At 41.0% G+C, this 115642-nt stretch overlaps 2 protein-coding genes across 3 annotated transcripts; both read right to left on the minus strand.

Moving 5' to 3' along the window:
* Positions 1 to 4523: 4523 nt before the first annotated feature.
* si:ch211-220i18.4 (SRSF protein kinase 3) lies at positions 4524 to 15165 on the minus strand. Its single transcript, XM_034696227.1, has 12 exons — positions 14854 to 15165; positions 13926 to 14005; positions 11437 to 11545; positions 11126 to 11213; positions 10909 to 10996; positions 10598 to 10704; positions 8969 to 9131; positions 8660 to 8736; positions 8226 to 8333; positions 6167 to 6236; positions 5951 to 6043; positions 4524 to 5724 (listed from the first exon to the last, which is right to left on the minus strand). Exons 1-12 carry the CDS (start codon positions 14901 to 14903, stop codon positions 5540 to 5542), a joined length of 1218 nt encoding a protein of 405 aa, XP_034552118.1. The 5' UTR covers positions 14904 to 15165; the 3' UTR covers positions 4524 to 5539.
* Positions 15166 to 20935: 5770 nt separating this feature from the next.
* plxnb1a (plexin b1a) lies at positions 20936 to 110705 on the minus strand. 2 transcript variants are annotated; one of them, XM_034695963.1, is made up of 39 exons: positions 110395 to 110705; positions 62867 to 62976; positions 60971 to 61844; positions 59671 to 59913; positions 57631 to 57813; positions 54519 to 54647; positions 49773 to 49873; positions 49528 to 49660; positions 49115 to 49271; positions 48911 to 49019; positions 48200 to 48308; positions 46016 to 46807; positions 44466 to 44564; positions 42311 to 42433; positions 41236 to 41329; positions 40945 to 41114; positions 38197 to 38348; positions 38007 to 38112; positions 35719 to 35855; positions 35432 to 35605; positions 34210 to 34444; positions 33838 to 34080; positions 33573 to 33749; positions 32102 to 32250; positions 31892 to 31992; positions 31586 to 31803; positions 31184 to 31362; positions 31038 to 31104; positions 30791 to 30937; positions 30154 to 30328; positions 29736 to 29839; positions 29560 to 29644; positions 28468 to 28640; positions 27862 to 28022; positions 27342 to 27489; positions 27128 to 27192; positions 25376 to 25451; positions 25111 to 25185; positions 20936 to 23096 (listed from the first exon to the last, which is right to left on the minus strand). In XM_034695963.1, exons 3-39 carry the CDS (start codon positions 61832 to 61834, stop codon positions 22992 to 22994), a joined length of 6558 nt encoding a protein of 2185 aa, XP_034551854.1. In that variant the 5' UTR covers positions 61835 to 61844; positions 62867 to 62976; positions 110395 to 110705; the 3' UTR covers positions 20936 to 22991. The 2 variants fall into 2 exon arrangements, with proteins under 2 accessions (XP_034551854.1, XP_034551855.1); XM_034695964.1 differs by lacking the exon at positions 46016 to 46807 and having other exon boundaries at positions 21629 to 23096; positions 110395 to 110685.
* Between the last annotated feature and the right edge of the window lie 4937 nt (positions 110706 to 115642).

The following is a 115642-nucleotide window of genomic DNA, read 5'->3' on the forward strand; positions in this document are numbered from 1 at the left end:
AGGTATTGTTTTAGCACTTACATTAAAATGTAAAGCTATATTTAAAGGACGGAAAGAAAGCAGGTGCCGTGAGATTGTGAAAAGCTTAAAAACATTAAAGTTTGATTAGAATTTCATGAGTAGTTTCACATTTTCAGACTTTCTGCTTGGCATTTAACAAATCACAATAATAGATCAACTAGAACATTTGTCTTCCATACATACTGATGTGAGACTAATAGGAAATCTCCGTGAGGCATCATTTAAGCTGTTAGATAGATACTTACTTTAATAACAATGGCACATTAATGACTGTAGTCGTGCTCTGATTGACGGACCTACATCTTCGTACATCGATGTGATCACTGGTGGTTTGTTCTCTGTGTGGTCCTCCTCTGCTCCCTGAAGCAGTCTTTTTCTACCTACCACACTGCTGAACTGCAGAGTCAGACCTCTCTCACTTGTTTGCTGCCAACCTACCACAGTTAGGACAAACCTGTTCTTGAGACCTACCACACTTTGTGCCGCTCATTCATCAAGATATTTGACATATGATTCCCATTCAAAAACACTGCAACATTTTTGTACAGGATGTGGGTCGCAGAGCCAGTGGGTTTGAGAGCCAGAACCCAAAAAAGAGGACACCTGTGAGGTGAGAAGCTTGTCTATCTGCCAAAACAGGTGGCCAAGTAATTAAAAAAATAACACCCAAATAAGGTTGTCTGTTTTCAGTCATACAGCTGTGATATTAACATAAATATTAACACTAATATGGAGGCGGCTAAATGTATTTAGCAGTAAAATCTATAAAAAACTATCTAAGGGGAAAATGAATTATATCCTATTGTATCGCATCCTATCAAAGTTGTGTCATATCTTATCATGTCGTAATGTGTCTTACCATATCATGTCTTCATATTGTGCCTTATATCATATCATGATGTGTCATATGTTATAGTTTCGTATCATGTCGTATCATATCATGTCATGTCATATGGTATTGTGCTGTGTTGTGTCATATTGTGTCGTATCATGTTGTTTAGTATCGTATCAAGTCTTGTCCTATCGTAGCTTGTCATGGTATCATGTCGGATCGTATCGTTTTGTGTCGTATCGTTTCCTATAATTTCGTGGTGTTTCGTGTCATGTTGTGTTGTGTCATCACATTGTGTCGTATCCCATCATGTCATGTTATGTGGTTTGTATTGTGTTGCGTATTATCATGACGTATCATGTGTATCCTGTTGTGTCATAGCGTATTGTGTCTTTTAATGTTGTTTAGTATTGTATCAAGTCTTGTTCTATTGTATCATATCGTATGGTTTCGCATTTTTTTGTCTTATCATATCATATTGTGTTGTGTCTTTTTGTATCATGTCGTGGCGTGTCATGTTGTATCGCATCCTGTCATATGGTGTCATTTTGGATCGTATCATGCTGTGTCGTATTGTTTCCTATAATTTTGTGTCGTTTCGTGTCATATTGTGTGTTCTTATCTTATCATATTGTGTCTTGTTGCACCGTATCGTGTCATATGGTGTCATGTTGTATCATATTGTGTTGTATCGTGTCGTGTCATGTCGTGTCATGTCTTATAGTTTAATATAGTGTTGCATCTTTAAGTGTCGTGTTGTGTCTTGTGTCACCAACTGCCGATCACTTGAAGCTGCGCACAGGTAAGTTACCTGAAATTAGTAAATGGTGACACGCCTACTTTCTTATCAATATCTGTAACATTTAATTTGAAGGAAGGGAATAGTACCAATGGACAGAAAGAAAAACACACTCATACTGCTTTGGGGAGACGGTCATTAATTAATGAAGTTTATTTCTTTCTGCAACTCAGTTGTTACAGTAACCATGAGAATGATAGTCCCCTGACCCTAACAAATGGATCATTTTAACAGCATTTATTCAAAGCTTCTTACTGTGTGAGCTGTGAAGAGCCTGAGAGTGTTTCTGTGTGACTGAAGTGTTGACATAACGAACGTGTACTTGCCAGAGAACACCACTGCTCCTTCCAGTCCCCTGAACTCCTGTTAGTTTTCTCTTTCGTCAGAGCATGGTGTGTGGACTGGTCTTGCGCCAGAGGCCGGCTGGGAGGAAGGAAGAGACTGACCACGAAATGTCCAGTGGTCAGTCACACTCTCCGCCTGCAGAGATATAACAACCTTCCTCTCTGTCTTTTACATAACATTAGCTCAACATGTATGCTCTCACAACTCACAACTCGCCTCCTGAACTTGGCCTCAGATATCCGAGCCATGTGTCCAGATGTCAGACTACATCTAAGAACTATAGTGCTAAAAATACCTGACATACTTTCGAGGCATAATTGTGGTTTTATGCAATACTTAGTGCAGCATATATAAATAGTTTAAAGCACAAAGTGTCCTTGCCAAACCATCGCTTCCTTACAGATTACAAGATGCAGTAGCTTTCTGATTTTGGACACTTTGTTCCTTTAAAATCATATCACCGAATGCTTAGGTATCCAGAATCCAAGATATCTCAAAGCAGTTCATATTCATTTGGCTTTCACCAGTTTCCATCACACAAAGGACAATGTCAGCACAAAGGATTGTTCTTCTGACAATGTCAGCAGCCATGAATGATGGCTTTATGGCCAGCATATGGGAGGTTGTGTGTGACAGTGATAAAAAGAGGGGGATGGTAAAATGTGGAAGAGAAAGATGAAGTGAGGTTAGACGGAAGACAAAAGACACCTAGCTGTTTAGAGGACACCACAGCTAATTGACCATACTGGCAATCCTTTCGCCCAGCAAGGCCCAAAGGTAATACTTAGGGACGCATGGGCACACAGCTAAACTGTCTCTGAAACAAATGTGGGAACCAGCGAAGAAACCAGGAAACCAAGGTCGATTGTTTATTTTTTGCTCTTGCTTCGCCAAGTAAAGATGGAAGACTATAAATATTAGCATGTGTCTCCTGAGAGCTCACAAGGACACTGCTGGACTTCAGCGGACAGTTGCATAAAATTTGGACGAGTGGCGAGGACACAGTTTTAGTCTTAGAGTTTTAAAGTGATAGGCAAACAGATTGGGAGATAAAAAGATTATCTTTTACAATGATCACTTCAATAAGTAACATTCATGGATGCTCTATCTCGATCATGTTTACTTTCTGCTTGTCCCTCATCCTCCTGCTGACCCATGGATACTCAGAAGCCTCTATGTATCACATAAAAGGTAAGAATTTCTCTTACTTCCCTGATGAATTTAAACTCACCTGTGTCTCTGCTCCTGCTCCGTCCCGGAGCTTGTTACTTCCTGCCCGGGAAGGAATAGATGAACTTGCTTTATGACTTATGGGACCTCTACCCAAGCCCCAACTGGTTGACCATAGACTGTGTCCTCTATGCCCTGACCTTGCAATCAGCCCCACGGGGCTCTTCACTGCAGATCAGAGTGTTCCTATTGATCTCATCCACAAGGTGACTGAAAATCCCCCTGAGACCAGCCTGCAGGAGAGGAAGGATAAATCATTGTGGACGCTAGATTTAGCCTGACCTCTTGCAGCAAGGTTTTATGTCCTGTTCCATAAGGGTATGGGTTTGCAGAAATGTGCAAACTTTTGATGCTGACTGGCGTAAAAGATGAAAATGATCATGTAACAGGTCAATACCCTGAAGTGCAAAGATAAATGAGGCAGAACTATACAAATCTGCCGCATTGATCTGCACCAGTGTGACTGTAGATTTAAACCCCAAAACAAACATTTATAGCATGTAGTTTTTTGCAGCAGAGCATGCTCGGAGTCCACGGTAGACAATACTCTCAGCACCTTTAGCAGCACATGTAGCTGAGCATCTCAATCTGCACTTGAACTCTTAAGTAATGTGTTTAGAAAAGCAAGCTTTGTGCACTTGAGCATTGTTGTACTGTTGAAACGTGTGTAGTCTGCAAACATATGTTTTCATACAACCTCAAAATTACACTATAACTTCTTGTCATCTGTGATCTGCATGTTTCTCTTCTTCACCGGTATGTTTTTAGGTTCAAGAAAGTAACTAATAACTTCTTAAACAAAAGGCATTGAGGGACAAAAGAGAAAGCCATTTGCTGCATACCATCCTCAACTCTCTTCCCAGATTCCTGCTCCATCCACTCTCCTATCTCTCTCAATAAAGGCATACAAGCCTAAGAATAAAACTTAAAAAATGGGAAAGCTCTGACATTTTTGTTCTTTTTTTCCACAGGTATCTGCTCACACAAAGACAAGTACTACAAACCAGGAGAGTCTTTCCGGAGAGGCTGTGACAAGTGTTTCTGTCATGACTTTGGAGCCTACTGCTTCACGTGAGTACAATCCTTACTTCACCTCCTATTACAGATGTCTTTTGCATGTAGCCGTACTAATGGGATTCCTGTCATCACGGCTAGTCCTCAAGTGCTCATGACCCCTCTTCATTTATAATTAACCGCGTCTCTTTGATTCTCTCTCTAGACCGATGAAGCCCACCTCCTGGCCCAGGAAGTGTCGTCGGGTCAGAACAGAGTGTGGGTACACGATCGTTTATAAAGAAGAGCCCCTGAAGCAGTGCCAGGCCTACAGCTGGATAGGATGACACACTTTATTAACATACACAGTTCTGAATTATGTAAATAACATGTGTCCACTTATAACTGTGTTGTATCGATGTCAGACTTTGTTATATGACGGTACAGTCTTGGTAGTTTCACCGTGTGTGTTGTGCTTTGTACGTCCAATCTGCATTCAATGGAACTTACTGGAAATTTGCACTGCAACCTATTTTATTGCATTTTGTAAAGCTGCTCATTCAACTAAATAAAAATAAAGAGAGGGCATTTTTAATTTACCGACAATGTGAATAAGACCTTGACGGCATACATTCATACTATCACTCTGTAATCTAATCCTCAAAGGTGTTGTTTCTAGCTGGTTGCGAACCATATTCAAATCAATGCGTATGCCTCTATATGATCTGCAAAAGAGACCATAAGCATCACTTTCACAGGCAGTGATGTTTGGCTGTTAAGGAAGCATGTACAGGACAATATCAGCAAAGAGATAAAAGGTACTGCTTTGTTCGTAAGGGTCACTAAAATCAAGTCAAGCCTAAGTTCCTTACCTGAGCTTTAACGTGAACTTCACTAAAAAGTAGCTGCACTAAAAGTTTGCATTAAATTGACTTCACACTAGATAACAATGTCAGTGCAGCAAGAAACATTACAGCATCACCAAAATCTTGTAGGACTCAAAAGTGTGGCAAGAAAATTCTCATGAGCTTCACAAGCAGAGATCTATGTTAAAAAAATACCCAAGCAGTGCAAATAAAGGGCAATATGAGGCTCATATGGTGAGGACATCACATCCTCTGTCTGATGTTGACATCATATTCTCCAGGAATTCCCAAATCAAAGTGAGTTAACACAAACAATCTTCCAAACAGCTCTTAGCCAATCAAAGATGAGCATTTGTGACATCTGACTCAATGTGGCCACTGATTCATTAAGAGCATCCGGCTCTGATGACGGGTAAGGGAGGGGTTGAGGCCTGCAAGGCTTTTAGGAGGCTATCATGAGGTCAGCCATGGATGGTGGAGGCACTGTGCGGCGGTCAGCCTCCTTTCAGGATGATAATCCAACATGCGGAGAAGAAAGTCAGAGAACTCAGAGGCCTCCTCCAACAAGAAGTGGTATTTCTCCACCAGGACATCGTAAAGGCTCCAGAGCCTGAGTAGACCGACACGACGCAGGTCACCTGTGGAAAATAAAACATGCGTGATCTCATTCTTTCAACCAATGACAAAGCTGATGACCAAAAATAAGGCTGGGAATGTGGATCAAGAGGTAAATCAAAAGCTTCACCCTCATGCTTCTTCTCTATTTGATTCAATGCTTCCATACGTCAGTTTGAAAGAGGCATACCAGCAAACAAATCCCAGATTCCATCAGACTTCTGAACATAAAGGAAGTCACAGACTTACCTCTGCGGCTGAAGTACTCTGCAGAGTATCTGCCTGATAAGGCCAGAGCTGGTGGGATTTTCCCAAGCAGCTTCATGATCAGGGCGATATGATCTGATGATGATAGATGCACAGATTTACAGTACCCATTAGCATACATCCCCTCAGCCAACACAATGCAGCCACAGTGTAATCTCCTTAATCTTTGCCCGTGTCAGCACTCTGCACTAAACGTACCTTCCTCCAGGGACACAGACTCGCTGGCTTTGGGTTCAAACAGAGAGTCTCCAGTGACCAACTCGAAGGCCTGAGAATATGCAAATAAATAAACAAACATAAATAAATCAAACATGAGATTGATGGTCAAGTGAGCAAGGGTGTGACCAGAGGGGCTACTTGGGGTGGCATGGGCCCTTCTTGAAATCTGAATGGCCACCCCAAAATACCAAACTATGACTGGCTACTCATTTGCCTTGTCAGAGGCAGGATTCAATGTAAAAAAATTAAATTTTTGATAACAATAGCTAGTAGTTTTTCTTTACATTTCAATGAAGCACATTTATTTAAATTGTAGAAAAATAGTTTAAATTGTAAACAAATACACACCTATTTAATTAGAAAGGTGTTTAGGAGAGGAATCAATCCTAATCTTGCAAGCAAACTCCTGTACACTAAAAGTCCAAAATCAATTAATTAACAATGTTGGGGTACTGAAACATGGCCGATAAGTATATTTTCGACTTTAGGAGTTTGCTTGAAATTTTGTAAGTACTTTATATCGTCATTTTGGACAAACATCTACTTTTTTTAATCCTAAAAAATTAAGCTTAGAAGATTTATAAATCTTGAAGTAGGCAAAGAGGCACATTTCATGTCACTCCAGCATGAGTCAGAACCCCAGCACAAGTCTGGCCACGCTTCTGCTAGTGAGCAACTATAGAGCGGACCAATGCCAGCTACACTGAACGATTATAATCTCTGAACACCAGTTATAAAAAAAAACTAACACTCAAATGCAAACTTGATCTAACAGCTGGATATAAGGATAGAGTTCCCCAGAGCTCAAGGTTCGGCCCACTAAAGTTTCTTTATTGTATGTAAGCGAGATTTGACTGGTTATGAAACAGACTGAAATTAACAGTGATGCCTTTTTATGACCTAAAAAAGCAAACCAGACCTTCAACCACAAGACTGATTCTTTATATGCTGTCATTTTTAATGATCATAAACACCGTGAGGGGTTAGGTGTAAGGAGAGATGCTTCTTCAGCACACTGAGGAGACTGCATTGCTGCTTTTTCCACAGTGGGTGATACATTTCACTGTTAAAGACAGCATGATGAGACTTTTTTTCAGACAATGCTACCGTTACATATATAGGACAAAATCAGCAAAGATTAAATGGTACCATGCTGGCCAGAGGGGGCGCCGAAATCAACATGAAGAAGTTACAGACTGGGGCTTTTTTTTACCTTTAAAGTTTAAACCAGCTTTTTTTTTAAACTGAGTAATAATAAGTTAAAGTTAGAAATTTGTATACAAAAACGTCAAACTGAAAAATGGTCTAAAGTTGTATCAGTGGTTGAAATTTGAGAAAGAAAAGCAAACATTTAAAGTAAAAAAACCCGATGTGATGTAATCTTTGGTATCTACAGTACTTCATAAATCAGGTTTTACCACTCTCTTTTTATTTTTAAATAACCTATCACAACCTGTGAAGAAACAAATTTCCCATGTCCATGTTATCAAATTCACTAAAATTCAGTTCTTGGTAGATTTTATAACACAGCATGAATTTTAGTTTCTGTGGCGAGAGGTAACAGATGCATCCAACGCCTCCCTTCCAAGAGTGTGGGAGGTAGGAGAACCTACACTGGCTACAAAACTTGTAAAAACCAACAGTAGAGCCTGTGTGGTGGACTGACTATTTTAGGCTCTTATTGAAACATGATGATGCAACATTTCTGCACACTAAAGAAAAGAAAGTTGTGAAAAAAGGACGTGAATTCTGGCTCAGATATTGTTCACCTCAATCTCACACTTTTATCACTTTTCAGTCCCACTGTGTTAGCAAAGTTTTGCTTCTTCTTTTTTAATCAAGCACAAAAAAGAGCTGCTTCATTTCTGGCTCCAAAAATGATTCTGTTCCACAAAGACACGCTCATGTTTCACTGTGGATTTGATCATTTACAAGATCTTACTGCCGTTTAGTAGAATGATGCAGCCAAAAGCGTGGGCTTTTTGGTCTCAGTACTTCACACAGTAGGGAGATAATTTAGTATATTTTTATCCCTCACCATGCAGGCGACACTCCAGATGTCAGCGGGCGGGCCGTACTCAGATCCCAGTAAAACCTCCAGTGAACGGTACTGACGGGTTTGAATCTCCTCACAGAAGTGTTTGTACTGCTCCAAGAAAAGAGACGAACATAGCAGAAAGGAAGTTATAATATAAAGAGGTTTTTTGTCAGTTAAAGTGATGAGCACTAATCAGGATGAAGAGATTTATTAAAAGGATTTTATACTTTTTAAGAATAAACTTTAGCCCTGACTTTGTGCCTTAAATTAAATCTATTGTGACCTGCTTTGACTCCAAGTATTCAGTAGCTTTAAGACCTATTGGGGGAAAAAAAAACTATGACACAGATTGACCCTGAGTGTAGGTCTACAAATTTAAAACAAATAAAGGTTATTCTCAATTCAAAACTTTAAAGTTTAAAGTAAAAACTGACCACCCAGCAGGAGCTGCCCAGGTCAGCTATCTTCACTGTAATGTCCTTTAAGCTGTACGGGTTCATGCACTCCTTCTCTGAAAGAAACAACATAAAAATCATCAATCAAAACATTTAAATCATCCAGTAAATATTATATATCAGCTGCACTAAAGTCCTGACCCAGAGCATTTATAGTTTTAGCCTGAGATATCTACAGAGCAGAGTTTTAGTACAGTAATATTAACACAAAAGTTGGCTCCTTCTGCGTCTGCTTTATGCACACATATGATGAACTCCAGCTCTCTGTTCATAAAATTTAAACTGTGCCTGTAGAGTTGGCTTCATTCCGAGGGGGCACAGAGGAGGAGGTGCTGCCCCCTGCTGGAGCTCCGTGGGACAGTTCTTCAGAAAACAGCAGGATGTTCTCGGGCTTGATGTCCGTGTGGATGATTTTACACTGAGTGTGGAGGTAGTCCAGGCCCTGCAGAACCTGGAGCAAACACATAGCACAAAACTTTATGTGTCCTTCAATGCATCAAATTTTATCTGACGCATGATAAAGAAAATTTGCAGCTTGTATTTGAAAAAAACAAAGGTTGCATTAAAGGAAAGATTCCACTCTCCGTTATGTATTTTAAATATAAAGCTAGAGCCTTTGAATGATTCACCTGCAAACCTTCAAGCTTTATTACATTATCACAGTGTGTCTCCACTGTTGCTCCATTCACATATTTTTTTATATTGAGAGCATACATGCATTTTTAAATCTGTGTAAATCTGCCTGTATGGGTAAAAGTTGAGTGGATGATTTGTGCAAAAGATGGCAGGTAATTGTTGCACATAGTCTCCCAAATCCCATCAGCTCATGTATTTTTTATAAACAAATCATTTATATTGTTTGAAAGATAAAGAAAAAAAAAAACTCCTCAAAATGTAGCAAGTGACAGTTGCAGCCAAATATTGATGATTTAGGTTCATCAAGTTGCAAATTGACACAAAAACCAGTTGAATTGCATGTGCTATTTAAAGGCCCTGTGAGGAGTTTTGAACTGGCTGAGAAACAGACTGAAAATGATACCGATGCCTCTTTATGACCTTCAATAGCAAACAAGTCCATCAGTAGCAACACAGACACCTTCTCTGTTGTCATTTTTGATACCTGAAACCGCCCTGAGGGGGTAGGTGTCAGACCAGATGATGGACATCTCGCTTCAGAATCATCTTTTCTTTGACTGTTTTCATGGAAAAGAATCACATTGCCTGATAAAGTTGACTGTTAAAAGACAACAGGATGAGGTTTTAGATGAAAACACTACTTTTACATGTATAGGACAAGAGATAAGAGGTATCACTTTGTCCACAAGGGGGCGCCAGAATCGACACAAAACAAAAGTTCCTCACAGCAGCTTTAAGTGCATAGAGTACACAGTGTGCAACGTAGAAGTGGATTGGTCTTCACTTTCCTCAGTGACAGCAAAGCTTGATGTGTTTTCGCTTTTGGAGGAATGGTCATAATATCTGGATTTAATCTGAAACATTTCTTCAGGTGAGACATTTTTTTGCTTATTGGGTGATTCTCTAGAGGCATGTTAACAGTGGTGAACTCGGGGGGGCGAAAGATGACAAATTGCCTTCTCTGATGCCCTTTCAGTGAAAAATGCATGAAAAATTGCCGCCTGGATGAATAATATAAAAATATATCAATAGTTTTTTTTCCTTCTTCGTAATTCAATTTCCGCCACAAAAATGTTCACCACAATGCAGTGAACTAAGTGTTGGATGCTCAAAATGAAAGGATATGCCCTTTTTGTGGTTTTCGTCCCTGCCCCTCGAACAGTCTAAATACGCCACTGCATGTTAGGATATCAGTTTCACTCTACTACAGCTTTCAAAGTGCACCAAGTTGTTCCAGTCATTTCATAAACACATTTGTTTTCTACATTTGCAGAGCTTTACCTGAGTGAGTATTTGTTTGACCAAACGATGCGACAGTCCAGGATTCCCAAAACAAAGCTGCCAGCCTCTCAGGTCCGGTCCTAGCAGCTCCAGGACCAGGCAAATATCTGACCACTAGGTATCAAGGTTTGTATAGGTCTGACTGTATGATGCGACACATTATCAGGGTTTATTGAGATAAATCTGTTATGAGATGTGTGTATTTTTATCTCACACTGTCTTATTAACAGTCTGATTTGATCGGTGCATTTAAGGGGCTCTCAAAAATACACAGACTTCTTCAGCCCTCGGTGTCAGGTTGTAAAGGATACGGATCCCGTTGACCCCGGCCAGCTTGAACTCATCGAGCAGCTGGACAATCCTTTGACTGGAGGGATGACGGCTTGTGGGACCACCGGCCTGATCGAGGAGAGAAGAAGGACAATAATAAAGAACGTGCAATAAAAGAAAGGGAATGTGCATTTTAACATATATGATGCAGACAGGTTGAGAAAGATTAACAGACAGCACAAACAGTGAGTGACTGACACATCGTAGGAGGGCAAGCTCATCCTGTCCTGCCTGGGTGAAGCCAGCTCCGCTCTTCAGCACCTTCACAGCGACACGCCGACCAAGCCTGCAACAATAAAAGACACCAGATCAAATCTGCATACATTCAGGGCCACAAAGTCAACCCTCTGCAAAATTATTTGCACTGTATTAAAGTTTTTTCAGGAGCATTTTAGTTAGCTCAAAAAGTTACTTCGAGAAAGCATTCTGCTTTTTTGGAAAGTGAAACATAAGACTCGACGCCGCCTCCCCATCCTGATCATTTCTGTTTGGTCTCTAATTAAACCTACGTGAGGTCCAGACACAGCCAGACGGTGGAGAAATAGCCCCAGCCCAGCTTAGAAACCACCTGGTATCGTCCGTTCAGGGTGTCACCAATCTGAACCGGGTGGTACCCTCCTGGGGAGATGGATAAAAAAGGAAATAATAAACTAAGTAATGCATTAAACCCTTGTTTTTATGATGCTTTTAACATTGATTTAAGTTGCAAATTGGTTCTCCAGAGTTTAATGCATGTCTGTAGAGCTTGTGACACATTATAAATGTATTCTGCTGTTCTGAGAGCTTCAGAGAGCGAGGACTAAAATGTGGCACTAAAGCTATTTCTGGCATTACAACTTCCTCTAAGCTGTAACATGTCTGTCGTGAGTAATACATTTAAATCTGCCAGCGGGACTCTGAAAAATGATGATGCATAAGCCTGTATCAGCTCTCTTTCAGCCGGCGTGACACACAGTTCTTGGACATTGTCAGAGATCTGGAAATTGAATCTCTTTTTCTATTAAAAGTGAACATGATATAAGCTGGTTTATGATTTATTACTGTGTCAGGTATCTGTGGTATCACATACTCAGCAGCTTATCTGCCCTCCAGAGATACTCACGGAAACCTGCACAGCTGGCAGGGAGGAAAGAAAGAACCAAGGGAGCAAGGTCAGAGTGAGCAAAGAGATACTGCAGGTTAAAGAGATTTATACAAAGAGAGGGATAACGGAGGAGTGAGACAGCTATGGCAGCAATGGGAAGCATTTAAAGATCGTAAAAATTTCATGAAACTGAATGTTTAAAAAACGACTGTTTGAATGCTGCCCAAAAAAGGAAGTGCAAACTTAAGTATGGGACCAAAGAAATTATTTATTCTCTGTAATTTATATAAGTAAGTGATCAAAAACAATGTCAGATGCCAAAAGTGGTATATTATTTTGATTATAAGGGATAATGTGCAGTTAGCAGGTGGTTACTTGTGTCAGAGTCTCGTTTCCCACTGAAGAGATTATAACATAACCACCAGCTAACCAGGCATTCCTTCCTCTTACCTGGCTACGAATTAGAAATATAAACTAGTTGATCTAAAGATAAGTTTATTAATTTAAAAACTGGTAGCGCTACTGATCAGACTACTTATTAACTAACTTAATGTTAGCATAAGCGTTAGCTACGCTACACAGACAACAGCATTAGTTACGTAACCTTTTCATTTTTGAGCTTGGTTAAAAAGTTCTGTCAAGAGGTTTTGCAGATGAGGTTAGTTTTTGTGGTCCAAAAAGGTTTAAAGTTTGTAATAAAGATGAATACTTTTACTGAAATTCTGTCCATAAGGAGAAAGTGTAAACTGAAGCGAGCTGTTTTCACATTAAAGCAGCACAAAAAGACTTTACTGTGCTGTGTGATTGAATCACAGTTTTTCTGTCTGTCATAGATTCATCATTCCATCACTTCATAAAGCTCAAAGCCTGCACTCGAACACTGCAAAAGATGGTGTAACCTGTACCACTGGCCTCAGTGCCCTACATTTAAACCCACAGAGTGCTCGAGACGTGATAGGTCACTCATGATGTTTAAGGCTGGGCAGGGTCATAATAAAGTTCCTCATTATAAACATTTCTATCATTGTTTCCAGTTTGTGTGTTTTTTTGCGCTTTTCTAAAGTGAAACACTTAATAATGCACAAAGTTAAGTTAAAATAATACAAGTTTTGCTTTTTTTAGATTTTGTAGCCAATAGTGCTGTATGGTCCAAGTATAAAGCGACAGTAAGGATAGCAACATACTAGACTACATAAAAGGTCAGCTGAGATCCATCTCAGCTTTGTTTTTCTTCAAATGTATTTCACACTCAGTAGAGTTCATTTTCCTTTCTTACTTTATAAATCAGTTACAAAAACTAAAATGTTAATCCAGATGTGAACATCAGATTTTATTTTCAAATATCTTGCACACTTTTTCAAGGGATTAGAGTAAAAAATTAAAGGAAAACTTGACTGAGATTTTAAACCGGAAGTTCAACACAATTTCATTATGAAACAATTTGCGTGGGTTTCCAGTCTTGGCTGTGAAGGAGCTTCAACGGGGAGGACTGCAGAGGTAGGGGCCTGATTGTGGAGGTCTGCAGCTATAGACTGTCTTGGAGAGGGAGTTTTTCTGTTGACAATTACAGATAAAGAAAATAACAGCAGGTCCTTATTGTTGCGGTTTCTTCTCATTACATCAGTCCTGTAACTCTGCCAAAGAGTAATATTGAAAACATCCTCCATGTTGTCTCTAACTATACTATGATACAGCAAAGTTTTTGTTCGATTGTCAACAGGAAGAGGTGAAATCGTGAACTGTACCCGAGATGTGGCGTTCTTTCCGTGGATCGATGTGATATGTCTGTCGTGTGTGACGAGGTTGTTCAAGAACATCTAAAGTTCATGTGTATTTTTCTGAAGTGTAGTAGTGATCCTTTAGTGTGATGTCATGAATATCTGCAGTTAAAGGAGTGCATTAAGACTGTCATACCATAACAGTACTCCCGGGGGTCCTCAGAGTCCTGGCTGTCCTTCGGATCTAGCTGCTCGTGGCTCTCCAGGGCCTTGAAACTACAGTACATGAAGACCCAAACACACAGAGACATAAAACAGACGTGTCACATGAAAGCCTCTCCTCCACATACATCATCATGTAGGTGTGTGCAGTGTCAACTCTCTGAAGGCACCTGAGATACTGGCTCTACTTTTGGATTTTCCCACAGACTCTTCCTGCCATGGAAACTTGTCCCGCTGCCCGGCTAAGATTGAAGAAGCAGCATCGGAAGTCGCACTATTTCTGACTCAGCTGTAAATCAATTTGCGGTATGTTCACGCAACCCGATAACTCTGCATCTGATCTGCTTTGGACGTGCGGCATGTGTGAGAGTTTCAGTCCCGTCATGTCTGAAAATACTGAGCACAGGTCTTGTTTCTGTGCAGCTGGAATGACTTACAGTAGAGTTTGATGTGGCAGAGTCATATGACACCCTTGTCTATAATATAATTGAGACTTGTGGAGGACATGACTGATGGAAGATTTTCTATTTTTTCTTGCAGAATTTTTGGAATCAGATTTGGATATGCTGAAACTGTAAACTGACGTTTAAGTCACCTCCCAGATGTCTATGATAATCCTGTCACATTTCAATGGGACATTGCTCTGCTAAACTTAACCGCCTCAAACTGCTTTGCTGTGGCTGTGGATAAAAAAGTTTACGAGCCAAGTTTGGTATCAATTAGAGAAAGCAAGGTTGCATCAAAACATAAATTAACATGCATGCAAAAGGATTTGTGATTATCGGAGTTTCTAACAAATGATTAATTTGCTTCAAATGTCTTAAGAAATGAGCTGCAGTGAACCAGCAGTGACATTTTGCAGTTGCTGAGAAAAAGAAGGATAATAGAAGTCCTATACTTACATCTGATCCTGCTGAGTGGCCTTACATGCTGTACAGGGACTCTTCTGCATATTGTGGTTCAGCAGTTGCAGCCTGCAGACGCAGCAGCCAGTGGAGCAATCACAGAGCAGGTGTCTTGAAATAAAAAAGTGGTGGATCCCTCTTCAGCATAAAGTGAAGAAAGACACAGATACAGTGGTGAAACTGCAGCACCTTCAGTGTTGAAACTGTTGAGCAGCTGAGAGAGTGTGTCTGAGGCTCTGGTGGATGTCTCAGGAGACAGGGGAATGCCAGCAGCGGTCAGGGGGGTCCAAACAGGGAAATCCAAGCAGCCTGTCAGGACTTTACCTGCTTCCCTCGGTCACTTACATCCATCACTCTGTCCCAGTCTGAGTAAACCTGAAGCTACATCTCTCTCTCTCTCTCTCTCCTTCTCTTGCTCTATCTGTAACTCTGTCTGCTTCTGTGGGAAAGCCACAACAGAGAGCAGAGTGGAAATAAGATACGAGGAGTGTCGCGTGAGTCCGAGCACGCTGAGGAGGGGGGAGAGTGACAGCTGCTGATGTTTTCCGCTCCTGTCTAGGGGGCTGTTTGACCTTTGGGCTGCAGGGATCACAGAGAGCTAAACCTGGCTTGAGAATGGGATCCTCGTCCTCCAGCACAATATTTAGTATCACAATAAAGTCATAAATGGAGGATTGGCTGAGGAGAGGGTTTGATTTGTTTTAAACTGGGCATCTGTTGACCATGCACACCTGATGACTTTTTCCTTCAACCTACATCTCAGTGTAAGAGGCCTTCATGTTGTATTACTGTTGCATAGATGGTCCACTGTTGCGAGTCCTATAAATGTAGGAAATCTGATTCATCATTGTAGTTTTATTCCTTGTAAAGTGGCCGGTCACAGACAAAACTGGGTGCTGAAAATCAGGAGGGGTATCAGGTCATGTTTTAAAGCTAACAGTGACTTTGACAACTACTTAGCTTCAGTAATGATAACATCTAACCACCACATCTCTTCCAACACGATTGTCTACTGGACTAGACAAGGGTTAAATCCTAGCTAATGGCTCGTAATATTAACGAGGAGAGTAGTAATGTTAGTTAGGAGAGAGATAAGATATAGAGCGTAAAAAACAGATGTCATAAGAAGTGGACTTGACCTCTTTGACCTCTTGGTAAAAGACACAACGCCAAAGCTGAATGCCTCAAACCTGCAGTGTTTCTCGGGGCCAGCAGAGGGCTCCACTGCTCGCAAAAAAAAACCTGATTGTACATAAAGATTGATGAAAAATAACCCCTCTTCTAACTTGTTTTATTTTCTCCTCATCAGACATTTCATTTCATTTCATTTTATTGAAAGGTTGTACTTTGCAAGACAAATTTAGCACCCTCTCAGTAACCATGAATGAAGAATGCACCATGCTAACAAAGCTAGTCCTTTAGTTAGCTTAAAACCCCCTACTGAATCGACACTTGGAAGGAGACAAGCACCAGTAGCAAAACCATTTCAAAACACCCAAAAAATTCCATTTAAAGCAAGAAGACAGATTTTAAAACAAAGACAGAGATTGACCAGTGTTTCGGTTTAAAGAGCAACCCCGTTGACTGGAGACTTTCAGCTGGATGCATCCCTCACAAACGTCTTAAGATGATCATTAAATATCTGATGAGGATATTTTGACTTTTGAATAAAAACAAAACTAGGATGCATTCCTGAGGACTCCTTCTGTGTTTCAAACACTGACACGTTCAGCCGAAGGTCTCCAATTTACAGGGTCACTCTTCAGACTGTAACACCGGGAGCTGACAGAGACACATTCACACTATAAGGCTAAGAGAGGACCAATGTTCTGGAGTTATTAAACCAAGTGAATCACAGGTGCATGTGATGTTATTGTAGGCGGAGGTGAAATAAAAACACTGAGATTAACTACCCCAGAAATAAACTTAGACCCTTGTTCCTGCTGTCAAAACTTGTAGAGTTCCTCAAAAAATCCCTAGTTCCTGGGAGAAGTTCATGCGGTTGAAAGGCACCTTTACATGCACTGCTAATACGATTTCATGGATACCAAAGAGAAAAAGGATACTGGAAAATAAAGCAAGAGAGAGGGAACTGAGGGTATTGGGAGATAAATGAGACGTAGGATAAAATGTGTGTGATGTGTGGGGTGTGATGTGAATTGAATGTCATCACTTTCAGGTACTGATATCCTCGCAACATCACGTGACTGGCTGTTCATCGTCAGTTCACACTTTATCACAGGTCCTTTTCAGGCTTTCTAACTTGTGTTACTGCAACACATGGGCATGTTACTGTATGTGACAGAGAACATTAAGACCCATAAAACCAAGATTATTTCAACAATTATGTAGTATCGAACAACGCTCTCACCTCACACTGATAAATCTGCATCTGATGTCACAGTCAAGATATTTCTTAAGATTTCTTCTTCAGCAGATTGAGCTGGGTTTCTTCACTTTCAGGCTCATAGAAGAAACTGTAAAGGTTTAATTTACAAAAACAAACCCTTGAACTCAATGAGTACTACTTTTATTCCATGCTCCCTGCCTGTGAGGCAAAACTTCTTTCTTTTGGAGCAAATGAGAAGCCAAGATGCAGCAATTTGAACATTTAAAATCTCTCTGAAATATGAATGTGTGCTCTAAGCTTTGAGCACACACTGTTGGGACACAATGACACGGACATCTAAAACAATGCAGCTTTCCAAAGAAGTCGTGAATATTTCATCGTCCAGACTTTGTTTGCTCTGTGTCAGAGGATTTTGAATCCATCTACAGAAAATACTAATTTGAGAGATCACAGGAAGTTGTGATATTTCATTTTTGTTTCTGTGATACAAAACCTCAGAAGAATTAAATGCTTAAGCATTAAACATAGCGGTGTTTGTCTTTGTATCAGCCTGCAGAGCACACAGGTGGTGCCGCCTCCTGTGATCAGCTATCACTGTCTAATGTTGGTCCAGTCTTAAGCTGAAAAGCCTGCGCAGGCTGTGCAGGCTGTTTTCTACTTTCAGAGAGCTGTAATGAGAGCCTTCCCTCAGGAGCAGGAGGCGCACATGTGTGTGAGGAGGCGCGCATGTGTGTGTGTGTGTGTGTGTGTGTGTGTGTGTGTGTGTGTGTGTGTGTGTGTGTGTGTGTGTGTGTGTGTGCGAGTGTGCGTGCGTGCATGCGTGCATGCGTGTGTGTGCACATGCAATGCTGAGAGACATCATAACAGCACCTGCACAGATCTAGATCACTGGGTTAGTAGGGAATAAATATCAGGTGGTGAAAGAGGATTAAATCACCACATGAGTTTTTCTGCTCTAATCTTTAGAAAAATGTTACACAAAATATATTTCTTAAATTATCTGACATTTATACATGAAACATAAAAACACAGCAGATTAATTCATCTCGTTGTCATTGATTCTCTTTGTTAATTCTCCAAACTGAAAATAAAACAACAGCTTAGTGTTAAAAAAAAAAAATAGCACACACATTCACACACATACACACTCTTCATGACCTTCAGTTTGGCTCCACTGACCCCCCTACCCTCTATCATATGAGTGAAACGTGACCTGCATTCATTAGTTATCACGCTGCTAATTTCAGACACACACAGACAAACATATACACACACACACACACAAACTTTCAAGAGCGAGTTTAACACAGATTTGATATTTCATCACCCTCCAAGAGAATAGAAAAATGAAAAACCAATGAATATCTACCTACAGTTAAACACACTGCAGTTTTTGAGCATACGTGCATACACATCTGCAACTATGGAAACATGCAGTGCCTCAGTCCAAAACCATAGACTATATAAATAATGGACGGAAGGCTTTGAGCCTCCTCGCCACAGTGTTCCAGCCTGTCAGTCAAGTCAGTCATGTCCTTAAATGGGCAAAACTTGGAATCTTAATATCTTCTGAACTGTCACGTTATAAAAAAATTCACCGCCCGTACAGAAATTATATCAAGAAATTCATTATTCAGACCAAGACATTTTTTTAACAAAGCTGTAAAAATTGTTATTTCTGCTGCAAAGATCGTCTTTTTTGTATGGAAATGTGGTTTCCGGTGTTTCTGTAGCCAGCCTTAAGCGGACACTCGATGAACTGCAGTTTATAACACTTCCACATTAGATTAATCACAAAAAGTTGCATTTATTCATGTATTGCATGTCAATTATTTCTAATTTTTCCCTTTTAAATGGCCGGCATTAATCCTGAATGTTAAAATGAAACTTCTTTGTGGGTTCCACACTGTTTCCTCATTGAAGCCCCTGGAAACTGGGACCATTTGTTAAAAACTTTAATTAAGGGAGGGGACTCATGGAGGCAAGTTAAACTATTAAATCTATAAATAACATCATGTAAGGACATAGAGGTGGAGATACAGTGCAGACCATAATTGCAGAAAGTTGTTGACACCATCTGGTTATGATTAGCCATTACAAAGAAGAGGTAAAATGGAGCCATTACCATTTTGTGAAAATGTTTGATGGCCTTATTTAGATGAAACATTATCCTGAGTAAATCATATAAATTAACGTTTTTTCTGACTCATGAAGGACCCTTTCTGCTCAGTTTTGGTACTGTTAAATAAAACATGACACTGATGTTTCTCCCCATGTTTGTCTACAGACTAAGCATGACTCGCAGTTTGAAAGTGTTGGGTCCAGCTTGAGGCTCATGCATGTTTGAACATCACCAGCTGTGTGGCAGGTGGTCACACTTTCTCATTCATAGGACACTGCGAGAGGACTTCCAAATATAGCTCCCAGACTGGCTCACTGATGACAGAAAGTTGTTACTGTGCTAGTTGATGCTGTGCCAAGTCCCACCAATCAGTGTCAACAAACAGGGCTGGGCTTGAGTTATGGTACTGACTGATTAAACCAAGGAAAGTTTTGTTCTTAGAGGAATTTTAGGCTTGTCTCTTTTTTAATTGACCCTTTTTAAAGTAAGCATTATGACATCAGAAGATGGAGAGGTGTAACAAATAATAGTGTCTGTATTCACTTAAGCAGCTTGCTGCATCAGCTCAAGCCTGTCCATCTATGAGCTCTCTTACGCTTGGTGCAAGATCCAGTGAAGCCATGTTGTGTACATGCACCACAGAAATGCAAGGATCATCTTAATTACTTTACAAAATCAAAAGAAGATGTCTCACTTCTTCTGGTCGACACTGCTTCAATCAATCAATCAATCTTTATTTGTATACCGCCAGTAGTAGTAGTAGCCCTGCCGCTGGAGTCCAGCACGTCCATATCAGCTGGAGTCTGGCTCGTCCACAGCAGCAGGATGTCTTCAGAAGCAACTAAGAGGAACCTACGAGACAATGGAGCTTAGGGACTCCAGAAAGGTCTAAAGTTAGTAACTTTCAATGGGACAGGGAGAGTTAAAGAAAGCCATGGAGGGGGTAGGGGGGAATGGGGGTGAGATAGGATCCCAGTGTGTGAGTGTGCCAGTTCCTCAGCAGCATAACTGAGAGCTGGTCAAAGCCTGAGCCAGCTCTAACTATAAGCTTTATCAAAAAGGGAAGTTTTAAACCTAATCTTAAAAATAGAGAGGGTGTTTGCCTCCCGGACCCTGACTGGTAGATGATTCCAAAGGAGAGGGGCCTGATAACTGAAGGTTCTACCTGATGAACGCCGTGCAGTTTTGCGCTTTAACAACATGGTTCAATTGTGCCATCAGCTCTGACTCCAGAAACAGAAATGAGGCTTAACATGAGCAGAACCAGCAGCAGCTCTACCCTCCTAACAATCCAGCGCTGGCAGCAGCTTGTGAGATAGCCTACAGCCTGAAAAGCCCATTAAAACAGAGTGAAGAAGGAGCAGACGCACTAGAGACGCTGATATCATTTGAAAATTCAAGAGCAGTGAACTCAGATGCTCTTCTGCTGAAGTTTATTGGTGATAGAAATGACTGATAAAGCTTACCAGCAACTGTTGGTTAAAATACATCACTGCAATCCTTCAGAAGCACAATGTGGATTAAAACAGGAACTGAAAGCACCTTTGGTTTGATCGATTGTGGATCAAGTGTTAGCATCCTGAAGGAGGAGGCATAAATAACAACAATTGGATTGAACACAGGGACCACTTTATTGCATCACATTAAGCTGTTGTTAGGTTTGTCCTATCAGTTAGTCAGAAACACTAAAGTCAGGGTTACTTCAGAGCACTTTGTATGTACAGAATTATTGTCAAACACCACAGTGGAGTTCAACAAACTCAAAGTTATCCACAGGTAACGTGTTTTCTTTTGAGAATAAAAACTTGCAACAGGACAAAAAATATTTCTGCTTCTAAAATAGATGAAAATATAAAAGTAGAGACTGAAGATGTGGCTTAAATTCAACACGGCTGATTGTGAATTTGATTCAAGATGACAAAAGTCCGCTTTACGTCACCAGATGATGAAGATGTGACAGACACGGGGTAAAAAAAGACTATTGTTTTACACATTTCTAAAATAATAAGAAACAAGTATCCAACAGAATAAATAAAAAATAAATTAAATTGGATAAAACTAGTCAAAGATTTCTCCAGCTCTCCTGTTAGCGTGAAATGTTTGACAAACTCTTAACTGGCATCAGTCCTGCTGTAACAATCATTCAAGGGTAATACTGCAATCCAGCCTGGAGATAAACTCAAACAGAGAGGAGATGGAGTTAAAGAAATCCAAAACAAGACACGAGAAGAAAGTGAAAGTATCGCACAGGTATGGAAGAGATCAAACCAGCCTTAAAAACAGAGAACAAGAGAAATCAATCTACATAATGCACATGTGTGCAAAATAAGCATTTAATTTAATTCTACATGACTTATTTTATAAACTGCTCAGGATTTAGAAACTTCATGAGGGCTGTTTGACTCTGCCACATGCATACCAAGGAAAAATACCACTCATTAAAAAAAAACACAAGGTGTAAGGGAAAAGGATGAATTGCAACAAAAGGGATTTAACCCCATAGTTGTATTGCAATGTAAAATAGATAGTGTAGATTCAATTCTTCTTGGTATTTGTGCATTTAAAATCAAAGTTTTCCACTTAATTGTAGCAATTATGGGCTTTTTTCTGCATGTTTCTCATGCATGCGCTCATGTGTTGTGGAAAATTTTACTTTCATGGTTTTCTGCAGGACGGATCAGTTCATTTAAAGAATGATGAGCACTTGTGGATTTTTTCGGGAACTATAGAAACTATACAAAAAGTTTTGACATCTGCAAAACGTCACTGAAGCCAGGAACAGTCATGGCAGCAATCGGAAGTCATGATAAGCAAGCAGGCTGAGAGTATGTGTGTGCTACATCTTCAATCACAGAGCACTTTTGCAAAACAGTCCAAACTACAGAAGGCATAATCTAGAAACGGAGTGAACTGGAGATGCTTAAAAAATGAAAAATAAAGCCTGTTTGTGCTGAACCACAAACCGTCCAATAACAGAGGGTTAAACTTCTCAGAGTAAGACTTGTTAGAGTGATTTCAGGAAGCTAAAAGCAGAATGAAAACGTCTCTCAAACATGATGAGTTGTTGCTCAAAAGCGCCACAGCTTCGTTTATCCGTAATGTAAGACTTTGACAAACTGTTTTGGGAAACTCGACAGCAGTCAGCACTGAAGTCCTCTTTTCCCTTTTCCTCCTCGTTTCCTCTTCCAGCACACTTCCACTGTCTGCTCCTCTGCAGGAGACGTACAGCCTGTTAGTACGGGAAGCTTGCAGGAATGTTCGGTGCAGTTTGAAAAGTCCTTTAAGATTAAAGTAGACTGCTCTTTAGTCTGAATCAATGTTGGAATTCCTAAGGAGAAATGCAAGCTCAGATGAATTTCCTGTAGTTCGTGTGCTTCATTTCAGTATTTTTCTTCTGCTTTGGCCCTCAGAGCATGACTTTTTACTCCCAAACTTCACAGGAGTCTCAGGACAGAGAACAGGACCAGTGAGCCTCTTGGGGTTCGCTTCTCCCGTCATGAGAAGTCAGTCTGCTAAAATGACAGCACAAGCACAGTGTGGACCAAACAGTTCCTTAGTCCTCAGTTTGTCTCAGGGAGAAAAAAAACCTCCTGGAGAAAGTAGTTCGTTCCTGTGAAGTCCTCTGCTTCAAGGTTAAAGGAGAATCTACGGTGCCCTGCGGGGTCATAGGTCTGTGACTTTGTTTTCTACAGCAGCAGCAATCTGTTGAAGCCGATAACCCAGCTGCATCTTCTGCGCTGTGGAGTCCTCTTCCAGCGCTGTGATGATCTGAGGGGGATGAAAATAATTTTAAAACAGAAGCAGCATGAGATTTTTTGTCAACCTCAGCACCCACATCCTGGCTTTTCTTCATTTGCCTCCTGTTGGTTTTAGGATTAATGTTTACGTGGGCTTGTTTAGCTGTGATAGTAGAGCAGGCGCCCCATGTATAGGGACTCCAGTCTTCCTTGCACTAATTTTAGGATTGATATCCAGTCCCTGCATGATTCGATGCATACCCCCCCTCTCTCCACACATTTCCTGTCTCTCTCTCAAACTGCCCTACCAAATAAAGGTACAAAAAAAAAGCCTCTTCTTTGAAACGACCTGCCTCTACTTTGAAACGACCTGCCTTTGAAAATAAAGTGCAACGTAGTGTTATTATTGCTTTTTAACAATCTTTTAACTTTTAATCTTACTTTAACTTGTTCCCTTTTTGTCAATGTTTTATCGTTTGTTCAATTTGATTTATTTGTCTTAAATCTTCTTTTGTTTTTCATTTATGTATCTTTTTTATTCAAGGTCTATATACTCTACTTTTTTTATCTCTTCTAATTACTTCTATGTCTTCTAATTATTTTAACTACTGATTAAGTCTTTTGATTACTTTAATGTCTTATTTATTGTATGGCTTTGATAGATTCTATTTGTTTAACTAACTAAATATTATTATTTGTTTTCATTACTTTTATGTCTTATTTTTCAATTGCTTTAATATCTGATTTATTTTTATGGCTTTGATATATTATATTTATTTAAATGGTTTTCATACATTTTCGTAATTGTTTTTATAATTGTTTGATTGTGTTATTTATTTTTATTGCATTCATGGCTTTTATTTATTTGTATTATTTGTTTGACTCATATCTATTGTTTTTCTTCTATCTGTTTAATATTTTCTGTCTTTGAACATTACTCAGTTTCTCCTCTGCAGCATTTGAGCGATAGACTGTATAAAAATTTGACGTAATATCTGTGACATCACCCATCTGTCCCTGAGCGCTTTTTTTAAAGCCAACCGTCAGCGTTTTCCAAATTGAAAACGCTGAACTCAACCTAACTTAGCCTGAGCTAGTGTGAGGTAAAGAGGCGGGCCTTTAGCCTTTTCACTAACAGCTACAGGGTGCCCACCTGTCAATCAAGGCAGGCATGCCCTTATTTGGGCAAAACTCGTAAGTTTAATATCTTCGACAATACCAAGTTGTAAAGAAAATACCCACGTAAAGTGTGTGACAACTGAGAAATTAGCTACTCAGACCTAAACCGTTTTTTGAACCAGGCTGTAAACATGTTTATTATTGCTGCAAAGATCATCGGGTCATAATAATGAATGGGTGTGTATGTGGTTTCAGGTGTTTCTGCAGCCAGCCTCAAGTGATGGACTGCATTTTATAACACTTCTGCATGGGCGTCATATTTTAAGACCGGAGGTTGCCGCTTGGTTTAAGCTCTTTGTTTTTTCAACATCTTCGTCCCTATGCCTTTATGTCTGGTCGTGTTTTGTGGGTTCTTTTGATGATTCCTGAATCTTGACATGCTTGTTTGAGGATTTACTTTACTCGGTTGTCAAAGCACTTTGTAAACTTTAGTTTTTCAAGGTGTTAATTAAAAAAAACAAACAACAAAAAAGAAAAAAAAAAACAAGTGAATGAGTTTAAATAATAACTAAGCACGCAAAGTTCCTACTGAAACTGCAGTGGCGATATCAAAGCCAACGATCACATCTATAAACAAAGGATGTCCTTATAATGATTGTGGATTAATGTCCAGTACTGACAGAACGGATTTGTAGTTGGTGACATCATCAATCAGCCATATTGCTATTTTGCACAATGTATCTTGAAATCGTGCAAAAAGAGAAAGAAAAGTCATGCTTGGTTTACACTTTCCACATTCATGTTCTCTACTGTCTTAATGTGAGCACTTCAAGAGACACAAAGATGGTAAATGTAGTTGAAATGCATCCTGACCACACACCAACACCCTGTGAAACCCACCCGTCATGTTCTTGGGTTATACTCACTTGATCGTAATATTTGTTGATGTACTTGTACAGCTCGTGTAAAGCCACAAGGCAGTTGACCTCAGCGGTATAATTCTGTTTTAGGAGAGTAAAAATAGAGCGTCAGGGGGCGGAGGGTGTTAAAAACTGCATTGGTTTTCATTCATATTTCATTTCAGACTCCACATGTAGCTTGTTAGGCACGCACCCAGAAGGTCCTGAAATGATTTATGCCTTTAAAAAAAATTTTTTTCGAAAAACTTGGAGACAAGAGAGGGGAACGTACACGAGAGAGTTCTGCTAGAGCGGAGTTCATCTCCTGGTCACTGGCTGAGATGGTCTGACGTATGTCTGCGTAGTACCTGCAGGAGAAGGAGAGACAAACGGAGAGTTATGCAGAGGAAAGACAGAAAGGTGACATGAAACTTAAGTTTGAATACTCTCTTTTCTTTTCTCACTACTTTGTTTATGTACAGTAAATATCCTTCAACTTGAATATGGAGTTCTTTAAAGGACTTTCATGTTGTCTTGCATGGAAAATGACAGCAGTCTGTACTAAAAATTGATGTGAGACTGACAGAGGTTGTGCTCATCAGCAGCCAGGCTCAGGTGTTTGTATGAACACCTAGAGGTGGGTGATAATTTGATACTATAATTATGGTGATATAATTTTTCTCAATACAAATATAACAAATGTTCGATAAAAATGTGATATATATAAACCTGTTATTACACCCCCCTACTACTAGAAAGGGAGGGGGCGCTAATGTGCCTTAAATGCTAGTTGAAGAGAACATTGAACATTGAAGAGAAGAAGACGACACTATTGAACAGCCAATCATGTTGCAGGGTTAGAGGTAGGCGGGGCTTAAAGACTTTTGGCGCGGAATGTAAACACAGCTGAAACAAGCAACAGCGACACTGAAGAAAACTCAAAACCTATCAGCTCAAAACAGAGTCGTTAGTCTGACACTGTGTCGACTCTGTGTTAACTATTAACTTAATACACTTCATTAAATATACTTTCAGGATGTGAGTAAAAGGAAGAGCATGGAGACAACTTCTGCTGTACATTTCAGGCACGTTTAATGTCCACTGAATAACACTGAATAACTGTGATGCTGTCACTGCACTGTGGGAAACAATATAACTCCACCAGTAACCCTTGGAGCGCAAAACTCAAAACAGTACTCTACTAAACTAATACACAGTACACAATTTGAAATATCTTTGTTGTAAATGTAAATCAAATAACCTCAAACTGAGAAAAATAAGAATCTACAAACTAAAACTTCACAAAAATCTCATCTTACATTAAAGACCTGCTTCCTGTTAGTACTGTCAAAAATGAGGGATTCAAGAAGCTTATCAGAGAACTAAATCCAGATACAAGCTAACAAACTGTCTTCAACTTTCATTCAGGGGCAAACATCCGCCTTTAAATTTAAATGAAATAATGATTCAATATTTATCCTGATAATATATCTTTCAATATCGCCCAGCTCTATGAACACCTGAGATCAAAGTTGTTTTTCACAGATCAGGTTTGGATTCACATAAAATGAAAGTATTTTGTTGCTCTCTCTGTTTGTAACAAGGTGTAAATTGACACATCTTTATCTTAAAAGGTGCACACATTGGTCCAAATTAAGTTATTTACATTACATTAGCAGCACTAGATGTTAATTGGACTCTGCTGCCTCATGCTGGTAATAAAAAGCTGATTTAATCTGCAGGAGTCCTCATCTTTAACAGAGGTAAAACTGATAAAGCTTTGAAAACAGGCATGGTGTTGTGTAAAAACCCAGTGAGGGGAAGCTCTAATACATCACAAGTGTAATCTGCAGGGTCCAATGTGCAGCAGACAGTAGTAAGTGTAGCAGTCTGCTCTCCAACCATCCATGCATGGAAGCCTCGCGGGCTCAGTCTACCCTGTCTGGCACTGACAGATTGTCCTCGGCCTCACTCCCTCCCCCTTCCTCCCCTCCCTGTTTTTCATGCCCGAGGTCAGCAGAGCAACTGGCAGCCATATTCTTACCTCTCCACCATCTGTTTGTAGCGTGGGATGTCCCTGGCGTACAGCAACTTGTTGATGGGCGAGTCCTGTGCAAGGAGGACAAATGGAGGAACATGCACTGAATGTAATACGACACAGATGACATATCAAGATATTTTCACAATGCATCAGGTGCAAACACGGCTAAAGGTGAGGAAAAATAAATGAATATATTGTCCGCTAATGCTTAGCTCACCCGTCCCAGTTTGTGGTCAGCGATGGTGCAGGAGTCCATGAAGGTCTGAGCGATGACAGACAGCACAGCATCCACGTGGTCGGAAGTCTGCACATCAAAGATGAACTGCGGGTTCTTCAGGATGTTGATCCAGAATCTCAGTGGCAAACTGTTGAAAGACAAGACAAATGATAAAAACAAGAATCCAAGGATTTCTAGTGCACCGTTCAGTTCAGTACAGTGGTTTGTGCAAAGTCGATACAGTGTCCAAGAGGAATGCAGCACAAACTAATAGACATATTTTATTCTTCCCAAAAGAAGACCACCATAAAGTTAGTCTGCAGCAGCTGCAAAAAGCTGCATGTATAGTTGATGTTTATACTCTGCTGTCACTTGAGCTGCCTAAACCTCTGGATGTTGTTTCTAACCTCCCGTCACATGGCCACCAACCAAAAGCTGTCCTAAGGTTAATTTCTGTCCTTCAGCTTTGTTTCCAAACATCCAGACCTTCCCTGACCTGCTGCAGCTGTGGGTCAGATACCTGTTGGTTTTCCAGATGTGGATGGTCTCCGGGTCTGTGATGTTGTGCTGCTGAGCCTGCTCGTCCAACAAGTCAAAGAAGTATTTGACAGCCAGAGGTACGGGGCGACTGGTGCTGAGGATAGCGGTGAATAAATCATCCACAAACTTCTGCAGTGTGCCCTGAGAGTCAGAATAGAGGGGGTTACACTGATTACTGATCTGATGGGGATCAAATGGTAAAATGCAATTTCACTGACATTCACACACCTACGCCTGCAGAAGTTTGACGTTCAGGCTGTAAACATGTTTATATGTGCTGTAAAGATCGTCTTTTTTAAAATCAGTGTCTAGCACTTCCGCATGGGCTTCATATTTTAAGACTGGAGGTTGCTGCTTGGTTAAAAGTGACAAAATGTTTCTCTAAATGAGTATGACGTCTTATTTCAACAAACTTGCAAAAGTTTTGCTGAAGAGCGAATCAGTCCTTGTTTTTGGTCTGTGCCTGTGTCTGTATTTCTGTACCTGTCAGGTCAACTTGACTTATATAAAGTGTAAAAAGATATTTTGCCTTAAATTTAGATGAATACACTTTCTAAGATTTGTATTCTTGCAGTGTGTGTTTTACCTTCATTGAGAGCAGGCGTGTGAGATAGATCTCAGGGATGGCCTTGGCCCTCTCTCCTCCCCTCTCCCTCACGCTGCCTCTCCTGTGCTTCGGCAGCTCGGACTCCTCGCCAGCTTTGACTAGATGCCAAAGCCTCACTCCACCCTCCTCCCCATCATCCAGCATCGGGGTCTCTGTGGAGCAACGGAGGAGATACGTTCAGTTTAAACAGTGCGGTTAACAGATCGACTACTAAGGCAGACTTAACATCACAAAGTGGTCACAAATGTCTCTACATTTAACACTACTCACTATCTGTCTGTTCTTTATAAATGCCTTTACTGCTGACTCTCAGCTTTCAGTGACATGAGCTCCTGTTTGTTTTAGACACAGCACAGCAGTGACCTCTACTGGTGATTTGATTCAGTGCATCTTTTCTACCGGGCTGACTGCATTACAATCTGAAGCGGTCAGCTTCTGTTCAACAGAAGTTACACGACTGTTTATGCAAATGACAAAGAGTTTTGCATACAGTGTTTTTAAAACAAAAAGATAAAGCTGTTTCATGACCAGGTTTGCGGCAATTTATATTCTGTGTTTTTCTTAGCCCTTTTTTTCCCTTAGTCTTGACAACTGAAATTACAAACTAGGCAACACTTACATATTCCAAAAATCAATCAGATATTTAAACTACATTATATTTCCAAAAATAAGGAAAACAAAACTCTACACTAGGTTGACTTCAGTAAAAATTACAGACCAGGTCTGTATGAAGACAGAAGAAAGAACAATTGTAAAGAACTGATAAGAAAAAAAATGACTCATAAGTTTGTGTTTTTCTCTTTAAAATCTGCTGCTTTTTGCATAAAAGGCTGAGACTTAGATGAACTTCAGCTCTTCATATTCCTGTCTCTTAATAGATGATGCAAATCTACATTAAACTATCAGATCATAATGTAAAAATAATGTCTGTACAACCAATCTGTTGTAGACTGATGAGAAGCTTGCTTCATGTGTTTGCAGCCTTTAGTGTCTTTGTTTGCATTTCAGTATGAGTTCATATCTGTATTTACATCCTCACAATCCACAAAAGAAGACGTGTACAGGACTCACTTTCTCCTGGCATGTAGTCGTGGCTGTCATGCAGCAGATGTTTGGTGTTTCTGGGGACGAGAGCGACCGTGGCTCCATCAGGGACCTGCAGTGCACAGTTTTATCACAACTTCAACTCATTATACTAGCTTCAATCTGTGCATGCATCAGTGTTTGTGTGCAGGACTTTCACAAACCTTGTAGTGTTGCAGAGTGTTCAGGCGTTTCCATGAGCCTTGCACGACTGACGTCAGGTCTTCGTCTGACAAGATCAGGTGACCGGCAACACCTGCACGCCACTCTGCAGGGAAAAAAGGAGTGTGTAACCTCACGCATCAGTGATTTACATTAATGCAAAAACAGCACTATTGTGCTATTTACCCATCTCTCTCCCTATTTGACAAATTTCTCAAATAATGTCATATTATGATCTATTTTTATACGCTACTTCTGCTTTATTATATCTTGAACAGTGGACTGTTTGCAGTTTTAAAGCAGGCATATGCTAAATAAATATACGATGCATGACCTGCATAGTTATATCTTCTATTTTTAAAATGTTGTACAACTTACAACTTTACAAAGTAAATTTGATTAAGGTTTAACTGTACGCACCGAGGTGTAATGAGTCAATGTGTGGCCTCTGGGAAAAAGAGGTTCCCTTCCACGTTTGTTCCAGGAGTTTCTCCTTCACTTGGGTGATGGTGTCACAGTCCAGGACTTTGGCAGGCACCGTCTGGTTTGTGGTGCCTCCAGTGGAAGCTGCAGCGGGCATCACGACATTCAGGGTCTGCACGGATGAGAAGGAGAGATGAGTGTTGATGGTAATGATGCAGAGTTTCATGCAGTGAGCTTTTAGACAATTTGATAAGATAGTTCAGAGGAATAATTCAGGGATATTTAGACATTTTAATTGTGTTTGTCTTTGTTCCTTAGTAAGAGTGAATACCTGCCAAGCACAGGAGGGATGTTGAGTGATGTGAGTGTGCACTGATTGGTGAAATGTACAAGTTAATGGATGTACAAACACAGCCATCTTTAACACTTGTGAATGCAGCATTAAAATAAAGAATGAAATAAATAAATACACAAATAAATAAACACATTTAAAAAAAAAATAATAATAATTAAGACAAACCGATAATTTTTTCAACCCTTCAATAATCATGAAACTCAAAACAACCAAACACAGAGCACATAGACTACAGCTAGGAACATGCTGTACATTGTATTTGTGTGTGTGTTCTTGTACCAGTGTGCGGTACTCCACGTCCTCTCTCAGCAGCCGGTTGTCATTGAGTGTGTACTTTGCTTTCCCGGTCACAGCGTCCACAGGTCCTTTATCCACCTGGTGCTTTATGGCTCTAAACAGCATGTAGAAGGACTCCCCTGCTGATTCCTGGACACGAATATAAAGATGGACCATCAACAACATCCCAATGACATGGTTTAATTGTTATTACTTGTCTCTAGTCAGGTGTAAAATACAGCACACATACTCTCAGGAAGGTAAACAAACAGATGGACATCCAGTTTGTTAGAAGCTTCTCAACCACCGACTCCGTCCTGGAGACAAAACAAAATAAAGATGAAGAACAGTAATGAAGTGCTCAAACTAAACTACACCAACTCTTCCCCCCCTCACCTCCTGAGCATCAGTTTGGGGTTTTTGGCCACGTATTGTTCCACAAGGTCGTTCAGCAGGGTCTTCAGGATGTCTGTGAAGTACTCCAGTTTACCGTGCAGGGCCACGGTCAGCAGAGAGGCCACATAGGCCCGGTCTCTAGGGGAGAACGTCCGCTGGACCTCCAGGGTGTGAATAAACTACAGAAGCAACAGGCATGAGAATTTAAGACAGACATATTAGCTCATCTGTCAAGTCTGAGTAACTGTTTGCATGCAAAAAACTGAAACAAGAAGACTGTTTTGAAGATGTATCCGAATAACATCATGTTTCAGGGTGCAGTGTGTCAGAGAACAGGCTTTCTATGCATCACCAAATAACATGCAGGCATTTCATTCAAAGACTCCCTCCCTGGCGTCTGACCTTTGTGAGGAAGAGTTTACTGTTGAGCAGGTTGGACAGCTGGACCAGGCCTTGCTCCACAGTCTGCCGTCTGCTCTCTGGAACATCCAGATCTCGTCTCAGTGGCGACTCCTGGTGGCCGGGGAAGAAAATGCGCTCTGCATATGCTCTGTAATCCAGGAAGGGGATTCCTGATCCCACCAAGTCACTGGACATGTCCATCATCTCTGTCATCAGATCTGAAGAAGAGGAGCCAGGATGATGGTTTGAGTGTGTGTTTGATATTTTGATGAGCTGATTTCTTTAAAGAATATTTTGGGAATCTACCTGTGAACTCCTTCTTGCATCGATCCCTCACACTTGTCTCAAGGTTCTCCAACTGGATCTGCACCTTCTTATAGTCCCTCATGGCCTGTTTGCTCTTCCTCCTTATGATGCAAGTATCAACATTTAGTTAAAAGAATAACACAGGCTGCAGAATGATAGCAAAGGGAGAATAAGAAGGCATAGTAAGGGTGAATAACAGCAAAATCTTACCTGTAAATGAGCACTATGATGAGCACAATGAGAGCCACTATGGAGGCGCCCACTCCGACCCCCACCTGAGCCTCCAGAGGGAACGTGGACTGGGCCTGAGTGTCATACTGCACGCTACCCAGAGAGAAGTTCAGGTTCCCCATTTTCACCTGGAGAGGAGACATGAAAACATTGTACAACATTTAGGAAATAGAGAACTGTTAAGATCAAGTTCAGGAGTATTTGGGTTTACACCAGACTTTTTAACGCAGGCTGCAGGATGGTCAGAAAAACATACTGAGCTTAACTGAGGAGCAGATCAGCGTCAAGCTTACAAATCATTATATTCCTTGGGAAAAAGTGAATCAATTTGTATGTTTATATATATATATATCTTTTTTTCATATTCCCTAAGTTTTTAATAATTTTGAGATATCATCAGTTATTTGATTGATTAGCTTAGATTATGTGTGTTTATTGCTGCTCTTGTGTGTTTTGATTTTATTTGTGTTCGTTAAGAAAGGTGAGGCCCTTATGTATAAGCCTGGTGGCTTCTTGACCTCTCCTGACTAACCCTTCTTATTTCTTTTAGATATCAGATCTTATGTAATCTTATATGTGTATAAATAAATAAATAAAATAAAATAGAATAAAAATAGAGGAAGACTTTCCTGGCTAAGTTAGCTCCCAGTGTAAACCTGGTCGATGAGAACACTAAGGGTTCTTCTGAGACTTTGTAAAGCTTACAGCCTTTCATGCATTTGCTCCTTCGTTCTGCAGCTTAGAAATCAGATGTGCAGAGATTTAACTTTCCAGTGGACACAGGGGTTTTCTTGGCATTTATCTGCTTCTTTTTATTTTTGCTGCATTTTGTTGTGAAGCACTTTGTAACTTTGTTCAGAAAAGTGCTATATAAATAAAGTTTATCATTATTATAAAATGAGATCAAAGCTGTTGTTGAGAAGAGGTCTTCTGTTTACAGAAGGAAATAAAAAGTTAATTCTTTGCCGATAGGACTCAGGTTTGCATCACAGAGGGTTGTGTCTCACCCAGAGACACCATGAAACATGAACATGTCTATAGGGAGGTTCTCAACTGAACTTTAGATCAACCTAGAAGCAGACAGGTAGACTGAGGACAGCTTTGGGCCTCCTTAAACCTGTCGGTCAACTCAATCTTGCCCCTAAATATGTAAATATATGCTGAACTATTACTCTTAATATCTTTAAACAGATGGTGTTTAATTTTTGCTGTTAAGTTGAACAATCTAACATCTGTCTTCATCAGGATTCCTGAGCTTTTGGAGTCATCTTCAAGCATACACTTGAGGAACTGCAGTTTTTAGCTCTTCTACATTGGCTTCATTATTCAGCACTTGATTGTTCTTCCTCTTTTGATCTCCACATAGACTTATTACAGATGAAAATCAGCTCCAAAATCAAGTCAAAATAAGAGTACACATGCTCTGAATATGAAGTGAAGATGTTCTCACAGTGAACTCAGGCAGACTGTCCACGCCGTCCTGTTTCTTGCCTGCTGTGACAGAGGGCTGCTGAGCTGGAGGTTCACAGTACAGGTGGTTGTGTGTCAGGGTCTTAACTGAACAGACCCCCTCCCCGATCCGAGCCTCCACCTCGTGCTTGGAGATGGCCAGATCTAGGTTCTCTCCCTGCACCACAAAAAAAGAGTACAGTGTGACTTCCCTGCATGGAGAAACTTCAGCGTTTACATGCATGGAGGAAATATTCTGCACGCACCTCCACAGAGATGATGCTGCCGGGTTTGTGGTGGTAAGGCTTGCTGGGGTCGTTCTGGTTCAGGGGGTAGAGCCGGGGGTTGGGTTCATAGCTGAAGGCTTCGTTCCCCACGCTGTTGAAGTCAAAATGAAGGCTGTCCAACAAGAAGTGAACTTTGACCCTGGCCCTCCTCGCCTCTGGACCCACGGCTGGTGTCGGACATGAGATGAGCGAGGAGCTGTTCACTGAGCAGAGAGACTCGTACTGCAGGAATGAAGACATCATCAGACATTCAGATCAACGCTTACATGTGTCATCAGCTTGAAATGCATTTTCAGGCTGCAGTATTTACAGACATCACACAGAGGTTTATCTGTCTGTATGATGGCTTACCTGTTTGACATGGCAGAGCGTTCCCTCAGGGCAGTCAGCCTCCGGGACAATCCTCCTCCATCTCTTCAGGGAACCGAGGAGCCCCTGTTCTCTGTTCAGGCTCCCCGCACTCCTCCTGCCGACGCTCCTCCTCCTCCTGGGAGGGAGAGTATCAGGTGGACTGAGGGTGACTCTCATTTTGGGTTCTTGGACCACATCCAGGTTCTGACCAGAGACTCTGATGATCCGACCTCCACTGAAGAAGAATATAGAGAAAGAGGAGAAAACCAAAGAGCATCAGCGTCCTCCATTCACATTCTCTTTAGACAAACTTCTAATTGTACTCTGGCTACAAAGTTAGGGGTGCTATCTTTTAAACCTGGATCCTTCTACTACATGTTTTGACATCAAAAGGACTGAAGGCACAAAAAAGTTTGAAGTTGTTGTGAATCAGGCTGTAATGGCTGCAACATGATCTCAGTGCCAATCAAATTCCTTTATCTAAAAGTTATTGTTTTTACCTCCAACAGGTTCAGATTGCTATCCTAAGTGTCCTTAGTCAAGTCAAATGTTTTTGTAGAAGACTAAGATGATTTTAAAACCAGAAACAGTAGTAACATCACTCTGAAAACAGAGGTTATACCTTGGTGAAGAGAGAAATGGGGGCCAACTAGCAGCCTGCTAACTGTTTCTGCTCTCCTTTTATGTGTGTTACATAAACATTGTGTTGGATCAACTCACCCAGTTTAAGTTTCAGGTTGTCCATCGTTTACATTATTATAAATCAAGTTTCCACACATTTTATTCCTCTGTCTGCCTATTATGTGATGGATGCAAGATTTCTGGTCCATAAAATACACTTCCAATCGGAACCTGGACTTCAATCTTTTGGCTTTGTGCAGTCCTTATTCCACTAAGGATCTCTCCTCTATCTAGTGATTAGTGGAATATCTAATCTGCCTGCACCTCTGCAATCAGCATCTACATTAACATTATTCAAAAAGCATTTAAAAAGGTCATGAATGTAAATATGCAACTATGAAACTCTTCTTCTTTTTAACTAATCTGTGTTGCTTCGTGTTATAACTCTTGTTATTCCTTGAGGGGAGGCATCCCCATGAGCCTCTTTGGGGCGTCTAAACTCCCCTGCTCAATTTTTAAGAAACCATTACTCTCTTTTTTCTGATGTTCAAATAAACTAAACTAACTGAACCTAAGCAAGCATTATGGACCATGATCTCACCTCAGAAAGCTTCTGGATGGAGTTGCCGTTGTGATGTTGGGGTTGGGGGTATAATGATACACCAACCCCTGTAGATGGCGCTCAGCTCCACCAAACCGCACTGTGATGCTGTGCTCTCCAGTTCTGTTGCTGCCTCTGGTCAGACAGCTGATCTGATTCTCCTGGATGTTCAGCCTGAAAACACATATGCACTCTTAGGATATAAATGTGTCTTCATACGATTACTGAAATCTTTCCTCTGAGTTTAAATTTAACGTCTCCAAAAACAATCAATCAGAGACACTTACACCACACATGGCACTCCTCCAATCAGGATGCTGACTTCACTCGGATGTCCCGTCCTCAGCCTCCGGCCTCTGATGGTAAGAGCAGAGCCCCCCGCCTTGGGCCCTCTCTGGGGGAAGATGCTGCTCAGAACGGGATCCTGATGATGGAGAGATGAGTAGAGGAAAAGTAAAAATGAGATGCATAAGAGAATAATCAATAACCTGATACAGAGGAGGTGATTTATTGGGAAAAAAAAGAGACAGCAGGGCATTCTGGAAAAGACTGGAAGGCTGCCCTGCAGCCAGCCTGTAGTAAAGCTATTAATCTGCTTGTCACTCTGCCTAATTAATTAGGGCTGTTGTCAAACTTACAATCCTTTTACTGCAACGTAAATAAGACAAGATGTTGTTACTTTATTGCATTGCGGTGGTTTGCATAGATTACAAGAAGCACAATTTCAGCTGAGACCTAATTAAAAGAAGCTGCGAGCTGTCTTTCTTCAATTACTCAGAAGTTTGTGGAATAAATGAACACGCACTTTAAACAGCTACAAGATGTTAAAAACAATCCCCCCTCTGTGTTTCCTGAAGTTGCATTCAACGGCTGACAGATCACATTTGAATCACTTTCTCCAAATGAGGCTTCACAGGATTAGTTTAGAATAATCCCAGAGGGACTTCCCCGTCACAGAGGTCTGTGCGTCTGTTTAGGTCCGCACCCAGCAGCGATTTACTGCGCTCTCATGTATACAACTTAACCAAACTCAGAGAGAGGAAACATGCAAGAATTTAGACTAAGTGCTGCTTGTGAGCTGGGTGTGAATATACCCTGGAGATGCCTTTGTTTTCTAAATGCTTGTTTACTCGCTTCAGCATAATCGCTGTCCAAGACTTGCTGAAAGGGTGCAGCAGATGCTCAGTGTGTTTGCATGCACTTAAATAAGCAGGTTACACTCTGCATTATGTTGTAACCTCATTAAAAAGAAAAGGCTCCCCTCATTTTCTCTGATGAACCCTGCGTAAAGCCTCCTGTGGCTCCAGAGAGAGCTGCAAGAAGTCTGACAAATTACATCAAGTTATATTTCTTTACCCAGAGAGGTTTGATTTGGAGAGTTCAGGTTAGAGAATGCAAAAACAATCTCAAGGTGTGCTGTTTAAATTTTAAAGTTGTCATGTAATATTCAGACATGCTGTGTTCTGCAGAGATGCTGCTGAAGTGAAGCTGCAGGGTGAAGGAGAACTCTGAGTGCTGATCTTCAGCAGGTACACCCAAACCAACATGAGCCCTCAGGGCAATGTGAGGAGCTGGTTTGTCAGAGAGAGCTATTTTTGTTTAATGCAATCATCTCTTGGAGTGTTTTCATATCTGCAGAAAGCATCTAACCAAAACAAAAATATTACACAAGCTGAAAAAACATCTTTATTTATAGGGGTACTGAAGATGTGTAGGAGAAGATGACACAAAATTAGACATCTTATTTTAAGTGTTGCAAATTAATCTATAAAAAGCAGATTGATGCAGTAGAATGCATTTAGAGAAATGAACAGTTTATTAAGAAGTTACTAAAACTATTTTTTGGACTTTAAGATGTAACTCTAAAGAAAAGATGAATAAGTCAGCACAAATAAGCCTGGTTCATACTTCTGCATGGAATCGACGGAGTAGCCTAAATATTCCAGCTTTAAATCTGGGCAGAGTACCGTACAGACAAGCAGTGGACACTTTTCAGAACAAAGCCTTCCTCAGCATTGCAGGTTATAAACAGGAAGTTGACATATTTTCACAACAAACCTTACATGTGAAAGATCACTACCACCTTGGCCCGGTTTAAAAGCTGGAAACCTTTTCAATAGCCACTTAGTAGTCGTGCACAGGAAGAAGTTTAAGTTTGAGTAAGTTCTCATGTAATTATGCCCCTAAAATGTGTAAAACCTAGAAGCTTTAGAAGTGACACGCTATTATGTTGCTTTTTCATGTTTCTTTTAGTTTTTTATGTCTTAACTGAGATGATAGGATGGTGGATAGAGTAGGAAACTAAGAGAGAGAGTGGGGACTGACATGCTGCAAAGGGCTGCAGGTTGGTACTGAACCTGGGCATCTTGCTTCCAGGACTATAGCATTTGTTTAGCCTCTGCGACCGAGCACACACTGGAGGTTGTAACAGATAGACTACATCCAACCAAATCTTGTCCATCCTCCATTACACCCACATAAACATCAGAATAAAAATCCAGTTTCATGCATTATAAAAGGTGCTAGTGTAGTCTGTTTTTAAGTGCATGTAAACATACTAACAAACTGCGTTTACCTGGAAGCTGAAGATCTGAGCCGATAGTCCGAGTCCTCCTCCCCTCACTTTGACCGAGGCCTGACCACTCCTCTCTCCTGCACTGCCTGTGGTCTCACACACGATCCTGTCACACAAAGAAAGAAGACGGTCAACATTTTAAAAAGGTCAGTCTGAGAGCAGTGCATGGTTTTCTGTATAAAGGACTTACCTAGACGAGACCTCATATCTGCTGTGGATGACGCTGCAGGGGATCCCGGCGACTGTCACAGAGTTCTGGATGTCTTCAGCTCTCTGGCCGAGGTTAGAACCGGATATTGTCACTACTGTGCCCCCTTCTACGGGACCAGATACCGGGTCCAACTGGAACACAAGAGGGCGAGAAGACAAAATGAAGTAACGTACATTTAACAAGATGTATTCTTGTTTGAAAAGTCAACATTCTGCACCGGAGCTGTTGCAGAAATCACAAAACATAGATGATTTTCATTCTAAAGGTTAAACAGAGTCATGTACATGCCTTTGTTTCCAGCAGGCTAAACTTTGATACGAGTGTCTTTATATGTCTTAAGGAAAAATCAATCAGACAGCTGAAGCTCTTGTTCCCACATTACAGCAGTCTTTAAATCACTGCAGTGGATTCCTGTCTGCTGGACTTATTTTAAATCCTATTACTCATCTATAAAGCTTTAAATGGTCTCAGGTCTATGTCTGATATCTGATTAACTGTTCCACTATGAACCTTCCAGACCCATCAGGTCATCTGAGAGAGGTTTACTCTGTATCAAATCCACGCAAGGGGAGACAGCCTTGGGTTTCTATGCTCCGAGTCCTCACCCTTAGAAAAAAGCTTCCCAAGACTTAAAACATTAGAATAGAATAAGGTAGGGGTGATGTTGATTTCCTTTTTCACAGGTATAACAAAATTGGGGTGTGTTCTTCCAAGAGGCGACTTTTTAAATGATAAAGAATAAAAGATAAACAAGAATAATTTTGTTATTAAGAATGCAGCTGAGACCTAATGCAAAAAGAGAAAAACAGGGGTCAATCAAACAGTGCAATTCAAATTGAATAGCTGGTAAACCCAAATAATCCCAAAGCCAGGTGAGTTTTTTAAAGCTTTTTGAAAATATTGGCTGATTCCGCAGAGCGTATGGATGATGGCAGGTCCTTCCACAGCTTTGGGGATACAGCCTAGAAGGCTCTGCCACCTCAGGTTTTTAGGTGCATGTGTGGGACTGTTGGTAGGTGTAATGATTCAGACCTGAGGGAACAGGTCAGCTGGTGAGGGTGAAGTAGTTCGAATAAGTAATCTTGGGTCTGGCCGTGTAGATATTTGTAGGTGAGCATGAGAATTTTAAACTGGATTCTAAAAGGTAAGAGGGAGTCAGTGGATGGATCGTAATATGGGGGTGATATGTGACCATATTTTTGACCTGGTTGATAATCTAGTGGCAGTGCTCTGAACTGATTGCAGGCAGTTGAGGGCGGACATGCTGAGGGAGGTAAAGAGAGAGTTGCAGATGTCGATACATGAAGAGCATGTACGAGCATTTCCAGTTTAGGGGTTAATATTACAGATCTCTGTTTAGTAATATTTCTTAGGCAATAATAATAATAATAATAATAATAATAATAATAATAATAATAATAATAATAATTTATTTATATAGCACTTTTCAATACAGGTAAAGTGCCCCATAGCGGGCAATAAAAACAGAAAGAAGTGCAAAGTAAAATGAAGCGAAAAAATCAAAAATGAAATTATACTTAAAAACAAACAAACTTTTAAAACAGACCGTTAAAATCTGAGCTAAAATTAATTAAAATCACACAATAAAAGCTTTCATGTAGACATGTGTCCAGGTTTGTAGGGGGATACATGCTCAGAGATACAGTATATACAGGGGTAAGTCCATGTTGTGCTTCAAAAGTCAATAAAATAATCTTAAAATCAAAACACAATTCTGATCAAAAATTACAACAAGGTTTTTAGCTGAGGGCCTAACGTTTTTTTGACAGTTCACCTAAATCCCTTTTTTAGGTGAAAGTTACATCAACCTTTAAGCTTTTTAATGTGGGTGTCGTTTGATGCAGTTTGATTAAATATAACTCCCAGATTACAGAGGCTGGGGCAAACAGCAGGCAGGGACCCAATGCTCTGCAAGATGCTGGGAATAAACTTAACTGGGGAAACAACTAAGACCACTATATACAAATACACAAAAACAATAAGGAAATATATGTAGAAGCAAAAAATGTTTCGTTTTTCTGTCATGCATAAAACATTTGGCACACGTTATTGGACGTCAGGGTTCATTACAACTTTCCTGTAAAATGTTTGATATATTTTAAATCATACATAGAATCATTTATTATTCATATTCTTATCATCAATAATAATGATAATACTAATAATAATAATAATACTAATAATACTACTACTACTACTACTAATAATAATGATAATAATAATAATAATAATAATAATAATAATAATAATAATAATAATAATAATAATAATAATAATAGTAACAATAGTAATAGTATTGTTGTTGTTGTTATTATTATTATTTATTATTATATTAGATTAATTCATATTTTTGGATGTTTAATTTTTATATATTTGAATATATTTTAATCTTTTTATAGCTGATTTTCACAGTATTTGCGTCCTTATTAATTTTTTTTAAATGCCCCTCTCAACCTATTTATATTTCCTTGCATCAGCGCACTGCTCTTTAAATAAACTTGCCCAGTCTTTAACTTCATCCTGCAGTTAAACTGAGACGACTGTTTACATTTTATTTTTGTGTCTGACAGTTATGTATACCAGCACAAAAGGCCAGACACAAAAATAAAAAACAATTACAGGCTTCATTCTTCCTCCCTTTTCTTTTATGTTGCCGGCTTCTTTTTAAGAGCAGAAAGAGTTTGAAAAAGGTCCAAAGATTCTTACAAAGTGGATGACAGGTGCAGGACAGGTGTGCTGAATCTTATCCCTGCAGGAGTCCTGGTAAACACAGTGAGAGCTGGCTATGCCGCCACACCAGACACAGCCGTACTTCGGGTTGGCGGTGCGACAGCGGCTGCAGTCTGAGCGACCAACTGAGCAGTTAAACAGAGTCACTGAAACGATAAGGAGAAGAAGAGACGTCTGTGAGGAAATGCAATGAATCTTATCTCCATCAAATGCACTTTTTGAAGCTGTTTTATCTCTCAGATGAATTCTGAAGATGACAGGTCTTACCATACAGATCCTCGGGGCTATCGATTAGGAAGTAGTTCTTTCTCCTCACGTTGATCATGGCTGGATATTCTTCCATCAAAGTAGAGTATGCATACTGAAACACAATGAGAGCAGATTAACAGCATCAGCATCAGATGTTTATGATGATACGAGTAGATGTTATGCACCCTCATGTCCTGAGCTGATACATATAGATTCAAATGATCTGTTTGTGAAAGCTAATGAAGTATAGAACATCTTAAACACATCAGTGTATCTTGAAGTGGTAGATTATGGATCTTTGTAAATATAGCATGCCTCTGTTTTATTGCTGTTGCTTATGACTTGTCGTTTTATTGATTTTCTTTATCTTACAGTCATTATGACGGATGCCAGATGTGATTTTGAAATGTTTAAAGGATGTTTTAGTTTTATTGTATCGTTTTTATTTACTTAATCTTATCTTTTTATGGTCAGTACTTCCTCCGTGCTTTTTTTGTTCCTAATGAAAATTGCTTCGTCTGTTTTTATTTTTATTTTTGGATAAAACTTTGTAACACTGTTATGAAAAGTGCAACTTACAAAGAGTTATTTAGCTATTATTTTACTGTAAAGAGGAGGAATCCACTCCCTCATAAGTTGTAAAAATACAGAAATAACAAATGTAACTGTTTTTATTCTGCACAACCAAGGTTAAAACCAACAACACATTGTGTGTACTATACTTTCAGCTACAAATAATACATTTATTCTGCAGGAGTGTGACATTTTTGGATTATTTCATGTTCCTGATTCATGCATTTCTGTTTCTGTCCTGGTCTTTCTTCTTCGTCACAGTCAGCAGGTTCAATGGGAAGAAATGTTTCATTATTCAGTTCTGCAAATACGTAACTTTGCCAATGCTTTAATCCAATGGGAGGTGTAAGTCATGTATAACACACTTTAACTCTTGATTTATCACCTTTTTTTGAATGTCATGCAGAAAAACTCAAGATTTGAAACCAAGTAGTCAGGGGTTTTAAAAAGGCCAAATCACCATGATTATCTGACTCTAGAACAAACACTTAAAATCCTCAAAAAAGACTTATTTTCTGACCTTGTGTGGCCGACAGGTGATTAAGAAGACCGATGGTTGTGTGTCGTCCTGCTCCACCGAGGCATCCACCACTACCGACTCGTTCTCCACGTCCAGCACACACTCGTAGTCCAAATTCTCATCCTAAAAGTACACACCGAAAACAGAGAGTGAACATCTGGCAAATTATAAAATTCTGCTGAACTATATGATGTCAGGAGTGGAACAGTGCTGAAAAGAAAAACCTTCAGTGTCTCTTCAAGAGTCACAGAGTGCAATTTTATTGTCCCAAAAGGAAAGCTTATCCAAAAATGTCTGGCCAGATTGAAGAATTATGTTTACATTGAAAATAAAATAGTTCTGTCATATTTTATGGCCAAGTTTTGAGTATAACTCAAATTTTACCCCCAGAAAAACATTATATTGTACACCTCACACAATGCCCTGACTGGAAACGCCTTTATAATCAAATATGTAGACCTGCATAGTTGAAAGACACATGAGCACATCATATCTTTCTTAGCAAGCTTTTGAAACAGACAAGAAAAGTGTAAAGTGGTATTTCAAAGTAAGCACAATTTTCATATTTGCAGCTAAACACGAATGTCTGATTGACATCCTGCCAAAGTTGACCGTCTATGAAGTCAAGTTTGCAGATTATCGACACTATCGCTGCTCAGGGTTCCCACTCTTTTCCAGAGATAATTTTCCAGGACATTTCCAGGACATTTTCAGTGATGATCAAGCTGGTATGACAGTCTAAATTTAGTTCCTAATTTAGTTCCTAAATAGTCTAATATGTTCCTCTCAGTGGAAGTCTACGTTGAAGACATGTCTATGGCTATCCATGAAATCATCTCTTAACTGCTTAAAAATTATGGCAAATTGATAATAGAATAATGCAACTGCAGATGGACAGAACTTCATTAGTGCAACCAAGTGACAATGATGGGCAACTCTCATCTCAGTGTTGTCTTAGCTAAGTAAAAAACAAAAGAGCCAGCAAAGGAATCTGGAAGCTGCCTTACTTAAATAAATTAATAATAATAACAATCAGAAGATCAGTGCATAAGTTGACCTAAATAGATCTGAAAGACAAAAAGGCCACAAATGTTGAATGGGGATGTGTTTTTTTAACCTTGTTAAATCGCATGCAGTTATGTTGGAATAATTTTCCAGGACAATCTGTGATTTTCCAGGACATTTTACTTTTTCTCCCATTTTCCAGGTGTTTTCCAGTACTGGAAAACTGGTCAACTGCTTTCCAGGTTTTCCAGTTTTTCCAGGACGCGTGGGAACCCTGCTGCTCTTAATGACAACATGAACAAGTGTGTCGTTACAGGTCCATATAGAAGTTAAGTCTTAAGCCGTATTTATGCATCTACGCCATAGGTCTGAGTAGCTCCCTTACCTACGCAAAAGCCTACACACATAGCCGACGCGCACCTCCTCTAAAATATAACTAGGCAATGAATCAACAAGGACCACAAGCCCTGTGACTGGTTTGTTTGGCGGCATTGCATTTCCCGCATTTACAGTACTTACAGGATTTCATCGCGTCCTCCGTCTCCTCTCGATTCTTCCCTGTAATCAATTCTGTATGATAAACAGCAACATCTATCAGCTCTAGATTAACATAATACGATCTGAATAGCTGTGAAAAAATAAACAGAGAATGTAGCAGGGCTTGAAACAGGCAACCTGATTATCAGAGAGACCACACTGCAGATGGAGCTGCGCAACACTGACACAATGATACACAAGTATTCAGTGCTCACGACCGCGTCGACCACTGCTGTGTAGGGTTTGACACAGCAGCATAAACAAAGCTTTCCTGGACGCTGCCTCCTAACTTGTGACTTGTGAGTAAAATGTGGGAGTAACTGAACCTCTGAATTGGCATGGAAAAGGAACGGACGCATCCCTATTTCTATGCCCTTGCTTCCCGCCAATTTGGTGTCAGTTTGAGAAGCTAATAACCAAGAAACTTTCCAAATCCAGCAAAAACATGACATTTTTTTTCGATTTGACACAGAATGACGAAGCTGAATAATAGATTTTCTTCTTTATATTTGGAGGTAAGAGTCGTCTTAATCACCCTGCATGACTTTACCTGATCATACCAAAGTCATTTTGCTTGAGTGTGAAGCTTTGAGCCTCTGGATGGTCACATTACCTGAAACAGGTGAAGGTGCTGTCCCACCAGAGTGATCTTCCTCTCCACATTGACGGGGAGGAGAGAGGAGTCCTGAATGTTCTCCACGCACGGACACTCCTGATGGCACATTATTAAACATGACAGGTAATGATATCACACACCGTTCAAGTCCCTTTGATTGACATTACAGTAACATGTTCTGTGAAGTAATTTCATAATCAGAGACATTAATATTTTGTTCCTCTGAGCTATAACATTACAGTAGGTAGCATGAATAAAACCGGAGAGCATTCTTCTAATTGATTAAACTTTGGTTTGTCTGTCTGGTTGTCAACAGAGTTTATATTAACTTGTGTTTTCAGACTGCAGATCGTATTGTCCAGAGAAGTATCAATCAAAACAGCAGAAGCTGATAACAAAAGGAACTGCAAACAAGACGAGACACGAAACAAAGACTAAAAAAACAAAAACATGCAATGAGGCATCAAATATAAAAAAATAATACATAAGAGAGAATAGACTTAAAAAAAGTTGGCATGGCATGATCAAGGGCTGTAACCTGCTTTAGCTTTGAGTAGAAAATGTGTGCTCTGTATGAGTGAAATACTAATCTGGAGCCAGTGCTGAGTGAAGTGAGCTGTAATGGTATGGAGAAGTTGGACCGGTCAATACAACCTGTCAGGTTATTGCCTTAAATTTCTCAGTTCCATCCTCGTTTCTTTGATTACATTGATTTCATGTCAGTCATGTTGTTGACAGGAGAGCTAATAAAGATAAGTGCATACAAGTGCAGTGTTCAATAGTCCTTGTCGTTACGCATTGCTGGAACATGTTGCTATAAATCGATGGCAGATTAAAGCTAAGATCTTACAGGGACATGATTCTGTTGTTTTATCAAAGCAGAAGTTTCACATTGATGAAAGTTGTGCAGCGGAGTGAGATACAGACGACTCAGCTGACTTTAACATATTTGATAAAGGGCATTTTATTATTTACTAAGAGCTGCTGAAAGGCTACGTTGTTTGATATGTAAAAGAGCTCGCTAACTTTTGACAAAGCAGCAACCTCCAGTGCTGAAAACTGAAGCTAACTGCAGCACCTTGAGTGTCCACTTGGGGCTTGTTCCATTAAAAAGCATATTAAAATGCATTTTACACATTCTAATAGTTTATTACAAAATATTGGGTTTGGTACCTATACTTCAGATCATTTTTTGTAAAACTGTACAGGGATTACATTTTTGAATGCCTGTAGTTGGGTCTATGAGCTTCAAAGCGCCTCTTCAGAGACTAATAGGTGACATCTCTGAGAATTCATCTCGTCCAGTCTACACTTAACCTCTGTTCAGTCTTTATGTTAAGCTACATTAAAAGTCCCCTGATAATAAAATGACAGCTCTTCACATCTTACTCTCTCCCAAAAGCTTTAGATATCGTGCAAATGGGCGTGGTCACTGTGGCATTTTCTAGAGGTTCGTGGACTTAAGTGTGTTTTAACTTTGGCATCTTGAAAGCTACTTTTTAAAGCCCATCTATGGTTGGACCTGCAAACGTTGCTTTTGTACTCACCCTTGAATAAGTATCAACTGCAGAGTCTGATTGGTAGTTTGCATCTGAATAGGGGCTGGGCTCAATAACTGTTTCAGGTGACTCTGTATGGGTGAGCGGCGTTTCACTAACACTAGGTGATCCTGTTGCAGAGTCCACATTGGTCTCTTCATCTTGTTTCTCCTCCTCATCCAACCATAGAGGTAAGACTTCCTCTTCAGAGTGGGCGTCCTCGTCATCAGTGACAGATGGGTCCATTAAAAGGAACATTTTGCTGGAGGTCGTTGAGGTTACATTGGAAGAAGAGCCTAATGTTTCAGAGGGCTCTGAAATTCTCATCTCAGAGTCTGTCTGGCTGCTAGTGCTGCTGGGTAATGTAGTCAGGGGAGTTTTTTCTGTGATATTCCAGGTTTTAATCTCATCTTCCATCAAAAGACCTCTTGTAGTGCCACCATTTCCCTCTGTCGTTATCTCTAAGTCAGAGACGAATCCGTCTGTGGTGGAGACGTCGGTGTAGATGGAGGTGTCCTGAGTGGAGATCTGGACAAGGGGTGAAGTAGTGGCGAATGTAAAGGGTGAGGTGGGTTCATCGTAAGGGATGGTGGGTGGTATCACTGTCGCAGTGGTTGTAGGGACAACTGCTGCTGTGGGGTTGGGTGTCTCTGTGGGTGGGGGCTGTGTTGTTGTTGTTGTTGTTGTTGTTGTTGTTGTTGTTGTTGTTGTGGTTGTGGTTGTGGTTGTAGCAGGGACAGTTGGGGGTAAAGTTGTTGGTTTTGTGGTGGGTGGTGGGATGGTGGGTGTTGGTGGTTTGAACTTGGTGATGAAATAGCATACGCATGGACGGAGGAAGACAAGAAAAAAGGCAGGGGAACATATTAGGGATAAAACAAAAAGGGTATGCAAACATCAGGAAGCAAATTATAAAAAAGAGGATGATAATAAACTGAACTAAAAGAGACAAACAGAATGCTACGACAAAACCACAGTGCGAACTGCATCAGAGAAAAGCCCTGCAAAAAAAAAACTCTAATGCTTTTAAGTTACATTTCCCTCAGTGCTTTCCCTTTAAGTAAATAGTAGCTGCAAGTTCAATATATAGACTTTGCTTAAGCTAATGCAGTCAAATACAACAGCAGTGCAATAAATTCTCCCTCCATGAAGGGTGTAATGTAATAAATGTCTTTCGATTCTCCATCATGGTTAGTTTGGAGGCTTCTGTTTACAGTGCTGTTGAGTTTTATTGTGTTTAAACCTTTTAGTGTATGAAAACGGAAGAAATGTACACTTTGGTGCGGTGATGTTTTTGGCTGATTGACAATGTGAATTTCAGTTATTTCAGTATGTTGCTTCGCCTGGTAGGTCAGGGAAATACATCACAAGTCATATCAAATCAATCCACAGAAAGCAGAATAGAATGGAACGCTTCTGACTGATCAAAACCAAATAACAGCTGTGATTAATTCTAGACCGTGAAAGAGACACCAGGGAGAACCTAATCACACACGTCATATAAATCAATCCACAGAAAGGAGTCCATCGCATTCCCCCTCTGCCTGTTGACTGCGAGAATTGAGGCCAATGCGGAAGTGTTAAAAAATGCAGTTCTTTGAGTGTCCACTTGGGGCTGGCTCCGGAAGTACCGGAAACCACATATGCACCCATTCAAAAAAGCCCAGCAGAAATCCACATGTTTACTGCCTGGTACAAAAAATGAGGGTAGTCTGGATAACTCATTTCTCGATTGGCGGACACTGAAAGGGGGGGTTAACAACGCAGCAATTTCGGAGATATTAAGATTACGAGTTTTTTTGTAATGAGAGGCACAGCTGACATGATTGACAGGCGGGTACACTGTAGCTGTTGACAAGGAGGCTCAAAGCCCACCTCTTTACCTCACACAAGCTCGACAGCAGTTAGGTTGAGTTCTGCATTTCCGATGTGGCTCCCGCTGATCATACACTTTAAAACATTGCTTCAAAAACAGATGGGTGATGTCACGGATACTACGTCCATTATTTATACAGTCTATGGTCTCAGCACGTCAGGATTCTAATTTGCATAACCACCTGTTTACTATACATTATCGCTTACATAACCTTTACGAAGGTAGAATTTTAAACAGGAGTGGATGTAGGACATAGATGTTTGAATTAGATGTCCACCCATCAATAGAATCAAACCTTTGCAGACTCAACGTGGACTCACATTTTGGTTGTAGATGGTGACTCCGTGGCTGCAGGTGTGTTTGTGTGTGCAGACATGCTGATGGATGCACCAGTTACATCCCCAGCGGCTGCTCACACACCCTTGGCATCTGTTAAAGCACGCAGGGGGAGAACGTGCAGAACAACAAAACAAAAGCATAACTCAAATCATGAAATTTGTAAAACATTTGCAACATTTTTTCATGCAATGATTATCTAACACTGTTATTTAGTGTCATCTCTGCACAAAAACCTCCTGGCATCCCGCTCATTAGTTTGAGTGGACTTGGCGTTGGTCTATAAAAGCTGTTTTTCACCAAAATTTTCATCCAACACATATAATCTCAAAAGAGCTCACTAACACATAGCTCTTCCCTTGCAATGATCCCCCCTTTAAGAAAGGGGAAAAGCACAGGGCACTATTTAATCCAAAAAGCCCCTCAATGCAATCACTACAGAGAGTCAGCAGATCTTCTCCTCCTTTGTCTTCATCATGTTGAGCATATTTGGGATTCTTACATTTGACCAAAAGCAAACAATGGCTTTAGGTATGCAAAATATCAAACAACTCAAACGCACACCAGCTTTCGTTCAGAAGTGTCAAGGTCAACATATTTGGTAGAGCTGCTAACCCTGTCTTTTATGATTAGCACTTTAGATTTGATGCGAGTAAGATGTGTTTTCTTGTGTGTGTGTGTGTGTGTGTACTCACGGCCTGCGTCCAGACAGCTGCTGGACCAAGCTGCAGTTGTAAAAGGTGAATTCTGTCTCGGCCACGGTCACGTTCGTAAATCGCAGTGACAGGGTCACCATCACAAACTCTGCATCAGTGAACACAAAGTGGATCAGCTTCAAGTTCCAACTTTGAGTCATTCATACAAGCATTTTTTCTCTAACAAAATACAAAGACACTCACCATCTCCTTGTCCAATGGGAGGCAGACTGCTAGCGTCAGGAGTGGAGCAAATTACGCCAGTGTTAGTGAGTGCTGCAGGTGTTTCAGTGTCCTGGAAGAAGCATGAGTAGGCTTCACCTTTACCTAGGCTGGGGAGGCCTTCCACTGACACTGTGATCTAAGAGGAAGGAGGACAAGGATGGGAGAGGGAAATCAATGACAATTAAAACAACATAAAAGATGTTAAAGGAGGAACATGAGCATAAAATAATCATGAGGGTTCAGCAGTGATCTTAAAGCCCTGAAAGACTTCTAAAGATCTGCAACTGTATTGTGCAAGATTGATGAAGTCTAGATAGACGAAGAACACAGCACACAGTGTCTTATTATTGTGCATTCCTCCCATCTATTCCCCTCTCTTTCCCCTGCATTACATCAGTTTTCTCCCCCCGGCTGATGTTGTAGAGGCTGAGGTGCTGAATGCTGAGGCACTGCTGCGTCTGGTTGAAGCTCCACAGCCACTGACCCTGCTCGGACCCTCGCTGGCACTCCCAGCGCTGACCGCACCTGAAATACCACGGAGAGGTGAGAGAAACAAGAGGACAGGAATTGAGAAGAGCACTCACAGCAGCCACACCTTATCTGTTTGTTCTTTAACAACACATGAACGTTGACTCACCTTCCCTCCAGAACACACCAGCCACAGTACGGGTCTTTGGCAGAGAGACAAGACTGACAGTCCATGTGATCTCCACACTCTGCCACTGGACGCTTCTCCACCTGGACAAGACAGATACACACTGAATACATTGGAGACTCTGACAATGATACTTTTCATGGCTCCCTCAGATAGAACAAGTTTGGGTGTGTTCAAAAAGTCTCTTACATTATTATAAATATTTTTAAAGGCAAACTCAAGACCTACCTTTTTAGTCTAGCTTTTAACTAAGTTTTATTTTTATTCTTAACAGTTTTATCTATTTATTTATTTATTATCTATTTCAAATTTAGTCACTTTTATTCTACTTATTTATTTATTTTAAGTCTCACATCTGATTTTCTTTTAATGGTTTAATATTTTAGTCTTTTATTATCTTAGAAATCTATTTTACTTTGGTGATTTTAATTTCCTGTTTTGAGTTTTAACATCTTATTTTACCTCCAGTGTTTCCTCATTAAGATGACATGAGAGCGTTTCCTCAGTTCGTTCAGCAAATTTTTATTTTTATTTTTATTTATTTTTTATTTTATTTATTTTAGTGTTTTTATTACTATTGTTGCATATTGTGTTGTTAGCCTTAGGATTATGGGGTGGGTTCGGGGTCGGGGCTGGGGCTGGGATCTTAATTTATTCTATTTTAAGCTGTTTTTCTTGTACAGCACTTTGTGTTACAATGTCATTGTATGAAAAGCGCTTTATAAATAAAGTCTGATTGATTAATATCTTTCATTTCGGAGAGACATCGGCCAAAATCTTATTTTTTATTAGTGAGTTTAATTATGTTAAAGATCATTTAATATATTTAATTGTTACCAAAATCCAATGAAGTACCTGACAATTTAAATTATGCATACCTCTCTTAAAGTTATTTTTTTTATTGTTGGAATAGAAACCTGATGACATCCCTTTTCATCATTTAATTCTTACATTTTTTGGCATTATAGTCTATTTGACTTAAGTTTTAATGGTCTAAAGAAAGCGCTATAACTTTTTTCTTGTCTGTTTTTGTTAACCTAAATGCATTTTTGGTTAATTGTGTGACTGATTAAGAAACCAAACCAAGTATTTGAGGTGGACAAGGTGACTTTAAAATGTGCGTTCTTTTCAATCCACGTTAAATTGTGATTTTTCTTTCTTTTTTTTAAGCTACAGTGGTGGCCAAAATTATTAGAACACCTGACAGATCTGAATATATTTACCTTTTTTGCCTCTAAAACATGATTTCATTTCATAATATTCAAGAAACATGCTGATGGTTGCTCTGAGCACAACACATATCAGGAGAAGTGAGTCCTACTGTTTTTATCCACTTTAACTTTAATATTTGGTTTGTCCACCTTCTGCAGCAGATATAGCAGCACATCTCTCTGACATAGTGGCAATGTATTTCCTGAGAACTTTAACACTAATGTTATCGCTCCAAAATTTGCTTGATGGGGTCGAGGTCCGGACTTTGAGGGGGCCAGTCCATTATTTTCAAAGTTCCAGCAGACTTTTTCTGTCGCAGGTAGTTCCATCAATAGTTAGAAGAGTGTTTAGGGTCATTGCCCTCTTGGAAAATGAATCCGGGTCTAATAATACTACTCTTAGATGGTACTTTGTGCCTCACCAGAATGTTATGGTATACTTTCCTTTCCATTAATCCATCAACTTTCACTAAGTCACCTGTTCCTGAGGCTGAAATGGCATTTTGATGCTTCACTTGTTGAGTAAGACACTTAACCCTAAATTGCAAACTACAGCAGCCTCTGCCATCAGTGAGTGAATGTGGTGTGAAAGGGTGAATGTGATGAGTAGTGTAAAAGTGCTTTGAGTGGTCAGAAAGACTAGAAAGACACTATAAAATTACAAGTCTATTTACCATTAACCAAAACCAATACTCAAAGTGATAATGCTTTCTACATGTAACGGTACAAAAGAGTCTTAGGGACACAATGGAGAACAATTTCTGATATGTCAAAAATGAAGTCTCAATGTTATGTCAGTGTTATGCACAGTGGTCCAGTGATTAGCTCTGTTGCATCACAATAACAAGAGTCCTGGTTTGATTCCTTGCTGGAGCCTTTCAGTTTGGTGTTTGCATGTTCTCCCCCCCTTGCATGCAGAGGTTACCTCCTGGTACTCAGGGATTCCTCCCACAGTCCAAAGACATGCTCATTAGGTTAACGGTCATTTAAATTAACCGTAGGTGTGAGTGTGTCTGGTTGTCCGTCTGTATGTGCCCTGTGATAGGCTGGTGACCTGGTCAGGGTGTACCCCGCCTCTCGCCCAATGACAGCTGGCCCCCCAACGAACCCAAATGGAATAAGCGGTATAGATGATGGATGAATGGATTGTACAGATTGCTAATTTGATTTCATGGTGATAGATCTTCTTATCTTTCACTTCTTAAATAAAGTCTCAAAGCAGTTGCAATGCTTGTCATCTTTAGATATCTGCCTCTTTTACGCAGATTGTACCTTTATATCCCCTTGCCATTCTGAGGTTGCAACACAGAAGGGGAGGTAATGTTGCTCTGCTTCTTGAACCCACTGTAGGGTAAAGCCAAGTGAGGTCTGTGTTTAGGGGGAGCGTGAAGAGCGGTACAGGGGTGCGATGTTTCAAGGATGTTTAGACAAAATACTGGAGCAGCAATGTCCCAAACCAGCACATACATATGTTGTACTTGCCACTAGTTGCAGCAGTATAATACATTACTGAATTGCTTAAAGAAGTCCAGCATGTCGTGCACAATCCCACACTGGGCTCGCACCTTGAAAGTGTTGTTTGGTTCAGAGTTAAGTCCAACTGGAGGCCGCAGGTCCTTATTCAGACCGAGTCCTCGATATACAGACGAGCAGCTTCACCGGTCCATTCATCAGCTTCTCCCCGGCTGCCCACACACGCACTCTGTAGGGAGTGTGCCAACACAATGCAGGCCACTTTCTCCGATCAATACCATTGTCGTGTCTGACCCTACACCTCCTGCTGACTGTTGTGCTCGTCACAGTAGGCTCAGTGACCTTTGACCTCAGCAGCCAGCTGGCCTCTCTGTTTGCTCGTATGCTCTCTGCCTCTTATTCTTTTATCCCCTTTATCTGAGAGAATGACACAGCTTGAGGAAGTATCAAAGCCTGAAACACTCTGACAAACCATAAATTGTGTGACAGTGAATGATAAGACATGTTCGCTCTCGTGGATGGAGACATCTGGGTGAGAGGCTGAAAGGACGGACTCTTGAAAATGGCTACGGCTGTTTATGCATCTGTTGAGAAGTTCAAAGATCAAACACATTGAAAGCTGTGAGAGATTATTTAATAATATTATGAGGGTTGATGAATGTTGAATGAAATCTGCAATAAAAATAGACCTACTTTGGAACGTTGACTTATTTTGATATATTTTCTTGGAGAAGTTTTAAAAGTGGCGAATCCAAAAAATTTATACGACTTAGCAACAATCTTTGAGTAGTCAGTAAGCTGTAAGACTTAGTCAAAGTATTGTAGTTTTTCATCGTTAAAAGAAACATTGTCTTTTTCATAAATTTCACCTAATAAAGAAGCAAAACAAGGTGCTATCATTTGGTTTGTATCATTCGGTTTCTCATAAGAAGGAGCGATTGAAAGAATCTGTGATAGAAGTACAGAAGCTTTTCTGGTATTTTCATGTGCTGAGTCATTTCATTCAGTTTTATCAAATGCTTCTTAAAAAACTAAAACTGCGACCATACAGATTTGGAAGTTTTGGAAGTTATTCCCATCAAATGGGGATTTCATATTTAGGCCAATTTAAACGGAATAGCCAGACAAACCATCTCCTAATCAGAAATCGTCTCACATCTTCCCACAGAGTTTATTCCATGTTTTTAACTGCTCATAATTATCTTACAACAATAAAATTTAATCATGCAGCCATTTTTTTTACGCTAATGCGAGATCGGGTCGCAGAGGCAGCAGTCTGATGCTGGACTTCCACCAGATCCGTTTCCAGTCTGTCTCTGGCTCCATGCTCTCTCATCCGTCAACACCCACTGGATGTTTTTTCAGAACGCAGCATGGAGCAGGATCACCAGACAGCTGGATTCACGTGGCTGAGTTTTTCCAGTAATAATTACTGAGTCAAAGATTATCCTCCTCCTCTCCTCATCAGAGACACAGCCAGAACGCAATGGAGCGGATCCAGTGGGAGTTAACACAGACTAGAATAGAAACCTATCAGATCTGGTGCTGTGACCGATCGGAGACGGACCGGACATGGATCTGGTGGAATTTGTCCTTCAGCGAATTGACCAGGGCATCCCTCTACCCAGCAACATTTTCCAGCTCCTCCTGGGGAATCCTGAGTCGTGACCAGACCAGGTGAGATACATAATCCCTCCATCAAGTTCTGGGTCTACCCCGGGTTGGATGAGCCAGGAAAACCTCTAAAGGGAGGCATCGAGGAGGTATCCTTATCAAATGCCCAAACCATCTCAACTGACTTATTCAATGCAAAGGAGCAACTACTCCGAGCTCCTTCTGGATGTCCAAACTCTTGACCCGCTCTCTAAGGCTACGCCCAGACACCCTTTGGAGGAAGCTCATTTCAGCTGCTTGTAACTGTGACTTCATTCTTTCAGGCGATAAAATCATCAAGGAAAATGAGTGGCGGTAACACAAAGTATGGGAGCCCAAGCTTTCTGAAACAAAAAACTTAAGGCTCTAGTTACTACATCTCTGAACTTACTGTAGATTTGGTCATGATGTAGATGTGTGCTCCGTTCTGGTCAAGTAAAAGGTCACTGTTAATGGGGGAGTGTGGCTGGATCGTCATGTTTGCATAGACCTCCACTCGACCATCCTGGCCTAGATACACCTGAAGAGATGCATCAGAAAACAGCAGAGGATACATTATAAATATATACACACAGTATATATACAACTAACATTATTATTTAAGTAGTCTTATAAAAGAAAAGTTGCACATTCTCAGCACTACAGGATAAAAATAAAGAGCTAGAAACAGGAAAAGAAGCAGGAGGAGTATCTTCAGCGTTGGACTCAGATGCAAATCAAATCAGGCTTGTGCAGGATCGCAGCAGAAGTGGCCATGAATGTGATTATGAATCAGTCAAATCTAATATAAAGCGCAGGAAGACACCTCTCGCTTAAGTGATTCCCAGGCCTTCAAACTCTCATGTTACCTCCTGTTAATGAGATTAGCAGAGGTTTTCATGCCGCTCTCTGCAAGCCTCTCACTCGGTCACTGTGAGCAGAATGGAGAATCTGTTGTCCCATTAAGAGGATGCACTCAACACATTAACGTGTGGAAAGATGCTCTGTAATTCTCCATGACTTCAGCATACTTATGCAGTCTGCATGTCGCATTATGAAGATAACGTGCTGCTTTATTGAAAATGCAACATCTGTCAGACTAACAGATTTCATATGGCGGGATTAACATCATCTTCATCAGGCTTAAAATCAAGCATAGCGTTAGTTCATGCAGGCCACTGATTCAAGCTGGGCCTACAGAACATCAGCTGCTCTTAACACCCGCCCCTATCGTTCAGTTTAAACTGCTTCAGCCTGCCTTCTCTACCTGCGGTGCAGCCCACCTTCTTTTCTGTATGTGTCTGATTTTACCAGTATTCTCACGTATGCTGGCTCTATTCTGGGGTCTTTGCTGATGCTCTCCCTGCCTTGGCTTTTCATGTATGCACTTGAAAGATTTGGAAGGTGTGCTCTCCCCACCTCAGGCTTTGGCATTCCATGCTGGCACATGGAAGGGCAGGGAGTGCCAAGAACAGAGCAATACCAACAATACCACTTATTGCATGCAAGTAATACATTATTTTGACAAGAGTGGTCATGACTGATCTAACCTTAAATGAATAGCTCAGCATTTTGTGAAATAGGCTTTTGAAAAACTGAGTGATTCTTATTCAGTTTCCATGACAGACTGTATAGAAATGGACGTAGTATCTCTGACGTCGGCGCTGTTTAAAGCTAATCGTTGACGGGTGCCATATTTGGAAATTCTGAACACAACTTAGCTTTGTCTGAGCCAGTGTGAGATAAACAGGCAGGCCTTTAACCTTGTCGCTAACAGCTACAGGGTGCCGGCCTGTCAATCATGTCAGCCATGCCCTTATTTGAGCAAAAAACGTTTGTTTAATATCTTCAAAAATATGAGTTATAAAAAAATTCCGCCCATACAGTGTGTGCCGAGAGAGAAATTAGCTACTCAGACACAACCTGTTTTTGAACCCGGCTGTAAACATGATTATTTCTGCTGTAAAGATTGTCTTTTTTGAACTGGTGTGTATGTGGTAAGACCGGAGGTTGACGCTTGGTTTCCCTAAAATACTTTAGGGAGTCGCTCTGCATCTACTCCTCTGAACAACCACAGCTTCTCTTTTTTCACACTTCTGTTTTGTATGTAACAGAGAGCTGTTTCACGTTTCCTTTAGAGTTTGTACCAAGTTGAGCTCAGTTAAGTATCTTGTAGATGTAGCTTTAAGTTAAACAGAGACACAGAAGAGTGGTGTAGTGCACTTTCTTGCCATGAGACTTCTGAGAAAGTGCTGATGTGTTTCCACAAAGTTCAAGTTAAGTGCAAGATACTTTGTCCCAAGTTAGACTGTCCATCGCAAACACACTGGTATGAGGTCTTAAATGAGCCATAAGTTTAGAGCTTTCATACACACACACACACACACACACACACACACACACACACACACAAAGTCCTGTATCAGGATTCTGTGGAATTCGTCCTGCTGTGATACGCTAATCCTGTTACAATAGCTTACTTCAGATGGCTACATGGAGCGCTGCTTTGATCTACTACCTTTCAGCGTCATGTCTGACTCCATGTCTCGCTCTCTCTCTCTTTCACACTCTCTCTCACACACAAACACACACACACACACACACACACACACACACACACACACACACACACACACACACACACACACACACACACACACACACACACACACACACACACACACACACACACACACACACACACACACACACACTTTACATGTACATACACAGCGAGATAGACCTTCTAGATGATAAAGGACTTCCTGAATACCTAAGAGTAGTTATGTCTACATTTTCTTTTATCTGAATCCCTGTATGTATCAGATATGGAGATGTTTTTCTTAAAGATGGGATATACAGCGTGTTTTGGACAACACCAGGACAAGAAAGACTCTCTTTGACAATGTGAGACCCGAATTAAAGCTCATTGTGGGAGCACCAGTCTTCCAAAAACTTCAAAAACATTGGACTCCTTTAAATATTATCTAAAAAATGTGCTTATTCTCCAACAATCACACACGGCAGTCCTCAGAACAAAAAGCAAATGCATTAGACGTGTGATCATTTTGGTATGCTACCCTGTTTATGTTGGAGAGCTGTGAGAGCAGGAATGACTGGAATCTGTCAGGCTGAGGTTGTATAGCTATCTTAAAGTATTATGGGAACTGGCGTGGACTCTGTGAAAATGTTTTTCTGTGTGTAAGGTGTGTTTGCTTTTCTGGAAAATGATTCACATACATCCTTAGAAGGAGCAGGCCGCAACAGACACAGGGGCAGGGCTGCAGGGATCATGGTATTAAGTTAGCTCTGCTTGTGTGATTGCCCTTGCATGGAAAATTAAGAAAACTGCCTAAATAGGATATTGCCTAATGACCTAAATATTTCCATGAATCACAGTTCTTTGGGATGTACTCGTGATGTGTCCCGGGCGTTTCCCTGCCTCCCACCTGGTGCGTGCTGGGGCAGGTTAAAGGGCCTGGAGAACCTGGCACAAGCATGAAAGCATTCAGGACTTGAGCTACCTTGTGCAAAGTCCCTCTGGAGTCTCCGAGGAAGGCGATGCTGTGTCCGTCTCTGACGCTGACGGCCACAGCAGTGAGACGAGCTGCTGAGGTCTGCCACACAGCTTTGGCTTCAAGTGGTGCACGGCTTGCCATCGGACTGGGTGTGTGGTCTGAACCACAGGGATATGCCTTTAGGGTATTCTGCAACAAACAAAAACAGAGAGACTGGTCAGATAGTTTGTCCATGAATAAACAAAAAATTGTTTTCTTTGCATCGACTTTTAAAGTATGACTAAAGGATTTCAAATCTAATACAGATGCCAACACTTTGACTGGTTGATGATATAGCACAGATGTCAGAAAGTCTTGGCTGGAATGAAAACAGACTTCACTATGAGTGCACAGATTTTGTGCCAATATCATTGCAAGGTCCTCAGAAGGCTGTTTTCCTAAACAATTAATCTAATTTAGGTTTGTTTTTTTACTCTATCATGCATTGTCAACCAGTTTTGTCTAGAGCGCTTTCTGCTCAGCTGTGGAGCTGTGCTTTTTGGATTGCAGACAATGGAATTGGAGGACAGCCATAACGTGTAAATTATGGTTATAGTTGCGCTGTAACATCACTAAATGGTTTCAGAAGAGACATTTTGAAGCCCAGTGATGGTGGGTACCATATTGGATTAAACTTCAAAGAGGTGGAGCTAAGGCGACCTTGCAGCCAACATGTCGGCCTGTTTGTCAACTCAGCTGTGCGGCTAATTGTGCAAATTTTTATTCCTCATACAGTTTTAATAGATATGTTATAAAAAATATGGTGTAAGAATATAAATGATGCACATACCAAAAACTGTTTTTGAGCCAAGCTGTAAATGTTTTTCATTCTGCAGTAAAAATGGGCATTTTAACATGGGAGCTAACGGGGAGTCCTTGGCTTTCGCAGCCAGCATCTGGCAGTGGACACTCCAGGAACTGCAGCTTTTTTCTGCATTATATGGTTTCCAAAAAAGAAATGAACAGACGAGTATTATACAGATTGTACTGTATTGGCTATTTCTTTGTGACTGAAAGATAAGACCGACTCTGACCCTTGTGATTAATATCCAAAATAACTGCATCCTGAATATTGGGCGTAACGAAATGTTTTTACTTGAGGATTATTCTTTGAACAACCTTAAACAGTCTGAAAGCTCAGATCCAGACCAACAAATGCTTCTTCCCGTCTCTTCAATTAGTCTTCCGTTCTTTCCACAGAGCCTTTGAATCCTTTTAATTCACCATAAGAGGATTGCACCGTAGATTAAAGCAGACCAACAAGAACACAGCCAAGTCGTTCTCTTGGTTTGGCAAAACAACGACTCCAAATCCTGCCTGCCAGTAAGTCTTTGAGCTCTGGCTCCAGATAATTGGCCCTAAAGGAGGAAGCATAGCGAGTAATCAGCATCTCCTTTTCTTCCTCTGGATTATTATTTTATTCTTTGTCCCTGTCACTTTGTATGCTTGTCTCTTCTCCGATGTATACAACCCACCCCATCCCTCTCTCTCTTTCCTCTTATGTCAAAGGGTTTCAAAAGAACTTCATGTCAGTGCTCATTAAGCAGTGGCCCAGCTGATCCAGAGTTAGTTTAGTTTATTGATCCCTAACGATCCCATTAAATGGTTCTGAAGGCCGGCTGCAGGGCCGCAGAGGGGGTCAGTGGAGGGCTGCAGCTGGATGAAGCTTCTCCTGGAGCATCTTGGAGCTTTTCAATGACAGCCTCATTACGAGACATGCCTGCCTTTGAGTTTTCTGTCACTTGTTCTCAATGCCAAAGAGCCACTTATCCTCTGTTACCGTTTTTTACTTTGTTTTGTCTTTCTGTGAAACAAACTGAGTCAATTTACCAAGACGTTTTGCTGTACGAGAAACCGTCTGCTTTGATCAGATCATTGATTTAAAAGTCTTCAGCTCTAAAATATTTTGTTTTCTCCCTTCAGAGAAATGACGAGCATCGGAATGATGGCAAAGTTTTTGTTAAAAGACAAAAACCTTTCCCCCCTTTCTTCATGAAGTGTACTTACTATGGGCAGGTTGGCACAGCTGGACTTGACCTCGTACTCAATGTAGGCCACCTCTCCTCTCCCCTCCATCCGACCATCCTTGGTGTAGCAGAGGTCACGGGTGGAGTCGATGTGGCTGTCGAGCTCATCCAGCGGGTAAACACACAGAGCTGAGGCATCCAGGGGATTGTTGTTGGCCGAGCCCATGCGGGTGGAGAAGACTCCCAGCAGGTCCTCGCCTTCCTGACCCAAACCTTGTCCCACCTGTTGCAACAAAGGTGTGAGAAAATCTGACAGTCAACATCCCTTTCACCTCAACTTAGAACCCTTCCTGAAAACACCAGTTGTACCAGTTAAAAGAATGACGACCAAGCGAGTAGTTTAAACCTTTTAGGGAAATCCGAATGATCCAATACTAACTTGAGAACTGGCAGCACATAGCTTAATTTTCACGTGACGTCACACACTTATGGTCATGCCCCCCTAGAGGACAAAAAAAGTGTTATTCCTGCTACAGGCTATGGGAAATGTGCAACCTGACGAGATAAGCCCAGGTTCTGCTTCTTAAGAATCCAATCTGAAAAAGAAAATCCTGAGAGAAGGATATGTGGATTAATTATATTAGACGCTCTGCTGTCCCTGGTGAGGGAACAAAAAGGTGTATTTTAGTACTCGTTCTGACATGGTCTTCATTGATCCAGCGGTAGCTTGTTGACACTGCTAGCAATGCAGCTAATGCTAGCTTAGTAATGTGCGCTGTTTTCACAACAGGACACTTTCATCACTCTGGTGATATAGTGGTCTTAGGTAAGTCGAGGAGGGGGTTAATACTTAGTGTCAAGGCTTCACTGTGAACTTTAGAGAGGGAGACTTGTTTGACACATCTGTATGAACGATATCAGTCAACTTTGCCTTGATGAGGAAGAATTTCTCACCCTACACCCCTCAAACTGCAGTGTTAGTGACCCGACCGGATCCAGAATATATTTAGCTGTCTATAATTTTATAAGCTTTCATCCGGGCGGCGGTGTGAAAGAAAGGATTCTTGTATCACCAACGTAAAGTTCTGGCAAGGACTCGTCAGGTGATATAAATATGCCGTAGCAGCTCCATAGACTGTTCAATGGAAGTCGTCATTTTACTACGCTCTTTTTGACCTCCAGGCTTTCCTGCTGGTCACATTACTGAAACTGTGAATTGCTGCTTAGATCAGGGCATTGAATGGTGCACTTGCTGCAACAAGATACTGCAATTGACACTGTATCAAAACCTGATTTGCCAATGTCTGTGTCCAAACAACTCAAAATACATAAAAAAGTACCTGAGCAGCCTGAAGCAGGTTGAAAGTCCTGGAGGAGGAGGAAGGAGATCTGCAGACAAGAGGAACTTCAACATAGGAGTAATAGGATGTGTCGTCCAGACACACTCTGGCAGCGTAGGTCCGGTACTCCCTGGACACTGACTTGATGTCACGGCGGTAAAATAAGAAGTACACATATGTGCGTCGTGTGAATGTCTTCACGAAATGATGATCGTATTCCGACAGACGCCCGGCCACAGCCAGCTTTGCGGTCTCCTCATAGGAGAAGACGGGCTCAGATGAAAGGTGGCGAGTGGAGATGGGTGGATGGCTGGCAGTGTAGCCCCGACCCACATACATCACCGTCCTCTCACCGCCACGGAGCCCCACCACCAGCCCCACTGTTGACACTGTTGGATCATTGGCGGCAACATATTGTGTGTCTACAGGCCTTTCAGTGGAGAAGAGCACCTTCTTGATGGAAGCCAGGCTGCGTTTCTGACAGGTGCCCTGGTGGATGCTCCCGCAGGTGATCAGCTCTGATGCCTGAGGATCCACCAGTAGCAGTTTGTTGTGGTTACTTGTTCTCCTGGCCTGGGGACAGTTAAACTCTGTGACTGGAGGGAGGCACTCTTTGCTGTCGCTCACAGGACCGGTCTTTTCCTCCTGCTCCAGCCGGAGTCCATCTGATCCATCCAGCTGGAATAGGTGGTCCCTGGCTCCCAGGTACACCGTCCCCAGAGAGGAGTCAGGGTGGAGCACCAGGTGCTGGAACTCAGTGTCATTACGGGTAAAACGAGGATAGGAACGACCATGGGCTAAGACAAAGATGAGGTGTGTGAAAAGGAAGAGCAGGGTGGATATCAGAGCCTTCCCATGTAGCATCGCAAATATTCTGAAGGAAGAAACAGAAACAGCAGCATTGGAGGATGTTTGAGGTAAAACATGAAGACTATATGAGGTAAAAAGCTTCTATTTGGTAGCGGAGAAAGTGTTATAGTCTAATAGATACATTTTAAGACAGGAAAAGGTTATGTTGACTCATGTTAACTAGTCTCTAAAAATAGTATGGGAAGTTGAGCTTTCAGTTATCAGGCACCTCTCCTTTGGAATCATCTATGAGTCAGGGTCTGGGAGGCAGACATCCTCTCTACTTTTAAGAGTAGGCTTCAAACTTTTCTTTTTGATAAAGCTCATAACTAAGGGCTGGCTTATGCTTGGACCAGCTCTTAGTTATGCTGCCATACGCTTAGACTGCTTGGGGAACTGACACACTGGGACCCTGTCTCTCCCTCTTTCTCCTCTGTCTGTCCGTCACTTACTTTAAGTCGTCCTGTCCCATTAAAGTTACTAACCATAGACCTTTCTGGAGTCCCTGAGCTCCCTTGTCTCGTAGGTTCCTCAAGATCTCTGCCGTAGACAGCCTGCTGCTGTGGACGTGCCAGACTCCAGATGCTTCAACTACTACTATCCGTCTCAACGCTATCATCTTTCTCTCTCTCTTTTCATCTCCCTGTATCTCTCTTTACAACCCCAACACGGTCTCAGCAGATGTCTGTCTAACATGAGTCTGGTTCTGCTTGAGGTTTCTGCCTGTTAAAGGAAGTTTGTCCTTGCCCGCTGTAACTTGCTAAATTCTGCGAGGTGCAATGCTCATGGTAGATTAAGAAGAGATCAGATGTTGGGTCTTTGTTAATAATATAATATAGAGCACGGTCTAGACCTGCTCTGTTTGTAAAGAGTCTTCAGATAACATTTGTTGGGATTTTTCGCTATATAAATAAAGAATAATTGATTGATCTTTAAAGACTTTAGTTCCAGGAGGTAAAATATATACTTTAACACACGAGATGCAATGTACATAAAAATATAAATAGTTTTTAGCATTCAAATACACTTCAAAGAATAAACTCTTACCATCTATGTTCTTTGTTAAGATGAAGTAATCCTCCCCCTCTTCACCTGGAATCATATCCCATTCCTTTTCCGTCTGTCTGAGGCCGTCAGCAACAAAGAGGATTATTCATCTGTAAACACGAAGGAGAGAGAGAGAGACGTGACTCAGATTGACAGAAGCAAATCTCAGGATGACTCTTGTCGTGTTTTATTCATCAAAAACCTCACAGCATCGAGCAAATGATTACTCACGCCGTGTTAATGCCTCCACCTCTATATGGAGCGGAATAAAAAAAGAATCAGTATCTTTTACAGCCGGAGCAATCGAAACATCAACTCTCATTTCCCATTTCCACAGCCGTCACTCAACACCTCCAGCAGAGTGGTTTGTGGACACTGAGAGCCTTTGCATTAGAGATAAAACCCCTTTAATTATTGAGCAGGTTCCTCAGACCTTTCCCTGACCCCGTTGAGGAAGGTCACGTAGGAATAAAGAAGTGACTCCTTCACAGTAATGTACACAACAAGCTTTACATGTGGGATTCATCAGAGCTCTGTATATGAAATAACACGGATAGGTATTTGAAGTCAGCTCAGGGACATTTAATTTGTGGATAACAAAGTCATAGAAAAGTATAGAAAGTCTTTGTCTCTGTAAGTGTGATATTAAAATCACAATATTTTGTATCATTACCTTACTGTGTGAATAGATTGTCACAGCATTAAACATGCAGCGCCATCTCACCTAACTGTAGACACCCTGGGGCTGCAAACGGGACAAAGACGAGGGGGAAGAAAGGGAGGAGGCCGGGGAATCTGTGTGTGTGTGTGTGTGTGTGTGTGTGTGTGTGTGTGTGTGTGTGTGTGTGTGTGTGTGTGTGGGTGTGTGTGTGTGTGTGAGTGTGTTTCTGCGTTTGACCAGGGGCCATGCAGGAGCAGGTGCATACGTCTTAGTACGTGTCTGGCAAGTGGCTGCGGCTCGGACCCCCTCTTAACTTATTCATGAGCAGAGTAAGAAGTATAATAAGTAATAACCCCACGCCCACTGTCAGAGGATTTGAGTCGGGTGTGTGTGTGGGTGAATGTCGAAAGGAGTGGCCATTACAGTCTGTTCAACAGGGCTGAAAATCCACACAGCCCTCTGGGGCAGGAGAGGAATATTCTTTATGAAATATGAATCTAAAACAAACCAATTCTTTGAGTTCATGTTTTATTGAATCAAATCTGACAGAGCGTTCAGTTACATGTCGTCTGCGGCTACATGAGTTCTCCCTTTCTTCAGGAGTAGAAATGTCTGTCGATGAGAAGGTGGACCGCTCCACGATAGAGTCCAGGGTCAATATGAAGGCCATCCTCTGGATTGTTTTTGAAGTATGAGAGAAACTGATGTTTACCTTGGGGTGATGAATTATTCAAATTTTCCTAATGGACACCTAAAGACCATTTAGTGGCATCATAAACTTAAAGCTTGTGTAAGGAGTTTTAGCTGGTTATGAAACAAACTGAAACTAATATTGATTTCTCTTTATGAGCTAAAATAGTAAACAAAACCATCAATAAGAAAAGTGATTCTTTCTACACAGATATTTTTAATATCTAAAACCTCTTGCGGGCCTGTAGGTATCAAATCTAAGAGATGAGCTGTATGCTGCTGATTCAGCCTTTTTTCACATGATACACATCATAGACTGTATGATAAATGGACATATTATCTGTGACATCACCAATCTGTTCCTGAGCGCTGTTTTGAAGCCAATCATCGGCAGAAGCCATATTGAAAATTCTGAACTCAACTTCTGTCGAGCTAGTGTGAGGGGAAGAGGCGGGCTTTGAGCCTCCTAGCCAACAGCTACAGTGTTCCTGCCTGTCAATCAAGTCAGTCCTTAAAGCTGGGGTTGGTAATCAGATTTAGATACAATTTTTGTTATACTGGTTAAAAAGATATTTATGTCCTGATGGCAATCAATACATAATGTGTTCTTAAAAAAGAGCGAAGAAAAGCTGCTATCTACAGCCAGAGTAAACCTGGGAAAACACCAACCAATCACCGTTTTTTGGGTGCCAAAATTTTAAACCATTCAAATCCCGTCCTGCCGTTCTGCCCGCCTCCTGCACGTACATTTCCCCGGCGTGTACTTCTCGTCCCCGTCCCCTGCCTCTGCTTCCCCTGCCTCTATTCACTGCCCCTCTCGCTCCACCTTGGGCCTGTCCCCTCTGACCCGATGAGGGGCTTTGCTCAGGACTGTAGTCCGGATCAGAGTCTAAACAGCTCTCACCACGGGGCTCTGACAAGCAGAAGAATTAATGACATTTAGTAAGTCCTACAGAAAATGTATATCAGGGTTCCCACTCTTTTCCAGAGATCATTTTCCAGGACATTTTCATTGATGATCAAGCTGGTATGACAGTCTAAATTGAGTTCCTAATTTAGTTCCTAAATAGTCTAATATGTTCCTCTCAGTGGAAGTCTATATTGAAAGACATGTAGTCTATGGCTATCAATGAAATCATCTCTTACATACTTATAAAATATAAATATAAAATGAGCTAAGAAAAAAACAAAAGAGCCTACAAAGGAATCAGGAAGCTGCCTTACTTAAATAAATAATAATAATGATCAGAGGATCAGTGCATAAATTTACCTAAATAGAACTGAATGACAAAGATGGCCACAAATGTTTCTCAACTCAACTCAAACTCAAAATATACCTTCTTAATCATGATATTCATCCTGCTAAGTGGTCGATATAAAGCAAAAAAAAAATCAAATTTTTTTATTTGAGTTACCGTAAACTCTGTATTTGAGGATCTCTCAGAGATTTAAAAAAATGTAAACTTCCTTCTTCCTGCATGGCGCTGTCTATTATGACCAGCAACGTCTACAACGTGGAGTTTCTGTGAAGCTGTGTCGCTCTTTTTGTTCCGTTTGTTTTCACTATCAGGAGTTTGCACTCCTACTAGCTAGAGCAGGGGTTCTGAAACTTTTTGGAGCCAGGGACCCCTTACAGGTGAGAAAATTGTCCAAGGCCCCATCATAATTGTAACACAGATTAAGCACATTAGTGATGTGTCATGATCAAAAGCTGCGGCTCTGAGAGCCGATGCTTTATAGTGAATCAGAAGAGCCGGCTCACTCCAGCTCTGCTCACAGCAGAACTTTGTTGTGATTGGTCAGCATGGCGGCCATGCGGCCAATCACATGTGAGGATAAAGGATACAGGTGATGGAGGGGAGGCTGTGTATCGTGGTTTCATCTGTTCCTTCCCAGAGGGTTAGGGTTCTTCTCAAAGACCGGGCAAATACTAACTGAGAGGAGAAATCGGATCAGCCCATCCAAGCTGAGGCATCTGATTTTTCTCAATGCCAACCTGAGGACATTAATAATGTTTGCTCCTGTTTGGTTCTGTTTGCTCGAGTTTGGTTCTGGTTCTGTTTTCTTGAGTTTGGTTCTGGTTCTGGTTCTGTTAACTTGAGTTGGTTCTGGTTCTGTTTCCTTGAGTTTGGTTCTGGTTCTGTTTGCTTGAGTTTGGTTCTGGTTCGGTTCTGGTTCGGTTCTGGTATGGTTCTGGTAAAGTTCTGGTTCGATTCTGTTCTGGTTCGGTTCTGGTTCGATTCTGTTCTGGTTCGCTTCTGGTTCGGTTCTGGTACGGTTCTGTTATGGTTCTGGTTCGGTTCTGATTCGGTTCTGGTTCGGTTCTGGTTCGGTTCTGGTTCGGTTCTGGTTCTGGTTCGGTTCCGGTTCGGTTCTGGTTGGGTTCTGGTTCGGTTCTGGTTCGGTTCTGGTTCGGTTCTGGTTCAGTTCTGGTTGGGTTTGCTTGGGTTTGGTTCTGGTTCTGTTTGCTTAAGTTTAGTTCTGGTTCTAACCCTAACCCTAACCCCAATCCTAACCCTAACCCTAATCCTAACCCTAACCCTAATTCTAACCCTAATCACAACCCTAACCCTAATCCTAACCCTAATCCTAACCCTAACCCTAATTCTAACCCTAATCACAACCCTAACCCTAATCCTAACCCTAATCCTAACCCTAACCCTAACCCTAATCCTAACCCTAATCCTAAACCCCAATTCTAACCCTAATCACAACCCTAATCCTAACCCTAACCCTAATCAAAACCCTAATCCTAACCCTAACCCTAATCCTAACCCTAATTCTAACCCTAACCCTAATCACAACCCTAATCCTAACCCTAATCACAACCCTAACCCTAACCCTAATCCTAACCCTAATCCTAACCCTAATCACAACCCTAACCCTAATCCTAACCCTAAACCTAACCCTAATCAAACCCTAACCCTAACCCAGTCTTTACCCTAACCCTAAACCTAACCTTAATCCTAACCCTTACCCTAATCCTAATCATAACCCTAACCCTAATCCTAACCCTAACCCTAATTCTAACCCTAACCCTAATCCTAACCCTAACCCTAATTCTAACCCTAACCCTAATCCTAACCCTAATCCTAACCCTAATCACAACCCTAACCCTAATCTTAACCCTAAACCTAACCCTAATCAAAACCCTAACCCTAACCCAGTCTTTACCCTAACCCTAAACCTAACCTTAATCCTAACCCTTACCCTAATCCTAACCCTAACCCTAATTCTAACCCTAACCCCAATCCTTATCACAACCCTAACCCTAACCCTAATCCAACCCTAACCCTAACCCTAAATTATAAGTCTTCTCATAAAAACACTGTACGTAAAAGGGTTTTCAACACAAACTATTAGTTTTTGCAAAGTTAAGGTAAAATATACGGCTGCAAAAGATCCTAAATTAAGAGCCGTTTGGGAGTCGTTTGGGAGCCGAGTCAGAAGAGCTGCCTCTCTGAAAAGAGCCGATCTTCCCTTCACTAAAGCACATGCTTACTACCATTTCAACTCTTAGATGTCCTTGGAACTATTTGTATTGTAAAACGCATCAATGTAAATACTTCAGACCTGTACCATAGTGATAAACAGATAACACTTCAATTTGAATCAAGTAAATACCACTTGTATACTTTAAAACAGAGGGTCATTGCATTCCTTGTGGACTCAACATGACAGCATTTATACTTTTCAAGTAATTGATCTTAAACGCTTTCAGAAAATTAACGGTAGCAAGACTCACATATCCCTTCGAGCCACCAAATGGTATCATAACAATGGTGTATGCTGTTTTGTAATGACACAGCACAATTTTATAATGTATTAGAAATTTATTCAAATTATTTCACGGACCCCCACGCTATGGTTTGCTGACCCCCAGGGGTCCCAGGACCCCACTTTGAGAACAACTGAGCTAGAGTACGGTAATTGAGCTCTCAGCCTGCAGAGAAAGTTGTGAGGCACAGACACCCAAGCTCTCTGCCCGACTCCGCTGGTCACACTATAACTTAAATATAAGACTCTTTGAATCAAAAGAGAACTCTACAAGGTTAATGTACCACAAAACATAAACAATATACCCCCGTTTTCTGTGAATGCATGATTATGACCAAGTGAAGGAGAAAAGATGTGAAAAAAGTTGCGCAGTGTGATGACGAGCCGATTCGTGAACACGTTGAGTTTTACTAACCGGTCACTGTCGGCCGTGAACACACCAACAAACAAAGCAAAGTCAATGTTTGAATGAATGAAGAACTTCTCCTCTTGTCTCTCCTCTCTCCCGCTCACACACTCTACACCTCTCCTGATGCCTTCACTGACCGTCAACACTGTAGGAATTAAGAACATCTACACTGAACACGTTTAACAAACAGTAGAGCTGTTAAAGTTTTGTATGTGTTATAACTTTTCTCCTGATATCGTGTCACCAGTACAACTGGATAATGCTAGCATGACAGCTGTGAGTACTAACAATAGCCATGTTTGTTTGTGTTTTTAACTTTCACTATGATAATGTTTTGGTGAGGACCAGTTTTGAATCAGTCATGATCATATGGTTGCAAGTCAGCAGCGCTCGTGCATGTGAGCGGGGGGGGGGCGTCGTTTTGGAGCAGCTCCGAGGGAGGGGGGAAGGGGTTAGACGGAGTCCTGAGGACATGCTACATTCAAATTCATGCTAGTTTTCCGAGACTACCAACCCTTGCTTTAAATGGGCAAAACTCTCAATCTTAATATCTTGTGAACCATTGCATTATAAAAAAAAAGAAATTACCTCTTCAGACCAAAGCCGTTTTTGGACCAGGCTGTAACCACGTTTATTTCTGCTGCAAAGATGGTCTTTTTTTGAATTGTTGTGTATGTGGTTTCTGGTGTTTCTGCAGCCAGACTCTAGTGGACGCTCAATGAACTGCAGTTTACAACATTTCCACATGAGCTTCATATTATAAGACAGGAGGTTGCCGCTTGGATCCACGTCATAGACTTGCGATGAGTGATACATTTAATAGGATGAGACTTTTTTTCAAGACTCACAAATGACACATACAAAGAGCAAAATCAGCAGAGTCCACATTGTCCATATGTGGCATCAAAATCAACACAAACTGCCAAGCTGATGAAGAAACTGCTTCTTTAGCATCACTTATGATTTAAAAAGTTAAGAAGTGGTTTACATTGAATTTAATAATTTTCACAGTACCTAAAAATAAAGTGCCCCCCCCCGTCCATAAAGAAGAACAAAGAAAAAGGGGAATGTTAGCGCTGTGCATTGTGGGAAACAGTACACGAGGGAGATTGGTCCGCTGCGTACTGAGAAGTTTTCCTGAATCAGTATGACATCCGGGTAGTTTTTGCATACTGCAGATTTTGCTGTTGTTCACATACTACATACTGAATTTAGTCCAAATCAGTACTACTAATATAGTAGGCGGTTTTGAAAACAGCCACAGTGAGGAGTCAGAGAGGATGTTTATACCTTACACCAACATGTGTTTCTTGGTGATCGGGTCACAAGTGGAACGCTAATCAAGTGTGAGCGTTCACACTTATAATCAACCACGGGTCTCCAGTGATGACTTGTGATTAGATCTTACTTCCTTGCTTCAAATGCAAATTAACACAGAGCTCCCTTCACCCTCATTAGACTTGACAAACATTAAATGATGAGAACAAACTTTTATGTCAACACAGGGTGAAGGCTGCACTGTCTCACTATCTGCATGAGGGAGTGGGGATCACATACTGAAAGGATGACATGATGTAACACGTGGATTTGATTATACGACGTCTGAAAACTGAATCAGCAGCTAAAATTAGCTATTAATAGCGGCAAATAGCAACTTCTCTGTTGTCAGATCAAGCACGAAACTTACAACAAGAAAAAATTCTCTGACATGATTGTTTCCTATTTTTGTTTCCAAACTGGACAGACGAAAAGTCTTACTTTTTTAAAAACAAGAAGCTCATCACTTCTTTGATTGATCACTTTTTAAAGTGGAACCTTTCTGCCCTGTGCGACAGAAAGCCTTTAAACAAATCTCCCAGCTTCTCCGAACAAGCGTCCTCACCTGCTCTTTGACCGGCCAACATGACACAGTCCACATATTTATAGCTTACGGCGACCCCATCGCCATGGGAACTTCCTCTTTCCAAGCAGTAATGATGGCTCCCTCAGACCTACCATGAGATCACACTGGAGGACTGCGGTGTGGGACCCAAAGGAGACGGATGGGAAGACCATGAGAAACACAGAAAGAGGGGAAGTCCAATTTAAATTTCCTTGACATCTGAGTCCTATTAAGGCCATGAAACTTGTTTTTACTCATCCACCAACAAAGTGACCTCTTTACCACACGGATCGCTCTTTCTACGAGCACATATCAACAACTGGAGACATTCATGTGGACACACTACATCTGTATCACAGTCTACTGAAAGTGAAACACCAACATTAACTACTGTGGGAGTGCCTGGTAGTAAAACAAACACCAGCGCCACCCTTCAGAGGAGCAGAGGGGCGGTTTCTCTCATGCTCTTCACCAACAATCTCCAGAGTTCATCAGTTGTGCGTCTGGAATGCAGCATGGTCGACCGTTGAGCACAGTCCAACAACCTATAAATAACCTCTGCTACACCATTAGACTGTCAACTGGATGGGGTAATGGAGGAGGAAGGGGTCCAAAAGTAGGTTTGAAATGTGCAAAGAAGTTTAGATTTAATAGAATACGAGTAGTTTTCTCTGTATGTAAAATCTGAGGAGAGAGAGGATATTAAGCAGAGCTCCATTAGCATTAAGTATAAGACTGCACCAGTGTCATGTTATATTCTTAAGATGCAAATTAAGAGTTTTCAACAAGTACTGACTGATTACTGACTATTAAACCACTTCAATCTTAGTTCCCTTGAAGTTTCAAGCTAGCATCAACCAATAGGAAGCCTGTGTGGAAGTGTTGACAACTGCAGTTCCTTAAGTATCCACTAGGGGCTAGCTTGATCTGCCGCTTTCTGCCTCTCACTTACTTTGACTCTCCCTGTTCCATTAGAGTTACTAACCATAAACCTTTCTGGAGTCCCTGAGCTCCCTTGTCTCGTAGGTTCCTCTGGATCTCTGCAGTAGAAGGCCTGCTGCTGTGGACGTGCCAGACTCCAGCTGCTACAACTACTACTATTGGTCTCACCACTATCATCTCTCTCTTCATCCTTCTCTATCCCTCTCTCAAACACGGTCACAGCAGATGTCTGTCTAACATGAGTCTGGTCCTGCTGGAGGTTTCTGCCTGTTAAAGGAAGTTTGTCCTTGCTGCTGTAACTTGCCAAATGCTGCAAAGTGCTCTGCTAATGGTTGATTAAGATGAGATCAGACTGAGTCCTGTCTGTAAGATGGGACTGGATCTTATCCTGTCTTGATGTTGGGTCTTTGTTAATAATGTAGCATAGAGTACGGTCTAGACCTACTCTGTTTGTAGCGGTTTGAGATAACATTTGTTGTGATTTGGCTCTATATAAATAAAGATTGATTAAGTGATTGAATGGAGGCCACGGCTGTCAGTCATGTTACAGTAGTTCCACACTACAAAGCTGAGGTTGCAGCCTCTAAAGCTAGAAGGCATTGGCCAATTAAACAAAACGTGCATCTTTAATAGACCGCAAACTCTTCCTTTAATGTTAAACATCTTCATTCAGCATTTTTATCTGTTAGAGAAGCTAGTTCTGTTGGGTGTGGTGAGAAGAACCTCTGGAGATCATTTATCTCCAGGTTAACCTGGAGGGTGATTTAGGGCTCAGTGAAGTTTACAGCCTTCCATTTATTTGCTTCTGCATTGCCAAGCCTACAATGATTCAGTTAAAAGACAACGTGAGTCAGCTCAGGTTCCTTTCTAATGATGGTAGGATAATTGTTTTGGGAGGATGGCGTGTTGTATGTTGTGTGTTTGTGTGTGCTAACAAGTGTATTTATAGACCGCTATAAACTTCTCAGGATGTGGTCTCATCAGTGAACTTTTGCCCCAACCATCCCTAACTGTCTTGCTTTCTCTCTTTGTCTGTGCGTATTAATCACTGAGAGAGTCTGCTGTGCAAGTTCATTTTGAAAGCTCCTAATGAGCCGTGACAGCCCACTGAACGCCTAAGACCCCATAAAATATGTGGGGTCAGCAGCAGCAGGGACAGTGGGGGACTTTGGGCCTGGAGCCACGGAGCACTGCCTTGCATTGTTATGTTCTGGTAAGTTGGCCTGCGTCTCACCCCCGGGGCCCCACGACTGAGCAACAGTAGCATTGGTGGATCCCGTCCAGAGAGTACAGTAGAGAGAGAGAGAGAGAGAGAGAGAGAGAGAGAGAGAGAGAGAGAGAGAGAGAGAGAGAGAGAGAGAGAGAGAGAAGGAGCGTCAGGCAGGGAAGAGACACAGAACAGGCTCCAGGGTTTGCCAGTAAACACTTGAGATTGATTTAAAAGAACGAGGGGGGAAGATATTAATATGTTAAAGCAACTCTCATAAAGTGAAGTAGGGAACAGTGTCTGCGAGAAGCAAGATCACAAAAAAGGAAGTGACTGTTTAACACAAATTCGATAAATTGCTTTTTTCAATTAAAACACATTAACAAAAGACATCTTCAATACAAACCTCTCTAATTGTTTCCTATAACCAGTGTCTGTTACATTAAATGGAAGCATTCAACAACAAAACAGCAGTTTTCTTGTATCCTAAAACTGAACTTGTCTGAATATTACTCTACTTCTCATATCATCTGCCATCTCTGATCAATATCACAAAGTAAAAGGGGGAAAATAACAGACTGTGGATATTCTGTTGGGTTTAGTGTTTCCACTCTATCAGGTTGTAGTTGATGAACAACAGGACTACCCATTAAGAGTCAATGATTAAAATCATCTGTTGAGAAGACTCTGAGTGCAAATCCAGTTCCACACTTGTGTTTGTCCCTATATGTTGCGTTGATGTATGCACAGGAATGCAGGGACAGAAGCATGACAGGCTGTAAATTTAACAAACAAAGGGATGAATTCACTGAGGATGGGTTGTGGGAGCTAATAGCACCAATAACTGCACATCAATCGCCCTTACTATCAGCTTCATCACAGTCACAATTCACAAAGCGATAATGAATCCAGGCCCAAATATGCCCATAAAGTTTTCTGTCTCTGAGCCGTTTCCTCTTGTATTGGGTCTAATTCCGCTGCACAGAGCTGTACTGTTCACTGTTATCCTGACGGAGGATGTCATTCTAGTTTATTATGTCATTTAGCCTCGGCAGATCTGTTATGAGTGTTATGTTTATAAAAGCATCCTCTCTGAAGGGAGCCAGCACAGCTTGTGCTGATAGAAAACATCGCTTTGTGCAACGAGTCCAGACCATCTCCACACATGAAGAAGAGTGTGCTTGTGCATGCCAGGTTGATCCAAGGACAGACCCAAGTTTCAAAATCTGTTATCATTCTAATGCATTGATAGATACTTTATTTTGAGGACATCCATTGGCTAAATTATTGTCTTGGAAAGTTTGAGCAGTACATCCACGAGAAATATTGCTGCCTGTCACCAGATTGTAAAATTTAACTCTTACTGCACATAGTTGTTAGCACCGGTGTTTGTAAAGAGGCTTTTTGCAATGAGAAATAATTGCATCTTCTAATTTGGCCTCAAATGAATGCAAAATACCTAATTTAAATACCTGCATTTGTGCAGTTTGGGGTGCATTTAACGCCTTGTATGCCCTTTTTCCATTAGACAGTATCTTTTATTCTCATTCGCACATGTTAAGCTAGGTCGAAAGCCATGCAGTCCTTTTGTCAATCAGGCCCCAAGTCTTTGATGTTGCTTGAGTGTTCACTACCAGCTCTCTAAACCAACACACCTGCAGATTACAACCAGTAAAAACACAGGATAAAGAAGTCCAGGTGAAACCATCAATGAACAATCTCTAAATTAAAAAACAAGCTACTTCATTTGCAAACCCAACGAACCCACAAAATCCATATGTAACTAATTGCCACCGTAGCCGAGACCCAACACAACAAATGTAACTCCCAGTCCTCATGTACCACCAGTTAGTCCACATACAGTGTTGTTGCTGGTTGCCTGTCCCGACGTAGAAGGTTAGATCGGTGAAAGCGCTAATATTATGAGAGGCAGATGTACACATGCTTGGCTTGTCTCCATTTCCGTCCCCTTCGACAGGGTCAATGGCCATCTCTCTCCCCTCAGTTCACACACAGACACAGAGGGTCTCTCTGTGGGCCCCTCCGGTGGGCTGAAGGGGCTCTCTGTCTGCTGATGGAGGGAATAGTGTCCCTTTCACGGCTCTCTGACCGAGTGGCTGCTCTGAACGGACACAGGATAAAAGCCACTTCCCTTGGAAAGAGAGTCTACACACACATCTACAGAAGAGGGGAGACACAACACACTTTCTCATGTGCACACACACTCACTCGCTCAGCCTGGTTTATGACAGGATCTTTTCAGCCTGCAGACAGTAACTCTCTCCCTGGGAAAAGCAGGTGTTAGCTTAGCTGATTGGTACAACATGACACGCTCAACCAGAGACCCACTGTAAGACTGATGGACGCTCATCTTTGTAATGTGCTGTTAAAGATCTTCAGTCTTTATATCAGCTGTATGATGAAAGGTCAGGGGGGACATGAATGATACTCCTGCAACTTCAACGATATGAAATATGAAAATGTGCAAATCTTTCATTCTGTTGAGGGAGCCCAGAGTTTTCAGGATAAAAAAATAGGCACACAGAAAAGACTGTTGTCATGTTGCAGGGTAAGAGGTAGGCAGGATGAAAGACGTTTGGAGCAGAATGTAAACAGCTGAAACAAGCGACAGCGACACGGAAGAAAACGTGAAATCTACCAGCTCAAAGCAGAGTCATTGGTCTGACACTGACCATTGTGAATAACCGTGATGCACTCACTGCACTGTGGGAAACAATATCACTCTTACCGTAACACCAATTAACCTCAAAGCAATACTCTTTAAACTGATTATTAATGGTTAATATGAGAATTATCTGAGAAAAATAAGAATCTACAAACTAAAACTTCATAAAAATCTCATCTTACACTACAGACCTGCTTCCTGTTAGCACCGTCAACAATGAAGGATTCAAGAAGCTTATCAGAGAACAAAATCAAGATACAGGCTAACAAACTGTCTGGTTTCTTCAACTTTAACTCAGGAACAAAAAAACAGCTTTTTAATTTGATTGAAATATTGATTTGATATTTATTGTGATTATCGAAATCGACTGAAACATTTTATGAAGAATACATATTTTTCAATATCGCCCAGCTCTAGTGATAGATTTATTTGGATACTTCAGTTTTAGATCCAGCTGTTGTGCATGTTGCATCATGGTCATTCCTGCACTGACTGACTCATAATTAGATCCTTTTTAGGCTATCGAAGCATATCAATACACCAGCATCCAGTCCAATAAACGGATTCAAGAATTGTACACCAGATAATAATTTTATGCAATTGTGCTTCATATGAGTTTATATTTTATATCAAATTTCATACTGTTGTTTATGTCTTTGTTGCATATTAGATAACTGATGAGAGATTCCCTGGGAGGAAGTTTTTACATTCTGCTGTTCTCCACCAGTCGATTGCAACATGAACATGAAGTTTGATTTAATCCGATTTTAAATGTATCATTTGATTTGACTTCAGACTTTATTCAAAGACTTGGGGAGAAAAACAAAGAAGCCAAATCCAGACATGTCTGTCCCTCAGTAAAAACTCAAGGCGGGCTCCAAAATAGAGACACTAGCATTTGACAGCAGTCCCTATCTTAAAACATGTTCACACCCCAAACAACATGTTTCCTCACCAGCTGTTTACTCTCTCACAAGTGTTGTGTCCCAGTGAGTGTTAAGGAGGCTTCACTCCACAAGCTCTCTTGGCTTTTTCACTGAAACTGAAACTCCAATCAGCTACCATAACCAAACTGTCATTCCACAGGCAACACAACGGTTAGCTCTGGAAATAATCACTTCATGAACTGGCCTTCTGCTGAGCAATGTTTGCCTTCATCAGGTGCCGCTGGTCTCTCTGAGCCTTTGACAGTGCCTTTGACCTTTGACCCTGACTAGCTAACGGAAAGCGGAGACTGGTGGTGTCATGGAAATATGACGGACTGGAACTGATGGAGCTGTAACTCTTCAATGTTCAACAGGCACAAGGATCAAAGAGCAGTCAAGAGGAAGCAGGGGGCGGAGCCTAATAGGACTGAGAGAAAGACAGAGAATGGGAATGATTGACAATAGCAGCTGAGGCCTGATTTAACTTTTTAACCAGCCTCAGCTGACGGTTGTGGGACCCAAAGCCCCTGCAGCGCAGTAAAATATGGACCAAGTATGTTTGTTATAAATCCCAAAATGCATGTTTGAATATAGTTTGATGGTCCTCACAGCCAAACTCACCTTAAATAGAGCTCTGCGAACTAAAGCTTTAAGAGGGCTTTAAATAAAATAAAGATAATAATAGTGAGAAGTGCATTTCTTCTTTGAGCGGGTGGAGGCTGTATGCTTTTATTATCTTAAGTACATGTGTGTGTGCGAGTGTGTGTGCGAGTGTAAGACAGAGCGTGTTAAGTGGTCGGTGGTCAGATCCTCAGAAATAGGCTCTGCTGACAGGGTTTGAACACAACAGTGCAGAAAGCAGCCAGAAACTCCTGCCACAATTACAGACCTCATCTCCCTGGTCTCCCAGAGAGTCGACTACACCGAGAGCCAACGTGAGAACAAGAGAGAAATGGATGACAAAGCAGAAACTTGAATATGCACTTAGGGTTAGGCAATGTGCTTCAACATGACGATGTCCAGATTGAATCATGCTGCTTGTTTTAGTTTGTCAGGTCAGAGTTGAGGAGAGTACTGTTTCTTAGCTTTGTCATCGTCCACAAAGCAATGCAGGAGCAACAGCATGACAGGCTCAAAATGGCCACCAAATTAAGTGTATATAAGCAAAGGAAGACAATAGAAAGAGAGGGTAGCATGACGCCTGACAGCCTGAGGCGGAGCAGCCTAACGCAAACACGCTCTGCTCCAGTGATAACTGTCTAAATCACTTTAGAGCCAGGCAGAGCCAAACTGCATTACAGTCTGCACTGCTGTTGTCTGACATATCGGAGTGTGCTGGGAGTTATAACTGAGAGTAAACATGACACACACTTTGACCATTTACTTAGATGTTTTGACAAACAGAGAGGCGTTAAAGCAGTCACAGGTGAAATAGAGATTTCTTTAGGCCGAGCTGAGAGCTGGTTTTGTGATGAAGATTCAAACTTTCAATCCTTGTTTGAGCTTCAAAATGAACATCTTACACAGGACTTCCATTACATACATATCTGGTCCGTCTCCAATCCACTGCAGTCCGGAGCAGGACCTCCGGACAGCTGGAGTGATGCAACCGAGGCTTTCCCGGGGTAATTGCTGAATCAATGACTATCCTCCTCCTCTCCTCATCCATGTTGTCTTTATGGTCCTCTGAAAACCTCTGACCTGTTGACTCCAGGCCTGGCTCCACTCATCATGACAGTTTGTTGTTGTAGTTAAGTGAAATACATAACACATACATAACATTAGCATTCGTGAGCTATTGCTAATCAAACTACACTGTTAATGTGGTGCATTTGTGTTAGAGCAAGTTAGTTGGTGCTAGCTCAAACCATGGTGGGTCAGCTTCAGCTAATGTTTTGAAGGATCACAAAACATCCAAGATACCTCGCAGAACTCAACCTCTGAATAAAAGATGACACATCAATGCTGGATACAGGCACAGGAGCCCTGTGTGAGACGTTAAATGTTGCACTGTTGTGGTTTTGACTGACATTTTTTTTATAGTTACATATGTAGAAAAAAACAGGAAGGTAGTATGTGTGCTAAAGTAGTTTAAAGAGGTCTGTTGTCGGACAGTCACACAGGTGGGAGGGAGAGCAAAGTGAGACTCAAGTGATCCAGACTTAAATTTCTTTTCTGGCTTCCTTTTCAGCATGACAGCTAGCGTACCTGACTTTACACAGCAGGTCCTGTCGGTATGATAAACTGGACTTAAGGATGTTTTTCTATTTGTTAAGGTTTGGCCTAGTGGTTAAGTTGCGTGCCCCATATGGAGGAGCTGTGGTCCTCAAACCGCGACCCGGGTTATGCGCAAGTTACTCCCTGCTCTCTCCCAGTTTTCTGCTCCATCCACTGTTCCATCCTCTCTGAATAAAGGCATAAACTCCCACAATATAACTTAAAAAACAACAACAACAACAGCAGCACTGATTGACATATATGAAGACAAATCAGTATTGCAAGTTTGATGCATTGTATTGGTTAAAACCAGGTCAGGAACCGTCCAAAGCAGGGACATAGAGTTTTATGGCTTGATAATGGAACGATCCAGGTCAAACTGACGTTACAATCTGATATGACAAATAGATGCACCATAGTCCCACCTTAAGTATCAAATACTGCATACAAGTAGCCTAACAGTATTGATCTGAGTTATTATTTACTTCCTATGTAGAGGGTACACTATTGATTCCTCTCACAACTTGAAATTTGACTCAACTTCAGTGTAAAACACCGGACTGTGGAGAGGGTTTAAAGCTCCTGTTGAACTCTCTGAAGCTGTCCTGTTCATTCTCAGAGCTATTAGTGTAAGGAGAGAAAGATAGACAGCCAAAGTCATTTGCATTCAGTCTAAAAAACAAAGAAAGCTCTAGTAGCTCGTCTGTGGCCAGTTTGCGGTTTGAGTTTAGCCCGGCCATATGCCAGGATGAAGCATCACGTCATCGAGGACGCGCCGGTTGGGTCATTGTGTGGCAGAATACCGAGGAGGTGGCAGTGGGACGTGCATGCGTATTCATTTGTTTGCGAATGGTCTGCATACATTACCACCTACTGCTTGTACAGCCACATGTCCACTGTGAGAGACACACACACACACACACACACACACACACACACACACACACACACACACACACACACACACACACACACACACACACACACACACACACACACACACACACACACACACACACACACACACACACACACACACACACAAACACACAGCCGCCTCTTCTTTCACAGCACTCAATAGCCTGAGAAAGCCCTTTGTCGTCCTTCGTTGTCCTGACGACGTGCCTGGGTCGAGTGAATAGCGAGTGGAGGTCTAGCTCGACCAGACTGTGGGCATTTTAATCAGCTTGTCACACTGTCTGTGGTCTCACAAAACTCCTGCTCTCCGCTGTCCTGCTCTTTACACGTCCAGAGAGGCTTCTTCTCTTTTATTTCTCTTTAGCAGAATCAGTTTATGATTCAGGGAGCCCTGGGAAACATCAAGTATGATTTTCTGCTCTGTTATTGAATTACACAGACAATGAAAGAAGAAATGCCATGTCCAGCCACAAAACCAATGGGCCTGAAACAGGGTTTTATTGCTAATATGCCTGGACTGTGGGCAGAAAATCTGGCCTGCTCTCCACCCATCCTCCACCTTAATAATTTTAGCGGTTATGAAACATGCAGCATGTCTCCTCAGAAGCCTGAAGAAAGCCCTCCATCTATTCCCAGAGGAGCTAATTGCTGGAACTTTGGAGCACGGATCTGACAACATGATTTGTTTTATTCATGAATGAGTTTGCGGCTCATGACCCCTCGCAAACCTTTGACTCATAACATGTTAAGTGGAGCCAGTCCTGCGTCCCCCTTCGTCTCACCCCTCTCCACAAATCCTCTCGCCTGTCCCTCCCTCTCTCCCTCACTGGCCACCGTGCCTGGTATCTCAGGCGCCTGTGTGGATGCCACACATACTCTAGATGTTTAGTCAGGGATTCTCTGCGGCTGTTGTCCCAGCAAGACTGGTGGTGATGAACACTGCAGGGTTACATCATGACGCCCTCTCTCCGACAAGGAAAACAAACTCTGGAGTTTAAAGCTCATCATTTATCTCTTTAGAAACAATTTGAAAATGAATCCCTCAACTTTTGATGTCACCACCATGTCCAGGTTCAAGCCTCTGGATGAGGAGATATACACATGTGGACAAAATTATTGGTACGCTTCCTTTAAAGACAAAAACCCCCACAAATATCACGGAAATAACTTGAAACTGACAAAAGTAATACAAAATAAAAATGAACTAAAAAATAACTAATGAAAATCAGACATTGCTTTTGAATTTTGGTTCAACAGAATCATTTTAAAAAACAAACTAATGAAACTGGCCTGGACAAAAATGATGGTATCCCTAGAAAAGATTGAAGATAATTTGACCATATAGGGGACATATGAAAGAAAAGTGTGTCCTCTAATTAGCATCAAAGGTGTCTTCAAACTTGTAATCAGTCAGTCTGCCTATTTAAAGGCTGAAAAGTTGTCACTATCCTGTTTGGTATCATGGTGTACTGAACACGGACCACAGAAAGCTCAGGAGATAAGAAAGACTATTATAGACAAGCTTGTAAAAGGTAAAGGCCATCTCCAAGCGGCTTGATGTTCCTGTGAACAGTTGCACAGATTATTCAGAAGTTAAAGGTCCACTAGACTGCAGCCAAACTCCCTGGCAGTGGCCACAAGAGGAAATTTGATGACAAATTGAAGAGATGGACAACATGAATGGTTAGCAGTGATTGCCTCAAAAGGTTGTTCAACAAAGTATTTAGCAAAGGGTACCATCATTCTGACCAGTTTCATTAGTTTGTTTTTTAAAAATGGTTCTGTTCATTAGTTAATTTTCAGTATTTATTTATTTTTTCAGTTTCAAGTTATTTCATTAGTGGGGGTCTTGTCTTAAATGAAAGCGTACCAACAATTTTGTCCCTGTGTGTATACCAAGCGGCAATCTCCGGTCTAAAAATATGAGTCCAATGCGGAAGTGCTAAAAACTGCAGTTCATCGAGGGATCCGCTTGAGGCTGGCTCCGGAAGTACCAGAAGTCACATACACATGAATGGGGAAAAGACGATCTTTACAGCAGAAATAAACATTTTTCCAGCCTGGTACAAAACATGAGTGGAGTCTGGATAGCTCATTTCTTGATCGGCTGTCACTGTGAGGGGGGTGAATTTTTTTTCTAACGCGGCAATTTTGAAGATATTGAGATTACGAGTCTTCCAATGAGAGGCACAGCTGCCTGTGGGAACACTGTAGCTGTTGACTAGGAGGCTCAAACTCCACCTCTTTACGTCACACTGGCTCGACAGCAGCAATATGGCTGCTGCCGATGATTGGCCTCAAAACAGCTCTGCAGAAACAGATGGGTGACGTCACGGATCCTCCGTCAATATTTTATACAGTCTACGGTGTATACCTCACATAGGGGACGTTAACAATGAATCGAGTATCGAGTAATTGATTTTCAGGAACATGATCGAAGACAATTTTTTTGGTTTTCATGCAGTCTCATATTACATTCCGCTATCAGGGTGGTGTCATTTAAAGAATGTTTCAATGCAAAACCACTGAAGGCTGTTGCACCCAGTGGAGATGCTCAGCTGGGGGCTGCAGCCATGCGCCACGTCTCCACGATGACTCACAACACCTGCCACAGAGTTTATAACTTTTTACAGAACATTACTCCACCTTTGGATACAAAGAAGACAGACTGGTGGAGAGTCAACATATAGAGATTTCACAGACTGGCAAAGCTTGCACACCTGTATCTCTGCGAATCAGCAACATCAGCGCCCTCTGAGCGTGTTTTCTACTATTATGACACGGTTGGTTCCACCACATGGACATGCTTTATTTTCCTTAATGGGAACAAGTAAACTATGAGTCTGAAATGTCATTCTGTTTAGCTCTCTTTTTGCAGTTATTCCACATTAAGTGTTAGTTTGAGCCTCATCGAACAGCTCTCCATCTAACAAAATGCAAAGATCTACCAACACACTGATGACGTAGTACGCGCACATGGTTGGTGGAAACACAGAAGAGCATAGAACTGAGTAGACCAGATCTGCTCTATGGAGCCGCCCAATGGATCCACTTTTAGATACCCCATTCAGCTTACTGATATCTGATACCGATCAATGCATCCCTATGTAAAATGACAGAAAAACGAATGCCAATCAGCTCATGCATGGGTTTTAGGAGAGAGCCAGTAGTCTTAAGTCCATTGCATTAGTGATATGAGATTGTTGCAACATGCTAAGAGAAATTTAGGTTAACATTCATGTCCTTATGAGTTTTACGTATTTAAAAGATATAAAATTGCTTCCTGTATTTGGAGTATAACAAATTTGATCTGTGCTTGGCAGTGTGAGCTGTAGGTGGGCGTTTGTTTCTGAATGTGTGTCAGCCCGTAAATAAAAATACACATTTTACCATGATCCATCCGCATGAAAAAAATACATACTGAATCTTGTTTGATGCTTCCTCCTCTGATTTTGCCTTTGTGTCTACTTGGTTGTCAGAGCGACCTGCACTCAGCAGAAACAGTACAACTACACTCGGCCTTCATTTTCCTCTTGCACGGCTGGTCACCTCTGTGTGCATGCATGCAAAGACTCGTTTCATCTGCTGCCAGGGCACCCAAGCAGACGTAATCCTCCTGAATCCCCAAAAAGGGACCAGTGACAGGCGTTTCTAATTCACATTTTACTCTGGGTTGCGCTCTTCAGTTCTACAGGGGTTTAGCTCATTAGGTAGCTGGTGGTGGGTACTTCCTGGTCACAGTGTGGTTTTTACTCACGGTAGAAATGGCCTGTTAAACACCTTGAATTGTTGTCCATTGAGGAATGTGTCACAGGAAAAAAAGCTCCCAAGTGGAGTGATTTAACTTTATAAAGAAAACGCTGAGGTCATGTTAGTTTCTGAGAAATGACGAGTAAGTGCAGCTATGATTAATCTGCATGAAGCTTGTCAGAGCAGGGATTAGTTGCACTGCTGTGGAAAATACCCAACTGGTGAGTAACCAGTGAAACAGTGAAGGTAGTGGAGCACGGAAATCAAACCTCCCGTCACAATATTAAGATTGTTTCTAGCTCCTCTGCTCAGTATTTAACCTTCAGCTCATTTAGCTGCCAAACTGGTGGTTTTTTGAGTGCAGGCAGGTGGGCGTGATATCCTGGCCTTCTGTCAACAAGCCATGTGACGGACAGCTTCATTACAAGGAAAATGGACGCCCCTTGGAGACACGCCTTCACCCCCCCTTCCTCTTTGCTGCCTGGGACTGGGAGAGAGGACAATCTGAGCAGGTCTCTTAGAGTGGGAGGTCTTCAATTGTCAGATGCTTAATAGACTGTGCTCTCTCCATCTTGCAGGGGAACACGGACGTAAAAGTCGGATGTATGGACAATGAACACACACACACACACACATACACAGTATCCCCACTCTCTGATATTATCGGGATGTCTGACAGAAAATCAAAGATGATTGATGATTGGAGCCAGGCTGCGTTGAAGGCCTGAGGTGTGTGATTGTGATCTGGACAAAGGAATCATTGCGGAAGGTTAAGCGTATGATAAAACCCTCAGAGAAGCAGGGAGACGATTTGAGATATCATTAATCACATGAGATTTCCCTTTTCAGTCACTTGTCATGTTTTTCCATCAATAATCAACAATGACATTTTGGGAATCAGCTGCCAGAATATTCACGGAGGGATGAAATCCACACTGAGATCCTGCAAACTGGAAAAAGCTACATGCGCTCGTAGGAGATGATCCAAAGTTCAACAATATTTCTCACATTAAGCTAAGGCTTATGTGTCTGTCATCATGTTTGTTTGTTGATGACATTACAACACTTTGTTAAAGCTCCTGTGAGAAGTTTATAGCTGGTTATGAACAGGGAAGGGAATCCAGAACCAACTACTTTGAGCCACCATCAACATCATTTGCCTTTACACTCATCAATCCTTCCATTTACTTTTGTGTGCCCTTTGACAGTGCAACATGCAATGTCTGTCTGTATGATTACAAGCAGGGTGGAAACGCATGGACAGCCTATTGTAGCCACATTGGAAATGCTGAACTCAGCCAAAATTCTGTCAAGCTAGTGTTAGGTAAAAAGGCGGGCCTTTAGCCTCTCCGCTAACAGCTACCGTGTTCGAAAGAGAAATAAGCTATGCAGACCATAATCGTGTTTTGTACCAGTGGGTAAAAATGTTTATTACTGCTGTAAAGATCTTCTTTTTTGAATGCGTGTGTATGTGGTTTCCGGTGTTTCTGCAACCAGTCTCTAGTGGTCACTCGTGGAATTGCGGTTTTCAACACTTCCGCATTGGCCTCATAATTTAAGACCTGAGGTTGCGGATCTGGAAACAACAGCAACATGCCAAAACATTTGTCTACGCCGCATGGCATTAAATATCAGGAGTGCCATGTGTTTGACGCTTTATGTCGCCAGTGTTATGGTTTCGAGAGTGACCCTGTTATTTGGCAACTTTCAGCCGTCAGTTATAACAGTTGTTGTTGAAACAGGAAAGACTTCTTGCAAATGCATCCTAGTTTTTTTTTTTTTATATGTAGACAAAATATACTCCAAAATGCATCTTTGATGAAAACCTAAAGGACCTCAAGAGAGAGTTTTCAGCAGCTATTACTTTGAAAACCAGACACCTTGGGGTGAAAGTCACCAGTTAACAGGGTCACCCTTTAAACCAGAACACTGGTCAATGAGTGCTTCCCATTTTAAGGAAAGCACTGAAGGTACCTACATCCTTTCCTTTGTTAAGATTATCACAAAGCATGCAGGCTCTGGGAAATCCACAGAAAACGATAAAGGAATCGATAAAGAGTTGGATCAATGAGTGGAATCGATAATTGCATCAATGGAGTCTTATCAATTCCTGTCTCATGTTATGAAACAGGCTGAAATAAAAAAGGATGCCTTTTTTATGATCTTAAAAGGCCAACAAGACCATCAGCAACAAGACTTGTATTTTCTTTACAGTATTTTTAATGTCTGTAACCGCTCTAAAGTTGTAGACAGTTTTTGACCTTGTCTTTTCAGAGTTCAAATGGTTAAAGCGCTCTTAAATATGACGAGCGCTTCATAGACAATATGCTTCATTTTAAAGGGCCATGCTGCACCACCGACTGCGTCTCCAAGAGGGTGTGAGGCTACAAATCAGTACATCTAGGCAAATGCCAACCAAACTGCACTAGGAAGCTTTGAGAGGTCTTTGTTCGAGGAGGGGCACGGGCATGGACCCAACACTAATATGGCTAATGGCTTAGGGAACCCCACCGCTTCTTTAATTGAAGCTGGCTCTCCAACTTCCAGCGGGGAGGGAGAGGAGAGAGCGAGATAAGAAACAGCAAAGGAGAGGGAGAGAGACTGGGGTAACAAGAAACTCTGATCTTGAAAAGAAAGGAGGGGGCTGAGAGGGGTTGCAGAAGGTGTGTGTGTGTGGTGGGGGGGAGGTGTAGCCAATTGGGATTTCCCCTGAGCTCTCAGGACACCTGGGATCATCAATGATTGATCAAACTAGAGGGTTTTACCAAGGGAGAGATGGGTAAAAATGGGCTGGGGCTGAGGGGCAAGAAGTACAAAGAAGCGTGTGAATGTGTGTGTGTGTGTGTGTGTGTGTGTGTGTGTGTGTGTGTGTGTGTGTGTGTGTGTGTGTGTGTGTGTGTGTGTCTGGGTGGGTGTGATAATGAGAAAGAAAAAGACAGAGAGGGGGAAAGCTAATTCTAACAACAGCAAGGACAGACGTGGACAGAAAAACATCAAAATTTCCCAAAACGAAACATAAAACAGTGGAACAAAGGCAGCTGTGGAAGCAAAAATCAGGATCAAAGCTGAAACTCCGCAGCTCCACCAAGAGCCTGCGGCCTGCTCTCATGGTTGTGGCTGTGCTCAGACCAGCGAAAGACAAACAGACTCTTGAACTGGTCCACACTGGCTGCAACATCGTTCACAGGCAAACACTCACCAGTAACCCAACAAAGTGATCTAATAACCACTTTAATCATTTCTTACAGGGAGGGGTTCACAACTTAATGTGCAGAAACTTCTCCTTTTGTATCTTATACAGAGACGAACAAGGTGGGAAAGATTTAGTTTCTGTCTCAAGGCTCACTTCAGCATCAGCTTTCTTAGTTATTAAAATGATCATTTTCAGATTAAAAATTCTATTTGGGAAGGTTCAGGCAAAAAAATGACATTCAGGATGCATCATGGTTCGGGTTTAGAATAAAAATTGCTTGTATCTATCATTTTTGCAAGGGTGAGTCAAATATATTGAGGAGAACTAGTTGAAGCAGTGGACATAAACCCTGCTTAATCCAGTATGATGTGCTCCCAGAAACAAATGTTTCCCTAACTAATGAGTTCTTCTGGATGGCTTTTGCGTTTTGCAGCCTAAGCATGCACCAATGTGGAGACAATATGCAACTTGCCCCTTCAGCGTAATTACCCCTCAGAAGTGATCTGTAGATTTGCAGAGAGCTGTTCTTAAATATGTAGGAAAATTAGAAGAATATTTTGGACACTGTGAAGGCTTGCTTTCAAACGCTGACCTGTCCCATATCGCCAGTCTGCAACGTTGTCATAACACAGCTCCGCCCCCATCACGCCTTTGCACTTTTCCATTAATCCTGCAGCGGCGTAATATTGGTGTCTCAGTGTGTGATTTCACATTGCATTGCAGTGTTACAGGGCAGCTAAACACACACAGTGCTGTTCAGCCCTGCATGCTCCACAAGCTCAGAGCGGTCTCGTCGTCTCACCTCTGTGGGTTTAACTTTTGTCAATGAACGCCAGCAAAGTGAAAGGTGAAATGTAACAAGGGTGTAACACATCAAGCAAACTTGGGATGGCAACCTGAAGTCATACATACTGGACAAATACAGCTGAAAAGGAATCATTCTGTCTTCTGCAAACCAGCCTACATTGGCCTAACTTTGCAGGGGTCAAGACAAGTTAAGTTGCAAACATCTTTCTCTAATGTTTTGATAAATAGGGTGCTGTTCTTGCTCAGTGGTTTAATCACTCGCCTCATGTACAGAGCATAGACTGTATAATTAATGGACGTAGTATTCGTGACGTCACCCATCTGTTTCTGAAGCACTGTTTTGAAGCCAATTGTTGGCGGGAGCCATATTGGATATGCTGAACTTAACCTTACATTTATCGAGCTAGTGAGAGGTAAAGAGGCAGGCTTTGAGCCTCCTAACCAACATCTACAGTGTTCCCGCCTGCAAATCAAGTCAGCTGTGCCTCTCATAATGGAAAACTGGTAATCTTAATATCTTTGAAATTGCAACGTTATGAAAAAAATCACCCCCGCACAGTGTGTGCCGATCAAGAATTAGCTATTCAGACTACACTCATTTTTTGTACTAGGCTGTAAACATGTTTATTTCTGCTGTAAAGATCGTCTTTTTTTAATCCGTGTGTATGTGGTTTACATTACTTCCAGAGCCAGCCTCAAGTGGACACTCGCGGAACTGCAGTTTTTAACACTTCCGCATTGGCTTCAATTCTCGCAGCCAGAGATTGCCACTTGGTACAGAGACTATTGTCCTCGAAGCCTGGGTTTAATTTTAACTTGCAGCCCTTTACCACGTCCATCTCTCCTCACAGTTTCCTCTCCTATCCATTGCTCTATCTCTCAATAAAAGGCACAAAAGCTCCAAAATTAACTTAGAATTTTAAAAGTTTTGAATAAACTTCCTAATAGCAACAGATGCTTTGGATGATTTGTTGACTGAAGTCTGAAACATGCAGTAGAATGAAGCCACTTCAATCCGTGTCCTCGGGCCGGTAGAATACAAGTTTATTGTTGGAAAGACATCAGAGAGTCTGCTGCTAGAAAAAAGGAATATGCTTTAAATCTGCTGAAGATGTTGACCCTTGGTGAGTCTTGTGTGTACGTTTTCAAGAAGACAGAGTATGGACTGGCATTGATTTAGAGCTAAATGTTATTTAATTCTGGTCCAGCCTGTTTGCTGCTTTGTTTCAAAGCTTACGCCTGGCTGAAAATGAAACATGTTCTTGCTGGATTTTGGGTAAAGCAGATTGGCTTTGAGGGTCGCCTGGCTGAATCTTTGAATAAAGACTTGAATCCGCTCCCTCTGTCAGGACTGCTGCTTAGAAATGCATTATTAATGAGAACAGTCTGACTGATGCTTGGGATTAATTACAGTAGCTTTGAACGTCGTCCCAGCACCCCCCCCCCCCCCCCCCCCCCCTTTTTTTTTTTTTCTTATGCTCAACACAACCAAGGCAACATTATTTTTATTTTTCTTTCAACACCAAAATTAAACCGTGCGAGTAGTTTGCAGGAGTCTTGATGGTGAAACAAACATTGCTGTCTGGTTGAATTATTTACACCCTCGCTCTATAAAATGTGCCCTAAGCTGTTTGCTACACTCAGCAGAGCAACAGTTGCATGGTGCTGTCGTCACCTGCTTGGTCACACAGAAAAGCTAAAAGGCTTCTTTATCGCCCATTTGCATCCTCTTTTGTCAATGGACTCGCTTACAAGTGCAGCTGGCTGATGCAGAACAACAACATGGGTGAGATCTTTACTGAAAGAGCTCTCCGACATCATTTATCCAAGTGCTTTATGTATTTATGAGCAGTAAAGACCGACATGACATTTAAGGACGCTCACTGATCCAACAGCATGGTGCTATAAATTATGCTTGTTGTTCCTCTTCACGTGTTATACAACTTTATTATAACACAAGTTATGTTTATCATGACTTTCACAGACCACAGTTTACATTTGTGTTTAGCTCACATACAAAACGTGGATATTACAAAACAAGACATGAAAAAATAAAGCTTAAGGGATTAAAAAAGATCCACATGTTGGCCTGCTTATAAACCAACAAAACTAAATTATAATTATCATCAAAGCAACAATGATGCTTGTGAACAGTCACCCTGTAAAAAGCCCTGGATTACATTATTACCATTGTTACCATTGTTGTAGCAACATTATAATTTTTTTAATTTGATCTTATTTTGTTATTTCATTTGTATTCTATTTTATTTTTCTGATATTTATCTGATTTTATGTAATTGATTTATTATAGCTATATTATTTTATTTTTATAATATTTATCTGATTTTATCATAAGGATTTTATTTTAGTTTCTAGATATTCATCTGATTTTATTTTATTGATTTATTGTAATGGTTTTCTTTTCTTTTGATATCTATCTTATTTTATTAATTTTATTCTTGTAATGTTTTTCTGATATTTATTTTTGGATTTTATGTTGATTTTTAAGTATTTCATATTACTTTCCTTGTTTTAGTCTTGTATCATTTTACCTATTACTGTTGTTTTCTGTCTCTCTGTTTGTTTTTTTGTGAAGCACTTTGGGCTGCATGCTTGACTGAGAGGTGCTATATAAATAAAAATTAGTTGAGTTGAAAGCGTCACAAATAACATAAGACAATCCCACCTCACAGCTGGAACTCCCCCCCTTGTGGGACGAGTAAAGGACTATCTTATCTTATCTTATCTTAACATAAACTGGTATACTTACACCCTTAAAAAACAGAATGTGAAAAATGTAAAAATGCTGCTTTAAAATTTGTTTAAGTCATTTAAAAAAATTCAATAACATTTTCACTTTTTTAAAATAAATGTAATAGTCAACAAGTATTATGTGAGACTAAAAGCACTGTTTGTTGGTGCCTCTGCATAGGTTTACAATAAATAGAGAACAGCAGCCTCGACCTTGAAGTGCCATGCTATTATTTGTATTTGCATCGATGCATGCAAATTTCTAAACCCACATTCATCTGGCTGTCATACAGCTGACATGACAGAGGTACAATTTTTCTCGCTAATCTTGCAAAAAGCGAACACTCAACAATAGCTGATGACCGGCGATCACCATGTGAATGTGGCAGATCCTCCATCCTCCTCATTCATCAACACGCACACACAAAACTCTCATTTTCACTCGCCTTGGGTTGTTGTTGGTTTCAATTAGTGGCCCAAACGTCTGACACCGGGCCACAGGAGTCTGTATTGATTGGCTGGAGCTATAGAAATGAATGTGTCAAGGGCAACTGGGGTCAAACTGTGGACCCCAGAAAAGAAAAGGTGCAGAGAATGACAGGAGGGAGGGACGGAGGGAGGAGGGAGATGCAGACACATGGGCCATCAAGACATGCCTCTGTAGGAAGAGGGGGAGATCCATTTAGAGTGGACACAAAAGCTCAAGGCCAGACTGTGTGGAGGGGGTAAGAATGACCCACTCTGTGAATACCGAAATACATTTAAAGAGAGGATAATTCTCCTGAAATGTGCATCCCAAAAGTAGAGTTTAGCTGGGTAAGTAAAGGGTTAAAGTTTGCTTGGGATTTGGAAAGACTAGCTGTGTGAGTGTGTGTGTGTGTGTGTGTGTGTGTGTGTGTGTGTGTGTGTGTGTGTGTGTGTGTGTGTGTGTGTGTGTGTGTGTGTGTGTTTGAGCCTGGTAGGGGGCGATTCAGCAGCTGGACAAACAGACTTGATCCCACTACTGTTCAGCTAATGGAGACCACTAAAAGTCTGGAGCACACACACACACACACACACACACACACACACACACACACACACACACACACACACACACACACACACACACACACACACACACACACACACACACACACACACACACACACACACACACACACACACAAAAACATGTACACACACAATAACAACCTCTGCTCTGCCTCTCATATTGCATTCAGGCACTTTCATGTGAAAGCACGATGTTGGAATAATAAGTCTGGTGCCTAGCTTCTGGGCTAAACCTGGCGGGAGGTATAGTTTGTGTTAATGCAGAATAGTGTGTGTGTGTGTGTGCGTGTGTGTGTGTGTGTATGTATGAGGAGGGGGGTGCACCTGGAGATCTTGAGCAGAGACCATCTGTCTGTCTCTGTGACACTGAACTTGGACAAACAGCTTCTGTAGCTCAGCTCTGCAGGTAACAAACTCTAAATGGAGCTAACTGAAGAACATGTGGTGTCTGAGTAGGGCTGGGCGATAATTCGATAACGATAATTATCGTGATATAATTGTTCTCAATATAAATATAGCAAATGTTCGATACAATTTTTTATTATCACTCCATTCGTAACTCTTAGTAATCTTAAAGGGGAGTGCACAACTCAAAACAATACTCTAAACTGATATAGTGTACAATTTGATATTTCTTTGATGCAAGTTTAAATCAAATGATCTGAACCAGAGGAAAAATAATCTACAAACTAAAACTTCACAAAAGTCTCACTTTACACAAAAGACCTGTTTCCTGTTAGCACTGTCAGAAATGAGGGATTCAAGAAGTTTATCAGAGAAAGAAATCCTAGATACAAGCTAACAACCTGTCTGTTTTTTTAACCTTTAAAAAAATCTGCCTTTAACTTTAAATGAAATAATGATTTGATAATTATCGTGTTAATTATCAATATCGACTGATATTGAAAAAGATGTAATCACGATCAAATGTTTTATGTCACCCAGTTCTATATCTGAGTGTGAGACTTCAACGAGTCTGCTTTAGAGATGCTGTTAGCTTGAGGATGTTTAAGCCTGTTTTCATTCTTTAAGCACAGCTATGCTCCCTGGTTTTGCTGCCTGTGACTTTATATGAACAACAAAGACATATTCCCCGGTCCAAATAGAGGTGGCCTCTTGCAGACTAGCATTGTGACAGAATATTTTACTGAAACAGAAAGCTATTGCTAGTTACTCATTGGAACATAGAATGTACAGTGCATGAATAAGATCTTTCATATCAGGCAGAAATCACTCTGTCGATGTTAAAAGAGACATCAGATCTGGCTAGATTGTGATATCCATGCAAAGTATTCCTATGTTTTCGTTTTGATTTTCCACCACAAAATTGTTAAATGCTTAAATAAATCTTCCACTGGAATGACTCCAGATTTACTCTAAACCCTGCACTGTGAAACACCAACCCCTGAGGGCTACCTCTGGGCTACCTACAGGTCAAGGTGGCCCATATTAATATTTAACCAGCTCACCCTCATTGTGACAAGCTACATCTGCTGACATGAGGCCTTATTCTGCATTGCAATAAATCACTACATACAAGTTTAGACATAACAAACATAACATTTAATATAATGTAATTATATAATAATAATTAGTGTTTATGAGAGAAAAGTTGCATTAAAATGTACCAGAAGTCAACAGATGTGGGCTTTTATGGCCAAAACTCTCCACTGGCTGGCAACTCTCTGTATGTTTGAGGAAAACTCTGCAGAGGTAAAGTAACTAAACAAATAAAATAATTGAATTAATTGCTGTTGATAGCCAGCCTCTCAGCGCTGTGGAAGATGTGGGCTTCTGCAGGCTAATTATGTACTTGAAAATATTGGATATTGGCAAAACATTTCTGGGGTGAAGACACCGTTTCCCGTGAGCACGATCACCCACTGTCGTAAAGACATGACTCTTACCAAGGCGTGCACTTGTTTGGGGGGCAAATGAATGGAGAACAGATCTTCTTTTTAACACTACTAAGAAAACTTTTTGTAGGATGCAGAGGTACGAGGTAATGTATTTATTTGTAATCACATAGCGCAATTGTCTGAAAAGTTACAAGTTAACTTTGTAAACTCATTTTGCACCGTAGTTTAGTTTACAAAATGTGACCAGACATTCTGTTTAGCGTTACTCCTCACAGCCAGGTGCCTTAAGACACATTTGCATATTGTAAAAAAGCACTTTCAATTATTTAGTCCTCAATGAGCAGTAACGCATTTACACACCGGCATAAACATTATACCCCGCTCAACTTATTTTAAAAGAAAGAAGCAGCCGGAGTCGTATTCATTCAAAATCTGAAAAGGTGTTTTTTTCCTCTCTTTTAAAGACTCATTCATTGCCAATTTATGACGTGTTCACGCTCTGAGTTGGTGTCTTAATCAGCATCAGAAATCAAACATCAATTAGGCCCTTCCGGCCAAATTCCACCAGATCCGTGTCCGGTCTGTCTCAGATCCGTCATGGCACTGGATCTGATAGGTTCCTATTCTAGTCAATGTGTTAACTCATACTGGATCTGCTCCGATGCATTCCGGCTCCACATCAGATATGCAGGACTTCTGTTTTTGCCAGATACCAGAGCACTACGCATCAATCTGCACACAGCAGATGGAGCGGGACAGGAAGTAAGGCACCAAAACAAAATTAAAACATCCAGTTAATTTTCAGAATAAAACACTCTGCGTTATCACCAGCTCGTATTTCACTTAACTACAACAATGATGAGGGGAGCCGGGCCTGGAGTCAACAGGTCAGAGGTTTTCAGAGGGCGATAAAGACAACATGGATGAGGAGAGGAGGAGGAGAATCGTTGATTCAGTAATTACCACGGGAAAACCTTGGTCACATGACTCCAGCTGTCCGGAGGTCCTGCTCCGTGCTGCATTCCGAGAACGCAACCGGTGAGTGTTGGCAGACGGGAGGGCACGAAGCCAGACTGCAGCGGATCAGAGCCGGACCAGACACAAATCTGGTGGAAGTCCTGTGTTAACCAGCTTGAAGTTAACAAGTTTGTAGAGTCTGATTAACTTGGAATTCTGAGTAAAGTAAGCTAGGACTAAAAATAGGGCTCCATTTTCTGTGGCAAGTTTGACTCCCTCATGAACTGGTGATGTATCAGTAACTGTGATATCAGATGCCTTTATAAGGCAAAGCCTTAAGCTGAAAATGAAACTCATTCTTAAAGAAGTGAAATCAGACAGACAAACGAGTTTCACTTAAACTCCAGAGGGTTCCTTAAATCTGTCTCATTTCCCTCAGACGGAGGAGAAATCTGTGTTTTTATCATCATCAGCGTTCAGGTAACGTTGAGGTGTGGCTCCGAAACTCAGTAACCTGACATGATAGACGACAGGAGGCTGCACTGTCAGGCTGTCAGGACTGTAATGATGTGGTTAGTGTGTTTGTGTCTGTTCCTTGTGTTCTCTCACTGTGTGGTCAGCTGTGCTGTAACCACTCTGAAACTCTATACTCCCCTTTTACATCCAGACACACTGCACTCTGTTTGGTTAGCCCCCCAGTCTGCTGGACTCGGCCGTCTGCTCCATCCATCCGGAGGGTGTAACTGTAACTGTAACTCTGTTCTGGTGGATGTGTGGAAGTAAATATGAAGTTTTGATTTATTTAAACATCCAAGAAAATCTGTCACTGATGACATCCTCTCTCACTGGATTATCGATTTGGATTTGGAAAACTCCTCCTCCGCCCCCAAAAATCACTTCATGTGTAAAAAAGAAGGAAGAACAACAGAAATGGGAAACAAAACTCCCTGTGGGGAAAATAAAATCCAACTCTTCATATAAAATCTAAACAAAGCTGGGAGCAATAATGACTCACTTCACAGGAAATAAGATGTCTGCAGTCTTAAAGCAATAATTAATCTGCAGCAAGTCATTTTAAACACTAGCGCAGGCTGTGGCTCAAGAATAGAGCGCCTCAGTTATGATAGTTGCTGGTCGTTTATGCAGATTAGACCTTCTTTTCTATGTCTGTAGAAAGTTGCTGAGCCAGCATTAGAAATGAAAATCTCCTCACTGATTATGTTGAGAAACAATTCAGAGAAACAAGTCTGCATTGCTTTTTATCAGTGAAGCATTAACGACAGCTCTTCTGCTCTTCTGCAGACTCCAACAAATCCAGCATGAAAACAATTTCCACAGGGCTTGGAGGTTACTCATGTCAATTATCTTGGCTTTATTATAATAAGCAACCATGTTTTCATTCTGGATCGGGGAAATGAGGCAGACTTTTTCGACTGTGGTGGTCAAACCGGTCAAACAATCCGGATGATTTCCTCCTCTTTCTGCTGCAGCTGCTGCATTTGGAGCAGACACACAGAAATCAGGGTTTCTGTTATAAGCCGAGCCCATGAGCCAAGGTCCTCTACTAAATTAAATAGTTCAGCACAGAGCAGTTTGCATCTTTTTGCCCCTCTCCACATCTCATAAAACAGAGAGAGAGCAGCCTCTCTCAAAGGGTTGGAATAGTTTGGCAGAAAGCGTCTCCCTGTCGGTTCCTGTGAGCCAGAGACCGGAGTAATTTAAAGCCACTTTTCAGCTTCAGTGCTGATCATCCGGATGATTCTCACATAGAATGAGATCAGCATTTCCTGTCGGGCTGTTTAACAGTTAGTGGAGAGTCAGTATTGATAGCTGATCTCTTAAAAATGCATCTTTGACTGGGGGAACTTTTCCCTTGATTCAATGTCTGATCTTTAAAACCAGGGAACTGCTTTTTGAAAAGACACTGAGGAAGTCTTTATGATAGATCAGTTTGCCATTTGTTGCCAGATTGACTCTGTTTATAAGTAGAAGGCTTGAAAATGAGATTACAAATTCATCAGAGTTTTGAAAAAGTATAATGTAGCAGTTGTAAACTGTAACTTGCAATGAATGCAATGGGAACGAAAGCCAACTTGCAGCATATTTGGGGCGTAGCATTCAACGACTCCCAGCCAAGACTTGTTTTACAGTGCAGCATTAACGACTGCAACTTTAACTCTGATAGTTTGGTTCCTTTACATCCCCCTGAGTAGCACCCCTTCATCTGTAGACAGTATGTTACACAAAGGCTTCACTCTGGCTTACTTCGGCTGTACAAACCCGAAAAAGAAACTGATTTTCCCATCATTTATTTCCTTAAACTTACCAAACTAACAAGTATCATAATGGATGCAATGTTTCCCCCACCACTGACTGGGCACGAGGCCCGCCATGTCAACAAGACCCGTCGCCATGCCTACACAGCAGACTACATCATCAAATACATGCTCATTTGGAATTGATCATAGTCTAACCAACTTCACGCGTACATCTAAGGTTATGCATACGAGGCATCATCCTGCGCTCCCTTGTCCCGTAGGTTCCTCTGGATCTCTGCCGTAGACGACCTGCTGCTGTGGACGTGCCAGACTCCAGCTGCTACAACTACTACTATTCGTCTCACCACTATCATCTGTCTTCATATCCCTCTATCCCTCTCTCCAACAAGGTCTCAGCAGATGTGTGTCTAACATGAGTCTGGTTCTACTGGAGGTTTCTGCCTGTAAAAGGAAGTTTGTCCTTGCCACTGTAACTTGCTAAATGCTGCAAAGTGCTCTGCTCATGGTGGATTAAGATGAGATCAGACTAAGTCCTGTCTGTAAGATGGGACTGGATCTTATCCTGTCTTGATGTTGGGTCTTTGTTAATAGTTAGGGCTGTCAATCGATTATATATTTAATCGCGATTAATCGTATGATGTCCATAGTTAACTGGCAATTAATCTCAAATTGATCGCACATTTTTTTTATCTGTTCTAAATGTACCTTAAAAGGGATAATTTTCAAGTTTTTAATACTCTTATCAACATGGGAGTGGACAAATACGCTTGCTTTATGCAAATGCATGTTTACTATTATTGCAGCAATCCAAAACAATGACAAATACTCTCCAGAACAATCGCCACACAACATCAAAGGTACTGCATGCTCAACAAATATGCTGAAAAGGCATTTTGACCTGAATGTAACATTACTTAGTAATACTACTGTAAGATGAGATTTATCTTGGTATTTGTATCATTGAGTTCTTTAATGAAGTTCGAAATACTTATATTTGATATATTGCACTGCCTCTTTAAGGTTGCTCAGGGTGATATGGTTTTGAGTTGAAGTGAAGGTGTCACATGTGTTCGATGTGCTGTTGTACATTTGTTGGGATTTGGCACCATATAAATAAAGATTGATTGACCTTCCCTGATTCCTCTCCCTGGCATCTCCACATTACAGTACATTTGAAATATTTTCTTGTTACTTCTCAGATATTATTTTAACGTCATGGCTTTATTTTTAAGTATTTTATAAGCACTTTGGGCTGCATGCTTGAATGCATGAAAGGTGCTATATAAATACAAATTGCAGCTTGAGTTTAGTTCACTGGGCCAAATGCAAATGAAAGCCTCCCAACAAATTAATTCCAACATGGCAGAAAGTGCCCAGATTTGGGTTTACTTGTAATGCTTTTAAACCAACCGGTGGCCATCTTTATCTGGCCCAGACAGCGAGTGGACTTCATACTGTGGGGGGCTAGGGAACACGCCTTGGAGGTATTACAGTTTAATCTTCAACCTTATTACTTTCCCTCGGCTTTCCATTAATCAGCGGGGGGACTCGAAAGGATTTTACTTTCACCAACATCACCATATCAAAATCTGAAGTGAGCCTTTTCAACAGCGGAAACACGGCGAGAATCTTCTGGAAATACAGATGCATGAAAGCAGAGAAACGGTGCGTTGCAGAATAATTCAACCAGACTGTGTTAAAGGAATAAAACTGAGTCTTAAAGTAGAAGAAAAAGAGCTAGTGGTATATTCCTTAAATGTTGTTTGATCTACAAATACACAGCACAAAAATAAATGAGAATAACCCAAATCATTCACAGGGCTAATGCTGAATTGCAAAAATACTATGCAAGTGGAATTTGCACACATGCATCATGAAACATCATTAAAAAGTAACTGCAAACAGCATGGTTTGCATAATCAATGGACTAATCAAGAATCTTGGACAGACAAGATTCCTCTCACTCTATCCTCCCCTCTCGAGTAGCCGAAGGGGATTGAACCGCTCCGATCTACCGGGATCAGAAGTGACACCCTGACAATCCCCTTCACTGCTGATCAACATGCGGATCAGATTAACCCTCTGCACTACAGACAATAAGAGAAGGACAGCTGACTTAGCACGAGCATCTGCATCAGTACTCCAGGAGAACTAACAAGTGAATTCCAAACCCATTAGCTCGATTGACCGCAGAGGAAAGCAGCTGAGTTGTTTGATCAATCAATTCCTCAAATGTTATCTTGACAACTGTGCAAATGATATTGATCACTTATTGAGCGCTCAGTTCTTGTTAGCAGAAATAATTAATTCACATCTGATCTTGGGAACAAACTATAACAACGTCGGAAAGGTGGGAAAGACTACTTAGGATTTTGTTTCACAGACAGTTGCCAGAACTTCCCAACCCAAAGGAGCCCACGGACAAATGTAGACGCATTTCTTCAAGAAAGGGAATGCTCCACCTGTGAGTCGGGCGGATCGCTAACATAGCTCCTCAGGGTCCAAAGACAACTGTCCAGAGGGCTGTGGCTGGGTGTTAGAGGGAAGAGGGTTTATGTTTCTGGCAACTGGGCTAACATATGTAAGCATTCAGCGGTCAGGGTACCAGGAGGCTAAATATAGACAGACAGAACCGTAAATCTAACTTTCATTATCATTCTTATCAGGGGTGGGTGCATCAATACCTGATTGTGTTGCATTTTGTCAATCATTGCAGAATTGCTCTATCATGATGATATCATCATCATGGGCCATCTATCTGGTATCAATCATATCACAAGTTATCCTGCAACTTACACCCCATAATTATACATATTTTTCATCTCAGTATTGCTTTTAGGACTATTGATATGTTCACCTAAAATCCAGCTCAGCACCCCTGTGTTGGTCAATAAAGCTGAGCTTATCTGGGACTATTCACCAGCCACAGACTTTGATCAATATCAGCCAATTCAAGGTCACCAGTGCAAGAAACTCAAGTTTGAAGAGAGAGAGAGATGTTACTATCTCAAGGTACGAGTGGTTATTTGAAAGCTGATTCATGGAACAAATAACTCTCTCAGTGGCAGTGTAAATATTGGCAGCTTTTTAGATTTAGTCTTAGTCTTGAGACGAAAATGCCGGTTAGTTTTTGTCACATTTTAGTCTTTGATTTTTTGCCAAAATATGAAGTCGATCAGGTATTGGTATTCTTAATTCCCTCTTTTAACACGTTTGTTTAATATCTTAAGTTAAATAATTTAGCCTGTCCCCGCTAAAAAGTCAAAAGAAAACATTCTTGATGTGACCACTATGTCTATATTTAATAAAAATGCCATGAACACAAAATACAAGGGCTGTATGGCACTTTTACGACGGTCCCTGAATGCAAACAGAAGACAGACAGTTGGTCCACACTTGGAAATGCATATGCATCTTTAATGACAACGAGTTGATGAAAACTTACTAAATGTGTGTGATGTATCATCAAACTGGAACAAATCAAGCTGTAGACGCAGCAAAAACTGCAAATGTCAAATAGTAACGTTCCCTGGATTGGTCTTTGTCACTAGCGCACACCGTGGGGTAAAATCGTCAATGAAGATGAGACAAATGCACGAAGACGTGGGAAGCTGGTTCACACGGCACACCTGCTGCAGGTAGTGATCAAGCTAACACTGTGCCCCTCAAATAATAACTTTAAAGATTAGACGCACAAATGGGGAAAACGTTGATTTTGAATGTGCGGCGGTCCACCACTAGCGTTTTCCTCTCGTCATCGTCTCATTAACAACAACAAAAAACACATTCGACAGAGTTTTTATTATCAGTGATGCACTTTGGCTCATCTTCGTCATGAAAAAATCAGTTGTTGACGAACATTTATTGCCATTATTTTCGTTAACGAAATTAAAACCCTGCTCAGTGGAGTTAGTACAACCAACAGGCAAAGAGGAGCTTCAGGTGCAGCCTCCCATGTTGTGCAATCCGACTGAGGACAAGAGAGTTGGAGCTTTAGGACAACTTCTGTGCTCACATACAGACAATGTTCACGAGGATTCATAAAAAGTACATTTTTCTCTTGCTGATAAGTACTGGGATTGCAGTTTGGACGTTGCATTTAGCCTCTCTTGCTCTGCACACACACACTGTTTTCTTGCATGCAACAAAACATGGTCAGAGCAAGGCGATCACTGCATGCATGTCAACGTTTGAACTTTTGATGTAGAAACTTGTGAGTCACTGGGGAATGCCACTTAAGAAACTCTGCACCTTCCTTGTTAAGCTGATCAGCATCATATCCCTGTTATCTCAGGTGTTGCAGTGAGTTACCCTGTTTCACTGAAAGAGCATTGACTCTGAATCTCTTGTGGCCGGTGCCTGCGGCAGTGAGAGAAAGGGCAGCTGGGGGTTTAAGGTTTTGTCTGGAGGCTGGGCTGAGGGCTCTCAGGGGAGCTGGGTAAGGGACAGGAGCTGTAACTGAGGCCAAAGAGCTGGTGGCATGGTGAAAACACAACTGTCCCCGAGCTGAGGGCTGCATCTGAACAATAACAACCACACCCTCTGGGTTTAATACTGCGTGCCTTCCTCCGGCCCAGTCTAAGCAGATTAGATTTTCAAAAGGGATTACATCAGTGAGGGTTAATCTTGACCATTCTGATGTACTGATGCTGACTTTTGACATCAACACAGAGACTAATCTGTCTGATGTAATTAAACGAATCCTTTCTTTGATGGTTTGGAAATGATAACCTTTCTGTTTTGGTCTAAACTCTTCTTCCAACCAGAATAATTTTTAACTGAACATGTATAACGTTCTTCCAGGTAAAACACCATATACTGTGGTTCAAGAGTAACAAATCACTACGTTTGACTTTCACAGGAAGCTTATTGGACATCATACTGCTGTTGATCTTATCTTAAACAGTACATTTGTGCTAGAAGTACAAAGAAGATATTTTAGTCCCTAATGTCAAACCAAAAGTAAGAAGCTTCTTGCAACGACTCATGCTTTAGGGCCTGTGTCCACTGACAGCCGTTTGTGAACTAGCAGCGTACATTTTCTCTCCATAATCAATGCAGGTTAGTATTTCCTTATTTTTTTCAGTGTGTGTGTGTGTGTGTGCGTGTGTGTGTGTGCGCGTGTGGCTGGGTTTAAAAATAGTTCATCTTTGGAGCACCACCATGCTCATCAGTCATCACCCTTCAATCAAACTCAAGAGTGGAAGTGGGACTTCTGATCCAAACTTTATCAACACCAATAACTATGTTGGAGGAGAAACCAACCAGACTCGCTATTGAGAGAGTTACATTTCCAGGTCTAGAGGAAGCAATTCCTTTCCATCGTTTTAACATTTTCATTTAAAACTTTTCTAAAATAAAAGCAACATTAAGCACAAAGAAGACTTAATAGTCACCACCCTGTGAAGCGTACCAAGCAACAGTAGGTGTGAGGGATGTGTCATGAATTTTGAATGCTTGGATGATTGCAAATATTGTCAAGTTTTAAAAGTACAATTTTTCATCATTTTGACTAGTGCCTGGTTATAATTCTGTATTACCACCAGATGGTGGCTATAGAGTGTCTTTAAGCTGTTTGCTAACCACATTAAGTAACAGGAGAATAAGAAAGCTAACTGCTAACTTTGCATTAAATAGCAAAAGAAGAAGAAACATAAGCGACACTCACTGGTTATACATGTGTAGTGGTGTGAGATTCAGAAACGGGGATAATCGCAGAGACTGAGCATGGCTGTGAAATGTAAACATACACGCCAAGCTGCTGCGTCACAGAAAAAAAACGGTATAAAGGTCGAGACAGACGCTGCCAGCGCCCACTACTAGCAGCACCTCATCCGTAGCAAGTGTTGTGTTAGTCGCTGTGGCCTCTACTTAACCTTTCAAACCCCCTTTTAAACGCGCTTGATTACAAAGAATCGCCTAATAAATGCCAATGATTATCAAATAGTATTTTGGCTTGAAATGTACTCCACCCAAAACCCTTAGTAACCTTAAAAGGGAGTGCACTACTCAAAACCAAAGACCTGCTTCCTGTTAGCAGCGTCAAAAATTATGGATTCAAGAAGCTTATCAGAAAACTAAATCCAGATACAAGCTAACAAACTGTCTTCAACTTTACTCAGGAGCAAAAATCTGACTTAAAATTTAAATTAAATAATGATTTGATATGTATTGTGATAATTATCTATATCGACTGATATGAAACAATTTTTGGGGGTTAACATCTTTTTCAATATCGCCCAGCTCTACTTCCCAAACGTGAAACCTGTTTCATGGCTCTTGAGCTGAATGAACCCAACAAATTGTTTCTCCTTTAAGAGTCACTCCAGGCTAAAGTTAAAAAACTGCACATTTCAACTTTTTCTCACTTACTATGATTGAGGGAGGGGTACAAAAGTGTGGAAAATGTTGTTTTAAAGTTACTGAAGAAGAATACTTTGATGCAAAATAATTGTGCACTAGTGTGGTCTAATGAGGGTGGCTGATGTCTAATGATATGAGATTGCTAAGTGCTTGCTCACCATGGATTAATGTTCTACTTCATGATAAAGAAAGACTCTTTTCAAATGTACTGAGAAACATTTTGTATGATTAATTGCTGTAGAAATACAACTGGTTGATTGATTGATTGATGAATGCATGATGATTGATTCATCTGTGCATGCCTTCATGATAAAACTCCTCATCCTGTACCCTATTAGATCGTATATTCTTAATAGGATGAGAGGATGGAGAGGATTTCCATGTAAGTACAGCAGATAGAAGCTCCCTGCTAATGAAAAGAAGAATTTATTAGGCTGCCAATCTGCCCTTCATCCAAACTCCCCAGAGGGATTGTAGAGGCCTAGGATCCAATCAACGAGGCAGATAGCGAGCATATCTGAACCAGGGTCGGTATTTGTGAAGCATTCTAACCGAGCATGTAAAAAACAATCGCTTGAGACTGCAGTGAGGTACAAAGAGGAGGGCAATGCATGGCTTAGTACTCAACACAATGCTGCTCATTCTCCTTATCTTCACATGGATGCCTGTGGCCACAGTGGTGCCCCAGCAAGTGTTTTGTGTAGCACACACACACACCACACACAGAAGAATGCAACATGAGGGACCACCAGCTGTTGCAGTGAAGGATACGGGAAACACCCTGAATACTGCTATCATCACAGTCCGGCTCTGCATGATCTGTCCTTCCCTCAAACACACCTAAGATCAGGATGCCTTCCAGTCAGTTACAGATGTCTAGGTAATAAATACAGAGACTTCATAACAGACTTGCTGAAGAAGTCAGGCATGCATTTATGAGAGAGCTGAACACAAACTTTGTTGGGCGATTAAATTAATCTCAAATTATGATCTCTGTCACGACAGGGATAGAGTTAAAAGTCTGTAACATATAAAAAAAAAAGCACAAAGTTTTTGGCTTGTATGGATATTAAAACTTTATCTGACAACACATCACTATCAGCTGTTGGACTTTTGTGATTACAGCCTTCAAACCAGACTAAAGTTACACACCAGACATCTTGGACTCAACAGGCATAAGGTGAGCTTCAGGTATCAGCTGCCCAGCCAGCAGCAGAGACATTTTATATGTAAAACTGTTTGTAAGTCTTCTCGTGTGCTGTCTTGCAAACTGTCTTTTAACATCCTGTAATTATCAAGCTTGTTTTTTATGTAAGTACCTGCCTTATAGGACTACGGATGGAATTTACCTGTTTCCGTCTGACAATCTGACATTACACTGAGGCATACTGCTGCAATGTTGATTAATGTGCATTGACCTAATCAATTAAATTCAAATGAAAAAACTTTCTCAGAGAAACACTGATTTTTTTCTGAGAATCTGCTTGATTTTGTGGTTTTTCTGGTTTTAGTCTCGGCCTTCTTTGTTAGAAGCAGCTCAGCTTGCAGCCCCCACTGATGTCGTGTTGGCAAAAGAGTCAGCAGAGAATCCGACTGAACAGCTCTTATTATAATATTTATTTAAGAACATTTATTCATATATTTATCTTATTTATTTCTTGTACTTGTCTGATCTTTTTAACTTAAACTTTTTTTTTACCGTTGTTTATTTTATTGATTTTACAGTATCGATTTTATTTTATTTCTAACTATTTTATATGATTATATCTTTTTATTATTTCAACAATTTCTATGTTTTTTGTCCATGTTCTTTTTTGGAACACTTTGGGCAGCTTGCATGTATGAAAGGTGCTTTATAAATAAAACTGAGTCGAGTGCATAGCTGGCAGTTCAGCTTGATGAGACCTGTCAGTCAGAGACACATGTTTAGCATATTTTAATCACTGAATCTTTTTTTGGAAAGGAGGAGAGTTCTGCACATACTTTGACTCATGGTAACAACCTGGCAACATCAAACGGTAACTCCTCCTGACATGAAATCTTAGCTAACGCTGGTAATGGCAGCTCAGCTTGCAGCCCCCCTTTTGTAGAGTGTCAGTTTGATATCATTGTTGAACACAGATTTGTAACTTTAAACTGCTTAGTGTCATGTTTTTAACATCTCTCTATAAAAAAAATATATGTGCCTCCAAAACTGAATCCATCCTAAATAGAAGTAACACAAATAACGACAGCTCAGGTCTCAGTCTCTGTAAAGCCATGTGAGAACGTTTTGCCAGTTTGAATTATCTTTACTTCAACTGAACTGATCTTGACTTTCTGATTATTTAAAAATATTTACAGAAACCAGAACCTAAAGTTTAGATGATGATTCGTGTAGATAGTAGTGCTGGGCGATAACGTTAATTAGCGTGATATCATTTTTATCAATAATAAAACGAATGTTTGATAAAAATAAGATATATTTAACCCTGTAATTACACCCCCCAAACACTGGAAAGGGAGGCGCGCTAATGTGTCTTAAATGCTAGTTGCCACCCATGGTAGACAGAAGAGGAAGACAACATTGGACAACCAATCATGTCGCAGGGTGAGAGGTAGGACGGGCTTAAAGACGTTTGGTGATGAAAGTAAATACAGCTGAAATGAGCAACAGTGACACTGAAGAAAACTCAAAACCTACCAGCTCAAAGCAGAGTCGTTAATCTGACACTGTGTTGACTCTGTGTTAACTATTAACTTAATACACTTCATTATATATACTTTCAGGATGTGGGTAAATAAATCTAATTCTGCAAATTACCTCAACCTGAGAAAAACAAGAATCTCTAAACCAAAACTTTACAAAAATCTAATTTTACCTACTTCCTGTTAGCACCGTCAGAAATGATGGAATCAATCCTGAATCATTAATCAATCTTGAATTTCCCCGTTGTGGGACTAGTATAGGACTTTCTTATGTTATCTTAAGAAGCTCATCAGAGAACTTATATAACACTCCAGAATTAATACAGAATTACTTATTGTGACTTTAATTTTTCCCACATCATTCAGGCCTGAATCTTCTCTTTCCATGCTTGTCATATCTTTCCTGTTATTCTGAAATACATCACCCTGGTGACTAGACACTTGTAAGAACTAAAAATAATCTACCATGCTACTACAGTATGTGACACCTGATGTGAACAGATGCTGCTGAGGAGGGTTCACCAGGCGTCCCATTTCAAAAGCATTAACACTCCTCTCACTTTATTGTTCCCTCTTATTTCCAGTTCTCACGCTGTTGAAAGGCAAACTACTTAACCTGCACTGTGCCCGACACTTGACCTCAATATATCATAACAGCCCGTCCTCGCCGTACAGGCCCAGCAGTCTCACTTTTATGGTTCATGGAACGTGCTTGAAAATGGTGGCTTCAGCTGCAGAGCATCGCTTTTCAATGACCAGCTGCAGCTGAAGTGGCCTTCGACCCGCTCCTCTGTGTGTCTGAGAGCTTTGAGGTCCGGATGGTAACCCAACCACTTCCTGTATGCCACCTAATGAGAATAATCAGCCCACAGTCTGATTTCAAAAGCTCCCTATAGAAGCAGAGACTTGGCAACGGTCCTGCAATATTGAGTTAGATTTTGAAGCAGACATTTCTGGTTATATGTTGATCTGAAAAAGATGCAGTGACCAATTTTTCAGATCAACATATAACATGTTGAGATAATTTGCAGAATCTGATTTATTTAAGTTAATAGTTGACGCTGAGTCAGCACAGTGTCAGACTAACGACTCTGTTTTGAGTTTGTAGGTTTTGCATTTTCTTCTGTGTCACTGTCGCTCGTTTCAGCTGTGGTGAAACTGTTTCCAAACGTCTTTAAGCCCCATCTACCTCTAACCCTGCGACATGATTGGCTGTCCAATGCCATCTTCTTCTTCTGTCTAACATTGGGTGGCAACTAGCGTTTAAGACACATTAGCGCCACCTCCCTTTCCAGTGGTTTGGGGGTGTAATTACAGGTTTAAATATATCAAATCTGTATCGAACATTTGTTATATTTATATTGAGAAAAATGATATCACGATAATTAGTTTTATCGAATTATCGCCCGGCCCAACTTTCGACTTTTAAATGGCTTTGTGGCAATCTTGTGTTAGTCTCAAAACGGAAACAGTGTGCATGCTGCTGCAGATTCTGTGCGTATTAGATATGAATGCAATATCCATGCAAAATGGGATCAAGTCTGAGGAGGACTAAAATACGACCAAGAAAAGGGTGTAGGAGCAATGTCATCCCTGCTTTTAACACGCCCTGCATAATATAAGTAAATAAATAAAATAAGATAAGACAAGGGAAGATGTCCAGTTACATTGATCAATATACACATTAAAGCTCCTGTGATGATTTATTATCTGATTATGAACCAGACTGAAATTAATATTGATGCTTCTTTATGAAGACAAAAGCAAACAAGACGATCAGCGACACACTTATTATTCCTGTATGGTTATTTATGATGTCTGAAACTACTGGTGGGGGGGTCAGGATGTGTCGGTCCAGCTCATGCTGCCAAGAAAGCCATTTCTTACATTTCCCATCCTGATGAGTGATGAAAACATGACTTACACATGTACAAGACAGAATAAGGAAAAAAGATATTTGTCCACAGGAGGGCCAAATCAACACAAACTGAAAGATCCTCACAGGAGCTTTAAAGAGGGCAAATTAGCTTCAACTCAAAGCATCTGCCTCTTTTTAATGTGCTTCATGTTTCACCCTCTTGAATCCAAAATAAATCCAGGAACACTTGTTTTCTTTCACCACTAAGTCAACAACAGATCATCTGAAGATTAGAGCGAGTTCTAGTTCTATCTGGCTGCATCAAAGTGGTGTAAAAGCACAGAGATTATGCTCTAGCCTCTATACAAACAGGAACAAAGTACACATGCTGAGTGAGAAAGCATCAAGTGTCTCCATAAAATTATTTTCCTATGCATTGAGACTTTAGCAGTGTGCTAAACAGAAAGGGTGCCGCAAAGTTTCCCTTTGTCAAGCTTGTCCAATAAAATTACTATAACTTAAAGATGCAGTGTGCAGTGTTTAGCAGTATTTAGCAGAACACACCAAAAAGAGATGGAATATAGTATTCACAAGTATGTTTCAATGAGCTCAGATTAAATGAATATTAAAAATCATTTTAGAATAAGCCTTTTAAATCTTGTCCCCTTCCACCACAGAGGCTGCCATCTTTCTACAGCAGCACAGAATGGACAAACTAGTAACAGGTCATATGTGGTTTGTATTTGATAGGTGCCTGCCCGAGATATACGTTTGGAAAATAAAGAGCGGTTGTTGTTGTGCGTAAAATAATTTTTAAGGTAAAATCTAGACAATTGGAGGATCAGACTTATCGTGCATCACAGGAGCTTCTTGTCCTCAGAGGCCGCTGTAGCTTCACTGACTGGAGGGATGAGCAAGGGAGCGCTTCAGTCTAAAATCTGACTGCTAGATATCGCTGAATATTCCTATTTCTACACACTGTTTCTTTAAATGGCTGGACTTTGGATTGGCCTGTTTAGTCCCAAACTTCCCTGACCAATCAAAAGGAACACACCAAAAACAACTGACTTGATTTTCATGACGCTAAGTGAAAGGGTGTTGCATGGGCAGAGGAAAAGTATGTTACATTTTGGACCCCATCTGGATCACATCCACTCAATGGAGCTATGCCTGCAAGCTAGTTCAGGCATCCAGCTCGGGCTTCACTTTATTCTCATGTGCCATGCATCATTCCCACAATCACCTGACAAAGTAACCTCCCAATAAGGCTGCATCTTTAAGCTGACAGATTCCCAGTCCCTGCCTCTGCTTTGCCAACGCCACTGCTGCCCTGCCCTGCCCTGCCCCTGTTCTTTCAGCCTCATCATCCACCTGCAGGCTCCGACTGTAGGAGGTTTAAGATATGATGTCTAGGGATGTCCCGATTCCGATCCCAACTATCGGATCAGAGCCGATCTGGATGTTTTTTAATTGATTGGTGATCGGAATTTGAGCCAAATATCTCTTCTGATCATTTATGTTCGCTGTCACTGACTGAACACAATTTGTAGCTGAAGGCTGACACAAGATTTAAGCGTGCTGTAGCGCATGCACACCAGTTTGGTGGGTCTCATACAGCAGAGCTTGTAAAACAGATTATGAGTTTTACAACAATGCTAGCTGGATTAAGTTGAATTGAATAAAAATAAGAAATATTCTAGTTATTTTTTTATTTACTTATTTTTGTAAAATGAAAAAAAAAAACAGCGTGCAGCTCAACTCTCTTATCTCTTGTGCAACTACAAGTATCGGATCGGGATTTGGTATCGGCAAATATCCATTTTCAAAAAATCGGATCAGGATCGGGGGACAAAAAAGCTGATCCGGACATCCCTTATGTCATCACTCCTAAATTACAATAGTTGGGTCTAACAAACAAACAAAAGGAGGACATGGAAGACAAAACCATTCAGCCATTAATAATGAAGATAATATTGAGTAGAAGCTGTGCTCGTACACTTCCTCGTATCATATGTGGCTTACCTTGTTAATGTGATCCTAATGAGGAGCACAGGGTAAGCACTAAGCTGAAAGCTGTGAGACAACTGGAAAGGGGAAAACCTCATAGTATTATTTATCAATGAAGGTACAAGAGACAAAAGTAACAACTGTCCCTAAAGTTAGAGCACAATGAGATTTTTTTACACTCTGATAAAGCCATAACATCGCACACATTCATTCATCCCCCACAGTCAAGAGTGGGTAACGTGATATCTGCCTCTGGAGCAAACCCTCAGCAAGCAGATGGCCTGCTATTCAAAAAAAGCATGGATGCCTCGACTTCATGGAAATCCAGAGAAAAGAAGAAGAGATCGGAGGCTCAGCGCATTCAAGGATTTAACTCCCCAAGACTCTTTACAAAATGTGCTCATCTTACCCTCCTCGAGAGAAACTGTCTCCAGCTACTCTTCACGATCAGACAAAGAGAATACTGCAATGTTCAGAGGGGAAATGTTGTTCACAGAGAAGACGATTCTGATACATTTACGCTGAAGGATAAAAATGTATGGTTGTTTTTAAGAGCTGCTGCTGCTAACTTCAAGTTCCGATTTCCAACAAACCCATGAACAAACCTCATATTGAGGAGCTTTCATCAGGTGCAGCACACAGACTGAGGAGGATCATCTGAAAGCCAAGACTCACCGGGTCTGTTATCAACACACGACCTCAAACACACACTCCCTCTACGACAAGAGCATTTCAATTACTGCATCATTCATTAGCAGGTGATTAAAAGGGCATCTAAAGTCAGTTCTTTAGTAAACTTCTCAGTCATTTCTCAAGCAAACATGCAGAATTGTTGCAACTTACAGCCTCTTAGTGCAAGGACTGACTGCTTTCTTATCTTCTAGGACAGAAAGTGTAGAGTTTATTGCAATTTAGAGTGTTGGTTGAACAAAGGAAGCATTTTCCAAATGTGGAAATGTGCGCAGAGAAGTTGCAGAATCATTCTTTAAAAGGAAATTTGAAATGTTACGGACAAAAAGCTTACATTATGGAAATTACAATTAGCTGTCGCAGAAGGAGAGACTAACCAGGTGTTTGTGCTACACCTTTTCATGTCAAACAAGAAATAAAGAGGGTCATCACCCTCATTTTCTCAGAGCTGATGCATCTGACCATCTTTATTTTTCACCACAAGCAGAACAAACAAACATTGTCCATCATATCTGCAGTTGATTTGAGTTATTCCAGGAAACAATCACAGAAATGAAAAGCCATTTAACTCCTAGACAAGTTCAGGGCGCTCTGTCACAGCAGATGATTTCAGTTGTCTAAATGAGGCAGCTGTGTGTGTACAGCAGAATGCTAGCAGGTGAACAAGGCATTTGACATTTGGCTCACACACATTCCTGCATCAGCTGACAAAAGAGTGTACGCATGGTGTGTGTGTGTGTGTGTGTGTGTGTGTGTGTGTGTGTGTGTGTGTGTGTGTGTGTGTGTGTGTGTGTGTGTGTGTATGTATGTGTGTGTGGCCTAAAGCCCAGTGCTCACCAGTCCAAACCAACCCTGTGTGCAGCAGCCTGTGTGCTGACTGTGTAAACTTTTATACTGCTCAGATTCGAGTAACATCCAGGTTCAGATGTCATTTAGGAAACAAAAGCCTTGAGCTCACCTGTTCGTCCAGAGAGGTGCGTGAATCAGCCGGTCATGTTGTCGCGTGAAACAGACACTCACATCCACGAAATCAGGCACAAAGTAACTGTGATGGGGTCCTACCGCTCCACTTCACTTCACTGTTAAGTTTTCCTCATATAACCGGAGAGATTTGAGGTAAAGTTGTACTTTGGAGTAAAGAAACAGACACTGGCACCGGGCAGAGCGCGTGGGTGTTCCCCTCAGGACCAGAGGCAGTTTGCAGTGTACGGCCGCCTCGAGCGCTCAGGACAGGCAGCTCTCACCATCTGACAGGCTTCAACAACAGCCAGAGCAGCGGACACAAGAGATCAGACAAGTTACACACAGCCACACGGGGTGGGACAGGAAACGTATACTATAGCTTTCAAAATAAAAGCACCCCAAAACCGTCGTATTTATAAAACAAACATAAAGAACAAGGGAATATAAATGCATTTAAAAATGTTTGGTAGACCAGGTGTGTCCAAATATGTTTTTTAAAATATATTTTCAAAAATATTGAACTTTTATTTGAATGCTTAATAATGATAATGATAATCATAATAATAATAATAATATGAAGAATAAGAATAAGAATAAGAATAAGAAGTTTATTTACCTTTCAAGACAAGCGGCAACCTCCTGTCTCAAATATGAAGCCCATGCAGAAGTGTTATAAACTGCAATTCATCGAGAATCCACTTGAGGCTTGCTGCAGAAACACCGGAAACCACATACACACCAATTCAAAAAAGATGATATTTGCAGCATTAATAAACATGTTTACAGCCTGGTTCAAAAAACGGCTTGGCTCGACGTAGCTAATTTGCACACACTGTACGGGGGGTGAATTATTTTCTGACGCCACGGTTCAGAAGATATTAAGATTACGAGTTTTTGCCCAAATAAGGACATGACTGACATAACTCACAGGTGGGAACAAATAGCTGTTGGCTTCAACCCTGCCTCTTTACGTCACAATATGCCTTGTTGAGTTCCTGATTACCAATATGGCTGCCGCCAACGATTGGCTTCAAAACAGCTCTCATGAACAGATGGGTGACGTCACAACGTGCTTTACAAAGAATAATGCACAAACAAATCTTCACAATTCACGACCTGAACAAATCAAAAAGAAGACAAAAAAATGAAATAACACGAGCATGGGCATGGCAAGCAACAGTATACAACAGGTTAAGCATAGCAAGTTTAAATAAATTGGGTTTTTTTTCTTGTTTTTTAAAAGTGTCAACTGAGTCCACTGATCTTAGACTAAGTGGCAGAGAGTTCCAAAGAGTTTGAGCTACAACAGTAAAAGCTGTCTCCTCTGATCTTAAGCCTGGAGTTCGGAATGACCAACAAACACAGATTAGACGACCTCAGAGACCTGCTTGGAGTGTAAGGCTGCAACAACTCTTTAATAATAATACCCTTGTGTAAATTTGTTTAAACTGATATTGGTTTTCCCAACAATCTTCAAACACTAAGTTTATTTTCTGTAATTTTTAAAAATGGGATGGAAAAAAAGAGAGAATTTGCTTCTTTTAATTTATTTTTGGTCAGAAAATGTAGATTGTTTTTGGTTTTGGACTGTGAGTTGGGCAAAAGAGGGGGCTTTAAAATGTGACAGTCTGCAGAGGAGAATGTGAGAGCGGTTTCCCCCAACATGAACAGGTTTATCAAGTGAAAAATAATGAAAACAGTCATTTTCTGGACCCTTTGCAGTGGTCGTCAAAGAGGAGAGAGATGCTTACCTGGCAAAGCAAACAAACCAGTGTAAGGTCAAAGTTGTTCATGCAAGACAGGAAACATCAGAAACCAGACCAAAGATATGATCTCATTTGTGCCAAATGTGTCAAAACTATATGTTAAATAAGTATAGAATTATGTTATTTTTATATGACTGCTGAATAGTATTTTTTTGTTTGTTTATTTCTTGTGTGTGTAGGTAGTTTTTGTTGGCCCATAAATGTTTTATGTAAGAAGTTTGCACCAGTGCATTTATCTCATAACAATTCCCTTTAATAATGTAATTTATAATAATAATTTAATAATAAACATTGGGAAATTGTTAACACAGACTAAAATTAAACTCTTCCTCTACCAGTATAAAAAAAGTTCAGTCCTTGTCCAAGCTTACATGAAACTATTTAAAACTTAAGTCACTGTAACATTGAAATGATGCTCACACATTAAAAAATATCAAAATATTAAATGATTTAATACACATTTTGGTAAGAGAATGTCTGTCACATTAATTTATCTCAGTGTTAGATCATATTAAAGGCACAACAAGAAGAAAAAATGTTGTTCTTTTGTAATTTTTCATCCCAACAAAGGTTTTATAAAAAGGTAAATACAGTTTTCCAACAAAGAGGAAATAGAGAATATCAGATAAGTTTTACTTATATATTTTTTTCACACCAAAGAGGTTTTATTTTGAAAATGCTCCCCGGATGTGCTGCGCTCACTTCTTTGGGCTTCACACCGGACTGACGCTCTCCACAGTGAGACCGGCTCAGACTGGAGGCTTCAGATTTTTAGTGGCACATGAACGTGTTTGAAGTCCTTTAATCATTACCACAGCTCTGAGACTCTGCTGCTGTGATGTCGTGAGGAACTTTTCTGAAACCTTGACACACAGTTAAGCGTGTCTGCATGCTGACTTATAGGATTTCAGATCAGGATGTTCCCCCACTCAGTGTGGATGATGGTTGATGTTTTAGTAATTTCCATTGAGTTATTTAGCTTTGTTTAGGCAGACAATTAATAACGAACTTCCTCTGAGCTTTAAAATCGGGATCAAACTGAACAATGAAGTCAGGAGTCTCCTCCTTGTCTAGACTGAACAGATTGACGTGCGACTGCCCTCTGCTGGTCCGTGCTTGTTAGGTTTTTGATGCAAGGCTGAGATTTTCTCAGCAAGGCAACATTAATTAATTTTAGAATGTTACAGAATTTAATGTGATTTACATTTTTTATGTTAGCCAGCAGTTATGAAAAGAAGAAAGCTATAAGAAAGAGCAAGAAGCCATTTTTGGGGGCAGCTAAAGGGGTCCTTGAAACCAATATAGTCTGAAACTTATGTTGGCCCTGAAGGGCAAAACACAACAACATTTCAGAAAACCCGACATTTCCAAAAACACATAATATTTCAGAAAACACGACATTTCCAAAAACACAACAACATTACAGAAAACACAACAACATTTCAGAAAACACGACAACATTACAGAAAACACAACAAGGTTACAGAAAACTCAACGTTTCACAAAACTCGACGACAATACAGAAAACATAACAACATTTCACAAACATAACAACATTTTGCCTGTGCTCAACACCACAGGGTTTCTTCTGGAAGTCTTTACATTCCACCATTAGGATATTGCACAGTTCAAACCATAGACTGTATAAAATATGGACGTAGTATCCGTGACGTCACCCATCTGTTCCTGAGAGCTGTTTTGAAGCAAATCGACGGCAGCAGCCATATTGGAAATGCGGAACTCAACCAGGCAGAGTGTGACGTAGTGTGAGCCTCTTAGCCAATGGCTGTGTGTTCCCGACCGGGAGTCACGTCAGTCATGTCCTTATTTGGGCAAAACTCGTAATCCTAATATCTTCTGAACCGTCACGTTAGAAAAAAATTCACTCCCCGTACAGTGTGTGCCATTAGAGAGATTAGCTTCATAGGGCCAAGCCGTTTTTTGAACCAGGCTGTAAACATGTTTATTAATGCTGCAAAGATCGTCTTTTTCCCATTCATGTCTATGTAGTTTCCGGTGTTTCTGCAGCCAGCCTCAAGCGGATTCTCGATGTACTGCAGTTTATAGCACTTCCGCATTGGCTTCATCGTTTGAGACCGGAGTTTGCCGCTTGGTTCAAACTCAAGTGTGAGAAATGTGTTTCACTTCCAATCCCCACCAGAGGGGTAAACAACGAAGCCGGATTTGTGGTTATCGAGGTAACTCCAGGATTAACTCTGGATTTTCAGTACTACGATGGGTTTCACTCCTTACCTGGGTAGATCACCATGGTTACTTGTGCTAAATTCCTAACCTGCTCCAGGGCAGGTTATGTTCAGGATCAGAGTTTAGTTAGTAGAAAACTCTGCCCAATGACCAATCAGCTCGCTGGATCACAGAGCTCTGTGAGTTGATTGCGAGAGGAGGGGGGAGAGACGGGCAGGACACTTTGTCTACCTGTATGAATTTATATTTAAAATACTGATGACAGTTATTGATTATCTTTCCTGACATCAAACTTAACAAACTTAGTCAGGTGAGTTTTTTGTACTATATTAAATATAAAACTGCACGTGCCTACCATTTTGAATTATGTTTCTATCTATCTATCTATCTATCTATCTATCTATCTATCTATCTATCTATCTATCTATCTATCTATCTATCTTAACATACATAAACAAATAAGGATGTTATCAAAGAACAAAGTATTTTTCGAGGTGATGTCAGGGTGTGTCAGGTGAGTCCTCTGACCTGGAAACACCTCCCTCATTAACACGTCTCATGTCACTTCTGAAACTGAAAACTGTTCATGGCGATTTGTGTCACAGTCAGTCAGGTAACAATGTCCTGATATCATTTTTACCTGAGTAACTTTGATGCTGACATCAGACTCATAACTGTTAAACTTTATGCTTGAATCAGGTGTGCCAACGTTTATTTATTAAATCACCTCTTCAGCTCTCTGTTTCCACCTCGTTGCATCAGTGTTCCGTGGGTTTCTGGAAATCCTGGTTTATATTTGCAGCTCACGAAACAACAATAGAACTTTTATCGTCAGTGGTTTTGGATGATGTTTCCAAAATTTTTGGGGGATATTGCTCATTATGATTTGAACCATGAGATTTTCTACAGCAAATAATATTTCTGAATATTTCAAAAAATATCACATTGGGCTCAGTTGCTTCATAACCTGATATTTTTATGGACTACTGTCATTTGTGGGCTCTAAGAATCATTCTAACTTTCACCACCACAAGGCATCCCTGAATGAACCCAAGAAATAAGTTGGCTGTTCTGAAGTATAAGATTTAGTAGGCCACATTTCTCTGACTGCAAACAAAATTAATAGAGCCCATGTATGTAGACTAACAGAACTTCATGTATTCTTGTTTTCAGTGGTGTACTCAATGAATAATATGCAAAAAAGTGCCCTCTGGATGCCCCACCGATGTAAAACATGCAAAAACGTGTCCTCTGGATGCTCCACTGATGGGA

The sequence above is a fragment of the Notolabrus celidotus genome, chromosome 11, assembly GCF_009762535.1.
Source record: "Notolabrus celidotus isolate fNotCel1 chromosome 11, fNotCel1.pri, whole genome shotgun sequence".
Taxonomy (NCBI): Eukaryota; Metazoa; Chordata; class Actinopteri; order Labriformes; family Labridae; genus Notolabrus; species Notolabrus celidotus.

What these genes read in the sequence shown, in the direction of transcription:
- plxnb1a (XM_034695963.1), bottom strand. Translation starts at nt 61,834, where the DNA reads ATGCTACATGGGAAGGCTCTGATATCCACCCTGCTCTTCCTTTTCACA. An exon ending in ACAGTCTGCCTGAGTTCACT is followed by an intron (nt 32,251 to 33,572) that starts GTGAGAACATCT and finishes TCTCCTCTCCAG; the next exon opens with GTGAAAATGGGGAACCTGAA. An exon ending in CCCAAACTGATGCTCAGGAG is followed by an intron (nt 31,105 to 31,183) that starts GTGAGGGGGGGA and finishes TTTTGTCTCCAG; the next exon opens with GACGGAGTCGGTGGTTGAGA.
- si:ch211-220i18.4 (XM_034696227.1), bottom strand. Translation starts at nt 14,903, where the DNA reads ATGCAGAAGAGTCCCTGTACAGCATGTAAGGCCACTCAGCAGGATCAG. An exon ending in GCCACTCAGCAGGATCAGAT is followed by an intron (nt 14,006 to 14,853) that starts GTAAGTATAGGA and finishes CATGTACTGTAG; the next exon opens with TTTCAAGGCCCTGGAGAGCC. An exon ending in CCCCCGGGAGTACTGTTATG is followed by an intron (nt 11,546 to 13,925) that starts GTATGACAGTCT and finishes CCATCTCCCCAG; the next exon opens with GAGGGTACCACCCGGTTCAG.